Source organism: Carettochelys insculpta, chromosome 6, assembly GCF_033958435.1.
Source record: "Carettochelys insculpta isolate YL-2023 chromosome 6, ASM3395843v1, whole genome shotgun sequence".
Classification (NCBI taxonomy): domain Eukaryota; kingdom Metazoa; phylum Chordata; order Testudines; family Carettochelyidae; genus Carettochelys; species Carettochelys insculpta.
The window spans coordinates 79,012,386-79,140,820 of NC_134142.1; the positions used below are offsets into that span (position 1 = coordinate 79,012,386).

The 128,435-nt window shown below is 45.3% G+C and overlaps 2 protein-coding genes across 4 annotated transcripts; one reads left to right on the forward strand and one right to left on the reverse strand.

Annotated features, from left to right (window-relative positions):
* Positions 1-31,230: 31,230 nt before the first annotated feature.
* On the reverse strand, positions 31,231-56,023 carry DHCR7 (7-dehydrocholesterol reductase). The gene is made up of 8 exons (XM_074998927.1): positions 55,940-56,023; positions 47,224-47,331; positions 44,594-44,816; positions 43,023-43,113; positions 38,523-38,736; positions 37,942-38,146; positions 33,776-33,907; positions 31,231-31,982 (listed from the first exon to the last, which is right to left on the reverse strand). Exons 2-8 carry the CDS (start codon positions 47,319-47,321, stop codon positions 31,518-31,520), a joined length of 1,428 nt encoding a protein of 475 aa, XP_074855028.1. The 5' UTR covers positions 47,322-47,331; positions 55,940-56,023; the 3' UTR covers positions 31,231-31,517.
* A 4,051-nt stretch (positions 56,024-60,074) lies between these two features.
* Positions 60,075-102,552, forward strand: NADSYN1 (NAD synthetase 1). Of its 3 annotated transcripts, none has more exons than XR_012645990.1 (21): positions 60,075-60,172; positions 62,683-62,743; positions 63,257-63,373; positions 65,970-66,023; positions 66,468-66,557; positions 67,122-67,173; positions 67,929-68,017; positions 73,304-73,421; positions 76,194-76,325; positions 77,101-77,175; positions 77,378-77,502; positions 83,245-83,293; positions 84,604-84,706; positions 86,879-87,047; positions 87,480-87,615; positions 87,825-87,931; positions 93,154-93,285; positions 95,168-95,237; positions 96,015-96,137; positions 98,597-98,775; positions 100,741-102,552. XR_012645990.1 is itself a non-coding variant. In XM_074997439.1 (21 exons), exons 1-21 carry the CDS (start codon positions 60,088-60,090, stop codon positions 100,792-100,794), a joined length of 2,124 nt encoding a protein of 707 aa, XP_074853540.1. In that variant the 5' UTR covers positions 60,075-60,087; the 3' UTR covers positions 100,795-102,552. The 3 variants fall into 3 exon arrangements, 2 of the variants coding, with proteins under 2 accessions (XP_074853540.1, XP_074853541.1); XM_074997439.1 differs by having other exon boundaries at positions 96,015-96,143; positions 98,599-98,775; XM_074997440.1 differs by lacking the exons at positions 67,122-67,173; positions 67,929-68,017 and having other exon boundaries at positions 96,015-96,143; positions 98,599-98,775.
* The last annotated feature ends 25,883 nt before the right edge of the window (positions 102,553-128,435 follow it).

Consider the following 128,435-nt stretch of genomic DNA (forward strand, 5'->3'; position numbering starts at 1 on the left):
CCTGCAACTTAAGGGGAGCTGGTAACCAAGTGGCAGCCTGGTTTCTGGCTGCCCTGAGCTGGCAGAACCAGGATACTGACCAGTCATGAGCTGGTCAGTTTTCTGGGTCCTGCAAGCAGCAGGGAGATGGAAAACTCCCCTGCCACTCTGGGAGCCAGGCAACTGATCAGTCCTGGTGGGCTGGTCTGTTTCCCAGCTCCTGCAAGCCCAGGGGAGCTGGGAATCTGGCTTCAGCCTGGTTTTCCCCTTACCTCCCCGTCTTGTGCAAAAAATTCGAGTTACATGGGTGTTGCAAGAACGCAACTCGAGGGTTTACTGTAATCTCAAATGGGAGGTCTCTGTTTTTTTGGGTGAAGAGAGACAGGAAGGAAGGGGCAGTGGAGCGGTGCCTGGAAACAGGTTACAATGAAAAAGTCTCAAAATATGGCCTGAGCGCTTCCCCAAACGGATTGCAAACTATTTTGAAAAAGTTATTTAATTAGGCCTACGCGGCTGCTGGCCCAGAAGGGAGAACTGGCAGGAATGCACCTGTATGCATGGTTCCCAGCAGCATGCAGGCCCCGCAGGACCCAAAAAGTTCCAGACACAAAGGGCACAGCTTGGTCCAGGAAGTTAAGCTTGCTGCCTTCACCGCAATGCAAACCTTGCTGAACAGAGAGTTGCCTGAGCTGATGTGGTTCTGCAGCCTGTGGGCAGGGCCTGTGGGCTTTGCTTTCAGTTACCAAGGGTGGTAGGGGGGAGATCCCAGTGCAAGGACACAGATATTAGGAAGTGGGGAGGAGGTGGGTTCCTAGTGTGAGGGCATGAACGTTAGCAGAGTGGCATTCCAGCATGAGAACATAGGGGAGACAGGGCAAGGACTCAGTTTCATGTCTTTCTTCATGTCTTTGTGTAGGATCCTGATCTCTGTCTGGGCTCCTGGACACTGAGGCCATGGCTACATCTGTTGACTGACATTTTTATCAGAAGAGATTTTTCTGACAAGACGTCTGTCGACAGAGTGCGGCCACACACTACCACGGATCGAAAGGGCGATCCACTATGCCGACGGAGCAGCCGGCCTATCTAGCCATTCTCTCGATAAAATAGCCAACCAGAAGCACAGCAGACAGGGCTGCCACATGTCCTGGAAGCCCTGTCTGTCCACAGAAGGCCCCTCAGAGTGTCCACACAGCTTTTTAGTTGACAGACTCTGTAGACAAAGGTGCTCTTCCTCATCTGGGAGAGGCAGATGGTTGTCAGCGGAAGTGCCAAGTTTTGCTGCAGTTTGTGCGTGGAAGTGCAGTGAGTTTTGTCAATAAAACTCTGGTTTTGTCTTTCCAAAAAGGAACGGAAGAGACAATCTCTGCTAACCAGAAATGAGCATTCTCATCATTAACCAGTGTTAGCAGCAATTTCAAGACTCATCATATGTTATGACCTTTTGTGATAGCTCTCTTAGCATCTTTTTACACAATGTCTCACTCAGTGTGTTGCCAAGAAATTCAGTCCCTCAGGCAGGGAGGATTTCACAAAAGAAAGAAATCTGAAGGAGTTTAACGCCTCTTAATTCCAGAGAAAACTGGCTATTAAATCGAGTCAAACATTCCGTTTCTGGGAAATCAGTTTCAAAAGGTGATATCAAGCTGTTTAAGATTATTGCCAGCAAATATCAGACTTCAGACAAGTATGTGAAGACTAAACCAATGTTTTAAACAGTCTAAAAAAGGGAGAGCTTGTTGCCTTCTCAAAGCTGTCATCAGTTTAAAGCATTTTTATACAAGGTCTCCCAATACAAATGGCCTGAAAGCTGCAGCAGTTGTTGGCCATCAGTGAGATACACTGTTACTCCCTTGATTATATTATGCCAATAATGGAATATTATTACGTGTTTTCTATAGGTGGTTGAGGTACCTAGTAAGAGGGAACGATTTTTCAGTTTATCTCCAGCTCCCAGAACATGCAAAATATAAACATCTTGTTTTGCATATTATAGATTTACATTGCGCCTTATGCAATAGCATAGTATCTTAGCAGAAGCCAGCGCACGTGAATATTCTCACCTATAATTTCAAATGCACACATCAACTAGATCATGCTGTTAATTTTTAAGCAGAAAAACACATTGACTTCAATGCAAATTTCAGACGAGAAGCTGATGGCATGATATGGCCAGGCTGTTTACAGACCTGAACCTGCAAGGATTTACATGCATGCTTAGCTATAACTATCTAATGGTCCCAATGAATACTTTAAGCTAAGCACATGCAAAGTCTTTGCAGGTTCAGACACTGGGGCTTAACATGAAGCCCACTGAAGTAATAGGACTTTTTCCACTGATTTCAGTGAGCTTTAGACCATGTCCTTACATCATTTATTGCATGATCACAACAGGCATCAAATGACAAATTACACTGACATGTACTGACCTGCATATTCAGATCCCTGTATTCATCTGAAGTTATCAATAGGAACATCTACTTAAAAGTAGCAATTTTTTATGGTAGGCCAAATTCTGTCCTCTTGTCCACAAGTGCCACTGCACAGACTCATTGGGCTGCCCACTGTAACCCAATGTCAGACTTTTGTCTAGTGTATTTTTTGACATGCTCAGTAATTGTGCTGTTATTCTAGCAGCTTGCAACACTGTTTGCAAGAGGATATTCCAAGCAGCCAAATAGTTTTAAGAACACAAGAACGGCCATGCTGGGTCAGACCAAAGGTCCATCCAGCCCAGTAGCCTGTCTGCTGACAGTGGCCAGTGCCAGGTGCCCCAGAGTGGGTAGACCAAAGACAATGATCAAGCGATTTGTCTCCTGCCATCCATCTCCAGCCTCTGACAATCAGAGACCAGTGACACCATTCCTATCCTTGACTAATAGCCTTTTGTGTACCTAACCTCCATGAATTTATCTAGCTCTTTCTTAAATTCTGTTATAGTCCTAGCCTTCACAGTCTCCTCTGGCAAGGAGTTCCACAGGTTAACTATGCACTGAGTGAAGAAGAACTTTCTTTTATTAGTTTTAAACCTGCTACCCATTAATTTCATTTGGTGTCCTCTAGTTCTTGTATTATGGGCACAAGTAAATAACTTCTTCTTATTCACCCTCTCCACACCTGTCATAATGTCACACCTCCATAACCTGTCACCATCTGAGCCCCACCCTGGATTATTCTATTTACTTTCCGAAATCCACAAACCTGGGAACCCCGGATGACCTATCATTTTGGGTACTGGCACCCTTACCACTGGACTATCCAGTTATGTGGACGCCCTCCTCAAACCCTATGCCACCAGCACTCCCAGCTATCTCCAAGATACCACTGACTTCTTGAGGAAATTACAAAACATCGGAAAAGTTCCTGACAACACCATCCTTGCCACCATGGATGTAGAGGCTCTGTACACTAATATTCCACATGAAGATGGATTACAAGCAATCAGGCATACCACCCCTGATGTCACCACAGCCAATCTGGTGTCTGACCTCTGTAACTTTATTCTCACCCACAATTATTTGAGATTTGGGGACAATTTATACCTCCAGATTAGTGGAACTGCTATGGGCACCCGCATGGCCCCACTATATGCTAATATATTTATGGCTGACCTGGAACAACAATTCCTCAGCTCTTGCCCCCTATTACCCCTCCTCGACTTAAGATACATTGATGACACCTTTATGATCTGGACCCATGGTATAGAGACTCTAGAAGAATTCCACAGAGACTTTAACAATCTGCACCCTACCATCAACTTATGCCTTGATTACTCCACGTGAGAGATACAGTTCCTGGACACTACAGTACAAATCAAGGATGGCCTGATTGGTACCACACTCTACCAGAAATCCACTGATCACTATACGTACCTACACAATTCTAGCTTCCATCCTGCACACATAACTAGATCCATTGTTTACAGTCAAGCCCTTAGGTACAAATGCATTTGCTCTGGTCTTACTGACAGAGACCAAAAACTACAAGATCTTTACTAAATATTCATAAACCTGAATTACTCACCAGGCGAAATAAAAAAAACAAATCAACAGGGCCAGATGAATACCCAGAGATCAGCTACTCCAAGATAGGCCCAAAAAAGCCAAGAAGAGAACACCACTGGTCACTACCTACAGCCCCCAAGTCAAACCACTGCAACGCATTATTAAAGACCTACAACCTATCCTTAATCAGGATGCCATACTCCAGAAGGCCCTAGGTGACAGACCTGTTCTCTCCTACAGACAACCTCCCAACTTTATGAGGATTCTCACCAACAGCCACAGTCTCTATCACAGGAACACCAGTCCTGGGACTTTTCCTTGCAACAAAGCCCGCTGCCAGCTGTGTCCACATATCTATTCTGGATACCATCACTGGACTGAACCAGGTTATTCACAGAATCACGGGCATGTTCTTATGTTCCTCAACTAACATCATATATGCCATCATGTGCCAACAATGCCCAGATGCTATGTATATTGGACAGACTTCAAACTCTCTTAGACAAAGAGTTAATGGGCACAAAACAGACATAAAACCACTCCTGATCCACAAACCAGTCAGCCCACATTTTAATGGAGTGGGCCATTCTGTTAACGACTTAAGAGGTTGCGTCTGACTGAAGAAGAAGTTTCACACTACTTTGGAAAGAGAGGCTGCTGAACTCTCTTCTATATTCAAATTTGACACGTTAACACATGGTTTGAACCGGGATGCAGATTTTCTGGGACATTATAGGGGCTCTTTTGCCTACTTGGCTTAATCTAATTCTTGACTCCCCCCACCCCTCTACTCTCTGATTTGCTCACCTTGAAAATTTTTTTTCTGATTTGTCAACCTCGATTACTATTTTTGGTTCTCTATGCCTTAAATATTGAGTCTGTTCTGGTATGGCTATGGTCTGAAGAAGTGGGTCTATTCCACGAAATCTCAACTAATAAATTATTTTGTTAGTCTTTAAAGTGCTACTTTACTGCTTTTTTGTTTTGTCATAAGTTTATATACCTCTATCATGTCCCCCCAGTCTCCTCTTTTCTAAACTGAAAAGTCCCAATCTTTTTAGCCTCTCCTCAGACAGGACCTGTTTCAAGCCCCCAGTCATTTTAGTTGCCCTTTTTTGAGTCTTTTCCAGTGCCAGGATATCTTTTTTTAGGTGAGGAGACCACATCTGTACACAGTATGCAAGATGTGGGCATACCATAGATTTATACAGGGGCAGTGATACTCCTTGTCTTATTTTCTATCCCTTTTTTAATAATACCCAACATCCTATTTGCCTTTTTGACTGCCTCTGCACACTGCATGGATATTTTCAAGGAACTATCCACAATAACTCCAAAATCTCTTTCCTGATTAGTTATAGCTAAATTAGCCCCCATGATATTGTAAGTATAGCTGAGGTTATTTTTTCCAATGTGTATTACCTTACACTTGCCCACATTAAATTTCATTTGCCATTTTGTTGCCCAATCACTCAGTTTGATTAGATCTTTTTGAAGTTCTTCACAGTCTGCCTTTTCTTGATTATCTTGAACACTTTAGTGTCACCTGCAAACTTTGCCACCTCACTGCTCACCCCCTTCTCCAGATCATTTATGAATAAATTGAACAGGATTGGTCCTCGGACTGACCCTTGCAGGACTCCACTAGTTACCCCCTCCATTCAGATAATTTGCCATTTATGCCTACCCTTTGTTTCCTGTCTTTTAATCAGTTCTCAGTCCATGAAAGGACCTTTCCTCTTATCCCATGACAACTTAATTTACATAAGAGCCTTTGCTGAGGTGCCTTGTCAAAGGCTTTCTGGAAATCCAACTATGCTATATCCACTGGAGCGCCCATGTCTGCATGTTTGTTAGCCCCTTCAAAGAATTCTAACAGATTAGTAAGACATGATTTCCCTCTGCAGAAACCGTATTGACTTTTGCCCATCAAAGTATGTTCTTCGATGTGCCTGATGATTTTATTCTTTCCTATTGTTTCAATTAATTTGTGCGGAATTGACGTTACAGTTACCGGTCTGTAATTGCCAGGGTCACCTCTAGAGACCTTTTTAAATATGGGTGTCACATTAGCTATCTTCCAGTCATTCGGCACGGAAGCTGATCCAAAGGACAGATTACAAACTAGTGTTAATAGTTCTGTAATTTCCCATTTGAGTTCCTTCAGAACCATTGGATGAATGCCATCCAGCCCTGGTGATTTGTTAACATTAAGTTTATCTATTTGTTCCAAAACCCCCTTTAATGACACTTCAATCCAGGATAGTTCCTCAGTTTCATTTCCCACAAAAAATGGTGCAGGTTTGGGAACCTCCCCAACATCCTCAGCCATGAAGACTGAAGCAAAGAAATCATTTAGTCTCTCTGCAATGGCTTTATCCTCCTTGATTGCTCCTTTTGTATTTGTATCTTCTAGGGGACCCACTGGTTTTTTTAGCATGCTTCCTGCTTCTAATGTATTTAAAAAACATTTTGTTTTTACTTTTTGAGCTTTTGAGGGCTCTTTGTTAATCTATATGTTCCCTGAGGAAGCAGGTTCATGCTTAGAGCCTAGATAAATGAAATGCAGCTATTTCAGGGACCCAGTGATAACCTGATCATGGTTAAAAGCTGGTTCTGTTTTATAGTGTACCCAGGATAAAAAGCTCTATTTTAAACATGTGCCCACAACATACTGTTCCTTTGGATGGCCAGGGACATGCTTAATGTCTGATCTCTACTACTAAATGCTACCATGGTACAGGATAATAGGATTGTAACAGCACTCCTTAATAGGGTTATATGCGGTAGACATAGGTTCCTGTTGTTAAACACAGTGGCATTCTAACACAGGTACCTGACAAGTTGAAGCTAGAATCTTTTCTGGGAACTGTGCTAATGAATAATACCATCAACTAATCTCCTGGCCTAGGGACAATTGAACTGACCATACCGCTTTCCTCCTAGAAGCACTTTGTATATTGGGGGCTGGGTAATGTGTACAGCCGCAGTGGTTCAGTAGTGCCCAAGGATCCTCTGCACTGGGGAAGACTTAGATTTCCTGGTGTCTACTTTGACCTCTAGGCTACGGACACTATTGCTGCTTATCTTTTGCCAGCTGAGCTCGTAAACTCCCATCACACTCTCCTTTATTTGTTTGATTGTTCCACGTTTTCCAAACTTTTCCACTAAACTGAAGTGTAAGCACCAGCATCTTCATCTGCAGCTGACTCTCCTGGAAGCATAGACTCCTATAGCTCTCAGCAGGCTCCTTCTAGCTCTTAAAATGTTATCCTGTGCCATATGAAGTCACACTGAGAGGCAATAGCTAAATGACACCAGCAATCTACAATTCCTTATTTAACTTAATTGGAAGAACACTGGAAAATGGCTCATGACCTTAATATCGCAGCAGCCAGGCAGAGACTGTTTTGAACGGCTTCCTCTGCAACAAAATGTGATCTCAGTATGAGCAAATTCACGTACAAAGTTAGTCAGTTGCTTTAAGTGTCAAATTAATTAGTCCTCAGGTAGAATTTGGTTTTAAAAATAGCTTATCTCCATCCAGAAGGACAAGGTGGCTTTTCCCACGCCTTTTCATATTTAAAAACAAACAAACAAAACCCCCCCTAAACTATTGCATTTAGTCTTGACCTGATAAGGACATGTTTGGCTTCAAGGAAGAAGTTGTTAGTTAGTAGAGGGCTCTTAGAATCCACAGGTTTTCACTGCAAGTCTGCTGAGTCAGAGGGACAACTGACCTTCCATAAAGCATTACGCTCATCCCTTGCTATACGAGCACAAGTGGTTCCCAACTTTCTGCTCATAGGTGAAAACTCATAAGAGGGACATGAAATTACCATTAAAATACATGTAGAAGTCTCTGATTGGTTCCTAGTGCTCCTAACTCAGGGAAGGAGTGGCAGCATGTGGTGCTGCTTTGGAAAGGTAAGGGAACCTTGGGTTGTGGGAGGTGGAGGTTGCAGCGGGTTAAAGGCTGGGGGCAATTTGGGGCCATGTGCAGGAGGGAGGGTTAACACCTGCAGGTGGCTCTGGTGGAGGAGGTGACAGCTTGTTCCTCTGGGCTGCAGCAGCGTTACCTGGGGGGGTGCAGTGGGCAGGGGTGTTCGGGGACGGGGCTGGGCTGGGGGCTGTGTGGGGAGCTGCAGGCTGGGTGAATGTTGGGACTGGGCTGGCGAGGGGGTGCGTGGGGAGTTGCCGCAGGGGGAGTGTTGGGAGAGGGATGGTTGGGGCTGTGGATCTCCCTGCTCCCCTGGCCAGGGACCCCACGGCTGGCTCATGTAAGCGGGAGAAGTTCTCTCGCATAGCGAACAAAGGTAACAGAGAGGAAGCCGTGCTAGTCTATACACTATCAAAACAAAAAGCAGTCAAGTAGCACTTTAAAGACTAGCAAAATAGTTTATTAGGTGAGCTTTCGTGGGACAGACCCACTTCTTCAGACCATAGCCAGACCAGAACAGACTCAATATTTAAGACACAGAGAACCAAAAACAGTAAGCAAGGAGGACAAATCAGAAAAAGATAATCAAGGTGAGCAAATCAGAGAGTGGAGGGGTCGGGGGGAAGATCAAGAATTAGATTGAGTTAAGTATGCAGACGAGCCCCTATAGTGACTCAGAAAGTTCCCATCACGATTTAAACCATGTGTTAATGCTCCGAATTTGAATATAAATGTCAATTCGTCCGCTTCCCTTTCTACAAAGGAGCGATAATTTCTTTTCAGTAACACACATACCTTGAGGTCATTGACAGAATGGCCCATTCCATTAAAATGTTGACTAACTGGTTTGTGGATCTGGAGTGTTTTGATGTCTGTTTTGTGCCCGTTGACCCTTTGTCTAAGGGAGTTTGAAGTCTGTCCAATATACAAAGCATCTGGGCATTGTTGGCACATGATGGCATATATGATGTTAGTAGAGGAGCATGAGAAAGTGCCTGTGATTCTGTGAGTAACCTGGTTAGGTCCAGTGATGGTATTTCCAGAGAAGATATGTGGACACAGCTGGCAGCGGGCTTTGTTGCAGGGAAAGGTTCCAGGACTGGTGTTCCTGGGGTGTAGACTGTGGCTGTTAGTAAGGATCCTCATGAGGTTAGGAGGTTGTCTGTAGGAGAGAACAGGCATGTCACCTTTGGACTCCCTGTGAGAACCAGTGTCTCGAGACGAGTTAATTCAATTGGCTCTTTTGAGATAAGGAAGAGCATATGTGACCCAATGGTTATAAAGAAGAGCCTGGCAGACCCCCTAATTGAGCTCCAATTACTTCTACCTGCCGGTCAGGAGGGTCTTTCCCTCCTGAGGTCCTCGTTATTTATTGCTCTTCCCGAGGGATTGAGTGAAAACTCTGGCCATGCCACGTTGGTAATGCAGGGGTGAGGAAAAGACCTGTTAAGTGTATTGCTTTCCTTTTGTTTTCTTTGTGCACATTCAATAATAGATCTATGAATTGTTACATGCTAGCTATTGGCAACTAAAGAACAAAGTGTAAACCTTGTAATCTTTGTAACAAAGTATAAATATTGTAAGCTTGCAACAAAGTATATATATACCTTGTAATCTTGTAACCATAAGAGTTAAGTCTCCTAAGTCAATAAATAAGTAACTAGTTAAGGTGTAACCTGACTCTCCCTGTTACTGTGCAAGCCGAACACAAAACAAAGAACCCAGCTGCTTTTCAGCTGCAATTAGCCTGGTCATTGATAAGAGAGTGCTAAGAGCTGAGCGCTGAGTCACGCTGCCTCCACAGAGCAGGTTCTCTGGGGCACCCGTCAGCCACGCTGGCTGCCTGCTGTGAAGGGACTTTCTCGTCCTAGCAGTTAAAGACTCGGGTGTGGGAAGCTCTCAGTGCAACCGTTGGGGCATCTGCCAGCCTGTCCTGGCTGCCCACTGTGAAGGGACTTTTCCTGTCCTAGCAGTTAAAGACTTGGATGAAAATAAGGGCATAGGTGGTATCTTACCCAACCATCGGCTAACAGGTCTAAATTAGCTGCTACCACTTGAGAGAGATCATTGTAGATTGAGAGGTCATTGTAGATAGTGCTCTGAAACCATTCACTTAATGCTTTGGAAGCATTAAGCAGGAAGGCTTTGGTTTCTTTGACCATGGGATCCTCTTCCGGGAAGGACTGCTAGGCAGAGATGGCGTTCACCTTTTGAGGAGGGGGAAGACCATATTCGGACACAGGCTGGCTAACCTAGTGAGGAGGGCTTTAAACTAGGTTTGACGGGGGCAGGGGAGCAAAGCCTGCAGGTAAGTGGAGAGCATGGATACCTGGGAGATGAACTTGAAATGGGAGGGAGTATGGGCTACACTGGGAGAGTAAAAAGAGGGCCAGGGCAAAACTGGGAGGCAAGACCAAATCAATGTCTGAGATGCCTATATACAAATGCAAGAAGTATGGGAAATAAACAAGAAGAATTGGAAGTACTAATAAATGAATACAACTATGATATCACTGGCATCACAGAAACTTGGTGGGATAATACTCATGATTGGAATGTTGGTATCGAAGGGTACAGCCTGCTTAGGAAGGACAGACAGGGAAAGAAGGGACGAGGTGTTGCCTTGTATATTAAAAACGTACACACTTGGACAGAGGTGGAGATGGACGTAGGAGACGGACAGGTTGAAAGTCTCTGGGTTAGACTCAGAGGAGTAAAAAACAAGGATGAGGTCCTACTAGGAGTCTACTACAGGCCCCCTAGCCAGTGGAAGAGGTGGATGAGGCTTTCTTTAAACAGCTAACAAAATCATCCAGGGCCCAGAATTTGGTGGTGATGGGGGACTTCAACCATCCAGGTATATGTTGGGAAACTAATACAGCAGGGGACAGACTATCCACTAAATTCTTGGATTGCATTGCAGACAACTTTTTATTCCAAAAGGCTGAAAAAGCTACCAGGGGGAAGCTGTTCTAGATTTAATTTTAACAAATAGGGAGGAAATTATTGAGAATTTGAAAGTGGAAGGATGCTTGGGTGAAAGTGATCATGAAATCATAGAGTTCACAATTCTAAGGAAGGGTAGAAGGGAAAACAATACAATAGAGATAATGGATTTCAGGAAGGCAGATTTTGGTAAACTCAGACAGCTGGTAGGTAAGGTCCCATGGGAAGCTAAACTGAGGGGAAAAACGGCTGAGGAGAGTTGGCAGTTTTTCAAAGGGACATTATTAAGGGCCCAAAAGCAAGCTATCCCGCTGCGTAGGAAAGATAGAAATCATGGCAAAAGACTGCCTTGGCTTAATCAGGAGATCTTGCATGATCTCAAACTAAAAAAGGAATCGTATAAGAAATGGAAACTAGGACAAATTACAAAGGACAAATATAGGCAAACAACACGAGCATGCACGAGCAAGATTAGAAAGGTTAAGGCACAAAATGAGCTCAAACTAGCTACAAGCATAAAGGGAAACAAGAAGGCTTTTTACAAATAGCTTGGTAACAAGAGGAAGACCAAGGAGAGGGTAGGGCCATTGGTCAGTGGCGAGGGAGAAATACTAACAGGGAATTTGGAAATGGCAGAGATGTTTAATGATTTCTTTGTTTCGGTCTTCACTGAGAAATCTGAAGGAATGCCTGACATAGAGAATGCTAGTGAAAAAGAGGTAGGTTTAGAAGTTGAAATAAGAAAAGAACAAATTAAAATTTACTTAGAAAAATTAGATGTCTGCAAATCATCAGGGCCTGTTGAAATGCATCCTAGAATCCTCAAGGACCTGATAGAAGAGGTATCTGAGCCTTTAGCAATCATTTTTGGAAAATTGTGGGAGACGGGAGAGATTCCAGAAGACTGAAAAAGGGCAAATATAGTACCCCTTTATAAAAAGGGGAACAAGAATAACCTGGGAAACTACAGGCCAGTCAGCTTAACTTCTGTGCCAGGAAAGATAATGGAGCAGGTAATTAAAGAAATCATCTGCAAGCAATTGGAAGGTGGTAAGGTGATAGGGAACAGCCAGCATGGTTTCGTTAAAAACAGATCATGTCAAACCAATCAAATAGCCTTCTTTGATAGAATAATGAGCCTTGTGGATAAGGGAGAAGCGGTGGATGTGGTATACCTAGACTTCAGTAAAGCATTTGACACGGCCTCACATAATATACTTATCAATAAACTACGCAAATACAACTTAGATGGGGCTACTATAAGGTGGGTGAACAACTGGCTGGATAACCGTACCCAGAGAGTAGTTATTAATGGTTTTCAATCCTGCTGGAAAAGTATAACTAGTGGGGCTCCACAGGGGTCTGTTTTGGGACCGGTTCTGTTCAATATCTTCATTAACGATTTAGATATTGACATAGAAAGTACACTCATTAAGTTTGCAGATGATACCAAGCTGGGAGGGGTTGCAACTTCTTTGGAGGATAGGGTCATAATTCAAAAGGATCTGGATAAACTGGAGAAATGGGCTGAGGTAAACAGGATGAAGTTTAATAAGGACAAATGCAAAGTGCTCCACTTAGGAAGGAACAATCAGTGTCACACATACAGAATGGGAAAGGACTGCCTAGGAATGAGTACAGCAGAAAGGGATCTAGGGGTTATAGTGGACCACAAGCTAAATATGAGTCAACAGTGTGATGCTGTTGCAAAAAAAGCAAACATGATTCTAGGATGCATTAACAGGTGTGTTGTGAACAAGACATGAGAAGTCATTCTCCCGCTCTACTCTGCGCTGGTTAGGCCTCAGCTGGAGTATTGTGTCCAGTTCTGGGCACCGCAGTTCAGGAAGGATGTGGAGAAATTGGAGAGGGTCCAGAGGAGAGCAATGAGAATGATCAAAGGTCTAGAGAACATGACCTATGAAGAAAGGCTGAAAGAATTGGGCTTGTTTAGTTTGGAAAAGAGAAGATTGAGGGGGGACATGATAGCAGTTTTCAGGTATCTAAAAGGGTGTCATAAGGCAGAGGGAGGGAACTTGTTCTTCCTTGCCTCCGAGGATAGAACAAGAGGCAATGGACTTAAATTGCAGCAGGGGAGGTTCAGGTTGGACATTAGGAAAAAGTTCCTAACTGTCAGGGTGATCAAACACTGGAACGAATTGCCAAGGGAGGTGATAGAATCTCCATCACTGGAGATATTTAAGAAGAGGTTAGATAGATGGCTTTCAGGGATGGTCTAGAAAGTGCTTGGTCCTGCCATGAGGGCAGGGGGCTGGACTCGATGGCCTCTCGAGGTCCCTTCCAGTCCTACTCTTCCATGGTTCTATGATTCTGTGCTTAGTGACAGTCAAAAAAGTGATCTGAATGTTAGTAGATAATTCAGAAAAGGACAGATAATAAGAGAGAAAATATCATATTGCATCTATATAAATCCATGGTATGACCACATCTTGAATACTGCATGCATATGTGGTTGCTCCATCTCCAAAAAGACATTGGAACTGGAAAAAGTTCAGAAAAAGGCACCAAGTTTAGGGTTAGGGAAGGGCTTCTGTGTGAGGTGAACTTAGTACAACTGGGACTTCTCAGCTTGGAAGAGCCAGGACTAAGAGGGGATATCATAAGATCTATAAAATCATGACAGATGTAGATAATGAAGTGCTATTTACTCCTTCTCATAAGCGTATCCCTAGCATCTGTTTGCCAGAAGCCAGAATGAGCAACAGGAAATGGATCACTTGGTGATCACCTGTTCTGTTCACTCTCTCTGGGCACTTGGCACTGGAGTCTGTCAGAAGACAGGCTACTGGGCTAGATAGATCTTTGGTCTGACTCAATATAGCCATTCTTATGTTCCATATAGAGAGCCTTGAGAGACCTTCACCTCAGAGCCAGGCTGATGGGCCCATGAGAGTCATGTAGGGGCAAGCCTAAGGTGGGGAGAAGCTGGTTTAGGTTTGTGGTTTTGCTTTGGGACTGTAATAGGGAATTTCAGTGTAAGGCCTGGTGGCCCTGAAAGAAGAATGAACTTAGAAAGGATGTGGGGAGAAGACTTGAAAAAAGGCTAGGGTAAAGAGTCTGGGAAGGCAATGACAAGGTCTGATGGAACCGATCTTGGCTAGTCATCCTAGAGTTTTCCTGGACTGGAAACCAGTGTGGAGAAAGGTAGAGTGAAGTCCACTGATGTAAGGAATAAGGACACTTCAAGCCGTAAGGAAAGGATATGAGGAGCATAGGGCTGAGAGTTTAAGGTGAGGACCTGAGGTATGGGCATGAGATTTTTATATTGGACTTCCTGTCACCTTGCACGAGGTACACCTAAAAGGTGAGATGAGAAACCCTAACAGGACTGGAGTGACTGTCAGCAGGGGAGATTAGAGAGCAAAAAGTTGCCATAGCAGCCATACGGAGTGCACCATTACAGAAATATCAGTTATGTGGGCTTTTTTTCTTTTTAAACTGAGAAACAGTGCTAAGATTTTGCCCATTGTGTGTAGTTTTTTGCTCTTTGAACATGCTGTAGATGGAGGTTAGGATTAGCAGGATAAAAGAAACATGGTTACATGAGGGAACTAGGATGTCAAACCACAGAGTCCTAGCTCTGTACTTTACCCAGGTTATTGACAGCATGGAGCCCCCTCTCCACCCACCAGTAGACTGAAAGGGCCCTACCTTCTTCTATAAGCACAAGGCTCAGCAAGTCTCAAACACAGGCCTCAGGAGTCACCAGGCAGCAAACCCTATCACACTGCCACTCAGTAGCAGCTGTGAAGTGTTCATGCTGCCTTACCCATGGCCTTCTGCAGAAACTGACCACAGGAAGTCCTGCCTCAAGGAGTTTCACAGACAACAGCCTCATGGTATCTGAGTGGCTCCCCATCTTGTATAGCACTTGGGGTGTTCCAGGCACTGCCTTTCTAATTGTGTGGATTGCTAGCTAGCTACCATAACCATGATGAGTATTTTGTTCCTGAACTCCTCAGAATGGACCTTAGTTCAAATCCTGGAACACCTATCCAAATTGGATTGACCTCTCAAACTGTTCCTCAGTCTAGCTCCAGTTCTGCACCATGGTCTATTGGCCCGGTAGAAGGGTGGGATGGCCATCCCGCTACCTGGAAAGGGAGAACCCCTTTGGGAAGCCATTTTGTGTGAAGCCTGTCCCCTCCCAATCACCTGACCGGAAGTCAGGAGGTGGGGTCAGGCCTATAAAAGCCCAGGCTGAGTACTCAGTTGGAACTGACCCTTTAGAGGAGCCAGATGATGGTTCTGTGCTCCCTGCCCGGCAGCCTGAGGACTCTGCTGGGGCCAGCCCCCACGGGAGTGAGAGGATGGATCTGGGTTCCCAGCATGGGAGGTGGAGGACTGGCTGAAGGGAGGCTGAGGCCTGGGTCTTTGCTGAGCTCAATACCCTGTGGATCCCAGCAGAACCTGCCTACTAGAGCAGACCAGCTGGACCCTGAGGACTGACTGGAGTATTACCTCAGCCTGAGGCAGCAGAACTGAGAGGCTTTGTAGACCTGGATTGGGCCATCAGGACTTCAGCTGGACCTGGAACCCTGTGAGCCCCGAGACATCGGGTGGACCCTGGGTAGGTGCTGGTGGGGGAGACCAGGAGTGGCCTGGGGATATAGTGGACTGTTAAAGGTCCTTGGGCAGCATGTTGTGGTCTGGATTCCCTGCTGACCCATGCAGCAGGTGCTACTGCTGCAACCAGCACTTCTGGGCCAGGACATGGTGGAATGGGTGGGCCTATTTCCCCCTGCTATCCACTTGCTGGGTTGTAGGCTCCCCCATCACTGGCCAGCACAGGCGAAAGGTCTGCGCCTTGGGGGCGGGGGGAGACAACCATCAACTGGGTGTGCTGCTCTGCCCTGACATAGGGCCTGGGCCAGCCCAGCCTTGCTCCAGGGCTTGGGCTTCATTTGTGTACCACCCCACCCTGAGCTAGGCCTGAAGGCCACCTAAAGGGTGTGGCATTGTTGCCTTGCCTTGCTCCAGGGCTTGGCCTTTCTTGGGCCTGCCACCCTGTCCTGAGCTAGGGCTAGGCCCTGACATGAGAGCTAATTTCCCCCAGCACCTGCCTGAGGTAAGGGTGGGGGCTTTTGAACTGTTGCCTCTCACCCACCTGGAGTGAGGTGGGAACCCCCTGAACAAGTGACTTGGGGGGTTGTTTGGGACTCATGGCAGTGAGGTGGGATGGCCACCCACTGACCTGGAAGGGGAGGACCCCTTCTGGGAGCCTGAACTGGCTACAGGTCCTGATAGTGACACCAAATCCCAGTGGTTGTTTCTACCTAATGACTCACTAGTCCCTCTGACCTTTGCCCAGGGCTCTGACAATGAGCTCTGACTGATTAGCAGGTATGCAGAGTGAGGAAGCATGGAAGCAAAGGGCAATGGCTTGTAAGTCCCTTCTCGTGAATGTGTATAGATGTTCTAATTAAAAAATACATTTTGGGTTGTTTTTATGTAAATCCTTAATGTCAAAAGGCCTGATGGGGCCATTTCTCCAAGGAACACAGCACCCACAACTAGGTCAGAGTCTCACAAGAGCCCAGTTCCCATTTAGGCACACAGGTGCTGGAATTGTGGGTGCTGGGGATTGCCATTGTTTACTGTTTGGTTCAACAGCTGTCAGCACTCCCACTAAGTTTGTTCCAGCACCATTGTTTAGGTACCTAAATACAGACTTACCCTCTCTAGTTTGACACACAATCATCTGGCAACATCCATAATCTGGCATGATTTTAGTTAGCTGGGCAACCACTTACCATGGGTGTGACCAAGTCTCCCGTGGTCCCATAACGTTTGTTGACAGCCAACAGTCCTGGTGCTCAGTGTTGTTTAGCACTAACTTACCTTAAATGTCTTCTGAGTGCCCTGTGAGCTGTGGAAGTGTTGGCAATATTGGGCTACTGTGACACAGCGAATTCTCTCATTTGCTACTGGTCAGATCCTGAAAGTGTTGGATGAAAGAGGTTCAATCTCTAATAGATTCTTCTCCCTTACTCCCATGAAACTTAGAACATTTGTTGCTGAGATCTGAAGATAACTGTCAGAAGAGCCATAAATTGATGGGCGCTAAGAAATTCAGCCACTATTTAGGGTGCCAGATAAGTTCTTCTGAAATTTCACTGCACACTGACCCTGCTCCATTTGGTGAAAAAGTCATATGTTATGTTACTATATCTTATTTGCATTCTCTTTATTACCACTGCCATGAACTGACTGAGTAGTGTATTTGACACACAAGTCCATTGTATATAGTCTTTTCTGACATTGCTTTACATTTATTAAGTCTAGAAATAATCATAATACTTTGTAAATGCTTTCTAATTACACCCAACAGGTTCCTTATGAGCAGATCCTGCACCTCTTCGGAACACAATTAAACTTAATGTTGGCAGCATTTCAGAGCTGTCAGATGAGTGGTTGCTATCAGTCTTGTGCAAGCAATTCAAGGTCTCTGAGGAGCAATTTACCCCTTTTGTGGGGTCTGGGAGGAAATGCATGTTCTTGATGTCTCCCCAGAGCCAAAATGCACTGAAATTACATGTTCTGATTCCAACTACAATGATGATAAATAAGAGTAACTCCCTTTAAATCTATGGGGTTGGAGTAGTGTAAACTTGGTGTGTGATTTGAAAATTTGGGTCTCAGGCTTTCTGCTTACTGAGCAAAGGAAAAGAATGAAGAGTACCTAACCTGTGAACAGGGCTTGTCCTGAAGGATTTCTCTCCTCAGGTTCTGAGCACATCTTGTTTGGCTCTGAAGAGCCAATCAGCTCCCATTCTGAGCAGAAAGGTGTATATCCAGAGATCTAGTACTGAAACAAGGAGACCTCTATCTTTTGGTTTCTTTGATAGTTTTCAGTCTCTACAACCTTGCCTTGAACATGCATCTCTTGAGCCTCTTCTGTTTTTGTAACCTGTTTGCTGCAGAAACCTGAGATTACACTAAACATCATCCTAAATGGTGTCAGATTCTGAAAGTGACATAAAATGAGCCAGGTCCTTAGCTAGTATGAATCAGCATATTTCTATGGAGTATGTCAATAGGGCTACAGTGAGTCACACAACATGAGGACCTGGCCCAGTATAATTAAATAAAATGGAACCTAATAGTAACTGAGCTTATGTTTATACTACTGCAGAAAGCCAGCCTCAGGTATGCAACTACAACTACATGAGTCTTGTAGCTGGAGTCGGTGTACCTCAGGTTGTATTACTGCAGGGTGGGGATGACTGGTGAATGGGGCCACCAGCCACAGAAATCCCCTCCCCTCTAAATCCCCTCCCCCCTGGCCCACAGAAGGGTGGGACAACCCCTCCCCACCCTTGCTCTGCCCTCTTCCTGCCTCTTCCCCAACTGATGTGGTCTGTGAGACTAGCAGGGCCAGGCTCTCTCCCCCCCCCACAAGCCCCACAACTCAATAACAGTGGCAGGAGAAGCAGAGCAACTGGGCCCCAGCTGTATTGCTCTGCTTTCTGCTGGTAAATATGGGGGGTGATCCCATCCTTTCCCCAAGCTGCATTGCTCTGCTTCCCCTGATGCTGCCAGTGAGTGTGGGAGGTAAGTGGGGGGTCCCTGCTGTGGGCATCAGGCATTCCCACTAGGCCTCCCCGGACATTCAGACTCTTACTGTTGGCTGGTCCTTGCCCCTTCCAGGCATTGCTTTTTGGGGGGCATCTGTTCCCTTGTGGTCTCCATGTGTCATCCCTCCTGCAGAGGGTCAACAGGTGAAACTCTCCCATTGACTTGACTTACTGTTCCCTCTACTCTAGTCTCAATGAGGTCAATTGCACAGTGATTTGCAATCAGTTTGGTATCTTCACTAGACTGCTAAACTGACTGCTGGTGGATCAATCTCAGTGCATCGATCCCTGCTGTAGTAGATGTAGCCCAAGAAGTATCATGTTGGCATAGAAAATGAAAGCCAATAATCAGCAATTCTGCTCCTGTCTGAGTCACAATCTTACTGTGTGAAGGCAAGTCACAAAGGCCCATGTTTTCAAAAGTCACCTGCAACTTTTTGCATGCTGAAGTTGGGCACCCAAAAATGATGCACCCAACATCTGAAACTACGTATGAAGATTTTGGCCCTTATGTTCTTACCTGCAAAATTTAAACTGCATAAAGCATTGATGTAAGGAATCTGATTAGCCTCGCCTTCCTGGAGATAAACAGGTTGTTCTCCTTTCAGAAACATAACAGAATGTGGTGATTTCAACCAAAAGTGAATCTTTATCAGTTGGTCTCATTTGACTATTACAATGTAGGGATAAAAAGGAAAGGTCTAAAAAAGAAAAGAAAAAAATCACAAGAGATACTACTCAGTGACCCGCATCCTAGTTTAAAGAAGCAAAACAAGTGTGAACATTGGGCTTATTACAGCTGACCCATCTGCCCCTCCATTGGATGAAACTGTAGGGGCAGAGGACCTCCAAAATAGGCCCAAAATTGGTGCCACAAATGAAAAACTGCCAGCCTTCAAATAAAGTTCCTTTCTCCACAGGTAATAATCTAACTGTGTCCTTTCTACCCATGAGTTTAAATAAGTGGCTGCTCTTATTAGTTGTAGGATCGCCAGAAATCTATTGCTGCCGGTACAGAATGTGGTATGGGTGTGTGTGGGGCTTCTTGTAATGCCTCTAATAATGTTTAACATATTTAGTTACCATTTTATTCCAATAATAACTTGTGGCTCTTTCCAGTCGGTCTCTTTCCACGTCTAGTTCATTTAGAATTTTCTTCTCTTGTTCATTTAAAGTGGGCTTCCTATGGGTAGTGACCAAATTGTTCAATAGTATCTGCTTGAAGCTATCAAAATAAGGTATGGAAATCATGTAATTTTGCCTGAGTTAATTCTAGATGCTCCTCTCAAATAAAATGGAGAAGCAAATGATCTGTGATTGAATGAAGTGTGAGGCAGCATACTGGTAAGCATTAAGACTTCAGCATCATTTGGGATGGGAGATGTATTTTGATATCATGTATTGGTCTACATGTATTGCAGACAGGGATCACCAGAGCAGTAATTTACCCTGAATGCATCAAATTCACTTTGTGTGTGACTACATTGGTGAGAGACTGTTCTCAGTAGTGACTGACAGCAGAACAAAGAGCGATGGTCTGAAGTTACAATGGGAAAGGTGTAGGTTGGATATTAGGAAAAAACCCATTCACCAGGAGGGGAATGAAGCACTGGAATGTGTTGCTGAGAAAGGTGGTAGAATCTCCATCCCTAGAGGCTGTTAAGTCCCGGCTTGACAAAGTCCTGGCTGGGATGATTTAATTGGGCTGATCCTGCTTCAGGCACAGGGATGGACTTGATGACCTCCTAAGGTCCCTTCCAGCCCTAGGAATCTAAGATTCTATAATGGACTCTTACCTGTTATATCAGAGGCAGTTACTTTTTTTTTAAATATGCTTGAGTAATAACACGTGTAAAGCAGCCCACAGCTTTAACAAGTACACTGTGCTCAGCAACAATAAAAACAAATGTACTGCTGGGGCAAAAAAGGTCAGACCTAATGACATATATTACCAGTCAACTACATGTGACGTCCACGGAAAACAAACTCTCTGTCATAAACATATTTGGATTGAAGTGTTTGATACCAATGTTTGGTAAACTAAGATCATGATTATTTCTGTTATTTTTCATAAAACATTTTTGTTAATCAGAAGAAGAGGGATCTGCAGGGGCTGTCTCATTCAGAGCACAGGTGTCAGATGTAATGAAGCAGTCGGAAAGAAATTCAAAGGGTGCTGTGTTGCAGACTGTTGTCTTGGAAACACAGAGCAACTAGGGCATCCATGGTATTATCACCCACTTCTGCACGAACTCTGGCAGTGTGATGACATAAAATCAATACTGTAGCAATATTTGGACAGCCAGCTATTAGGGCTCTTTTATCAGAGATCTAGTTTGGAATAAAACCCAAGAGCCAGAACCTCAGCAGGAGCTAAATTGGCTCAGTTCCATTGATTTCAGTACTTCTAAACTGATTTTACACCAGCTGAGGACTTGGCTCCACATTTTATAGCCAATGGCTTGAGTACAAAATAACTTAGTAAAACAAGAACTTGATTTAAACTTTCTTAAATTGTGAATACAACTATTTAGTTTGCTTGTTTAAGACCGGCAATAGCATATTATAACTTAAGTCATCCTCTGTCTCTTTACTTGTTTTTAAGTCTCAGAGGGGTTGCTACATTAGTCTGTAATTCCAAAAGCAACAAGAAGTCCTGTGGCACCTTAGAGCAGTGGTTCTCAACCTTTTCAGGAACACCGCACACCTCAATGGGACAAATAATTCCACAGCACAGCCACTTTTTTCAGCTGATTTGATTGCTCATACATTTACTATGGTTACAGTCTTACTAGAGAGGTTTGCAACATAGTAGTGCATACAGCAAGCTAAAGAAGGATCAAATGCATTGATGTTTCAAATCTACTGCAGAATACCCCCTTTTGGAGACTGAGCACAGATAAACTTTCAAAATTTGCTCATGCTATGCTAGGGATGTTGTGTAAACCAATGACCACTGAAAACAGACTCTTCTTCCTGCCAGGACACCACATTTAAATCACGTCCCAGCTCCAACAGGCTTCCTCCTTGCCCCAGCAGGCAGTGGGGTGGGCTCCCTGCCAGCTTGTTTGGCCCAAGAAGCAGCATTTCAGCTGCCTTCTGGTGTGAACAGGGTGAAGAGCCACAGTGAGGGGAAACTCATGAAATTTCATGGCATGCTTGGACAGATCTCCTGGCACACCAGTGAGCTGCAGCATATTGATTGAGAACCATTGCCTTAGAGGCTAACATGTATTAGGTCACAGTTGATATTTGCACTTCTACCTTACATGCCATGAATAAGGATATGTCTACATGAGGAGATTAGGCTGAATGTGTTAAAGTCAATTTATAGCCCCCGATTTCATAAAGTCAATGGTGCATGCCCACACTGGCATGACATCGATGGAGTGTGTCCCCATTAAGGTAGGCAGCTCCAACGCTGACAACAATGCACTGGTAAGTATCCCACAGTTCCTCAAAGGTGGTCTGTGGATGTAAAGCAGATAACTGCAGATTTGCAGGATTCTGTTGATAACTCTGTACTGGGGGAGTATGCTGACCATAAAGCTCTCTCAGCATGTTGTATCATCTGATTTGAGTAATAATCCATATCCAGTTGGTCTGGTTCCATGCCCTTTCCACATAAATATGTTAATTGGGGTGAAAGGTATGTGAGAGAGAGTTGCATAAAAATGGTGCTATTAATGAGAAGCACATACTTCTGCTGCAGATCCTAGCATAATTACTAAATTGCATAAGGAAACCAGCAGCCACAAATTACTGCAATTTACTATGTCCCTGAAGAGAGTTGTTTGAATGACTTAACAGAAATTCTGTTGTAGACATAACTGACCCCCCTTCTTCCTACTTCATTGGCTATATAGCCAAAAATGGTGAGGTGGATTCATTAGATGAAACTAACAGTTCAACCTGTCCTAACTAAGTGATGTCTATGCTAGTGACCACATTTTAAGGGGTGAAACTCCATAACTAATCTCTAATACAGTATTAATAATAGAATGTATTTAAATGAATGTTAACCAATTCACTAAATGCATTTATTGTAATCCTGGAACAATTAGAATTGTAGAATCCTAGGGCTGGAAGGGACCTCAGAAGGTCATCAAATTCAGCCCCCTGCCTAAAGCAGGCTCAATCCTATCTCAATAATCCCAGCCAGGACTTTGTCAAGCTGGGACTTAAATATCTTTTGGGACAGATTCCACCACCTCTCTAGGCAACGCATTCCAGTGCTTAACAATCTTCCTGGTGAAATTTTTTCCTGATATCCATCTGAGACCATCTCCAGTGTAACTTGATACCATTGTTCCTTTTTCTGCCATAAGTCACTACTGAGAACAGCCTCTCTCCATCCTCTTTGTAATCCCACCTCAGGAAGCTGAAGGTTGGTATCAAATCACCTGTCTCTCTTCTGCACACTAACTAGGCCCAAATCCCTCAGCTGCTCCTTGGAGGTTATGTCCTCCAGCCCCCTAATCATTCTTTTGCCCTCTGCTGGACCCACTTTGCAGCCCACCACATAATCAAGCCATTTTAACATAGCTTATGGCTAATGGGAGTCAAACTTGTACATCAAGAGGTATTTAAAACACAGCTATTTCAAAATGTATTATGCTCACTCACAAACATATTGCACTCATCACAATACATCTACCTGCAGCAGGCCTACTGTGGGGGTGGGGAAAGAACCCTTCCCTAATGAGAAGGCTGATTTGTTGTTTCATGGATGTCAAAAGCTTGATATCAGGTTTCAGTGATGACAGGCTCAGCTGGAGATCTGCTTCAATTTGGAGTTTATTCTGCTATTTGGTCTTTGAGACAAGAGCTGCAAATCCAATTTCGCAAAGGTAGGTTGTAGGAAAAAGGCACCAGAAATGTTACTGCCTTGTCACACAGTGCTGTATATTCCAAAGCAACTTTAAGCCAAAAATCAGTCAGGCATTGTGTAGAAAAATCCTGCTTTAAAGCACTGTCACAGGACAGTGCCACAAGGCTGTCTTGCTCTGTTGAGACCAGGCTTGCGAGGATGACCTCCATCAAGGCTTGCAAAGGGATTTTGAATCCAGTCGAATTTTGTGTCAGGCACAGGGAAATACTGAAGTAGTGGCACAAGCTCTGGGCCCATTTGAAACGTCGGGCCAGCATGGCCGCCCCCCATACTGCCCACTTTCCATTCTGCTCAGTGGCTGCCTGCCCAAAGGCCTCCACCACAGATCCCTATTCAGTGCCCTCTCATTCAGGCACCGCCCTCCACCACTGCCCGTGGTACTCTCACAGCCCCCGCCACATCTGCCCCACACTCCATATTCCTGAGGGAATTTGCCACCAAAGTTCTGTGCACAATATTTACAACTCTGTAAAATTCTGCCAATTTTATTTGTCAATAAATAAATGTGGAGACTCCCTCACAGCAGTGGCAAGTGCAGGCCATTGGTTGCGTAGGTGTGAGATCACACTGCAGCCTTCTGCCATCTCTTCCCTGCCAGGATAGGGAGCTGGCAGTGGAAAAACCTGCGTGTGTATACCAAGGGCCACAGAGAAGCGTTTTGTATGATGTCTGGGATGACTGCAATAACCCAAAATCCATCTAAATGACAAAAAGAAATAGCTGATAGTAACGATTGAGTCCTGTCCCCATCCAGGCCCTTACCTGCCACAGCTAAGGCCATCGCTTCCCAAATGATCTTTCACTCTCCCTAAAAGAGAGCATCTCCCTCTAATTCTGAAAAGTAAAGAGGTCCTTCGGCTGGGCCAGAGCATATAAACCCTGCTGGCAGGTGACCAGGGAGCCTGCGACCTGGTGCTTGCGAACAGGGTGATTGCTAACAGGAGGGAGTTTTGAGAGGGGAGCTTAGAAGGAGCTAGTTATTCTATTGCCCTTAAACATAAATCTTTATAATAATCCCCATCTGAAGCATTTACTTAAAATCCCCATATATAATTAAATTAAATTAAATCAGAGCAGGCAATGGAGGCAGAAGCCCAGCAGCACAGCGGGGGCTATCCTGTTTATTGTGTCGAGTGTAATATGTATGACTACCTACCCTGTGGGCGGGTGGCGTATGTGTGCACTCGATGCAAGGAGCTCCTGACCCTCAGAGAGCGAGTGCAGGCTTCGGAGGCCAGGGTGGCTGAACTGGAGGAGCTAAGGGAGGCAGAGAGCTATGTTGATGAGGCTTTCCAGGACATAGTAGGGCTGCTCCACCTCCAGTCTGACAGCCCTGATGCTGTTAAGGAGGATGCAAGGCTTGGGGAAGGAGAGCAGTCAATGGGAGCACAGGGAAACCATCCCATAGTTGGGACCCTCCTTCCAGAGGGTGCTATGGTATCCTCTCACGCCGAGGATACTTCTCCGGGGGAGGGAGTGTCAGCTGTTAGGAAGAAGCAGGTTTTAGTAGTGGGGGATTTGATCATTAGAAATATAGATAGTTGGGTTTGTGATGACCAGGAGAACCATATGGTGACTTGCCTGCCTGGTGCGAAGGTTGAGGATCTTTCGAGGCATCTAGATGGACTTATATGCAGTGCTGGGGAGGAGCCAGTGGTTGTGGTACGTGTAGGTACCAGTGACATAGGGAAGGGTAGGAGAGATGTCCTGGAAGCCAAATTTAGGTTGCTAGGAAGGAGACTGAAATCCAGGACCTCTATGGTGGCATTCTCAGAAATGCTTCCAGTTCCACGTGCAGGGCCAGGTAGACAGGCAGAGCTTCAGAGTTTCAATGTGTGGATGAGACGATGGTGTAGGGAGGAAGGGTTTAGATTTATTAGGAACTGGGGACACTTTTGGGGCAGGGGGAGCCTCTATAGGAACGATGGGCTCCACCTAAAACAAGGTGGATCCAGGCTGCTGGCATTAAACATTAAAAAGGTCGTAGAGCAGTTTTTAAACTAAGAGATGGGGGAAAGCTGACTGGTGCAGGGGAGCATTTGGATCGGACGGAGACTTCTCTTAGACGAGACTACATTGATAGAGATTCCCTAGAACTCAGCCAGAAATTGAAGATGGGAGATGGTAAAGTATGGGCCAGATCAGATGAGAAACAGTCACATATAAAAAAAAAAATCCAATGCATCAGTGAAGGGTAGACATATAGATAGTGGTAGTTTTTTAAAGTGCTTTTACACAAATGCTAGAAGTCTGTCTAATCAGATGGGTGAACTGGAGTACCTCATATCAAAGGAGGAAGTTGACATAATAGGCATCACAGAAACCTGGTGGAATGAGGACAATCAGTGGGACACAATCATACCGGGATATAAAATATATCGGAAAGACAGAAGGGTCATGCGGGTGGTGGAGTGGTACTATATGTGAAAGATAATATAGACTCAAATGAAGTAAAAATCCTAAATGAATCAAATTGTTCCATAGAATCATTATGGATAACAATCCCTTCCTCTAATAGGACTATAACATTAGGAATATATTATCGACCACCTAACCAGGACAGTGATAGTGATGCTGAGATGTTAAGGGAGATTAGAGAGGCTATCAAAATAAAAAAATCAGTAATAATAGGGGATTTCAGTTATCCCCATATTGACTGGGTACATGTCACCTCACGACGGGATTCAGAGATAAAATTTCTCGATGCCTTAAATGACTGCTTCTTGGAGCAGCTGGTACAGGAACACACAAGGGGAGAGTCAATTCTTCATCTAGTACTGACTGGAACGCAGGATCTGGTCCAAGAAGTAACTATTACAGGACCGCTTGGGAATAGTGACCATAATATAATAACATTTAATATTCCTGTGTTGGGAAGAACACCGCAGCAGTCCAACACTCAGGCATTTAATTTCAAAAAGGGGAATTATACAAAAATGAGGAGGTTAGTTAAACAGAAATTAAAAGGTAGAATAACTAAAGTAAAATACCTGCAGGCTGCATGGAAACTTTTCAAGGACACCATATTAGAGGCCCAACTTAAATGTATACCCCAAATTAAAAAACACAGTAAGAGACCTAAAAAAGAGCCACCGTGGCTTAGCAACCATGTAAAAGAGGCAGTGAGAGATAAAAAGGCATCCTTTAAAAAGTGGAAGTCAAATCCTAGTGAGGAAAATAGAAAGGAACATAAACACTGCCAAATCAAGTGTAAAAAAGTAAAAAGAAAAGCCAAAAAAGATTTCGAGGAACAGTTAGCCTTAAATTCAAAAAACAATAGTAAAATGTTTAAGTACATTAGAAGCAGGAAGCCCGCTAAAAAAGCAGTGGGACCCCTGGATGATAGAGAGATAAAAGGAGCAATCAAGGAAGATCATGCCATTGCAGAGAAACTAAATGATTTCTTTGCTTCAGTCTTCACGGCTGAGGATGTTACAGAGGTTCCCAAATCTGAGCTGTCCTTTGTAGGTGACAAATCTGAGGAACTGTCCCAGATTGAAGTGTCAGTAGAAGAGGTTTTGGAACTAATTGATAAGCTAAACAGTAACAAGTCTCCAGGACCAGATGGCATTCACCCAAGGGTTCTGAAAGAACGCAAATGTGAAATTGCAGAGCTATTAATGGTGGTTTGTAACCTATCCTTTAAATCAGCTTTGGTACCCAATGACTGGAAGACTGCTAATATAATGCCAATATTTAAAACGGGCTCTAGAGGAGACCCTGGCAATTACAGACCGGTAAGTCTAATGTCAGTACTGGGCAAATTAGTAGAAACAATAGTAAAGAATAAAATTGTCAGACACGTAGAAGAACATGATTTGTTGGGCAAAAGTCAGCATGGTTTCTGCAAAGGGAAGTCGTGTCTTACTAATCTATTAGAGTTCTTTGAAGGGGTTAACAAACATGCAGACGGGGGGGATCCAGTGGACATAATATACTTAGATTTCCAGAAAGCCTTTGACAAGGTCCCTCACCAAAGGCTCTTATGTAAATTAGGTGGTCATGGGACAGGAGGAAAGATCCTTTCATGGATTGGAAACTGGCTAAAAGACAGGAAACAAAGGGTTGGAATAAATGGTAAATTTTCACTATGGACGGGGGGTAACTAGTGGTGTTCCCCAAGGGTCAGCCCTGGGACCAGTCCTGTTCAACTTGTTCATCAATGATCTAGAGGAAGGGGTAAGCAGTGAGGTGGCAAAGTTTGCAGATGATATCAAGCTGTTCAGGATAGTCAAAACCAAAGTAGATTGTGAAGAACTTCAAAAAGATCTCAGCAAACTGAGTGATTGGGCAGAAAAATGGCAAATGAAATTTAATGTGGCAAAGTGTAAGGTAATGCACATTGGGAAAAATAACCCCAATTATACATACAATGTGATGGAGGCAAATTTAGATACAACGGATCAGGAACGGGATCTTGGAATTATAGTGAATAGTTCTCTGAAAACATCCACGCAGTGTGCAGCAGCAGTCAGTAAAGCAAATAAGGTGTTAGGAATTATTAAAAAAGGGATAGAGAATAAGACAAAGAATATCATACTTCCCCTACATAAAACTATGGTACGCTCACATCTTGAGTACTGCGTGCAGATGTGGTCTCCTCACCTCAAAAAAGATATACTGGGATTAGAAAAAGTTCAGAGAAGGGCAATTAAAATGATTAAGGGTTTGGAAAGGGTCCCATATGAGGAGAGGCTAGCGATGCTGGGACTTTTCAGTCTCGAAAAGAGGAGATTGAGGGGCGATATGATAGAGGTATATAAAAGCATGAATGGTGCGGAGAAAGTGAATATTGGAAAGTTATTTACTTGTTCCCATAATATAAGAACTAGAGGACACCAAATAAAATTAATGGGTAGTAGGTTCAAAACTAATATAAGAAAATTTTTCTTCACACAGCGCACAGTCAATCTGTGGAACTCCTTGCCAGAGGAGGCTGTGAAGGCCAGCATGCTAACAGAGTTTAAAAAAGAGCTTGATAAATTTTTGGAGGTTAGGTCCATAAATGGCTATTAGCCAAGGGTAAAGTATGGTGCCCCTAGCCTTTAGTCAAAGGCTGGAGACAGCTGGCAGGAGACAAATTGCTTGATCATTGTCTTCGGTTCACCTCCTCTGGGGAACCTGGCACTGGCCACTGTCGGCAGACAGGATACTGGGCTGGATGGACCTTTGGTCTGACACAGTATGGCCGTTCTTATATTCTTATTATGTTCTTATGTGCCGTTTAATAAGAAAAGGAATCAATTCTTGACTTGCATGTGTGCTCTTTAAAATGGTCAGTCCCTTCCTAGATGGATCCACCCTCTGTTTTTGCCCCCTATCTTTGCTGCCAGTTTCTTCTTTCCCCCCCCACAATCACAGGCTTAGAGACTTCTCCAATTTTACTCCCTGGCCTGTCTCTCTCTTTCTTTTGTTTTTGTTTTTTGTTTCCTTTCCTGCTTACACCCCAGTGCTCACCCAACTTGCAATTATATTTTAAATCTACAGCTTATTTGTCCACCCTAGGGAATTCACTAATCCCAATATGTTAGTTACCACGTCAGCTAAAAAGTGGCGGGGAGAAAAAAACCGATCTAGTTATCTAGGAAAAACCAGGGTAGGCATTTGCTCTGAAGCAGCTACCTGTATGGCCAGTCACTATTCTACTGTGTTTTGTTCTTGATAGGGTCTTATAATTATGCTCATTACTCTTATGTGGGAAAAAGTTTGTCAGTTTTCAGGGCTGCCAGGTGGGCAGAAGCATGCAACAGAACAAAGAATGTTGTATAAATAATTCTAAAAGCTTTCTTCTTTGAATAGGGAAACCATCTGACACTAGAATATTGTAAATAATAATGTGTGTTACAGGCAGATGGAATTTGACAAGGATTTAAAGAAATACATACAAAAATATGATAAGAACCTCAGCAATGTGTATATGATTAATTTATATACACAATGCCATGATTTCATATTGCTGTATCCTTTCTTTTCATCATCCCCTTCATTGCTCCTATTTATTCTTAGTTTGGATGGGTCATGGCAGTGAAATAAAATAATTAAACTTCACTGTGTCCAGCCTTACCTTCTGCACCTATCTTCCCCTCCCTTCACACTTCAGCGCCTACTCCAGCTGCCACAAACTCCCAGCCTGGTTCTTCCTCCTGCCTCCCCCACCCGCCACTCCCTGAAGTTGAGTGCCCAGCTCAAGTCTCCCCATTCGCAGCCTCTGGATATACTCCTCCTTTGGGTATTTGTTCCCAGTTCCTCCTGTTCTCTGCTCTCTCCCATGGAGAGAAAGTTTTGCTCCTGGTCCTGGCCTGGCTGGGCCCCACCACTACTGGGGACTGAGTGAGTAGGTGGGGAAGTATTCTGATCCGTTCGAGGTGGTAGTGAGTGGGCTGGACAATGTGCCTTTCCTGTGAGGCAGTGACAGGATTTTCAGTACCAAAATGCAGCTTTCTTTTCCTAGGACAAGGGGCTGAGATTGTCCCCCTCAGAGTGACCCCCCCCCCGGGCCTAATGTGATGGGGCCTCTCAGATTGTCTTTACTCCCTGCTAGAGGCATCAGTACTCAAAGAAGAGCCAGCAGAGCAATTAAGACTTGCCTGCTTCTTCTCAGTGGCAGAGTTGGGTGACAGAGCAGGAGTGTCTCAGTGCTATCTTAGCACCAGGCAAGTGCCTTGCCTGCAACTGTGGCAAACGCACACCTGACTTTTGATTATTTTCTTCATTTAAAGGTGTTGGCCGCCAGTTCCATGTTGTGACATTTAATGATGCAGAGACTGATGCCAAGCCCATGGCCTAAACTTATGGACTAAGGCGGGGGATGTCTGTAACAGCATGCTTGGCCCCAGAGGGGGTGCTATGGAGCTGCTCTACCACCTCCCACAGGAAGCAGAGGCAAATTTAATGACTTAATAAAAATTATTATTGTGAAATATTATCTTGTTTGCATGGCTATGCAGTTTCTCCTGTCCACAAGACTGCAAAGCCAGGCTCCTCTTTAAATCCTGCACCAAGATCAGGTTCTTTTTTTGATGCCTGCTAGAACCCAGTTGCCGGTCATATGTTTGTTTATTTCTTGTACAAGTTAACGGTTAATGTAGGTGAGGAACTTAGTATTTAATGTGCATGCAGCCACCACAGTTTTATCTGATGAGACATATGCTTATGAACATATGCTTATGAACTTGATACATATGCTTGAACATGCTTGAACATGTTGAACATGCTTGAACATGTTGAACATGAATGGTGTTGAACATGTATGCTTGATACATATGCTTGAAACATATGCTTATGAACTTGATTACTTTTGCCTGCATAGTGTTTCTGTCTTTGCCTTTTTAGGGGCCATATTCTTCAGGGCCAAGACTGCAGCCACTCTCTTTGGACAGTTCTATCTAAGAGTAGGCTATAATGCATGAAGAAGTCAGAGGCAGTCCAGTGGAGTTGGGGATGCTTTGAGCAGCAAGGGAAGAACACACACTTTGCCTTCAAATGTATGTAATAGCATTGCTTTTTTTAACTTTTTATCCTGAAACTGGGGTTTTAGCCTCTACAGTTGCAGCCACTTTCAGGTATGATTTTGGTCACAAGCGATAAAAATTCAAGTCCCTCGCCTGCAATGGAAAATTCTGTTTCTCATTATCAAATATTTGTTTAGAACCTAATTCACATGGCAAACAAACTCTGCCCAACTAAAATGGGAACATCAGATGACTCTGGGCAGCATCCTCCACTGCTGCATATTGGTGTAAGTATTGGCATATTACCAATGAGGTTTGTCTCTAAACCAACTGAGGATCTCCCCCGTATTCCTCCCTTTCCCTTCCACTTTCATCCATTTCATCTAAAACAATACAAAATGGGAAAGAATATTTCAGGAGCTAGATTATAACAAATTCTTCAGTCTTTAATTTCTGCCTTATCTGGGGGGAAAAAGATCACACAAAGCACTTTTAGCAAAGAATTAACTGTTGGAGCTGGCCAGTTCAGTACTACTGTGTTCTAAATAGCTATAGGGAGCATGTTACATTGGAAGGTGAAGAAGAGGTATCCTTCAAACCAAGCTCTCTCCCTCACAAGATGTTCTACAGAAAACTGGATAATAGTTTTGCTGGTGCCAAAGAGGGGGTGTGAATTCTCACTCTCCTCAGAAAGTGATAGGTTTTGTCTTAAAATACTCCTGGTATTAGTCGGTAAGGAACTGCAGTAGTGTAGCGCTTCCAGTCCTTGCCATACTTGCTGTAGCAACGGTGCTCATCCCTGATGCAGCGGTGGGTCAGCAGAATGGTCATGTAAATGATGTAGAAATAAGGTAGGATGTGCCCAAAGCCACAAGTCAGGCAGTATGCCAAGGAGCCCATCAGGTCACCAGTGTAGTTAAAGTGGCGTGCGTACCCCCAGAACCCGGAAATCATCAGCTTGCTGTAGTATTTGGTCCCATCTATGGATGTATAGGTGCATTCAATATATTCCGGCTTCTTACCCCAGATCTTGCAGTTCCCATCTGTGCGACGGAAGAGATCTTTCTGGTGGTTGCTCGTCCTGAAGATATAATAGCCCACCAGCCCCAACAGCAGGATCCCAACTGCATTAGCTGTTGACAGCTGCACAGGATGGTAAACCAAATATAAACCCTGCCAATGAGGAAGAGTTAGAGGTTTCAATGAATTTCTGAAAATCTACTTTTTCCTCTGAGTGACACCACCTTTGACAGAAGGATGCTAGACTACTACTGCAGGTGGGGGGAAGTGCTAAGCTTGCAGGAGAGCTGGGGAGGGAGGGGATGCTGAGTCTGCCCGTGCTGGAGCCATGCAGCCCTGCTAAGAAGGAGGTGGCCTTGGAGGAGCAGTGGTGTGTGTGTGGAGGGGGTGAGCTTGAAGGGGGGCAGGTTTGAGGCTCTGAGGGGGGTGGGGTTAAGCCTAGGCTGATGGGGGTCAAGTTTGGGGTTAGGAGGGCAGATCTGGGGGCTGAGGCCTGGAGCAGGTAAACCATGGAGAAGCCGGGGGGGGGGGCAGGTTTGAAGGCCAGAAGGGGGTAGAGCCTCAGAAAGCAGAGGGGAGTGGAGGGTTGATGCAAAGAGTGCTCTTTCCTGCTGAAGAGCCTATCCCCAGGTGCAGGTTTCCTCATTTGCTCTCCAACCCAGGTGTGAAAGTGACTTGAACTTTCTAACTGGTACAAATCATTGTGTGCACGCTGGTCTTCAAACAGGGGTTACCAAAAGTATGCTTTGACGTTACTTATTAAGGACTGTTTTGCATTCACAAGTGTTGCAGCGCCTGAAGTGTTAATTTTGTACCTAAATTTGAGGGGAGGCGAGAAATGCTCTTCTTGTTATTTTGGTTGCAGACCTCTGATTTATATCCAACCTGTTCTTAAATATCTTCAGTGATGGAGATTCTACAACCACCTAGACAATTTATTTCAGTGTTTAACAATCCTGACAGTTAGGAAGTTTTTCCTAATGTCCAACCTAAGCCTCCCTTGCTGCAATTTAAGCCCATTGCTTCTAGTTCTAGCATCAGAGGCTAAGGAGAATAATTTTTCTCCCTCCTCCTTGTAACCCTTTTAGGTACTTGAAAGATGCAACCATGTCCCCTCTAAGCCTTCTCTTTTCCAAACTAAAACCCAATTCTTTTAATCTTCTCTCAGAGGTCGTATTTTCTAGACCTTTAATTATTTTAGTTGCTCTTCTCTGTACCCTCTCCAATTTCTCCACGTTTCCTAAGTGTGGTGCCTAGAACTGGACACAGTACTGCAACTAAGGCTTAAGAGTGAAAGAACGTCTCATGTCTTGCTCACAACACTCTCTCAATGCATCCCAAAATCATGTTTGCTTTCTTTGCAACAGTGTCACACTGGTGACTCACACTCAGCTTGTGGTCCACTATGACCCTTAGCTCCTGTTCTGCAGTACTCCTTCCTAGGAAGTCACTTCCCACTTTGTATGTGTGAAATGGATTGTTCCTCCCTAAGTGGAGTACTTTGCATTTGTCCTTATTGAACTGCATCCTATTTGGGAATGAATCTGGGACTGGGAGTGTGTTGGGGTCACCCTGTGGTAATTTTCAAGACTAGTGAGACCCAAGGTCTGGCTGGCCAACTGCAGCACACACACAGACACAGTTGGAAGTAAATTACATGCTGGAAGCTGTTCGTGAGCAGCAACGTATTTTAAAGAGCACCCCAGGTTACAGAGCAGAGGTGACCCAGTTACTCATCAGTCTGGATTGTACCATGGTGCGTCACAGGAGGCCTAACTAAGGGATGGGTGAAACCACTATTCTAAGCTTTGTACTACATTACTCAACTAAGCTTCCTGAGGATGCTCGCCATGCTATTGGGGAACACACTGTTATGATTTCTACACATACTTTTAACTCATTCTGCTTCCACGAAAATGCTATGAATAATACAATTGTATTTTTACCTGCAAAGTGTAAAGGTAAGGCAGCCAAACACAGTCTCCCCAGCCGAGGTACCATCCAAAATGATCATGGCAGATATCAATAGTCTTCAAATACCAAGTTTCATTCCAGAAGAAGTCCAACACATAGATACCCTGGAAGTAAATGCCTTACACTTAGAACAATGTTTTGTGGCTATGAAATCCATCTGTCATAGTTAGTGTCATTATATCAGAATTGTGCTGCCGGCTGTATCTTGTGGCAGCAGCCTAACAGCCCTCCTGCATTTTACCAACAGCAAAACAGAGTATTTTAAAAATATCACCACAGTTGTACTAATGTACCTATGTGTAAGAAGGGTTCAATAATTTCAAGGTAACTAGTAAACCAATGCTAATGTTTCTAACTCATTAAGACCAAACCACTCTAGACAGAATATACAGGCTGGACCTCCTTGGTCCAGCATCTTCTGGACAGACCAGTCCTGAATGAACAAATTCACTGGAATCTGCTGCTGGACTCTCGGTCTACTCCCGGCTCCACTTCCAGCCTCTCCAGCCAGGTTGACTGCCAACCTGCTGCTGCCATTGCTCTGTCGCAGCTGCTCACTTCCAGGTTTGTCTGGGGGCTAGGCAGCTACTCCCTGGCTGCGGCTGGTCTGCATCTCCCCAGCCAATACAGTGCCACTGCTACCAGGCTTCAGTGGCAGCTCCCTAGCCCTGGCTGCTGCTGGGCCGCTGCTCCCAACGAGTTCCTGCTTCCGGTTGGTTGCCTCCGCCAAACCACTGATGTTGTGGGACCAGAGAGTACAGGGTTTCAGAGCCGCAAAAGGAATGTGATGTCTGTGGACCAACAAAACTAACTTAAACCTAGAGATACCATTTTGGAATGTCTGTGTAGCAAGGGAATGAATCACACCTGATCCTAGATCCAGTGTACTGTAATGTACACAAAAGCACAGTGGTGCACATTTGGGTATTTGATCTTTAACTTTGTGTTGATTTAAATAGACCCTTAATGCACTTTAACATCATGTTTGTCAGCTTTTACTTTGATGGGGATTACAACATGTCTTGGTCAAAGCAGGACTAACAGCTTTAAAGCTGGAGTGTGCAAAGTGTGTGTGGGGCAGACATACCCCCTTGGGGGCAGGAGATTTATTGGGCGGGGGGGGCGCAGCAAAGTCATGCTCCCGGCAGCCAGGATGCTGTTAATGGGACAAAGCTGGCTCTGGGGACAGAGTGAGGGGAGGCTGCTCACTCGCAGTGGGACACTCCCCCTGCATGCCAGGGAGTGCATGCACCACCACTGCTTCCTCCCAGCCCGGCGCCCGGCACCCGACCCCCTCCTGCTCCACGCTTGGACAAACGCTGGTGCACAGCCTGGTCCTGCAAGTCCTCTAGTTGCCTTTCCACTGCCATTTGCTGGGCAGTGGAGCCCCTTCCTCTGCTCCTCCCTCCATGCCACCTGGCCAGGTAACCAGTGGTACGCCAGCAGAGCTGCTCCTGCCCCTGCCCGTACTGCTTGCACTACTCCAACGAGCGCCCCCAGCACGGCACTGGGCTGCGGGGGCGGGGGCTGCTGCATGCACACTGGGGAGGAAAGAAGCCCCTTAACTTTGCTCCCCAGAACTGGGATTGCGTGTTTGTTTCATGGGGACTTTTAAAGTCTCACTCAGACCAATGTTCCTGTTAATCTTTTCTATCCCCACCCCCTAAAAGGCATGGAGTGTGTCACTTCCAGGAGGCCGCTGCTCGCTTGCAGGGCCATCGGGGGTGGGGGGGAGAGGGGCATCTGCTAATTGCAGGGATGAAAAGTGGGGCCTAGTGTAAAAAGTTTGCTCACCCCTGGCTTAAAGGACTGGTCTCTACCAGGGTTTCCTGTGTGCTGGTGTGGCTGCTCAGGAGAGATTCGAAGGCCTCTCAGCTGATCAGCAGAGCATCCACAACAGGCAACAGCCCAGGGGTATGCAGAGTGTGGGGGGGCACCCCCTTAGGTGTGTGAAATTTCATGGGGGGTGGGGCACAAGGTGATCAGCCTACCCCTTACTCTGCAGCTTCTGCTGCCTCTCCAGCCACCACGGAGGCACAGGCAGTACCATAGAAAGTCATAGTGTGTGGGTGTACAGGGAGGCAGGGGGCAGATAGCTCAGTGGTTTGACTGTTGGCCTGCTAAACCCAGGGTTGTGAGCTCAACTGAGAGGAGGCCACTTACCAATCTGGGGCAAATAGTTTTTTTAATTATTTATTAATAATAATAATAATAATAATAAATTATTATTATTATTAAAGGGAGGGTACTTGGTCCCACAATTTCAGAGCTAAAGCCCCTAGAAATACCACAGTGCCACCAGGTGGATTCAAGTGGTATAAACAAGAAAAGTACACAATACTGATGCATCTGACAAAGCAGGTCTTTGCCCACAAAACCTTATGCTCCAAAATATCTGTTAGTCTGTAAAGTGCCACAGGACCTGTTTTTCTGAAGATACAGACTAACTTGGCTACCCTTCTGATACTTGAATACTAGTCTGTATGGCTTCTCTTCCTACAGAGACAGAAGACAGCCCTTAGCGTGACCAGTTTTACAATTCTCTAAAAATTCTAATGCCATCTCATCCTGTGTTCTGTCCCCACTGCCCTGGCACAGTGTGGAATGTGTCTCTCTTACTGACAAATTTTACAGCCTTTACCTCATGCATTGTGGCAGCTTGACATCAACAAACAACAGGTAAACTCAGCTGCTCTAAACTAACTAGCCAGCCAGCTATTCAGATTCAACAAAATGAATAAAAGAAATTTTATTCTAAAGGATGACTGTCTGGGGAAAGGAGGAAGAATAATTTGAAAATGCAATATTGTGTACACAATTTTAAAGCAGTATTACTGTTGATTTAGAAGCTGTGGCTAAGATTAATTCATTCTGTGTTACTGGGCAAAACAGCTAAAAACAAAACAATCTCTGCTAATTGTTCCCACTGAGCGAATTCCAGTATTTTATCTCATTTTCTTCATGACTTTATTAGTTTCTCAGTGTGTGCCACCAACCTAATAAATGTTTGTTTTTCAGGCTACTTACTTAGGCTCAGGATTTTGGGGTTGTATGGATTGTCTTCTCCCTGAGCTAGTAAGCTGCAGTGTTTTCCCCCCGCCCCTCATCTGTGCACTAAGAATCTCAACAGACAGGATCTCTGAATGTGGTGTAGTAGTAGTAGTAGTAGTAGTAGTAATAATAATAATAAAGTATGTGTAATCTCCATCTTTATCCGTTGAAATCAAGTGGATTGTTAAAATCCAAAGGAAACAGGTCTGTTTCTAGATGAAACACAAATGTGTTTCTAAGTCTAAGTCTATACTAGGGAAATAAGTCAATTTCAGAAACACAATTCTAGCTTCAGCATTTGTGTAGCTAAAACAAACATATCAGAATCGACTTATTTCCTTAGTGAAGTTCGAGCCTCTTTAGTCTCACATCAACATCCCTTACTCAACATAACAAAACAGCAGAAAGGTAGCACTTTAAAGATGAACAAAATGATTTATTCGGCGATGAGCTTTCATGGGACAGACCCACTTCATCACATCAATCTCATTTCCAATACAGACTGACATTTGTAACAAAGAACCAAAAGAATTTGCAACAAAAACTGACAAATGTCAGTCTGTATTGGAAATGAGATTGATGTGATGAAGTGGGTCTGTCCCATGAAAGCTCATCACTGAATAAATCATTTTGTTAGTCTGTACTCCAACAAAACAAAACAGCAGAAATGTAGCACTTTAACATGGCTACCTCTCCCTTACTCAACATGATAGCATGGAATATAGGTGTCAACTGCTGAGTCCAGAGAGGTCGATTTTGCGTTTCTTCACCAGATGTGCAAAATCAAACTCTGGAAGATCGACCGCAGTCTGTTAGTCTTCTGGTAAGTATAGGCAAGCCCTCAGATTAAACAGGTCCGTGATCCAGCATCAGGCTCTGGAGATTTGGACATTGCTGTGATACACAAATCCAGAATCCCATAGAAATTAGTAAAACCCCATACTAGTAGGTCCTGATGCATGATCATGACTGAGGTTATTATATGTCAACAAGAAATAAATGCAAAATCAATTTTATCATTAGGATTTAATCTGTTTTAAAATCCTTAGTTTCCAACCAGCTTTAAGCCCACATGGTCCAGACTTACCTGTAGGATATTGACGAGGATCATCGAGTTGGTCACCTGACCATATAGTTCCTGTTGTTTAGCAGCATAAGAATGGTTAATTAGAGTCCAGGCTACAATACCTGGCCGACCATTGAAGAACATCTTGAAATCAAACCACTTCCCTATTCGAGGGTTAAATTCAATCCCCATCATATAGTCGTAAAGTAAGTTGCCAGTGAATTTGCTAAAAGGCATAAAACATTGTAAAGGTAAAACATTCACATGCAAATGTAGCACATTAAGTTTGAATACAGGTTTCAGTTGATTTTTCCAATGCATGAATTGTCATTTTGTGAATTAAAATTGTGTTAATATATAAACCAAGTAATTATTTAGATGATACAATGGATCACATAAAGGTAACAGATTTTAAGGATAAGTTTTGACTCTAAGATCTTCCTAGTTTAGTTTAGATATTTCTTTTGACCAGTCATACCATTTTCTAGCCAGATAAGATATTAGTCAAAATGAATTTATATTGTTATACTGAAGAAGCTTCAATGTTCACATGTCAAAATTGCCTACAACACTGCAGTTGATAAGTACTAACAGTGACGTACCAATCTTTGGCGTTAGTTGGGAAAAAGTAGCTTTTAATCATTGCAAATGTGGAAACCGAGTATCCCAGAATGTTAGCACACCACAGGAGAGGAATCCAGTTGTCAAAAATGATGGTGGGTGAGAACCAATGGAAGTAGTAAGCATTTGCAAACCAGAGAGCATGGGTAATGATCCAGGCTTGAAGTCCATTGATTTCATATTTGTTTATTGTGCCTAAAGAGGAAGGGTTAAATTGTTCAATGTTCTGTGATGCTGCATGAATTAACTATAAAAGGAAAATGCCTTTTATTAGCTTTAATCACATATACTTCCCAGGAGTACAGCTGCACTGCCCATTATGAAAATGAGTCTTTCCATTGGCTTCTTTGCACCTCCTGAAGCACTTAATGATCCCCTCCCAAACACACTAGTCTTATTGTGGTCTCTATCCTTCACACCAATGCAGATCTGATGACAAGCTGGTGCGGCCATTAATATAGTTGCCTGGGCCTGCTCTTGACTTCAGAATGGGGATGGAGAGCAGAAAGGGAAATATGTTTAACTGACATTAAGTAGCTCAAGCTAAAGTCCCAGCCAACACAAGGAAGGTGTATCTTTCAAACAAACTAGTTTTCTAAAGCATATTGTGAGAGAGTTTGTTTACATTTCCCACTTCCAAATACAGATCTGGATTATTATAAAAGATGCAATTAACTATAGCAGATAAGAATGTTAATGAAGCATCTGTCATTTAAAAGGAAATATGTACTGTGGCCTATGTCTACACTAGAGAGTTCTGTCAATAAAACTGGCATTTTGGTGACAAAACTCATGGAACGTCCACATTATAAAGGCCTTCTGTCGACAGTAAATTGACAGAATGTGGCACTTCTGTTGAGCATTCTGCCATTCCCCCATGAGGCAGAATGCCTGTCTTGACCAATCTCTGTCGAAAGAAAGCCAGTTTGGATGTTTTGGGGGGCCTTGCTATTGACAGAAAAGTTCTCCATGGCACCAGCCAGCTGCCCTGAGGGACACTCTGTCCACAGCAAGCAGAAGTCTATGGTCCTTGCCTCCAGCCATTCTTCAAGATGCAGGGAGCCCCAGGAACCCCATGGCAGCAAGCTGAGCATGTGGAAGCAGCCCAGAAGCATGCTGTCTGCAGAGGTGTAAAGTAAGTAGAAATACTTTGTTACACTACCCAAGTACGTTTTTTCAGGATCTGTACTTTATTCCAATTTATTTTCATGGAACTTGTACTTTCACTTGAGTATATTTTTTAGAAAATACTGTACTTTTTACTCACCTACCGTTTCTGAAGGTATTTAGTTACTCACTACTTTCATCACCCCACAAGCCAGTATTCCAATTAGCTAAAGCACAGCTGCACATGCATATTATCCAATCATCATGCAGTGACAATTAAAAAAAAATCAATAAGCACAATGATCCTGCCAAAGAACAACTTTTTAACTAGACTTTGAATAGCTGCATCAACACCTTTACATTCAAAAACAGTATCTATGCAGTATCTACCATCCCTAGTGATCAAGGCTGTTGCCCAAGGCAGTGTGCTGAGGAGGGTGCATATGAAGAGTCTCATGTGACTCTACCTGCAGGTGAGCCACCTAGGTAGGAGGGGAAATCCAGGAGGAAGGACAACAGCTGCAGCACTTACTCTGTCTCAGGTAATTCCTCTGCTCTGGTGGGTGGCCAGGGCAGGGGCTCCCCATCTCCCTGGGACAGAGGGTCTCCTGTGTGAGCCCTATGGGAAGAGGGTGGGGCAGGCTGTGCTGGAAGAGGCTCAGGATGGGTGGCTGAGGTTGCTGGGGATAAAGAAGTGTGTGTGGTTCCCTCTGTGCGGTAGCTATCTGGGATTTGCTATCTGGGTGTGTGTTAGTGTGGAGTAGGTCTGGGACCACCCTCACTCCCTTTTCCTCCTAAGCTCCACTGGGGGACTGAGGAGGAGGACTGGGCTACAAACTGGGGAATGGGATATGACACTTACGTTGCTGAGGTGGGAACCTTTTAATTGTGCCCCTCCCCTACCAGCAGCTGGTTCTGTCTTCCTGTTTGCCTGGCTGGCTTAGAAGTTTTGCACACGTTTTTGGGGTGGGTGGGGGCTGCTGCTGCTGCTGCTGCTGCTCCTTCCCCAGTGTGTGAAGCAGGTGAGTGGGTGCAGAAGTGACAACTGTTACTGAAATCAGCTCTGCCAGGAGTCGCTTAGGGAAATGAGTCACAGTGGGTGATGTCTGGCTGGATGGCTGAAACACATTTACCTTTCAGTCAATTCTTGATGACCTAGCCACACCCTCAGGTTTCTTTATGTTCTCTGTACAAGTTGTACTAATCAGTATGCTGAAACTTCTCAGCCTCCTGACCCGAGAAATTTTTGAGCACAATGTTATTCTTGCATCAAAATTAGGAATAAGGATTTTTCTTTGCTCCCATCTTAACCTGCAAACGCTCTTCTTTCTCTGGAAGGATGAGGTGTGAGAGTTGTGACTTGCAGTTTCAATCAGCCACTTAAACTGAGAGTGAATAGTAACAGAGAGATAGTCGTGCTAGTCTATTTATTATCAGGAAAAAAAAGCAGTGCAGTAGCACTTTAAAGACTAACAAAATAATTTATTAGGTGAGCTTTCGTGGGACAGACCCACTTCTTCAGACCATAGCCAGACCAGAACAGACTCAATATTTAAGGCCCAGAGAACCAAAAATAGTAATCAAGGTTGACAAATCATGAAAATACTATCAAGGTGAGCAAATCAGAGAGGCAGAAATGGGTATGTGGGGAGTCAAGAATTAGGTAAAGCTAAGTGTGCAAAAGTTGCCAACATTGTCCACATATCTATTCTGGAGATACCATCACTGAACCTAACCAGGTTATTACCAGAATCACAGACACATTTTCATGTTCCTCAACTAACATCATATCTGCCATCATGTGCCAACAAAGCCCAGATGCTTTGTATATTGGACAGACTTCAAACTCTCTTAGACAAAGAATTAATGGGCATAAAACAGACATAAAAACACTCCTGATTCACAAACCTGTCAGCCAGCACTTTAATGGAGTGGGCCATTCTGTTAATGACCTGAAAGTCTGCGTTTCACCGAAGAGGAATTTTCACAACAGTTTGGAAAGAGAGGCTGCTGAACTCTCTTTTATACTCAAATTCAACACATTAACACGATTTGAACTGGGATGGGAATTTTCTAACTCATTATAGGGCTCTTTTGCCTACTTGGCTTTATCTAATTCTTTACTCCCCTCTCCACCCTCCTTCTGCCCCTCTGCTGTCTGATTTGCTCACCCAAGGCTGCTGCCCTCATTCCCCTCCAATGTCGCTGCTCACCCTGCCTCTCCCCACCCTGCCCCTGCTCCCCTGCCCCTACTGGCCAGCCCAGGACCTGCTGCAGTGGCTGATGGCTGCCCTCTCTTCCATGCCTGCCCCCGGCTGCTTGCCAGGCCTCCCTGCTCTTCTTGCTGACCCAGACTCCTCCACAGTCTCCCCACCTCCATATCTCCTCACGCTTCCATTTCCAATCCAGCCCCAACAAGGACCCCAAACCTGTGGCAGGAGTCGATCCTGAGGCCGAGGACCTCAAGGGGATCTCACGACCTCCATGGACAAGGATCCTCCACCCCCTGTCTCAACTGCCCCCTCACTGTATACAACTAATTTTTATTGGACCTTGTAAATAGTTGTTCATTACAACATGTATTCCAAACACATTTGTCTACGTTAAAGTTAAAATGTTATTTATTTGGACTTTATTGGGGAGGGGGTGGGGATGGGAGCAAAGGGAGAGGTCATGATGGAGACATGATAGGGCTATGGGCTCAGAACCCCCTGCTGGGGATGCCCAAGGGAGATCATTGGGGGGCCACAAGAGGAGGTCCCCCTCAGGGCCTCCTGGATCTGCAACCTGTCCCATGGGCTTGGTGGACCAGAGTTGTACATGGCTATTCGTAGCCATGGCTGGTGTCCATCTCCCTTCCCCTCCCACACGTCCAGCCAGGTGAGGAGGCACCTGAAGTGTGCCTTCAGGTGGCTGAAGGCACATTTGGCCTGCATCCATGCCTGGTTGAATCAGGAATTAGAGTTCCTGGTTTGGGTCCAGCTGCCTGCTGTAGGGTTTCATGAGCCAGGGCATGCGGGGATAGACAGCATCTCCCACGACGCAGAGTGGCACGTTCACGTCCCCAACCACCAGTTCCTGATGGGGGATGAAGGTGCCCTCCTCCATGGTCTGGCACAGGCCGGAGTTACGGAACACCCATGGGGGGGCTGTTCTGTTGGGAGAGCAGCTGAGCAGTCTTGCTGCACTCTGCTGACAGAGAGGATTTAAAGAGTGATCCGCTTTTGTATCTGGCCATGATCTGTCAACAGAAGTTTTGTCAGAAGATATCTTCCAACAGTAACTTCTGTCAACAGATCACTCTTGTGTAGATGTAGCCTGTATGTCTGTTGTAAGGAAAAAAACAAAAACAAAAAAAACAACAAAACCCTTACCTGCAGGGGTCAGAGCGCCTTTTTGTACGCCTCCTACATATCCAGGTAGAAACTTGTGGCAGAAATCAGGAACTAACATATATAATATCACCTAAAAAGCAAAGAATGTACAAACCATCAATAATTAGCAGGGCATAAAACACTGAATAGTGTGGGTGTGGGTAAGATCCTGATATTAAAAATGCAGATATGCAGACCCACCAAAATACCAATTCACTTTAATTGTAACAAACAAGCGTTCCTTGCAGAATTGAATTTTGATATACTTTTAATTGTATACAAAAGTATATTAAAATTTATTGTAAATACTAATATATAAAATGCAGTATAAAATTGTTTCCATGAAATTAGAAGACAAAAATGTAATGTTTTTCTTCAGTATTGGCAATCATGTTGGTGAATAAGAACTTTAAGTTCTGTGATCTTGTTCTTTCTTAACAGAGGGGTTGAGTCTGAATCTGAATGAGATATTGAAGTGTAGTTTCTCTTTAAGGAAAAATTGCATGCCTTGAAAGAAGTGCTGTTGGTGATTCACTGGGTGATATTCTTCCTGCTGTTGCAGTTGGTATTGATCCCAGTGTTCCAGCAAGGTGTGGAAATAGACTGGGAATAAGGCTGACCTGTCATACTTGGCTCTCATCATATAAGGCTTGAGTGATACCTAAAACTACTGTGAAACTACAGATATGGTGAAGCAATCCACTGTTTCAACAACAAACACAAGGAGTCTGAAGGCGCCTTAAAGACTGACAATTTTATTACAGCATATGCTTTTGTGAGCTACAGCTCACTTCATCAGATACAGGAAACAGAACAAAAAGAAACAGATGGTAGAGATATTGAGATGAGAGTGTTACATCAGAGCTAATTCAGTCAGGTCAGATGTAGATGTATTGTAATGAGAGAGCTATTCCCAGTCTTATTCAGACTCATTCTGATGGCATCAAATGTAAATTCCAGCTCAGCAGTTTAACGTTGCAGCCCATTTTTGATTTTTTTTCCCCCTAAAGAATGGCAATTTTCAAGTCTTAACTGTGTATTCAGGGAGATTAAAATGTTCTCCCACTGGCTTTTGTATGTTCCTGAGTGTGATTTGTATCCATTTATTCTTTTGCATAGGAACAGTCTAGTTTGTCCAATGTTCCACCAATCCAGGGGCAGAGGGGCATTGCTGACACATGACAGCATGTATCACATTGGTTGATATGCAGGTGAAAGAGCCTTTGATGATATGGCTGATGTAGTTAGGTCCTCTGGTGTCACTAGGGTAGATATGTGGACAGGATTAGCAATGGGATTTGTTGCAGGTACTGGTTCTTGGGTTAGCATTTCTGTTTCTGTTGTGGGGTGTGGGGTTGGTGATAAGCAAATGACTGTCAACCAAATCCTTACGATCTATTTGGATGTGGGAAACTATATTTAAGATTTTAAATCGCTTCTCTCATCCTTTTCACACAAAAGTGTTAATTTGAGAAATAATCATAACAGTAGATAAGCAATATATACCTATATATCATTATGTGGAGTAATTATCTGACTTTATTCTGTAATACAGAAATTCAAAGATTTACCTGGAAAGTGACCCAAAAAATATAGATGTTAGCAGCTTTCCAGGTGACGGAGGGAGTTTTGTTCCAGATGTCAGAGATATGGGAATTCCATGTGAGTACATCAGTGATGGGGTCCATCAGAGAGCAATGGTACTGATCACACGACATTATGAAGTAATATACGATGAGTGGAGAAAATGTAAGCAGGAAGAGGACACCGGCCAATGAAAACCAGTCTACTTCCCTGTAATAGAGAAAGAGGTTAGTTTCTGAAAAGAATTTTACATTGAAACAATGGTTCTGTCCCCATCTAGTTTCAATTTGAGAGAGTTTGTTTGCTCTACTTAAGTGTGCTACTTTGTAAAGCATGTAGTATAAATTCGTCTGCACATTATTAAAGTATACAGCACCGAAACCACTATCTCTGAAGAGAGAGAGAAAAAAGAGCAGTTGTATAGTTTGTGACGTGCTCTCTCGTGACGTAGCTGTTTGTTGCCAAACTCAGAAGGTGAAGGATAAACTTGTGTTTAAGACACTGGGCTGAAACATAGAGGTAGCTTCAAATTCCTGATTCTACCACAATGTCTCTGCAGGACTGTGGGCAAGTCATTTATATGTCTCAGTTCCCAGTTCACAACGTTGCATCCTAAAAAGGTGGTTTAATTATTCAATCCACACTGACAGCTTTAATGAGAGAAACTTACATGAGCATGTTCCATAGCTCAGTGGCCAGAATGCTTAGAGAGAACTTGAACGGGGTCGTTCATTTCTCCAGGGTGGCGTGTACCAGGGTCAGAAAAGACAATGCCTTCCCAAACTTCCTGGCTGGCTATGCCCGCACTCCACTCCCACCCCGCAATTCAGTGCAGCTCTCCCAGTACCCTGGGGCTGCCTAAGCTTCAGCCCCACCAAGGCTGGGGCCATGCACTGCCAGCCCTTTCCCTCCCGCTGTGAGCTCTGGGGATGGGCAGGCTCAGGATGGCAGGGCTACCCACCATCCATATGCTCTGGGTTGTCTGTGCTCTGGGGGTACCCTGGCTGGGCTGTGGGTTGCAAACTGCAAGACCCTGGGAGAGGGATTGGGCCACCCATGCTCCAGCCGTGATGAGCTGTGGGCCACCCATGCTTGGAGTGGGGGGAGGCAAAATGGAAGAAGGCTGCCTATTGCAGACTGCATCCATGCTGGATGGGGTGCTGCCCCATAAGTGGGTGGCTTGGCTACCATGGGGGCAGTGGGCAACAGGGGTGGGGTCTCTGATAGAAGACGTGGGGCTGGGGGGCTTGGCTCCCCCAGGCCCAGGTTCACCCCCGCCCATGGCGGGTGAAAGAGAAATTGAACTTGGGGCCCCAAATCCCAGGTGTGTGTGGAACCCTGGGACTAAAAAAGCTGTAAGGTGGGCATTGAGGCTGACTGATAATATCCTGAATCACTTTTCTCAAATTAAATAAACTTCACTCAATTAGATTTAATAATTCTGGGGTACAGTGTAAGAGAAATGCAAATGTTATGTACTACTGTGAGATTTTGTGCAGAAGCACAAAATTAATGCAATCTCCAGGAGTGAAGAAGTTCAGAAGTCTTTTTCTTATAACAATATATGTGAAGTGGGTTTCCTATGAAGTACTTCAAAGTAAGGGGAATGTAAATTCTCCCCTGCAAAAAAACAAACAAAAAATCACCAACTTTTTGAAGATACGCCCTCTGGAGAGAGACCCACTGCATACTAAAGTACCTGATCTGAAATTTCCAGAAGCAAAGACCCCTGATCTGGACTAAACTTGTTCTGAGTTTGTTTTGAGCTGAAGCTATAATGAACTGATAACCACAGGCTGAAGGACATAAACCATCTAATAACCCCTGGCAGCAAGTCTGTACTACAGCTGTACTTCAGATATATTGTGTTTAGTTCATTCATACTGTAATTCTGAATTGAAGGCTGATGCAGCCTTTGACTGTTGAGGGTCCCTATCTTTTGAATATTGGAGCTAAGTTTGTGAGGTAAGTGGTACAGGTTGCACCTCCAAAACCCGGCACTCTCTTGTCTGGCAACATGTGTCATCTGGCAGGATGAGAGCTGTTCCTGGACCAGAGAACTGGGGCAGGAGAGCAACCAGCTGGCAGTTTCACTGCAGGACAGTGAGGACAGGTTGTTAGTGGTGTCCCCCGACAACGCTCCACGGGAGACTGGGGCTGGAGTGCGGGCTTGCCCCAGCAGCGATACCAGGGCCAGAGCGCTGGCTTGCCCCAGCACTTCTGGGCAGGGCACTGGGGCCAGAGTGACAGCTTCTTCCAGCAGCCCTGGGTAGGATACCAGGGCTAGAGAGCTGGCTTGCTGTGGCAGCCCACTGTGGGAGCCCAGATCTGGAGTGCTGGCTTCACTGGCAGTCTAGCAGGGCTGGAATGCTGGTGCTGAAGGGCCAGCTGCAGTGATAAGCCATGGCCATAGAGCTAGGGATCAGTGGCTGGAGTGAGTGAGGGGTGGTAGTGGCCAGGGACAGGAGAAATAACCTTCCCTGGTCCAACAAAAATCTCCCATTTGGGACCACTGAGGTCCCGAGGGTGCTGGACCAGGGAGGTATAACCTGTAGGAACCAGAGTGAGCAGTATTACATGTGGGTTCTGTTCACTCTGAGTGATGACCCTCTCTCACCAGGCTCTTCCCCATTGGCCTTGAGATGCTCCAGAACCATTTGGGATGCTCTTATGTTTCCTTTCTTCAGAAGATTTTACTTCAGGAGAAGCCGCCATTGGATCCTACCTGAAAGAGGATTACATTGTGTTATAACATCTGGTCTCCTGAACAGCCAGTTTTACATTATCTTTTATAAATGAGATTTCTGATAATCTCCTATTATATCAAAGGCACCTGATATCCCCACCCTGTTTGACACAAGCGGTTTTTTTTTAAAAAAAAAGCACTGTGCAGAGATTGCCTGACAGGGTTCTGTCTCCTTCCACCTGCCCCAACTAAAGGGCTTAATTCTGCTTGATTTTTTTCCTTGCCCGATATCTAGTCTTTCTTCAACTCAGTCTCCCCTCTAGGCTTGAAATCAACACAACAGCCTTTGTTAAATGCAGAGCAGTATCTTCACTGCTATTTTACTCTGAGTTAACGAGCAGACTTTCTTTGCTAAATAGGTGAGCCTGAGACTGATTGCTTGATTGCTTGATTGCTCATTTAAAACTTCACTTCTAGTCATAGATGTACCACCGGGTGTTTCTTCAGAGGTGAACTCACTGAGGTGAGCTTAGCCAGTTTTCATGGTCTCGCCGGCTGTTTCCTTTTCAGCATGGAATGAAATATGTGACAAATAAATGGCTAGTTGGAGGAGATTTCCACACAGCTTCTCTTCTCTTCCTAGCTTGCCCTCTGAACTCTTCATGACTCTCTCCCCCTCAGGCTACATCTCTACTAGAGAGTTTTGTTGACAAAACCCATGGAGTGCCCACATTCCCAAGGAGTTCTGTCAACAGTAAACAGAATGTGACACTTTTGTTCAGCAACGAAGGGTCCTGTGGCACCTTATAGACTAACAGAAAAGTTTTGAGCATGAGCTTTCGTGAGCACAGACTCACTTCATCAGATGCTGGTCTTGGAAATCTGCAGGGCCAGGTATAAATAAGCTTAAACAAAGACTGCGAATGGCTGGCTAAATACAGAAGCAGCTTCCCCTCCCTTGGTGTTCACACCTCTAGATCAACTGCTGGTAGTAAGCCTCATCCTTGCTGACTGAGCTAACCTAGTTATCCCCACCCTTGCTCTGGCTTATTTATACCTGGCCCTGCAGATTTCCAAGACCAGCATCTGATGAAGTGAGTCTGTGCTCACGAAAGCTCATGCTCAAAACTTTTCTGTTAGTCTATAAGGTGCCACAGGACCCTTCGTTGCTGTTACAGATCCAGACTAACATGGCTACCCCTCTGATACTTTTGTTGAGGGCGTTCTGCCCTTCCCCCTTGAGGCAGAATGCCTCACTCGACAGATCTCCATCAATGGAAGGCTAGTTTGGATGGTCCAGGGAGCCTTCTCTCAACAGAAAAAGCCTCTAGAACACTGGGCAGCTGCCTCAGGGAATGTCCTGTCCACAGAAATTGCACGTCTATGGTCCCTGCCTCCGGACAATCTTAAAGGCGCAGGGAGCCCCAGAAACCATGTGGCAGGAAGCTGAGAGCATGGAAGCAGCAGAGCCACAGGTTGCTTGTCCTCACGCCCTCATGGCCATGCCTTGCAGCTGATTTCCACAAGATGGCAGCCAGCCAGGCACAGTGAGACCCTCCGGGGCCCTCGATGGACAGCCGGAGGGGTCTCAGGAGCCATCCCAGGGCATGACATGTTAGGCCCTCTCCTGGACAGGAGCTGGAGGAGATGTGAGCAAAAGTCAAAGAACTGCATGGGGTACACCCAGGCCTGGGATGCAAGGCACAGATCAGGAGCAGGACTGGCCACCTGCCCATAGTACAAGAAACTGCATGAGTTCCTGGGGGGTGACAGCACCTCCTCCCACCTGCTCTGTGGACACTGCAGAGGAGGCTCCCCTCCCCACCTGCAGCCAGAAATCAAAGAGGAGGACCAGGAGCACCATGGGACCCAACCCTCACCGGTCAGAGGCAGATGGGGTCCTAGGCCAGTGGCAGCACCCTGGTCATCACCCTGGACTCTGGCCCCTCCAGCCAGGACACCTCCAGGGCACCTCTGGAGCTCTTTGAGGGTCTCTCTGGTAAGTAACCCGCAGGTCACACACACCAGGGCATTGGGGGGGTGGATGCCGATGGGGCACTCTGTGAGCCTCCCCAGGCTGGCTCAGGTGGGACCTCACGCTGTCGTCCTGGCAGGTGGAACCATGTGCAAGACAGCATGTCCCACCCAGACCCAGCAGGCAACCCCCATGCATGGGTGCCAGCCTCACGGGAGCCTGGACAAACCCCAGGCTGCAGAGTGAGGGGCGCCAGGCCCTGCCCAGGCGCAGGCCCTGCCCAGGCGCAGGCCTGACCCCAGATACACCAAGGAGTGTGGCTCCCAGCACCCAGGCATACCCACAGGTGAGAGTCAGCATCCACTCCTGCAGACAGTGCTGCAAGCCCCACACATGTATGGGGGCCTCACCAGCCACCCCATGCAGAGACCCCTTTGAAGCTGGACACCCTGCCCCCCTTTGGCTGCTAGCCTGCCATGCGCGGGGGGGGGCAAGGGCACAATGATCAGTCTGGTCCCTGAAGCTCTGCAGAGTTCCCGTGTGGTAGGATTCACTGTACAGCCTGCACATGCCTGTGCTTCTGGGACATGCCCATCCCATGGCCTGTGGGGTGTTGGTCAGTGTTCATGGTGGGGGGCAGTGCCTCAGGGGTTGCACTGGATACTTGACTCACCATCTTCCCTACTTGTCGTTCTTACAGCTGGACCTGCACTGAGCAAGGTCACTCCCTGTCAGGATGAGCCAGCTCCGAGACAGCACCAGGGTGAGCCAGCACACCCGCTTCTCCCACCACAGACAGGGAAGGCCCGTGACCAGAGGGTACACTGCAGTAAGACAATGACCTCCAGAGAACCCATAAGTGCCAAACCTTGAGGAATGTTGTGCTCCCTTAATGTCCAGCCAGGTGAGGAGGCACCTGAAGTGTGCCTTCAGGTGGCCCAAGGTGCACCATGCCCAGTTGAGTTGGACGTTAAACAGTTCTTGGCTTGGGTCCAGATGCCCGGTGGAGGGCTCAGGAGCCAAGGAACGAGGGGGTAGGCAGTGTCCCCCATGATGAACAGTGGCATGTGCACATCCCCGACCGCCAGCTTCCAGTGGGGGATGAAGGTGCCCACTTTCCTGCTCTGGCACAGGTCAGAGTTGTGGAAAACCTGGGAGTTGTGTGTCTGGCCCGACCACCTAACATACACGTCGAGGAACTGTTGACGTGGTCGACAAGGGCCTGCAGCATGATGGAGAAAGATCCCTTTCGGTTGATGAACTTGGCTGCACTGTGGTCTGGAGCACAGATGGGGATGTGGGTCCTGTCAATAGCCCTGAAGCAGTTGGGGAAACTCCAGGATGGCAAATCCAGCCATGACCACATCTGCCATTCGAAGGACCCTCTGCAGGAGTGTGTTGATGGCTGTCATGACCTGCAAGGAGAGGGGACCAAACCTGCACATCTGTGACAGAGGGAGCAAGCCCATGGGCCCTTGCAGGCTCCCCTGCCACCTCCTGTCCCCTCCTCCTGAGCTCTCTGGAAGCCCCCTCCCCCCTGCACGAGGCTGCGCCCTGAGCAGAAAGGCTGTGAGAGGGTGGGATGGCTTGGTTCCCCCCCATCTTCCCCCCCTCCTCCCGCCACCTCTAACCCCGATCCTGCTCCCCAGGGGTTCCCCTTGGGCAGGACACTCCCTTCCTTCCTCCACCCCCCGTGCAGGGCCTGCAGTCCGCGAGTGCCTTACCTTCATGAGGACCACCCTGATGGTGGACTTCCCCATGCCAAACTGGTTCCCCATGGAGTGGTAACTGTTGGGGGTGGCCAGCTTCCACACAGCGATAGTGACCTGCTTCTCCCCAGGGATCATGGGCCGCAGCTGGGTATCCTGTCTCCCACTGCTCCATAGCAAGCCAGTCCCACCACTTGGAACTGGTGCTGTGCCTCCAGACCTGCCTGAGCACCCGGGGTGGGGGGGCAGGGAAAGCAAGTGGGCCTGTGTGGCAGCAAGGGCATGCTCCACAACAGTGGTGTCTGGCAGGGAGGAGGAGAATGGCCGTGAGGAGGTTCAGCAGAAGCTGAAACACCTCTAGGCGGGTCCAGTGCAAGCCTGGGGACTGCTCTGGCATCATGGCTGTCTGGAAAGCTCTGTGTCTCTCTGAGAGCGTGTGAGCCCTGCTGTAGCAGCTATGCTGTCCCTTACGGAGGTAGGCAAGCCTCAGCATGGGCAGGGAACAAGCATTGGGAGTTGCGGTGAGCCCTTTAAGGGCGTGTCTCGCCAGGGCTCCCAGAAGGGATTGTTGGCCATGCGACCCTGTCGGACAGAGTTCCGGGGGCCATTCAGTCAAGAAAGTGGCTGGGCAGCCTGGCTCTTCTCTGTCAACTGTGTGGATCAAAAGAGTGATCTGCTTTGCAGTCTGGCCATCTTCCAAAAGTAACTTTCGTCAACAGACTGCTCTCATGGGCTACGTCTACACGTGCCCCAAACTTCAAAATGGCCACGCAAATGGCCATTTCGAAGTTTACTAATGAAGCGCTGAAATGCATATTCAGCGCTTCATTAGCATGCGGGCGGCAGCGGCACTTCGAAATTGACGCGGCTTGCCGCCGCGCGGCTCGTCCAGACGGGGCTCCTTTTCAAAAGGACCCCACCTACTTCGAAGTCCCCTTATTCGCATGAGCTGATGGGAATAAGGGGACTTCGAAGTAGGTGGGGTCCTTTCGAAAAGGAGCCCCGTCTGGACGAGCCGCGCGGCGGCAAGAAGCGTCAATTTCGAAGTGCCGCTGCCGCCCGCATGCTAATGAAGCACTGAATATGCATTTCAGCACTTCATTAGTAAACTTCAAAATGGCCATTTGCGTGGCCATTTCGAAATTTGGGGCACGTGTAGACACGGCCATGTAGTCATAGCCTCAGTTATGGACCCACCTTGTAACTGAGTGAACAGTTTTATTTGCCTATTAATTACCACCCCTTATTCCCCTCCTCCCCATAACTGGTTAATTGCTTCCAGTTAAGCCCACAGACCTCTGTGCTGCAGAAACGTCAGTGACTAGGCTGAGAATCTCAGCCGCATTCTGAACATCAAAAAGACCAAGATGCTCCACCCACCTTCACTGATGGGACAATCTCATGAACCTTCTATTGAAGTCAAAGGAGAATTTATGGAAAATGTGGAACACTTCCCATACCTTGGAAGTCATCTTTCCACTAAAGTTGACATTGATGTGGAAATCCAGCATCGTCAGAGCAGTGCAAGGTCTGCTTTCGCCTGCCTGAGACAAATGGTCTTCGAGACCTGGGACTTCTATCTCAAGACAAGCTCCTTGTATACTATGCAGTGGTTGTTCCAGCGCTACTATAAGCATGTGAAACCTGGACAACATAGAAGTATCATCTGAAGGCACCTGAACAATATCATCAATGCTGCCTCAGGAGAATCCTAAGTATCTCTTGGGAGGATAGGTGCATGAACATTAGCGTCCTGGAAGAGTTGAACATGACCAGCATCAAAGGTATTATCATTCATCAACAACTTTGTTAGACTTGTCGCATGGTTTGGCTGTCTGATCAGCACCTCCCAAAACAGATTCTGTTTTCCGTGTTGGAGGACGAACAGAGGAATGTTGTGGGTCAGCAGAAGCAATATAAGGACATGCCAAAGGCACACATGAAAAAATGCAGCATTGGTGTCGACACTTGGGAGAACCTTGCCCAAGACCATCCCCAGTGGAGAACAGTAATCTGTAATGGGGTGGCACAATTTAAGAGGGCCCACTGCAGTGCAGATGAGGAGAGGTAGAGAAGAAAAGAGCATCAAAAACTGCCCCACACCACTCCAACAGCTACCAACACCTGCCTCTTCTGTAATAAGATCTGCAGCTCCAGAATTGGGCTGATTAGCCATCAACAGACTCACAAATAGCAGGGTGACATGAAGACATCCTACTTGTTACGGAGTGACCAGCAAGAAGAAGACTACCACTGGGATTGTCACAAAATCTCATTTCATAATACCTTTGTCACAAGGAGTTAGCTCCCTGGGTGATGCTTACCAAAACTGTCTGCTATATAGTCTCAGAAGAGTATCTGTTTCCATTTAAAGCTTTACAAACAACAAGCAGTCCTGTAGCACCTTTGCTAAATATTTAGTCCGGGGAAAATTCTGCAATTGTTACATTTAGACCCATAGTAAAATTGAAAAATTCCCCAGGAGTGAATTTATGATGATTACCACTTGCCCTATCTCCCTCCTACCGGGCTTACCTCAGGTTCCAGGCCAGGCCCAGTGCCATCACTCAGTGGCAGATGTATCTCATAATGACTAAAATTATTCCCTTACTCCTTGATGAGGCCTGCCCCAGACAATGGCAAGAGAGAAGCATATTTGTACGCAGTAAAGCATGTCTCATTAAGAAAAAAAATATATAGCAAAGTTGTGAGAGTCTAAATCCAACCATGGTGAAAGGCATCTCCAGAGATCATAGAATCATAGAACAATAGAGCTGGAAGAGACCTAAAAAAGCCATTGAGTCCAGCCCCCTGCTCTAAGCAGGACCAAACCCATCAGATCAGCCCTGCCAGGGCTTTGTCGAGGCGAGACTTAAATATCTCCAGGGATGGAGACTCCACTACTTCCCTGTTGTGTCAAAGTCTAGAATGACATGCCCAAAAAGGGTCACGTTCACTGTTTTGAGCAATGCTGTACCTCAGAGACAGATGGTCAATCCACTTGGAATGTCTTCTGCAGGCAACCATTAGCCTGTGGAGCCCCTACCTGCCTTCCCCATTCCCTTCTAGGAATATTATTCAGCCTGCAAAGAAAAATGCAATTCCCTCTTTTAAGGATCTTGCAGTATCTCTGATCCCAAAGATTCAAAACTCATAAGTCAGGCCCCTCAGTAACCATGAGATTTTAAAGATAATTTTTGGGTTCCTTTGATCCATCCCTAGAGCTTTTTAAGTCCTGGCTTGACATAGTCATGGCTGGGATGATTTAGTTGGGTTCATCCTGCTTTGGGCAGAAGGCTGGACTAGATGACCTCCTGAGGTCCATTCTAGCTGTAGCATTCTATGATTCCATGAATAGGGCCTGAGAACGGTGTGCTTTTTATCATGTCCTTTTCCACGTTAGATATTCTTATACACATCTACCCTGATTCAATTAGCAACATTCCCATCGCTGTAGCCCTACTGCTTCATGCATCTGATGAAGTGAGTTGCAATTCCCAAAATCTTATGCCATAATAAAATTATTAGTCTTTAAGTACCACCAGACTCTTTGAGGTTTTTGCTGAAACAGACTAATGGAGTCTGTGATCTTGTAATATGGAGATGACACAAATATGGTAGTGTAAAACACGTAAGTCATTTTAAATAAAGATCATTAATGTGGTTGTCACTGGGTTTGCTTCAGGCCTATCTCATCAGAGTGCTTTTTGAAAGACATGACAGCACCACCCAACTGCAGCCATAAACTGTACTGTCAGGAAGTGTTCAACAACTGGTAAACAACATGATGCAAACTGAGGCAGGTGGAGACACTTTGACACAGGACATTCACAAAAGTAAGACAAGACCTTGCTTATTTATTGATTTTGTTTCTAAACAAGCCCTAACTGAAATCCGCTTTTCTTTAGGACACAGTAAGCTATCTTGCATGTTGCAAGAAAACAGCAGCTGTTCGCAAAAGGCCCATTCAGTAAAGATTAATGGATTATGGACGATTAATTAAAACCTATGATAAATAACAATGCTACCCTAGCTGCTAGTCCTATATATATTAAGCAGATGTGTATTGCACATCATACAATAACCCCCCACCTATATACTTCACATGAAGCTTGCTATTATTAATCAACAGTTTCATCTTCCAGTTATTTTTCACTCTATCTTGCTAAATGCTATTTTCTTGTCCTTCTTAAGAACCAATATGCCTTCAAAACACAATATTTATCAACAAAAACCATTCATTGTATGCATAGATAATTCTTGAGCTCTGAGAGGCTTAACTAATTCCTGGAAATATGAAGCTTGTTTTACACAGTAGTTTATATATGTAAATATATTTAAAACAGAAGCTGTATAAACATACCCTTTTCCTGTTTCCTGTTGGAGTCTCAGATCAAACAGAATATCTTTTCCAATACCAGTTCGGTAAGAAAGTCTCTTATTCCCTTGCTATGGTGCTCAGATTGCTGTCTATAACTTTGTGAATATTGATTTTTTTAAAAAAATTTTTTTTAAATCCCTAATTCTCTATCAGAATTAGAAGATGCTGTTAAAAGGCAAAGCAGAGAAAAGAGGCTGCAAAAACATCCTCACAATATGGAGCAGACCACCACCAAATCAGAAATAAATTGCAGTGCAAAATGGTCACCTTATATAAGCCCATTTCTAGCACAGGCCAGAAAACAGGCTGAAACAGAAGTTGAAAAAAAAAATCACACCACCATCAAAAAAAGAAAACCCTCCTTCTTGGCAGTCAAATTTTCATTGTTGCGTACATTTTCTAACCATTTTCTAGCAATCACTCTAGGAACCTGTTGTAATACATTTGCAAAACTGAATGTACATGTAGTAGCTAATTAAGACAGGATTTATACAACTGATTTTATAGATTTACTCTGAGCTCTTTCAAATACATGTTTGCATTCTAGGTAGAACAATGAATATAATATAAATTACTCCTTACCCCTTCTTTGCTTGTGGTTCTACTCACCAGGACTCTTACAAGTACCAAAAAAACCAGGCTGTTTCAGGCTGGTTAAAGCTCCTTTCAGTCTTTGCCACTCCTTCAGGAATTACATAGTAAACCTCCTGTCCAATCACCTGCATGTTCTCTTAAACATCACATGGTGCTACACGGCTGGATTGGTGAAACGGTTTCAAGCCACCAACCAGCTCATGAAATAACCATGACAACCCCCATCCTACGAATATTTCATAGAAAGAAGGAAAAAAAAAAAAAAAAAAACAACCCAAAGCACACAGAGGTACTGAAACAGTGTAGAGAGTGAGCTAAGAGCCATTGAACCAAAGCATAAACCTGTTTCCCAAACAGCACTGTCCCAAAACTCAGTTCCAGAACTTCTGAGGACAGATAAAATGAACTGTTTATCATTTAATCTGAGCACTCTATGTACCGGCAGTCTTAAGGTTAGTTCAAAGTAGTGCACTTGTTTCTGTGCCATTTACGATTGCAGGAGAGATCTTTCCTGGTGTTGCAAAAGTTTAAGTTAATGATTACAGGAACAATCTATTTAATTTTTGAAATCATACTTTGCACATTGATAGCACCTTCAATCTGAGAATCTTATTGAGATTTACAAACATTTATAAGGCCTCAAAAGACACTTAATTAAGGGTCAAAAAAGTCACATAAAAACACTTGGGTATTACTAAGCAGTTGAGTCACATAGGGTTTAACGCCTACAGTTTATCAAGTGCAGGGCGTTTTTTCAGGCGGAATGCACGGGAACACAGCTCCAGCATCTTATTTCTGTTAGAACATCAGAAAAATTTTCATTGTCAGTTCTGCAGCAGTGTGGGAACTGGGGCAGGATCCCTTGCTGGTTCCACAGCAGTATGGGGACCGGGGCAGGAGCCCCCTTGCACCCTGGACAGGAGACCCTGCTTGTCCTGCAGCAGTGCAGGGACTGGGGCAGAAGCCCCCACTGTCCTGAAGCAGCACAGGGACCAGGACATTAAAATTGAATACTCTAATCCCTTAAATTCTGGCACCCTTTTTTCTAGAAAAAAAGCGTTGATCAAGTGTGCACTAAATTTAGGGTGACCACATTGGTCTATGGCAAATACAGGACACCGACCTCCAGTGATGGGGGGCTGCTGTTCCATATCAGGGAGCCTTGATGTTGGAGGTTGCTGCAGCCTCCCGAATGGGGGGGGAGTGGAAGATGCTGCCCCAAGACGTAGGGCATCGAGGAACGGGGCAGCTGCCCCATGGAGGAGCTCTCTGGCAGTGAGGGGTGCAGCCCCAAGACTCCAGGTGCCATGGAACAGGAGTCTGGCAAAATATGGGACAATTTGCCCATTTTCTTAAAAAAGTCAGTACACCTGAAAGACAGCTTAAATGAGGGAATGTCCCAGTGAAAAGGGGATGGACGGCCACCCTAATTAAATTTGGCACCCAACCGTTCTGGATATGAATGGGCATTTTGAGATTGTGTAAATTATTTCAAGCTAATTTATTTCGAACTTGGTGCCACCCAAAAGGCTCCAAAGTTCAAAATAAATGACTATTTTGAAGTTTCCCCTACAGCTTTTATGATGGGGTAGCAGAAGCAGAATCCTGTTTTAGCTGTGGGATTGCTATTTCGAGATATTTGTATCCCAAAATAGCATCCAGTCTAGACACAGCCTAAGTGACTAAACCACGCTGCTTCACTGCTATAGCTGGGTCTGCACTACAAAGTTCTTGTCTACAGGAGTCACTGTCGACAGAGTTTTGCCAACACAACCTCTGTCTACAAAATACATCCACATCTCATAGGGGCTCCCCCGTCAATGTCCTCCATTAATAGAGAGCAGCCAGACTGCCCAGACCTCTGTCAACAGAACAGCCAACCAAAAAATACAGGTGCTGCTTCCAGAACTGATGGCTGAGCTGATAGCCACAACCATCCTACCACCATCCACATAAAGGGCACATTACATACAGTGGTCATGTTATGTAATCCATGGTCACAGAGCAAAATGCATGAAACATGAAAGGAAGTATGTGGTAGAGGGGGACAGCACACAGTAGGGCTAATCTATGTGTTGGGGGGAATGCACTCTACAGGGGTGTGATTTCTAACATGCACTAATGAGCTACACAGGGATTGATCTGCAGACTATGTTGATGCATACAATGCTTTCAGTACACACTGGGGCTGTGTCTACACGTGCCCCAAACTTCGAAATGGCCATGCAAATGGCCATTTCGAAGTTTACTAATGAAGCGCTGAAATACATATTCAGCGCTTCATTAGCATGCGGGCGGCAGCCGCGCTTCGAAATTGACGAGCCTTGCCGCCGCGCGGCGCGTCCAGACGGGGCTCCTTTTCGAAAGGACGCCACCTTCTTCGAAGTCCCCTTATTCCCATGAGCTCATGGGAATACGGGGACTTCGAAGTAGGCGGGGCCCTTTCGAAAAGGAGCCCCGTCTGGACGCGCCGCGCGGCTGCAAGGCTCGTCAATTTCGAAGCGCCGCTGCCGCCCGCATGCTAATGAAGAGCTGAATATGCATTTCAGTGCTTCATTAGTAAACTTCGAAATGGCCATTTGCATGGCCATTTCGAAGTTTGGGGCACGTGTAGACACAGCCTGGTAGGGTTGGCAGAGATCAGTGCAAATCACTCCCCCCATACAGTGCCTTAGCCCACAGCATAGACAAGCCCACAGAGTGGGCCACACCTATGGAAACGTGAAGAACTTGAAAATCTAGAAAGCAGCTGGACTGAGAGACTGTTTTGAAACAAAACTGGGCCCATACCCTAAAATTCTGGAATCTTGAACTGCCCCCCATCTGGAGTGGTGGGATCTTAGGTTTTGCTTTCGATCCATCTCTATTAAACTAAAGCACAAGACATTGGGGTAACATTGACAGTGTTCCAGGCTGAATGGACTCAGGGAGCCCATATGAAAGGACATTACAACAGTTGAGAAACAGTTAATACTTAAAAGATTAAAGGCTGAGAAATAATTAATACAAAAAGATTAAAGCAGGAGAGGAAGCAATCAGGCTTTGGGCTGTATTCTTCAGCAACACGCAATTACTACCTAATAATTAGCAAAATAAACTGCGTGGGAAACTCCACAGATCAGGGTGTGGAATGAGGTAATAAATCCAACAGAGTACAATGATGTTTAGGAAAACAAAACTGTATTGTATGATCTTCTGAATACCTGTATCAACTGCCGATTAACTTAATGAAAATTGGGGCTAATTTAGCACTTGTCAGAGGGCACTCAGCCATTTGGTTCCGAAAGAAGAAATATCCAGCTTTGGTCCCACTGAAGTCACATTGGCCTTGTCTTTGATTACACTAAGAGCAGTAGTAGTCCTTGCCTTTTCAATCTTTCACCTTTAACGTGTTAGAAATGAGCATAAGTGTTTTTAAATGGAAGAGTTCTGTAACAGACCCCCCGCCACATTTACTGACTGAATGGCATAGTGACTCAAACAGTACCTGGATGGAAACAAAAAGCAGTCAAGTAGCACTTTAAAGACTAGCAAAATAGTTTATTAGGTGAGCTTTTGTGGGACAGACCCACTTCTTCAGACCATAGCTAGCCCAGAACAGACTCAACATTTAAGGCACTGAGAACCAAAAACAGTAAGCAAGGAGGACCTGGATGGGGTAGTAAAAGAAACACTTATTTAATTTAAAGGGGCACCGTAAGATAGTTTAGACCCAAAGCTGTAGGAAGGGGACGCTTTTTTTAAAAAAAAAAAGTTTACTAAAAGCACAATCGGTTTCACGAACAGCCCCTTCCCCTGCCCTACGTGCTTGGATTCCCTTGCGGTGTTTAGCCCCAACAACCACTGCACCCTGCTGCTAGACACGAGAGCTGGGAACTGCCATGAGCCGCCCGCTGACTCAGCAGCGCACTAGGCGCGCCTGGAACAGGAGTGAGCCTCAGCATTCCGCCTGGGCTCGGCGCGTGGGGTTGTGCCCCGCTGCGGTTCCTTTCCCTGGCAAGGCCCCGCGGCGGCTGCGCGCAATGGTTCCCGGGGCCCAGCAGTCCCCGGGTGGGAGCGGAGGGGGCAGGAAGTAAAAGCGAATCACGCCAGCTGCCCGGAAGAGCTCTCCGCCGAGCTCCCGAGCAGCCGCGGACATGGGCAGGGCTGTCACGGTGGCGACTTGTGCCCTCAACCAGTGGGCGCTAGATTTTGAGGGCAATTTGGCACGGATTTTAAAAAGTAAGTGTGTGTGTGTGTGGGGGGTCAGCTGTGACTCCCTTCCCTGGGGCGTGTGCGAGAGAGGGAGGGCTGTTGTCGGGCCCTTGGGACCAGCCTTAGCAGCCTGGCCCTAGGCAGGCGGTCTGGGAACTCTTGAGCCCCACTAGGTGGCCTGAGCGCAGGGAGAGTTACTGTCAGGACAGAATTAACATGGGCTTTTCATGCAGAGTGGGTCAGCGGGCAGGACAGACTTAGTCTTGTCAGATCCGTCGTGTAGTCCCCGGTGCCGCTGTCCCGGGGCAGGCAACAGCCACGGGGAACAACTAGAAGTCCTGTGGCACCTTCTAGACTAGCAGGTATTTTGGAGCATAAGCTTTCGCGGGCAAAGACCCGCTTCGTCAGTTGCATGGGGGACGGGGGTAGTTCAGAGGAGGGTTTAAAGCTGGAGTCTCAGTCAAGGGGAAGGCTAGAGCTGACAGGGTCTGTTCAGTCAGGGCAGATGCGGTCTATTATCCGCAGTTGCTAATGTGGAGGTGTGAACAGCAAGAGCGGAGAAACTGCAATGCCCCACTGCAATTCACATTGGCCAAACTGGACAGTCTCTATGTAAAAGAATAAATGGGCATAAATCAGACATCAGGAACGGTAACATACAAAAACCTATAGAAGAACACTTCACCCTCCCTGGACACTCAGTAACAGATTTAAAAGTAGCAGTCCAATAAAAAAAACTTCAAAAATAAAATGGAAAGAGGAATTTCAGAGCTGCAATTCATTTGCAAATCTGACACCATCAACCCAGGATTGAACAGAAACTGGGAGTGGTTGGCACATTACAGAAGCAGTTTCTCTGCTCTTAGGCTGTGTCTACGATACACAAGTTACACAAGTTACTGCTGACACGGAAGTCTTGACAGAACCTCTGCAACAGATTGCATCTACACATGCCTTGCTCTGTCGACAGAGAACTGCCAGACTGCACTGCCCTCTGGTGCCAGAAAACAGAATGGCAGCTCTGCAAAGAGGGCTGCCTGGCAACCGAAAGCCCTCTCTGTTGACAGAAGTGGCCACACCACACTTTTGTTGACAGTACTCTGTTGACGGGTTGTTATATCTCAGATTTTTGAGGGATCAGACTGTCGAGACAAATGCAGAGTTCTTTTGAGAATGTGTCGACAGAATGCTTTGTGTGTAGACGCTCCCTGAGTTATGTTGACAGAAGACCCCTTCTGTGGACAAAACTCTCTAATGTAGACCCAGCGTTAATGTTCACGCCTCCGTATTAGAAACTGACAATGGGCAACATCCCCCACGACTGAATTGACTTGATTACTTCCTTCTTGATGTTCACAACTCCACATTAATTGCCAATAATGGGCCACATCCACTCTGACTGAATACACCTTGTCAGCTCTGGCCCTTCTCTTGGCTGAGACTCCCTCTTTAAATACACTTTTGAAACATCCCCACTAGTGCATATGATGAAGTGGGTCTTTGCCCATGAAAGCTTATGCTCCAAAATATCTGTTACTCTATAAGGTGCCGCAGGACTTCTTCTTGTTTTTGAAGATACAGACTAACTCGGCTACCTCTCTGATACTTGTCAGTTATGGGAAAGAGATCCTGGGAGTTGCACTGGAGACCTGGGAAAACTAAGAATGTACCTGCTAGCTGACCTGCTTTGGGTCAAAGAAGGGAAGAAAAGAGGGAGGTGCTGCTTGGAAGGAGAAGAACGAAGTGGAAGGCCTGACCAGATCTCTCTCTCACCCTCTCTTCACCTTATGTTGCCCTCCTTTCTGGTAGTGTGCAGAAAGGCACTGACTTGTTCAGTAGTTAAGACCTTGTGTGGTGGATTTGCAGCTTTGCTTTTCCAGTGTTCTCCAAGGCCTGTTTCCTGGTTCTTGCACCTGTGGAGGTCTCTCTTGCAGTTGTGTGATAGTTGCATGGAGGAGCTGCTGCAGCCCCAGGGGTGTGGTAGTCATTGCACAGAACCATTGCTTTAATTTATACAGCCCTGCCAGACCGTTTCCTTAGACATTGGTTTCCCTCTGTTATTATAAAGCTCTAAGCTGGAGTGTGTTGACTAGAGGTGTGGTTTAATCTCCACACCGATAGGTCCTGACTTGACAAAGTCCTGGGTGGGGTGACTTAGTTGGGGATTGATCATGCTTGAAGCAGGTGGCTGGACTCAGGGACCTCTTGAGGTCCATTCCAGCCATCTGATTCTCAGCCCTTTTGAAAATCTGGCCCTTTTGTTAAAGTGCTAAATGGGAATTCAGCTCTCCTGAAAAATCTGCCTCCAAATAAATTTGAGCCAAAAAGGATAGTGACACTTCCAAGGAGGTATAGGATGACACTTGTGATATTAATGGAAACTACTAAAAGAAACCTGGCACTGTATGTCCAATGCTGGGATCCTTTTTCCACCCTGAAAAGTTAGACGATCATTTAATATTTTCTTTCTAGAACAGAAATCATTTAATGCTTTTTGTACTATCTTTTATCCACTTTCTCTCCCCTGTATTTTATAGGTATTGAAATTGCAAAGTGCAAAGGTGCAAGATACAGGCTTGGACCAGAACTGGAAATTTGGTGAGCCCATCTTAATTACTGTCTATCTGGTAACGTCTCAAGGAGTAGAAGTAGGTATTGCTTATCAAAAGATAAACTAAAAAACGAGTGGGCTAGAACAAATCATAATGCAGAATACTTTGTGTAATTCAAATTGCAGTTTAAACCCTAGTGTTGGTGCCTGAGCAAAAGTATGCTAGTGGTAGTGAAAAGTGCAGCACTGGGTCCTTTGTTTATGACTCCCAGTGACACCAATTACTAAGTTTATTCTAATGAAAATTCCAGATGGTAGATGTAACATTCAATTCTGTCCTTTAAACCATGTTGTTTTTTTATTAAAAAACAAAAAACGTCACCAACAATACAGTAGAATGTTAAATGCTTTCCGTGTAAATGGTATGTGCTATATAGTTCCTTGTGCTATGTGTAATTTCCGTAAGTTTGGGGGTTTGTTTTTATCTGAAGTATCATTGGCTTCTTGTGTCTGATTTTGAGCTTGTCTAAATTTTTTGCTTCTTATATTTTTGTACATAGTGGCTACGGCTGTTATGATCACTATTATGAGCCCGATACGCTCTTACATTCATTTGAAGTTCTGGCAAAGCTTTTGGAATCTCCTGTCACTCAAGATATCATCTGTGATGTGGGAATGTAAGTGTTATGTAATTATTCCAAAAGAGTACTTAACTAACTTACTTAAACCCTTGTACTCCAGGTGGTGCATTGGTCATCTACAAGTCTCTTCCACTTCACTCTGTCTTAGGACAAAACCTCTAGCTGACCCTAGGAGCATCCCAGTTGTTTTCCTTCAGTCTCAGTAGATCTTCTGCACATTGTCCGAGGTCATTCTTTTTTTGTGTTTTCCTTGCAGGTTGCATGTGAGAATTTGACAGACTGTGCTGAATGATGGCTTTCTGAGAGTGTCTCCTAGCCACCCCCACTTTCTTCTCTTGATCAGAACGTAAAGTAGTTTTTGTCTTGCTCTATTCAGAGGTCCACATTTGTGACAAACTCTTGCCATTTGATGTGAAGGATGTACCTCAGACATCTGCTTATGAATGTCTATAGTTTGTGGTTTGCAGACTTTTTAGTATGCCAGGTCTCTCATGTATACAAGAGCACACTCTTCACATTTTGTGTTGAAGAGCTGCAGTTTTGTCTTTGCAGTTATTATTTGTGATCTCCTATTCTGACGTTGATATCCTTGTCTGTTCCTCCGTCTCTGCCCATACTTTTAACTCCCCAAGTCGGAGAACTGCAGCACATCTTCCAGGTCATCCCCTCCCACTGTGATGGTGTTGTGGGACTGGTTGATCCTCATTGTCTTGGTCTTTCTTTTGTTTAATGCTCAGTCCAGTCATTGAGGTAGTTTTGTCTAGCATTGCGACCTTTTCTTCCATGCTTTCATGTCGGTGTGAAAAGAGGGTGATGCCATCAGCAAAATCAATATCCTCTAGCTGTTTGAAAAGTCTCCACTGAATGCCCCATCTGTTGTCCTGTTCATAATCCAGTCCACTGTGATCATGAATAGGAAAGGTTGGCAATAAGCATCTTTGTCACAGTCCTGAGAGTATGTTGAAGGATTCTGTGAAGACACCATTGTGAACAACTTGGCATGTTGAGTATTTGTATGTTAAAAGGATCAGGTTAATAATTTTGGATGGGATGGCACAGCATTGCAGCAGTTTCTCCGAAGTGTCTCTACCGATGCTGTCAAAGGCTTTTTCAAAGTCTATGAAGGTTAAGTGTGGCGGGGGTGGGGGGGAGGTTCGCTCAAGTGACTGTTCTGTGATCACTCTGAGAGTTGCTCTTTGGTCAGTACAGGATTTCTTGCTTCAGAAGCCGGCCTGTTCTTCCCTTCCCTGAGCTGTTTGTCAATTTCTGACTTCATTCTGGCCAAGAGAATCCTATTGAACACTTGTCCTGGAATAGGTAGTAACGCAACGCACTTCCAGTTTTAACATTCCTCCAGGTTGTCCTTCTTTGGAACCTTGATAAAGTAGACATGTTTCCAGTATTGTGGGATCTCCTCAGTGTCCCAGATTTTCCCAAATAGTTATACATCATACTGACTGATGCCTCACTACCTGCTATTGCTTCTGTGGGGATGTTGTCTGGGCCATGTGCTTTTCCACTTTTCAGATGGGCAATGGCTTTTCTGATTTCTCTTTTTGGAGGTCTGTTGTTAATTTGCAAAGGTGTGTTTGCGGGTTGTAACTCCAGAGGTGTGTGGGCAGGACTGTTCAAAGTGTTCCTTCCATCTAATGAGCTGCTTGCTGGGGTTTGTTAGCACACATCCCTCTTTGTCCTGTACTGGTTAATCACTGTACATTATGCTCCAGCTGGCTTCCTTGTGTTGTTTTACAGCTCTTTCAAGTTTTGCATTCTACAACTTGTTCTGCTTCTTATGCAGGGTTTTCCACAAAGTTCTTGTTGTTTTATTTTGCAGCCTATTGGAATTCTTTGACTTCTGAATACAGTCTCTGAGCTGCCCTGGCTGCTCTCTTCTGTCCTTTGTTACTTAACTTTTCTCAGAGTTTCTGCTGTGATCCGTTCTTTGTGATGCCTTGTCCTCCTTCCCACTGTTTTATCGCAGGTCTCTTTCCAGGCTGTTTTTGTGTTCCCAAATTAGTTCTATGGTAGCATCTTTTAATTGCTTTTGTGGTATACCTCTTGAGCTTAAACTTGAGTTTTATTGTGACTAAATGGTGGTCTGAACCTACATCTGCTCCACTCTTAGCAAGGATGTCTTCTATCGATTGTCTGAATGAACTGCTGATACAGATGTGATCAATCTGGTCTTCTGACTTTTGGTGTGGTGAAACCCAGGTGACCTGATGGATCCTTTTGTGTGTAAAAACACTACCACCTATTACCAGTCCATGGAAGCAACATAAATCACTAAAGTGCTCTCCATGTTCATTCATGTTTCCTAGGCCTTCTTTTCCTGTGGTCTGGTCTCTGCCTATATTTATGGGAAAAGAAGACCCAGGCAACATGAATGAACATGGAGAGCATTTACAAAGAGGTAGTTACCTTGGCAGGGGAAGATGCCTGAGCAGATGCTACTGGACAGCAAGGACTCTAGAGTTGCATGGCCCAGGTGTAGTGTTGCAGATGCACTGCTGGATGTCAAGTGGGGCAAAGGGTGCTAAAATATTTGTCACGTTTACAGCAGATCTTCTATAATGTGGTTCATGTAATGAACTTTTAGCTTCATGTAATTCTGCATTTTTTTTTGGTACAGGCCTGTTATGTGCAGAAGTGTTCGCTACAACTGTAGAGTGATCTTTTTAAACGGGTATGTATCTCTTACTAAGATATTATCTTTTATGGTCATAAGTTAGGTTAACTTCTTGGTACTTAGGTATAAATAGAAAACAAATCATATGGCAACAAATTTACATTTAAATGGGCACGACCAGCTTTGTACAGTATTTCGTTAATTTCAAAGAGTTGGGCAATTTTTGTGAACTTTCTGTCCACAATCGCATCTTTTTTTAATGTAAACTTTTAAATGTACTTTTGAAATGAAATCAAACATTCCCAGTACTGTGAGGCAGACCTATAAACAAAAAGAGGAAGTTGACTATGTAAGGTCAAACAGTGAAAGTGACTTGATTTGAATTGTTGTCAAATATGAAAGTAAACATACTGGAAAAAAAAATAAACTTGGCATTTCTTACTACTCATTTTGTCTTTGCTGCAGTCTAACTACTTACACTCCTTTTTTTTTTTTTTAAAGGAAAATTCTTCTGATCAGGCCAAAGATGATACTGGCAAATGCAGGAAATTACAGGGAACTTCGATGGTTTACCCCATGGAACAGAGCACGGTGGGCTGCATACAGTGTAGTAGTATGGCTAAAAGCGTGGATTTGCCTTTGTAATAACAGCAAATGAATTGAAATCCCCATTCCAATTTATTATTTCTACTGCAGGTTCAACTCAAGGGAAATTCGTTTAAGCTACTTAGTGATATTTCATTTAGAAACCCCTTCAAATAGGACTAAATTTGTATCACATGCATCTATGCAAAGAGAGGAGGCTCTTTCAGGAAATGAGAGTCTGCTTCCAATGAGGCAGCGTCCTTCATCCCTTTTGCTGAGACCGTTTTCAGACGAAACAGAAGCCTTCCCATGGAATCCAGGGTTGGAAGGGTCCCAGCTTGTTTTCAGAGCTAAACCTGTCTCCAGCTAGGTCTCTTCTCCAGCTGTTTAAAGAAGATTGCATCTCAAGAAGGATTTCTGTCCACCTTGTGGCACAGTCCACATGTATTGATACAAGGGTCCCCTCTGACCTTGAAGTCTGTGAAACATCATGTTAATATTAAGTAGAGCATTGCAGTAAAGCAGAGAATTTTTTTCTCTGTGTATTGCTGATCTGTATAATTGTTTTAGGTATGTGGAGGAATATTTTCTCCCCAGGATGATACAGGAGGTGACAGGACAGGTGAGTTTAAGGAATGTGTGTTTTCTGATCCTGTTTTTATATGAGCTAGACATGTCACAAATAACTTAATGACAGTATAAAACTGTTAAGCCAAGTTCTGGCGTCAGTTACAAATGTGCAAATTCAGTGTTTTCAGTGGAGTTTTTCATTTACTTGTGTACATGAGCCAATAATTTAGCTTTGTTTACATAAACATTAATGTTTTGCAACAAGGTAAGAGGATCCAAAATTTGCCCAGCTGAAGATTACACTGGCTGCTTACCAGGAGCTTCAAGATCATATCTGAACTGTCCAAAGTAGAACAGATTTTTTTCCTTGCTTCATGCACAAGTACAACCTGCAGTGGTTGCATGTTACAACACGAATGTGTTCCACCTTGAACTCAGTGGACAGCTCTGACTAATTGCTGCACCTTTTGGTTAAATCTGAGGGTGGCTTGAAGAATTTAATGGGCTGTCCCTGTTCTACAGCTTGTTTATTTAAGAAGGAGATGGGTCTGAACTAATACCTTATTTAAAAAAGAGATGGGTCTGATCACCACTGGAACTCTGGGAGAGGTAAAAACCTGATCTGGATTTACAGGTTAGGCCTATGTCTGAAGTAAAATCAGTTTCAGATGAAAGAATATGTATCTTTCTTGCTGCCTTGACACTAAGTTTATCTAGTTCAGTATGTTCCTTGTTTGGGATTGCTTTTTTGACTCACATAAGACAATGCCTCCTTATAAACACGGGTGTGCTGTCTGCTTACCTCAGGAAACTGTTCCTTTTGGTGATGCTGTGCTAGCAACCAAAGATGCGTGCCTAGGGAGTGAAATCTGTGAAGAGCTATGGGCACCAAATAGGTAAGACAAAGAAATGAATGAAAAGTAGGATAAGCATGTCCTGAACCTGCTAAAAGGAGAGGTGCCACTGCTAAACTCAGTTTTTGTTCCTCTATGGAGAAAATCTTTTAAAAAGAGCCAGTATAACAAGGAGCAATAAATGCAAGCAGAGGAAAGAGGGTCTAAGTAAATGGGGCAAAGAATTTTGTTGTCTTTATGTACAGTAGACCCCTGACTTACACGTAGGTTGTATTCCTGGGCAACCGCACATAAGTCAAATTTTGCGTAAGTCTAGACTGGGTTGGAGAGGGGTACTGCCGCCTTCGGGTTACCCAGTCCTGGCTGCGCCTGACTCCCTGCTGCTGGGAGCGGTGGGGAATCCAGAGCCAGGTGCAGCAGTGCTGGTCAGTTTCCTGGCTCCCGGAGTGGTCCTGGTTGGGAGTCTGGTTGCCAGCTCCCCACCAGGCTGGAGCCAGGAAACTGACCAGCGCAGCAGCAGCAGCAGTGCTGGTCAGTGCAAGCAGAGAGGAGTCAGGAGCCAGGCGGTTCCCAGCTCCCCACCACTTGCGAGAGCCAGGAAACTGACCAGTGCAGCAGCAAGAAATGTGTAAGTCAAAACTGTGTAAGGCAGGGATCTATTGTATTATGGTTTCAGTGCTGAGAACTCTGTGTGCCCATATCACTCTTTGGGGGACAGATGAAGCCGAGAGTCTTAAATACAGTAGACCCCAGAGTTACGCGAGGGTTCTGTTCCACACACCCTCGCGTAACCCGGATTTTGCATAAGTGAGGGTCTGTCTTTTTCCCTGGTGGAACACGTGTTCTGCAGCCGGGGAAGCAGCAGAAAGGTATTTCATGCAGTGGGGGGTAGTTGGGGAGAGTTAAGCCTGGTGGTGGGTTGGGGCCATGGGAGGTGGGTGGGTGGGGCTAAAGCTGGGGTGTGTTAGGGCTGCAGGGGGGCGAGGGGTGGAGTTGAGCTGGAGCTGTGCGTGGGGGTGGTGAGCCAGGGCTGCATGGTCAGGGGGGTTTGAACTGGAGCGCTTGTGTGTATGTGTTGAACTGGAGCCACGCACAGGGGTTTGAACTGGAGTGCAGGAGGTGTGGGGGGAGGTTGAGTTGGAGCCATGCGTGCGGGGTGGTGAGCTGGAGCCAGAGGCAGGTGGGGGCGTGAACCGGAGCTGCATGTGTGTGGTGAGCTGGCTGGGGGGTTGAACCGGCACCGGTGGGGAGCAAGTTAAGTGCAACTGGAAATTGCACATTTTCTGGGTTTACTGTAGCAATTGGGGTCAGCTGCCTAGGAGCGGGGTCGCATACTCTGGGTTCGTGTGCTCTGAGACCTTACTGTAACTAGTTTGTGTTTTAGGTGTTCCACTGTACTACAGTGTCCATCAGAATGATATATATGGAACCAAACCTTTCAACTGTGGTTTTGTGAGGCTTTGTGAAAAATTAGGAAAGACACTTGTGTCATGAATCTGATAGCATTGTCAGTTACACTATACAAATCAAAAGAAACTCTTTTTGGCATCAAAGTGATGTAAGTGAGAACAATATCAGACCACTTATCTGCAAAGGAGACTTCCAGTCATTGTTCCATATTCAGAGAACCTTATTAATTTCCACACTGTGGAATTGTACCTTCCTCATGATATCCCTTGCACACCCATCTAGAGGATTTAGTTAAGATTTTATTCATTCTGAATTGCCATCTTTATTTTTTTAACCTTAATAATGCAGGCAGTGCATAGGGACACAGCTGAAGCTCGCTGCGAACATACCAAATGCAAGCTGTGCTATTTAACAGTACACAGCTGAGACTGAAAAATTTCTCTCCTGCTTATAGGGAATGTTAATTCCAGTGTCCCAATTAAGTGCCATTTAAATAATGTGTCCTGTATTTTGTTGTTTTCACTTTTGAATTCCTTAGACTTTTTTTTTTTATAAGAGTTTTTCAGTTCTTCTGGAGAGGTTTAAAATTTTCTACAAGGCATGAACTACCTCAGGAGCTGGTCTTTTCAGATCAGTGGGTAGGATTGAGAGCCTAACTTTCTATAGTAAAAAGTTCTGTTAGATGCATAAATTAAACAAGAAAAAAGTATAAACATTTCTTTTTAAAGACAGAAGAAACAAAATATGCACATTTTTCAAACAAAATTGTGGTTGATTGTCCTTTTAATGTTAGCATATTTTCAGTCGGCTTCCCATAGATGATGGGTTTTCTTTAAATACGGTAGGTTCATTTTCTTTTCTCTATGTCAGTCTGTGCGTGCTGCAGGGTTTGCTGAGAAGGAAAGAGATGAGGAGCTGGGGAGCCGCAGGTGTTGGCCCAGAGTCCAGTGCTGAAGGCAGAACCAGTGCTGGCAGCAAAGCAGACTAACAGAGGGCATGGTATGATAGTGTGATGTCACCCTTACTTCTGCACTGCTGCTGAGAGGGTGCCACCTTCAGAGCTGGGTGCCCAGCTAACAGCCCAGCTCTCTGGAAGCGCAGCTCTGCAGTCAGGGCAGAAGTAAAGGTGGAAATAATGCGACACACATGCTGCAACATGAGGATATGCAGTTTTATATTCTTGCCTCAGGCACAAAATTAGCTAGTTAAGGTACTGATTTTATCTTTTTCTTTCTCTGGGGGACTAAGACAGTCAGATCTATGAACAGATGAGGCCTTTGAGGAGATCTCCAAAAAGGAGAAATGCTCTATCCCAAGAAACATTAACACGCTGTTCTGAGGGGCGCAGAACCACAGCTACCAAACCTGTACCTATGCAAAACCCGATAGCTATACCCACCTCCAACCCGCTTCTGGCATGCAGAATAAATACTGACCAAAGCTGCTTGGTCCAGGGGGCTTGGGGCCTGCCGTGGAGGCTACTGGTTCCAGGTCTATGGTGAAGAGTTCTGGGCTGTCTGGCAGAACTTCCTTGGTCCCCTGCTTGTTGCCTGCTTCTTCCTGTCTTGCTCTCTTCCTCCAGGCCACCCAGCTTCACCAGTCTTACCCTGCACTCCATACCAGGGCCTCCAGAAGTGTCATAATTCAGACCAGGCTCCATGGTGGGGTTGCTCCCCATAAGCATGTTCAGCTGTTCATAATAGTGGCATGTCCATAGAGCTGCTTCTGACTGCTGTTCGTCTTCCCAGATTTTTTGATAGGCCTGCTGGAGTTCTTTCACCTTCACCCAGTATTGCATTGAGTCCCAAGAGTGTTAACCAACGGCCGGGTAAATGAGTGGTCTGTGAGCCTAGTTACATCCGAGTCTTTGACTGCTAGGACCGACAGTCCCTTTGCAGCGGATAGCCAGAATGGCTGATGGATGCCCCAGAGATTCACCTGAGTCTTTAACTGCTAGGCAAGACTGTCCCTTTGCAGAGGGCAGCCAAGGAGGCTGACGGGTACCCCAGGAGTCTGTCCTGTGGAGGCGACACGACTCAGCGCTCAGCTTTTACTGCACCTTACCACTGACCAGACTGATATAGCCAAACGGCTGAGGTTCTTTGTTTTGTGTTCGGCCAAGTTACAGTAACTGGAAGGAGTCAGGCTGAAAGCTTAAATGTGTACTATTTATTAAAGGCAGAAATAAGAATCTTAGTGGTTACAAGGTTATTGTTCTATCTTCTTAACTACTAGTAGGATGATACATATGGTATACCAATTAGATTACAAATGAAAGTTACACATTTGAGGACAAAGCGCCTCAGTTTACAGAGCTCTTACTATTAAATGTGCACAAACGTACATTGCAGGTATAATTCTCACCCCTGCGTCCTTCGACTCTGGTGTAGCCAGTGTCTATCACTCAATCCCTCGGGAAGGAGATGTGCGAGGAGGGCATCCCCCGGGACCTCGGGAGGCAAAGACCTTACTTGACCGGCAGATATAGGTAATTGGAGCTCAGTTAGACTGGTCTGCCGGGCCCTTCTTTATACCCCTTGGGTCACGTACACTCTTCCTTATCTGTTAAATGACAATTATGCTGGTTCGCCTTTGTGACACCAGTTCTTACAAGGGAGTTGCAACTTAATTTACACTTGTAAGATAAAGGTAACTAAATCATTAAGGCAGGACATTCTTTTCGTAGGGGTGCGAGGTTCCTTTCCTGGGACGATTGTGTAGGCGTATCAATTAGCAGTACCAGCCAAGGGCAATTTAAGGCCCTGTGGTCATTGGCTGGCTTGTTAGCCCTCTTATCTGTGTTCTTCTGTTATCCAGGGTCATGACTGGGGCAGCACATCCTGTGTTCCTGAAGCATCAAAGACTGTGCTTGAGATAAGCTCATCTGTGCTTTCAAGCAGTCTAAGACTGTGCTGTTTTCTTCTTTGTCCTTTGTGCTCTGAGGCACCTAAGAGGGGCAAGATGGAGTAAAGCAGGGGGATTCTGTCTGGCTACAAAGAGTAACCTCAGGTGGTCATCTAGCGCGACATCTGATCATACATTGCCGTGTTTCTCTTGGCCAAACGAAGTCTCTTCGTCATGGATTGGCTTCCTCAAATCGTAAGAAGATCCAGAGTCTCCTGGTTGGTCCACACTGGAGCTCTCTTGTGACCCTGAGAAGTACTAAGCAGATCGCTGCCCTGAATGATCATGATTGCAGTTGACGATGCAGTTGCTACCGATGCAGTGCGATGGCTACTGATTTGGTGCGATGCCACGTGATGGGCAAAGGAATTTTTTCACTGTGGGTGCCCTTTATATTTGCAGGGCTGGGCACTGCTGAATTCCAATTCCTATTCAAATTCAATCAAACACTTCGTGGGCTTACTGTGACCTTCTTCCTGCGCACCTGGATGGAGAGCAGTGTACAAAGCAGCCAGACGTGGATGGTCACTGCGCAGCGAGACACTTCTGGATGCTAATAAATTCAAATTAAGGACATGGCACTTCCATGCTAGCCTTGATTTGAGATTTGAAATTCAAAATTGGTTCTCTACCCCTCCCGTAATGTCGCTACTTTGTTATCGGTATTATGGCTCAGTAAATCAAGCTAATAATATTAACTGTGAAGACTGACGTTTTAATATCGAGCTAACTCTGTGAAATTCAATTTTTATCTCATAGTGTAGACACAGTCTAAGGGAGGAGGATGAAAATTCCTCCTTTCCTCTGGGAAACAGTCCATCCATGGCAAAGGGAAAATGCAGTACAGGGAAATAGATACAATGTTTAGCAAATATTTCCATTATTTGAACTAGGCAAGAAGTGTACTAAACTGGCAGGGGGGTGCTCTAGGCATGGGAAAGGTGTTAGTTGTCACTTGTTAAGTGGCACACAGGAAATGCCTGCTGAGCATTGTCCTGTCTCTTATTTTCACAGCCCTCATATTGAAATGGGACTCAGTGGGGTGGAGATCTTCACTAATTCTTCAGGGAGTCACCATGTGCTGCGGAAAGCTCATACCCGTGTGGATTTGGTAAATTCTGCAACAGCAAAGGTAGGTCTTCTTAAAGACTCATATCTTCATTACTTACACGCTTTTTAGGGTGGTCTTCTCTGCTCTGACATAGTGTAGTGGTTTCTGCCTGTGCCAGTAATTAGGCTTGATGGCATCAGAAAGCTTCCTTTCATGCACACCTATTAGAAAATTTTCTTGGCAGTGCTCAGGTCCTTAACACAATTATTTTTTTTACTCCATTAAATTGTTGTTCTGGGGTGGGATTGGCGATGAGGGGCTCAGTATGCAGTCCGCACCGAGAGCGAGGACAGCCCATGCTTTTTCTCACTGCAGCAGCTTCGGGCCATGTGAGAAGTGCCTCTCCATGGTGGCTGCAGCTCCTGCATGTGCAACTGGGGAGGGGTGCATGTCCCCCTGGCTGAGGCAAGTCCAGGTTTGTATGCCCCTGTGCTCCCCAGCCGGGGTGAGGAATGCAGCAAACTGTCCACTTTCCCCATACCCTCTGCTGAAGAGGAACAGCCACCAATGTTCCCCAAACTAGGGGGAGGGGAGCTTCAGTCTCCCCTGCCTTTCCTGATGGGCATCTGTGGGGAGGGATGCTCAGGGCTTGGGCAATCTAGATGGATTGGGGTGGGGGTACCGTAATGACCCGAGCCCGTGGCAGCACCCCCTCGGGGTAGCGCGGGCCAACACAGCTTGCCATCCGGGTCTGGCTGGCCTGGGGCTTTGTCCCCTTTAAGGGCCAGCTGGAGAGCCCCGCCCGCAGTCCGGGGTGGGGCAGCAGTCACACAGGCTGTTTGGAAGCCCCAGCCCTTGGCTCAGAGCAGGGCAGCAGTCCAACAGACAGTTGGGCCCCAGCCCTCCGCTCGGGGAGGGTAGCAGTTACACCAACAGTCTGGGTGCCCAGCCCTTGCTTCAGGGCGGGGCTGCAGGTAAGTGCACAGTTCAAGGCAAGGCTGCAATCAGATGCCCAATTTGAAGGCCCAGCCCTCAGTTCTTGTCAGGGCAATGGACAAACCCACAGTTTGGGGAGCCCAGCCCTCGCTTCAGGGCGGGGCAACAGGCAAATACACAGTTTGAAAGCCCAGCCCTTAGTTCAGGGCAGGTCAGCAATCATGAGGGTTTCCCCTAACCTGGGAAGGCTTTTGAGAGGTGAGGGGTGACCCTGCCAGGGAGCGGGGTAGGAGGTTGCAGGCCCTCGCACTCCACTGCAACCTGGCCCGGGGCCCTACGGATCACTCACACCTGAGCGTGGCAGTGGGGATCCAGGCTGCAACACACCGCTATTGGCTCAGGGGGAGCGTTCCCTGGGCCGCTTCCTACCTCTGCCTCCATAGGCGCAGGGTCCCGGTCGGCCTGCTCTGCCGGTCTTGGCTCGTCGGTCTCATCCAGGTAGTCTGCCCTCGGTGGCTCCGGCCAGTTGGACATCTCGATGTCGTTGGGGTAGTCCCGCGGTGGCAGGATCATGGGCTCCAGGCGGTTGGAGGCCTCTGTGCTGTGGGCGTCCGGCAGGACTCTGGGATCTTGTTCTTCAGGAGCTCCCGGGTAACTAGCCCCAGGCAGTCTCCCTGGTCCTGGCTGGGTCTCGGGAGGGGGCCCTCCACCGGCGTGAGGTGGATCCGGGAAGTCCGGGTAGTAGCTCAATGGCATCCTTATCTGTGGCGGCCCAGGCTGGTCGGGGCAGCTGGGGGGTAACTCCTGCCGACGGGCTGGGCGGCAGCGGGTCCCCCGCCCCTGGCGCCCAGGAGCCTGGTCAGCTGCCTCCTCCCTGCTCAGTGGCCCAGCCTTTAATGGGCCTCGAGCCCCATCCCGAACCATCTGGCTCTAAGTGCTGCCCTCTGAGGGGCGGGGCACCGGTGTTCAGGCTCAGGGCCCGTCCACCAGGGCCTCTGAGCAGCCTCCTCCGCCCCTGAGGCTGGGGAAGGCCACAGCATCTCGCTACAGGTACGCTCCAGCCAGCCCCTTTCACATGCCTAGTCATTCTGTCTCTTTTTTCTGTATGGTTTTCTGAGAAGTAATCCCATTGTCCTGGCACAACTGAACCCATACCTTGCTTTAAGTTTTGTAAGAGGAAGCTGTATATCATAGCTCTTACCATTTAGAAGTTCTTGAACAAATAGATGGATAGACAGACAGCCGAACTCAAATATGTAGTAGATAACTAGGGTATGTTTAATTATGCTGAACACATGGGATATGAGATCTAAAGAATTGATGCCTTTGTTTTTTCTCTTAGTTCCTTTAAAAATCACTTTTACAAGAAAAATATATATTTAGTGATTAGACAATATCTGTTCCTGTTTTTGATGGAGATGGGCCAGAGGAACAAGATAGTGAATGGCAAGCTGAGCCATAAAAAGTGATTAGTGTGTTTATGATTGTCTCTTCATAGTATCATAACACACTTTGCTTGCAATTAGTAATATCTGCTGTGCCCCAAGACATCCAAATGCAATTTTTCCCTCACTGTTATAAAGAATTATTATTTTTGCAAAAATTCCTATCTTGAACTTTTCATGTCAATTCTAAAGTACAGGCCTTCACCACTTGAGCTAAAGGGTTGACTCCATCTGCTGGTAATAGCCACCTGCGGGAGATGGAACACACTTAGCCAGTGTGTTACATAATTTGTTTTCACACGGTCCATAAAGGGCTGAGCCCTTTCCAAATGAAAGTAAAGGAATGGTCCCTAAATGAATGTAAAGGTGGAGAGTGGAGTTGGGCGGGCGCATAAGAAACAAGCACTTTGCCTTTCAACATCCCATGGTTTTCAAACATGACTTTTCAAAATGTAACTTTTTTTCTTCTTAGAATGGTGGGATTTACATCTTGGCCAATCAGAAAGGCTGCGATGGAGATCGTTTGTACTATGATGGTTGTGCCATGATTTCTATGAATGGAGACACCATTGCTCAAGGATCCCAGTTTTCACTGAATGATGTGGTAATAAACTCAGACTGAAAGATATTGTGGGATTCATTTCACTCCTTGGTCTCTCTCTGTCTGGCATTGCTGTTTGTCTCAGATATTGTTACGAGGTGGAGTCAGTGGGGCTGCATCGGCACCAAGGCTTTTCAGAAATTCTCCGGCCATTGGTTTAGCACAGGTTCTATTCCATGGGTGCAAGGGAGGCTGGATGCTCTAAAGTAGATCAGGCAATTGCCTTTTCACCAAATTATTCAGCCCTGCTCCAAGGCCTGGATGTCACATTGATAATATAATTGCTTGCCTCCAGTCTACATTAGCATTCATTTTGGCTACACTGGTGGAGCAGCAGCAGCAAAAGGATTTCCAAAAATCTGCAAGTAGACCAGGCCTGGGAGAGAGATTGGATATCACTATGGTGAGGAGCGTCCCTGTTGGCGTATAGGTACTTTATTAAAGCAGTTGTACCCAAAGGTGTGAATTATTGTGTAATAATTATAGGCCCAAGTGTGCCAACCCTTACGCAAACATGAAATGTGTTAAATCAGTGTGACCTTTCTCTTGTAGGAATTGCAGGATAGTCTATCGTCCATTGCATTCAGTATAAATTGTTCTTATTTAGTTCATGTGAGGAATCCTATTGAAATCACTGGCATTTCATGATTGAGCAGGAAATATTTAAACTGGGAATAACTATCCAGTTTTAAACAGTTCTTTGTGCTGTACATTTTGGGTTTGGAAAACCTACTCTACATCTGTGTTTGAGGTCTGATTTTTAAATAATTTTCCCCAGGAAGTCTTGGTTGCTACACTAGACTTGGAAGATGTTCGAAGTTATAGGGCAGAAATTTCATCTCGTAGCCTAGAGGTAAGAATTCTTCAAATGTGTTGAACTTATGCACTTTGACCTTCAGTAAGTCATTGAGTCAATGCATCTTCAGTTATCGAAACAAAATATCGAAGTACTTTTGTTTCTACAGTATTTGTGTTACCTGTGAACTTGTAATTCTTTATAGATAAATGCTACATTAAAACTGATGACTTCCCCAATTTTCTATTCTATTAATTAGGCGAGCAAAGTGAATTCCTATCCCAGAATAAAAGTAAATTTTGCTCTGTCATCTTCTGATGCTATATGTGTACCTACCTGTCAGCCAATTCAGTGGAGATACCATAGTCCTGAGGAAGAAATCTCGTAAGCATAAATGAGGGGGGGGAAGTTAATTTACTTAAAGTAAAAATATTGTCTGTTGCAAAGTTTATTGGCAAGCTTAGTAAAATTTGGGGGTTAAAATTATTCCTTGTAAAACCTTGGTGGGGAAGTGCCTAAGTTAGGGGTCTGCAACCAAAATAGCGAGAAGACTACTTGAAGAGCTGCAACATGTGAATATGAGACATCAAACTGTACTTTTTGTAAACTGTTTTAAAACCAGTGTGCACACAATTATTTGTAATAAATGGAAAGTTTAAGTTACTTTCACCCCTGGATTGGAGAGCAAATGAAGACAAGTAAAAGGCTGTGCCTGGGAATACGCTGTTAAGCAGGGAGGAGCGATGTTCATATCAATCCTCCATGCCCCTCTCTCCACCCCATTCCCAGGATCTATCTCCTTTCGTTCCCAAATGCACCCCCATCTCCAGGGTTTATCCACCTCAGCCTCCAAATCCACTCCCTTGTTCCCAAACTTTACCCCTTATCTCACAAATGTGCCCCCCTGCCCATCCCCAGGATTAACTCCTCTCGGTCTCTAACCCACCTCAGCCCCAAACCGGTCCCCAGGACTAACCCATCTGTGGTGCTGGCTGAAGATCCTACGCCGGACAGCCACATGTGCCCCGTGGAGGAAGGCTGGCGTGGCATGGCGTGGGATGTTCTGCTGGTAGGGGTGAGCTGAGTCACCCAGTCACATCCACACCCACACTTAGGTAGCAAGGCAAGTGAGGGTTCTCTGCAGCTCCGTGCCCTGCCGCCACTGAAATAATGGAACTAAATTCAGTTGGTTTAACGACTGGATCCCACCCACTGCCCTGCCGGCCATTAAACCAATTAAATTTATATCTACTATTTCAGCAGAAGCAGGGCCAGGAGCTGCAGAGGAGTTAGTGGTGGCAGTGTCTGCAGCTAGAAATGACTCCTTAAAGAACATAAGAACATAAGAACATAAGAACATAAGAACATAAGAACATAAGAACATAAGAATGGCCATACTGGGTCAGACCAAAGGTCCATCAAGCCCAGCATCCCATCTGCCGACGGTGGCCAATGCCAGGTGCCCCAGAGAAGGAGAACAGAAGACAAGTGATTTATCTCCTGCCATCCATCTCCTGCCCTTGTTATGAAGGCTAGGGCACCATACTTTATCCCTGGCTAATAGCCATTTATGGACCTGACCTGCAAAAATTTATCAAGCTCTTTTTTAAACCCTAATAGAGTCCTGGCCTTCACAGCCTCCTCGGGCAAGGAGTTCCACAGGTTGACTGTGCGCTGTGTGAAGAAAAATTTCCTTTTATTAGTTTTGAACCTACTACCCATCAATTTCATTTGGTGTCCCCTAGTTCTTGTATTATGGGAAAAGGTAAATAATTTTTCTATATTCACTTTCTCCACACCATTCATGATTTTATATACCTCTATCATATCGCCCCTCAATCGCCTCTTTTCCAAACTGAAAAGTCCCAGTCTCTCTAGCCTCTCCCCATATGGGACCCTTTCCAAGCCCCTAATCATCTTAGTCGCCCTTTTCTGAACCTTTTCTAATGCCAATATATCTTTTTTGAGGTGAGGAGACCACATCTGCACGCAGTACTCGAGATGTGGGCGTACCATAGTTTTATATAGGGGAAGTATGATATCTTTTGTCTTATTATCGATCCCTTTTTTAATAATTCCTAACATCCTATTTGCCTTACTAACTGCCGCTGCACACTGCGTGGATGTCTTCAGAGAACTATCCACTATAACTCCAAGATCCCTTTCCTGATCTGTCGTAGCTAAATTTGACCCCATCATGTAGTACGTGTAATTTGGGTTATTTTTTCCAACATGCATTACCTTACACTTACCCACATTAAATTTCATTTGCCATTTTGCTGCCCAATCACTCAGTTTGCTGAGATCTCCTTGTAGTTCTTCACAATCCCTTTTGCTTTTGACTGTCCTGAACAACTTGGTGTCATCTGCAAACTTTGCCACCTCACTGCTTACCTCATTTTCTAGATCATTGATGAACAAGTTGAACAGGATCGGTCCCAGGACTGAGCCCTGGGGAACACCACTAGTTACCCCTCTCCATTGTGAAAATTTACCATTTATTCCAACCCTTTGTTTTCTGTCTTTTAACCAATTTCCGATCCATGAAAGGACCTTTCCTCCTATCCCATGACCACCTAATTTACATAAAAGCCTTTGGTGTGGGACCGTGTCAAAGGCTTTCTGGAAATCTAGGTATATTATGTCCACTGGGTGCCCCTTGTCCGCATGTTTATTAACCCCTTCAAAGAATTCTAATAGATTAGACAGACACGACTTCCCTCTGCAGAAACCATGCTGACTTTTGCCCAACAATTCGTGCTCTTCTATGTGCCTTGCAATTTTACTCTTTACTAGTGTTTCTACTAATTTACCTGGTACTGATGTTAAACTTATCGGTCTATAATTGCCAGGATCTCCTCTAGAGCCTTTTTTAAATATTGGTGTTATATTGGCCGTCTTCCAGTCATTTGGTACCAAAGTGGATTTAAAGGATAGGTTACAAACCACTGTTAATAACTCCGCAATTTCACATTTGAGTTCTTTCAGAACCCTTGGGTGAATGCCATCTGGTCCTGGAGACTTGTTACTATTCAGCTTATCAATTAATTCCAAAACCTCCTCTAATGTCACTTCAATCTGAGTGAGTTCCTCAGATTTGTCGCCTAAAAAGGCTGGCTCAGATTTAGGAACCTCTGTAACATCTTCAGCCGTGAAGACTGAAGCAAAGAAATCATTTAATCGCTCCGCAATGGCACTGTCTTCCTTGATCGCTCCTTTTATATCTTTATCATCCAAGGGCCCCACTGCTTTTTTAGCAGGCTTCCTGCTTCTAATGTATTTAAAAAACATTTTACTATTGTTTTTTGAATTTTTGGCTAGCTGTTCCTCAAACTCTTTTTTGGCTTTTCTTACTACATTATGACAGTTAATTTGGGAGTGTTTATGTTCCTTTCTATTTTCCTCACTAGGATTTGACTTCCACTTTTTAAAAGCTGCCCTTTTCTCTCTCACTGCCTTTTTAACATGGCTGTTTAGCCATGGTGGTTCTTTGTTAGGTCTCTTACTGTGTTTTTTTATTTGGGGTATACATTTAAGTTGGGCCTCTAGTATGGTGTCTTTAAACAGTTTCCATGCAGCTTCCAGGGATTTTAGTTTAATTACTCTACCTTTTAGTTTCTGTTTAACTAGCTTCCTCATTTTAGTGTAATTCCCCTTTTTGAAATTAAATGCCAGAGTGTTTGACCGCTGCGGTGTTCTTCCCAACACAGGAATATTAAAAGTTATTATATTGTGGTCACTATTTCCAAGCGGTCCAGTAACAGTTACCTCTTGGACCAGATCCTGCGTTCCAGTTAAGACTAGATCGAGAACCGACTCTCCCCTTGTGGGTTCCTGTACTAGCTGCTCCAAGAAGCAGTCATTTAAGGCATCAAGAAATTTAATCTCTGAATCCCGTCCTGAGGTGACATGCACCCAATCAATATGGGGATAATTGAAATCTCCTATTATTACTGTGTTTTTTATTTTGATAGCCTCTCTAATCTCCCTTAACATTTCAGCATCACTATCACTGTCCTGGTTAGGTGGTCGGTAATATATTCCTAATGCCATATTCATATTAGAGAAATGAATTGTTATCCATAATGATTCTATGGAACATTTTGATTCCTTTAGGATTTTTACTTCATTTGATTCTATATTATCCTTCACATATAGTACCACTCCGCCACCCGCACGACCTGTTCTGTCTTTCCGATATAATTTATATCCCGGTATGATAGTGTCCCACTGATTGTCCTCATTCCACCATGTTTCTGAGATGCCTATTATGTCAACTTCCTCCTTTGATATGAGGTACTCCAGTTCACCCATCTTATTAGACAGACTCCTAGCATTAGTGTAAAAGCATGTTAGAAAACTACCACTATTTATATGTCCGCCTTTCACAGACACGGTGGATTTTTTTATGCACGATTGTTTTACATCTGATCTTGCCCATATATTATTTCCCACGTTCCCTATCTGACTAACTTCTAGGGAATCCCTGTCTATGGAGCCTCGTGTAAGAGAAGTCTCCGTCCGATCCAGGTGCTCCCCCGCACCAATCGGCTTTCCCCCACCTCTTAGTTTAAAAACTGCTCTATGTCCTTTTTAATGTTTAATGCCAGCAGTCTGGATCCACCTTGATTTAGGTGGAGCCCATCCTTCCTGTATAGGCTCCCCCTACCCCAAAAGTGTCCCCAGTTCCTAATAAATCTAAACCCCTCCTCCCTACACCATCGTCTCATCCACGCATTGAGACTCTGAAGTTCTGCCTGTCTATCTGGCCCTGCGCGTGGAACTGGAAGCATTTCAGAGAATGCCACCAAAGATGTTCTGGATTTCAGTCTCTTTCCTAGTAACCTAAATTTGGCCTCCAGAACATCTCTTCTACCCTTCCCTATGTCATTGGTACCAACATGTACCACGACGACCGGCTCCTCCCCAGCACTGCCCATAAGTCTGTCTAGATGCCTCGAGAGATCCGCAACCTTCGCACCAGGCAGGCAAGTCACCATACGGTTCTCCCGGTCATCACAAACCCAACTATCTATATTTCTAATGATCGAATCCCCCACTACTAAAACCTGCTTCTTCCTAACAGCTGGCGCTCCCTCCCCCGGAGAAGTATCCTCGGCACGAGAGGATACAACATCACCCTCTGGAAGGAGGGTCCCAACTACGGGATGGTTTCCCTCTGCTCCCCTTGACTGCTCTCCTTCCCTGAGCCTTTCATCCTCCGTAACAGCCTCAGGACTGTCAGATTGGAGGTGGGACAGCCCTACTATGTCCCGGAAAGTCTCATCCACAAACACCTCTGCCTTCCTTAGCTCCTCCAGTTCAGCCACCCTGGCCTCCAAAGCACGCACTCGGTCTCTGAGGGCCAGGAGCTCCTTGCATCGAGCGCACACATACGCCACCCGCCCACAGGGTAGGTAGTCATACATACTGCACTCGACACAATAAACAGGATAGCCCCCACTCTGCTGCTGGGCTTCTGCCTCCATTTCCTACTCTAGTTATATATGAGGGTTAATTAAATGTTTCAGATAGAGGTTGTTATAAAGGATTTAGTTTAAGGGCAACAGAAGTCACTGGCTCCCTCCAAGCTCCCCCTCTCAACTCCCCTCTCCAAACTCCCTCCTGTTAGCACACACCCTGTTTGCCAGCACCCGGTCGCAAAGCTCCCTGGTCGCTTACTAGCAGGGTTTAAGTGCTCGGCCTCCCTGATAGCTCCTCCCTCTGCCTACAGCTCAGCCAATCAGCACACGGTGTTTCAATTCAAACCTAATCAGCTTCCAACTGCCTGCCTGCCTGCCTGAGCACACGGCCTTTCAAACAAACAAACACACACACTCAGCTCAGCACTCCAAACAAACAAACTCCAAACTCCAAACAAACACACAAGCCCAAAACCTCCAAATATAAGCAGCCACTTACCCCAAGGTGCTTTAGTTTGCTCCTTCCTTCTCCTCCTCCAGGAGAGCCTCTCCAAACTCCCTCCTGTTAGCACACACCCTGTTTGCCAGCACCCGGTCGCAAAGAGCCACAGGTTGCTGACCCTAGGCCTAAACAAAGGAGATGGATTTTAAAATATGAAATAGATCTTATCCCACAACTATTCCTGAATTTTGTAACTTTCAGCCTTGGCCCTGCATGCTGGCTTTGGGACTATTTAAGACGCAGTAATCAGGTAAGAACGCTCTTTTCAATCCTGTCTTTCTATGTTTTAACCATAAGAACAGTGTCCCTATTCCTACATCACATTTAGTATAAGATGATTCTGGAAGATTTTTCACTATTACCTTTGGTTCAAGCTTAAAACATTTATTCAAGGTGTTTCTGTTTGTTCTCTTCACATTTGTTAGTGTTCAGTCCTGCTCTCTTTACATTCAGTAACAAACCTTCCACAGATAAAGGGGGTGCTTTTCTTTCTTTCTTTCTTTCACTGAGGTTGGTGCTTCAGATTCTTGCAAGTGCCTTACTTCTAAAGGCTTGATAAAAAACATCCTTTCTACCCCGTTCCCAGAAACAGTACAACAAAATGTGTTGGTGGGAATCTGATTAAAGTCGGTGAAGTTGTGTAGGGTCCCAATCAGCACTGAATTTGGTCAGATTGTTTAGGATCCCTCTAGAGCAGAAGTGGGCAATAAGCCAGGGACAGTTTGCCATTGATGCCAGTTATGGGCCTTCTCCCAGGCCCTTTGAAATTCATTAGAATACTGTCTATTGACTTCTGTGGGAGTAAGATTAGGCCCTTTATGGCTACTCCAGGGAGAGGCATGTTACTTATCTTTTCCCTGTAATATGAAAATGGAGTATAATTATCATGTAAACTACTGATGACTAGGATGGCGAATTTAAGATTTTCATGCATACCATCCATTTATTGCGTCTGCAACACAGTCAAGCATTTTTAACATGCGCACAAATGAAATCTCAGTAGTGGTTGGAGATCCTACAGAGACACCTGGAAAAGTACAAATCATTTATTGCTCTCTAGGAATAGTTGAGCCCTTACCATATAGCAAATGTACATCATCCATTACGAGGTAACTGCTTTTACCATTGCTTGCCAGAATAATTCTGATGACCACCTTCCGTCTTTTCAAAAGCCATTTGAAGTAGGTGGACAAAAAAATGACGCACGTACTAGACATTCGAATTGAACAGAGCGGCCTACAAGCGAAGAACCCACTTCTTAATTATCTCTCTTTAACCACACTAGTGGGCGAGGACCTGCTCAGTGGTGTTTCTAGGCAACAAAACAAAAAATGTAACCCAAGGCTTGGTTTGGTTAGCCTGTTCAAAGTGTTAAGGGTTTGAGACGCTTCACTAGGTCTTTTTCTACCGAAGTACTTCCAGACTTGACTGTCCTTGCTGGCTGGAGCATGCATAACTTCCCAGAGGGAGGGGTACAGGTCTGGGCTCAAAATATGGAAGGGTGAAATATGTTTTTGCAATAGCACTTTTCACAGCTTTTTCTGTTGCTTGCTGTTTAAGGCAGGATTTCTCCTACCACTTAGTGGTGGAATTGACAGCTCTGCTACAGCTTGCATTGTGTACTCCATGTGTCGCCAGGTTTGCCTTGCAGTCAAGAATGGAAGTAAGTTGGGATGTGTGTGTTCACAGGGCCATCCGTAGAAGGGTGTGGGGCCTGGGGCAAGTCGCGTGGATGGGGGACTCCCCTTAACTTTTTTATATACAGGTGAAATCTGGTTACAGTGAACGTCAAAGACAGCTGTTGGCTGCAGGTTAAATAATAATAATGCACAGCTGTGTAATGATGTTGCCTCTAAATTTTTCTATCCGTGTGCTGAATAATATCTGTGGCATGCAACACCACTATGGAACACATGCTGCTGCCTGTGGGCAGCGGTGGGGGCTCTGCTGATAAGTGGGTCAGCACCTGAATCTCTCATGCATGGCCACTCAAGCACACAGTTTACAAGGAACACTCCTGTATAATTGTAATGTTGTGATATTGTAGCTCTTTTCTTATATAATTATAATGAAGGCCATGTAATTAAAGAAACCTCGCTGATCCTGATCTGTGTCCACACTGTTTACATTCTGAATTTGACCTTCCTGGACTTCCTTGCAGCAAACTCTTATCAGATCATGTTAAGCCAGGGTTGATGCCACTTACTCTTTGGACAGAATAGCAAGTCCACCCAGCCTCTCTTGAGACTTATCTGTAGGCTGTTCTTAATTTTTGATTTGGGAAAAATGTCGCTCTCCTGAAGGCACTGTGACTGGGATTGTCAGCAAAATCCTGTATGCTGTTTCTGTGTTTGGGAAGGCACCATCAAGTGATACAAGAAACTGATGAGCTCGAAGCGCAGTACTTTGTTGAATGAATGAATGAATTCTTATAGCATCCACAGCTGTATTTTTTAGTGTTTCTGTCTGTGCTTTCTAGTGCTAGCCATTATATGCTAGCTGGAGGCAGAGGTGTGTTGGAGTGTAAAGCTGGGGTGCACTGGAACTTGGAGGAGTTCAGAGGGTTGGGGTGCACTGGAAGAATTGGGTGGTGCTATATCTTCCTCACCTGAACCCCTAATCTTCCTCCCCTCTAATTTCTCCACTCCTGAAGCTCATCATAGTAGTCCCTGCCCATGCTTAATTCCCTCCCACCTGCCAAGGCAGATTATGTTCTTATCAAAATCAAATTGACACTACCTATGATTCACGAATTGTAGCACTGTACAGGCATCTGTTGTAAAACTTCTTTTGTCTAATGGGGTTGTGACTCACTTCTCCTGAGTTTTGTTAACTAATGATGGGGTGAGTTCATGCCATGTGTCATAATGAAGTCTGTCTGTGATTCATCCAGACATACTTTTGGTATGCCCACACTCCGCTCAGGGTTGATGCTTCGGTGATCGATTTATTGCATCTGCTTAGATGCAATAAATCAATCTCTGAGCGCTCTCCTGTCGATGCTAGTACTCCACCCAAATGAGAAGAGTAGCTAGCATTGAAGGGAGAGCAGCCCTCATTGACCTTATCACAGCAAGATGCCGCAGTGAATTTGGTGAGTATTTGCGTAGGTGAAGTTGATCAGTGGCACTGTGTAGTGTAGAGAAGGCTTTAGTACGCCTCTCTGTTTAACAGAACAGAAGGAAAGGTTGGGGGAGCAGTCTGTAACTCAGGGGTCCCTTGGTCAAATTATCCCATATCTGGATTACTAGTCCTACCCTGAATCCTCAGAAGGCAGACTTCCAAGCAATCAAATAAACCATTCAGATTTTACAGCTCTTAGAATGGTGGAGTTTTAAAGCTCCTAAAATGTTGGGAATCAGTGGAACCTCTCTGCTGTTTTCCTGTAATTTGCCAGTCCTGGTGGGTGCTGTGGGGTTGTGGTACAGTTTGTACATGGTGCTTATGTGTCACATGTGTGCATAAGGAACATTAAGCCCTGAAATTGGGTTGAAGTAGTCCATAAACCTTGAGCTAGTCCTTTGCATTGGATTCGCATTTCATCCTTATGAAGCTTCTTTGTAATACATGTGACAAAACTTTTCCATGTTTATAGATGCAAACCAGCAGCAAACTCCGTAATTATCTTGGATGGAATTGAGAACACGTTTGAAATGTCAGCAAATGAAGTGTGTCCTTATCTTGTGAAGGGCTGTTGTGAGGTTTAGTTCCTGTATGAGTGTAAAGCGTTTTGAGATTCTCTAATGATTGATGCTGTGGAAGAGCAAAGCACTAGTACATGGTATCTGTGAAGGTCATCTCCTCTCTCATTTTACTTCCATTGGATTGTCTGCAGATGAAGATGTGCTGGCTGATGTACGTAGGATAGTGAATGATGAGGCCTATACTCCTGAGGATTCCCAGGAATTCTGTGGCCGTATCTTCACCACTTGTTACATGGCTAGTGAGAACTCCTCCCAAGATACGTACAACAGGGCCAAACTGTTGGCTGAACAGATAGGCAGGTATAGAACAAGACATACTTGGATTGAATAACGTTTTGATCATATACAGTTTCAGATTTTCTAAGAGACCAGTACATGAAAGTAATAGCAAGGGTGGTAAGTACGAATATTAGTCTTAGTATCTGAGTGTATGTGTGGGATAGGGAATAGAAAGTGGGGGAAGAACAGGGAAACCAGTCAACTGAAATTGAAAAGTCTGTGCTCCAGGTGCCCCAAGGCTAGGAGCCAGATGTCAGGAGGTGGCAGGCTTTAGTGCCCTTGATTTACGCTAAGGAACTGTGTAGATCATTGTGTGCTCAATTTACGCTAGGGAACGGAGGGGTTGATTATTTTCTTAACATAAGGAAGACCAAGTTAAAATAATTAGTTTTATACTATTTTACCTAATCGTATGCATGCAAACTTAATGCTGTGTGCTTTTAATTTTCTCAGCTATCATATAAACCTAAACATAGACGTAGCAGTGAAAGCTATTGTGGGGATCTTCAGTATGGTGATGGGAAGATCTCCCCAGTTTCGTGTCTATGGAGGGAGCAGCAGGGAAAATCTGGCACTACAGAATGTGCAGGTATGTTTTATGTGGTCTGGATCCTTTGGGAGCAAAAAAAGCTTTTTGTACTAACGTGGCCAGTAAGCGACACTAAGTTACAGAGTCTGAAGTATGCTGGGCTCATCAGAGTTTCTACTGAACATTCAAACCTAACTTTCCATTTTGTTCTGTGAGGAAGAAAGTACTTTGCTTTGTAAATCTGCCTTATTTCATAATTTGATTTGTAGGCTAGAGTAAGAATGGTCCTTGCCTACCTGTTTGCACAGCTGAGTCACTGGGTTCGTGGGATACCTGGGGGTCTTCTAGTGCTCGGATCAGCCAACGTGGATGAAAGGTGAGTATTACACGTTATTAACAAGTTACTGGGAATCAAATTTGCTACAGTCTTTTGAAACTCTGCTGCCTGCCAGTGTATACCAGGGCCCCAGGTTATGTAATGAATTTAAGGAAAAATCAAGAGAACGAAATCAATGAAACTATGAACAGAACTGGTCTGATTAGTAGTCATTTTTCATTCAGCTGTTAGGGAATTCATGCTGTGATCTGACACAAGAACAGCTGTTTCTTTCTCAGCAACCTTCACTAGGGAAGGTGACCCACACAGTAAATGGAAAATGAGAGAGAAGCTAATGTTTTGTGTCTTTTCAATGTCTTTATTATTGGAGAATTTAAAATATTCAGAAGCCATGCAATGTATTTAAAAATTGGGAACAAGCTGAGTAGCTTGGTCACACCGTGGTGGAGCGTCACAAAGGACAAAGATAACCTGTGACTGTGAGGGCCTGAAAAAGTGGGATTTGGGTTGGTATTGAAGTATGTAAGACAGTATTTTAGTTGTTTTGTTCTAAATGCCCTGCTTCATTGCTTAGTGGATGCACTAGAGTTAAGTTTTAGAGATCCTCCAGCTGTAAATGGGGGAAACAGGCATGAATGCCTGTCAATTTATATTACCCTGCAGTGTATAAATATCCTAAGTAAGCCCAGGACTAGGTGGATTTGAGTCAGCCACCCACCAGCTGCAAGGGCCAGCCCTCCCGCTCACTGACCGCCCGAGCCCTGCGCTTCTGGGATCAGCTGCCCACCCACCAGGTGCCCGCTCCAGCCATGGGCCTGCTCCCTGTGCCGCCCGCCCAAGCACCACACTGCCAGGGCCAGCCACCCGCCTGTCATACCAAGCCACCTGAGCCCCATGCAGCTGGGGACAGCGGCTCAAGCCGCACATTGCTGGGACCAGCTGCCCGCCTGCCAGCCCAAGCCATCCAAGCCCCACACTGCCAAGGCTAGCACCTCCCCGCCAGCCTGAGCCCCACGCTGACAGGGCTAGCTACCTGCCCACCAGCCCAAACTTCATGCTGCCAGGGCCTGCTGCCCGTCTGCCAGCCTGGGCCCCTCCGGCCTGCTGGGGCCAGCTGCCCACCCACCAGCCTGAGTCACTTGAGACCTGTGCTTCTTGGGGCTAGCCGCCTGCCCTCCAATCCAAGCCACCCTAGCTCCATGCTGCCAGGGCCAGCCGCCCCCCTGCCAACCAGCCTGAGCTGCCTGAGGCCCACGCTGCTGGGGCCAGGCACCTGAGCCCACACTTTGGAGGACAGCCAGCTGAGCTCTGTGCTTCAGGAGTCAGCTGCTAGCCCCAGCTACCTGGGCCCTGCCCTGCGGGGGCCAGCCACCTGAGCCCCACGAGTCTTGCAAGCCAGCCAGCCAGCCGTCTGAGCCCCGCAAGCCCTGTGAGCTGCCTGCCTGAGCCCCTCCCATCTCTCAAAGCCAGGCACCACCAGCCTCCCCACTCTTACCCCATCCCCCTCATCTGAGCCTAGCACCCCTAGCCCCCACATCTAACCCCATCATCCTCCTCCCCCCGCCCCCTGCAACCCACACTCACTTACCTTTGCAGGAGGCAGCTATCTCCATGTGGATCTTTGCCAGCTGCCTGCTTTTTACAGCAGCTGAGCAATGTCACCCATATAAAATGGTCATTAAACACCTCACCTATTTCCAGTTTTCTTGATATTGTTTCTTCCTCCTCACTGAGTAGTGGACCTCTTCAGTCCTTGGTCTTCCTCTTGCTTCTAATATAGTTATAGAATGTCTGTAGCTGGTCTTAACTCATTTTGTGCCTTTGCCTCTCTGATCTTGCCCCTGCATACATGTATTGTTTGCTTATATTCATCCTTTGTAATTTCTCCTAATTACTACTTTTATATGACTCCTTTTTGATTTTGAGATCATGCATGATCTCCTGGCTAAGACAGGGGGGTCTTCTACCATACTTTCCATCCTTCCTATACATGGGTATAGCGTGCTTTTGGGCTCTTAATAATGCCCCTTTGAAAAACTGCCAACTCTCTTCAGTTGTTTCTCCTCTTAGTTTTGCTTCCCATGGGACCTTAGCTACCAGTTCTCTGAGGATAGCAAAATCTGCCTTCTTGAAATCCAATGTCTCCATTTTGCTGTTCTCCCTTTCACCATTTCTGAGAATCATGAACTCTGTGATTTCATGGTCACTTTGTCCCAGGCTGCCTGCCACTTTCAAATTCTCAAACAGTTCCTCCCTTTTTGTTAAAATCAAATCTAGAACTGCTTCACCCCAGTAGCTTTGTCCACCCTCTAAAATAAAAATTTGTCATCAGTGTAGTCCAAGAACTTTCTGAATAGTCTGTGCCTTGTTGTGTCAGTTTCACCAACATATGTCTGGATAGTCGAAGTCCCCCATCACCACCAAATTCTGGTCTCTGGATGATTTTTTTAGTTGCTTAGAAGAAGCCTCAACCACCTGGGTAGGTGGTTTGTAGTAGACCCACAGCTTGACATCACCCTTGTTTTTTTAACCCTTTTAACCTAAGCCAGAGACTATCAATATCTGTCTCCTGCATCCATTTCCACCTCAGTCCAGGTGTTGGAACAAAGTCTGGACACTGAGTATGAGCAAGCATGAGGGTTTATTACACACAGCACTGGTGGAGTTTCACCTCGCCCATCAGGACTCTGTGGAGCACTGCCAGACAATAGGTTAGAATTGATTATATAGGATGCTGATGGGTGGGGGCGGGACTATGGCATGGGTGTTACCCAAGCCTGGATGGGTTCTACCAGCAAGATGAAATGAGCACAATAAGCCAAAAATCTAAAAAGGTTACACAGTGTCCCCCCCCATAGCTTACAGAACACCTTATCTCTTGTACAAATGATTTTGCTTGGCAAGTTGCTTAAACAAAGCAGACATTCAGTAACATCTGTGTGTCTAATTGGATTAATTAATGTGTCTGTAGGAGTAATGATGATGACTTTACATGGGCTTATCTAGGGGTGCGTTATTTAGAAGATTAAAGCAAAAGACAGTAACAGCTTAGAGCAATAACACATTTGCTTTGAGTATCAGCCTGGAATAGCAAATGGAATGGTGCTATATCCTGGCTGTAGCATGCATGACCTCTTCTTGGAATAAGGTTGCCAGGGCAACTATCCCTCCCTCCAATCTCCAAGGTCCTGTCTGAGTTCGGACAACCTTCCCTGGGTCTTGTGAGTGAGATGAGGGGGATGCCAAGCAGAGAGAACCTTCCACTCATGCTAACTGGGTTTCTGAACTATAGGATTATAGGCCTACTCCTGACTTTAGGATTCAAATAGGGGGTCTTTAGCAGAATACCATAACCTTGCTCAGAAATTTCCATCCTATACCAGGTGTGTATATTTTTAATATATAAGGCAGCACTGCCTCCCTCTTGATCCTGCCTATCCTTCCTGAGTAAGCTGTACCCTTCTATACCAATATTCCAGTCATGTATATTATCCCACCAAGGGTCTACGATACCAATTATGTCATAGTTATATTTATTTATTAGAACTTCAAGTTCTTCCTGCTTATTACCTATACATCTTGCATTTCTGAACATGCATCAAAGATATTGATTTGCTTTTGCCTCCCACTTCTGCCTAGTCCACCCTTTTTCTCTGCTATTATAGCCCATGATCCCTCCCATTTCCAAGGCAAATCTCACATCTCCAGGTTTTTTACTTACCTGTGGTCTTTGGTCACCTGTCCCCATCCAACGTAGTTTAAAGCCCTCCTCACTAGGTGAGCCAGTCTGGATCCAAATATGGCCTTTCCATTCCTTGAAAAGTGAACCCCATCCCCACTTAGCAATCTTCATGGAATAGCATCCCATGAAGCCAAAGCGCTCCTGATGACATCGTCCTGGCAGACAGCCATTCACCTCCAGGATGCATCTGTCTCTGCCTGTGCCCCTGCCTTTGACAGGAAGGATTGAGGAGAACACCGCCTGGGCTCCCAACTCTTTCACCTGTACTCCCAGAGCCTTATAATCATGCTTGATCTGCTCAAGGTTATACCTTGCAGTATCCTTCATGCCCACATGGATGAGTATCATGGGGTAGTAGTCAGCAGGCTGGATAATCCTTGACAATACCTATATATGTATCAAGATATGGGCTCCTGACAGGCAGCACGCCTCCTGAGAGGGAATGTCAGGGCAACAGATGGGTGCCCCCACCTCTCTCAGAAGAGAGTCTCTGACCACTGCTACCCTACATGACCTCCTAGCCTTGGGGGTTCAAGACTTCTCTGCTTCTGCTGTAGGGCATGATTCCTTATCTCCTGTATCCAGAGCGGTATAATGCATGGGTGTCCAACCTTTTGGCTTGCCTGGGCCGCATTGAGTGAAGATAGTCTTGGGCCGTGTACAGAATATATAATATAGTTAATGTATATAAATCACATAATAATGTTAAAAGTTTACGATCTTGTGGGGCCGCATTACTAGCTGTCCAGGGCCGTAGGTTGGACACGACTGGTATAATGATTTCCCAGGACCATGGTGGCAGGGTTGGGAGCAGAAGTGGAGCGCTGCTTGCTGCCAGAAGTGACCAGCTGCCAGAGTCCTCCCTGAGCCACTCCTCTTCCACTGATGGTGTGTCAGTAGTCTGTTGTGGGAGGATGGCTGTCTCAACCTCAGCTGTCTCAACATGAATAGTGTCCAGGTATACCCCAGCCTGGACTTCAGCAAGTGAGAATTGAAAGTCACAGTCCTTGCAAAAACACACCAGGGTCTGAGTAGAGGCATCCGTGGTCAGGAAGTCTGTCTGAACAGAGGTGCTGGCACAGGTGTTGTGTGTCTCTCTAACCATAGTGGAAAACCCTCTGTCAAACTCCCTCTAAAAACTCCCCTGTCTGCAGCCCCATCTGTTTCGCTCCCCCTGTTGCTCTGACTCTGGCATTTTAAAGCCTGCCAACCTAGGTGAGACCTTCCCCTTTGTTAGACACGCAGGGGAAGGCTGATCCTGGGGCTGATCAAGGGCAATCAAGGGAAAAAAGGATGTATCCCTCCCACACACACAGTCCCAACTGCCACAGTAACTGAAACTTAAATCACCTGTAATCAGAATTCAGAATTTAAACAGTCAAGCAAACACACTGTCACCAAATGCTAGCATGTCCCAGTGACTTTAAAAAGCTACTAACTTTATAAATGTACACAAAAACATAGAAGTTCCTATTTCTGTGATCTTGGTTGTTATATAAAGTTCCTTACTATCTTTCAGTCTTTATGGATACTTAACTAAGTATGATTGCTCCAGTGCTGATATCAATCCTGTTGGTGGAATCAGCAAGACTGACTTGAGAAGTTTCATACAGTATTGTATAGAAAACTTCCAACTTACAGCTCTCCAAAGGTGAGTGATGAAGCCCTGATTCTTAGGGCCTGTTTTCACTAACAGTGAAACTGGGGTGGCATCTACTTTCCTTTTGCTCTCATATTGCACATCTGTAAGGTACTGGAACTTCAATTTTAAATGGGACCGCTCATGCCACAATAATAATAATAAACAACAACAACAACAATGACCTCTGTATTCAAATGTTGTTGTAGGTAGTACAGGTTGAACCTCTCTCATCCGGCACCCTCAGGGCTTGACCAGTGCCGAATGAGAGAATTTGCCAGACCATGGTAGATCCATATTGCCTAGCACGTTACCAATACCTTCACTGCTTACTGAGCTCTGAGAAGACACTACAGGTCTGGTTGCAGCTCCGCCTGCAAGCAGAAATCGGGCTGCAAAAAGTTCTAGAGACAGAAACTTGTTGTAATACACATCCAAAGTGTATGGGCTGGACCCTGTGCTGGCTGGGGGAAGAGTGCTGTTGGGGGCGGGGCCAAGCCCTATGCTGGCTGGGGGTGGGTGGGGCTGGCACAGTGTGGGGGGCAGTAGGGGTTCTGTTGGGGAGCTTGGCTGGACTCCATGGTGGGAGTGGGAGGGGCTGGGACTACCCTGGCGTGTGTGCGGAGGGCTCTGTTAGGGGGTTGGGCTGGACCAGGCCATGTGCTGGGGAGGGAAGGGGCTGGGATGGTGTGTATGTAGGGGTGGTGGTGGGGGGCACTCCCTCAGGGGCTAGGCCAGGCCCTGTGCTGGCCAAGGCAGGGGCTGGAGCTGGCACAGTATGGGACGGGAAGAACCTGGGAGATCCTTTCCTGGACAGACAGACAGATGGACGCAGCAAAAATACTACATATAATTTAGGGGTAAATTAGAGGAAAATAACAGCACAGAACACTGAGAGCCAGCACTGCTGGCTGTAAACAAACTTTATGGGACCATGGGAAACTTAGCCACATCCATGATAAGTGGTTGTCCGGATAACTAAAATCACGCTGGATTACAGATATTGCCTGCCTAGAGAGGTTCAACCTACAGTATTTTCCTTACATGGATTTTTCTCTGAGCCCTGGAAAGCCTAATAGTACTGTTAATATTGACCATCTAGAACTACCAAAGCTCTTTAGTCTTTAATCCAGCTTTCAAACAAGCATATATCATGGTTCTTGGAAAATAAATCCCAGTGAATATTTGTTAAGAAAGTTGTGCCCTAATTGTGCTAGTAACTATATTTAAACTTGCTTTCAAGTAGGGTTGTATCTACACTAGGGTTTATTTTTGGCAACTTTTTCTAACATTGCTAACACCAGCTGGTTGTAAAAGCACCGAAGTTGCTAGTGCATATAATGCTGCAGTGATTGCCTAGGTTTTACACTATGTTATTTAAACAGGATGGTGTTAAGGCTGTCAGCTTCAGGACAGTTCTATAGTAGTCTTCCCAATGTTGGTACTCTCACGGGGGCTTTGGCAAAAACTCCCTGTAGGCAAGGCTATGCTCTGTTTCAGCCTTAGCCTGGACAAACATACAGGTGGATGCAGGCCTGTTAGTTTATGCTCCAGTCACAGAAACAGCAAATAATCAAAAACTTCATTTGCAGAACTGGTGGTTGCTGTGGTGCTGTACCTGAATCCTCAGGGCCTTATTCCATTTATATTCACTCATGACCCAGGCAAATATATTATGACTGGGCTTTTACTATAGGTATCAGCCTGTGTTCCTGGGGGAGCTTGTGACACAAATAGCACTATTCATCTCATAGATATTCCCATTTTCTTTTCACAGTCATTTTGCAGGTTGTGTCCTGAAATGGACTTGAATGAAGCACTTGATTTTTAGCCAGCCATACAGTTAATGTGATTGGTTAGAATGAATGTTTGTTTGTTTTTTTCCCCTACACAGCATTATGTGTGCTCCACCAACTGCAGAATTAGAGCCCCTTGTGGATGGACAGGTGTCTCAAACTGATGAGGTAATGCACAGTCACGTTAAAATGCTTTTACAAGTTCTATCCACAACTTGAGTTTTGTTCAGTAGCATGGCCGTTGCCCCTGCCCCACCCCTTTCCCAACTGTGACGGGGGTACGTTTCTCTCCTTCTGTAGCGGCTCAATAGTCATTCCACAAAACAGCTGTTTTGAAACAGCTAAGAGTTTCAAAAGTAACTGTTGCTTTTGGGTGCCATTGTGAGTTTGAATGTTCCACTCAAGACATCTTTAAGGGATCTGTATTTCAGAGGGTGGGGGTGTAGCTCTTTTGAAAAATAAGTCCCTTTTAAGGCCTCTCAGGTTAGCCGCAAAATGGAGTCACTCAAAGTCACTAGTTGCTTTTGGAAATACTGGCTCCAGAACTTTGTTTTCTTATTCTTTTTGTTTGGTTGGGTGTGAGATGGTTCAAACTTAGCGAACATCCCTGAAATGAAGGATGGTGGATGATAAGCCAGAGCCAAATGTAGATCTTTATCGTCAAGCAGAATGCTTAAAGCTGGGTTTATTTTTCTGGCAGGAAATGTGTGGTCAGGCAACACAAAGGAAAAATCTTTTATTCAAGAAGTGTTCTTCCTAGCTAGCTGCAATATATTCCCATAAACATTTCTGACCTTTGGAGCAGAGTCCTTCTTTTAAATGGAGATTGATTTTCAATTTGGCATTTCCCTGATTAACTCAACTCATTATAGTGTCCTATGAAATAATTCATTTTGTCTCATATGTTATACATTTTCAGTGCATTTTCTGTGTGTTTGATTTCAGGAAGATATGGGGGTGACGTATACAGAGCTTTCAATCTATGGCAAACTAAGGAAGATAGCCAAGGCTGGACCTTACAGCATGTTTTGTAAACTGATCAATATGTGGAAGGGGATCTGTACCCCAAGGGAGGTAAAAATAAAAAAAAAAAATCTTGTATTAAAAATCCTCCATTAATGGAATTTGTGCTTAGAAAAAGATCATGTGTAGTTTTCATAATATAAGAGGAAGAGCTTAATCAATTTCCTTGTATTTAAAAATATTTAAAAAGAGAGAATACTACATTTCAAGAGAAATCTCTCTGTGGAAATGAGCCCACCAACACTGATCACATGCTTCTGTTTTCGCTAAGATTTAACTTCCACTTTTTAAAGGAGCCTTTTTGCCTCTTACTGCTTCTTTCAGTTTGTAGTTAAGCCATCGTGGCACTTTTTTGTTCTCTTATAATGTTTTTTAATGTGGGGTATACGCCTTAAGTTGACCCTCTGTTATGATGCCTTTAAAAAGTGTCCATGCAGCCGTGCCACAGTTAGTGCCCTAACACAGTCTAGCACTTGTAGCTGCCTGGAGTGAGCACTCTGCAGGACAAGTGGGAGCTGCAAGGCAGAAGCTGAGGGGCACAGGAGCACTTCAGGGCAGGGAGACTCAGCTTCAGCTTCAGGAGCAGGCAGGAGGTATGGACGGCTGCAGGTGGTGGGAGCCTGTGGTGTGGAGAGCTCAGGAGGAGCAGTGTGCAGCTGCACCACTGGCCAGAGACAAGTGGCACTTCCGCTGGCAGTGCAGCTGCCTGCTGCTCCTCTGAGTCCTGCAGCTCACAGGATAACAACACTGCTCATTGCTGCCTGGTGAATGGCAGCTTGGTGCAGCCCATTGGGGTTCTGGCCACCACAGATGATATGCACCACACAATGGCTAGTGCACCATAAAATGTGGGGCAGTTTGGTGTCCCAGATTTCACGGTGCTCCACGCAGCTGAGTAGTTTGCATTTCAGTAGGGATGGCCCTGCATGCAGCTCGCAGAGCTGTGACTTCTGGCACTGTACGTTTTAATTTTTGTTTAACTAAATTATTCATTTTTGTGTAGTTCCTCTTTTTGAAGTTAAATGCTGTAGCGTAGGACTGCTGTGGTGTTTTCCCTGCCAGAGAGATGTTACATTTAATTATAATATGGTCCTTATTACCAAGTGGTCCAGCTATGTTCACATTTTGTACCAGAGCCTGCTCTCCACTTGGGACTAAATCAAGAATTGCTTCCTCTCTTGCTGGTTCCAGGACAAGCTGCACCAAGAGGCAGTCATTTAAGGTGTCAAGAAACTTAATCTCTGCATCCTGTCCTGAGGTGACATGTACCCAGTCAATCTGGGACAGCTGAAATCCCTCCTTATTGCTGAGTTTATTTTAATAGTATCTCTGATCTCCCTGAGCATTTCACAGTCAGTATCACCATCCTGGTCAGGTAGTCTTAAATATAGCTATCCCTAGAAATTCTGTGGTACAGTTTGGTTTATTTAAGATTTTTATTTCATTTATTCTATACTTTTTCACATATAGTGTCCCTCTGCCACCAGCACAACCTATTTGTCCTTCTGATCTATTTTGTACCCTGTTATTTCTGTGTCCCATTGATTACCCTCATTCCATCAAGTTTCTGTGATGCCTATTGAGTCAATATCCTGACTTGATGACCTAGAATGCCTCTCATTCATTTTGTTATTTAGTATTGTTATATCAGCATTTTAAAATTGTCACTTTTTAGCTATGTGCCATTACATGATGCAATTGTATAGGACTCTTTTTCATGTGACTGTTTCTGTTCAGAACCTACCTGTATTTCACCATACTCTACCCTCTCCTGCTTACTAGGATGTAGAGAATTTCCATTAATAGAACATCCCCCTGAGAGATAATTCTGTCCAAACCCCATACTCTGCTTTCCTGCAGCCCTCAGTTTAAAAGCTACCGTATGATCTTTCTAATTTTGAGTGCCAGCAGTCTGGTTCCATTTTCATTAAGATGGAGCCCATCCTTCCTGTATAAGTTCCCCTTTTCCCCAAAGTTTACCCAGTTCTTAATAAATCTAAACCCCTCCTCCCTACACCATTATCTTATCCACACATTGAGACCCAACAATTCTGCTTGTCTGACTTGCCCTGTGTTTGGAACTGGAAGCATTCCAGAGAATTCTAACATGGAAGTTGGACTTCAGTTTCTTACCTAGTAGCCCAAGCTGGGACTCCAGGACTCCTCGCCTATCATTCCCTTTGCTGTTGGTACTTACATGTACCAGGAGCACTCGCTTCTCCCCAGCACACACATAAATCTATCTAAACGTCTCAGGAGATCTGCAACTTTTGCACGAGCCAGGCAAGTCATCATGAGGTTATCCCAATCAGTGCAAACCCAGCTATCTATGTTTAGCTAGCTAATATGACTAGTTTCCTTTGTGGTAAGATACGTTAATAGTGGTCACTGATATATATAAATTGGGATTTGTGAATTAGCTCTTTCCAGAATAACTTGCCATCTAGAATTGTGTTTTAAGTTCTGAGACATTTCAGTTGACCTGAGTCTGTGTTTTGTATACCAGGTGGCATCCAAGGTTAAGCATTTTTTCAGGATGTACTCCATTAACAGACATAAAATGACCACCCTCACCCCTGCCTATCATGCTGAAAACTACAGTCCTGATGACAACCGATTTGACCTGAGACCTTTCCTTTACAACTCCTCCTGGGCCTGGCAGTTCAGGTCTATAGACAAACAGGTAAGCATGGTTCAGTTCTTCTCTAGGTGTATTTTAAATGACTTGTGAGAGGATAAGTCCAGTTACAGTACGTCTACAGAAGCAAGATTCCTATGATCTAATTCTTTGGAGAATATAATAACTTTAAATGCTCCTGTCACAGAGATGCGGAGGTATGTTTGGGGGAGGGTGGTGGGACCGGAGGCAGCCCAACAGTAGGGAGGGGAATGCTACCCAGCCCTACTCTGCTCCAGTCCAACCCCAGCCCCCAGTTACAACCTGGCCAGGGTTCCAAACCTGGCTCTGGCCTCAGCCCCTAGTCCTAGCTATGAGTCTGGCCACAGGCTCAGCTTTTTTACCCATGTGCATGTGTCCCCAGACCACCTGACTTCAGCCATGGCTCTGGAGCAGGAGGGAACAAGGTTTTTAGGGCACAACCCTAAAATGTTTGGGGACTGCTGATGTTCATGGACTTTGTGCCCATTCAGAGCCCCAATGAAGTCAACAGGCCAGCACACAGTAAACAGGAGTTTATCTACATGGACCTGATTGCAGGGTAGAGACCTAAAATAGTCTGACAAATTCAGTAAGAGGTAGGAAATTCAGAGTAAAGGTGTCTGTGTATCTTTACAGTATCCCCCCTTGTTGAACCTTGAAGTCAATGGAATTACACCAAGGATTAATTTATCCTTGGATACCTGGGAAAAGCAACTATTCTTAGACTAGCCACTGTGTGGGGTGTAGGGGATTAAGTGGTAGATGTAACAATGACTTGCTTGACTTTCTGTGGATGTCAGTCACAACCTTAATATTATTTCATTACATTTTCTTTTACCAAAGTGCTTGGCTGAAAAATTTTAACATGTCTGAGTGTTCACTGCCAAAGATTTTATATTTCAGTTGCTTTTAAGAATATGTTTACATACACAATAAATTATTAATTGCCACCTGTACGAAATGTCAGGCATGCAGGAATAGAATCTAATTCCCTGGAAACCTGGAATAAAACGAACCATATGCTGCATTCCTTTTTTAGCATCACCATACAACTCATAATTTTGGGCCTTCTCCCATTCAAGCCCAACTCTTTTTGGCTTCAGGGGGAACTGGAGTTGATATGTTTGTAGGGTCAGACTCTAAAAATCTGGCCTCATTTTGTGCTTGGGACTATTTATGGGCACAGCGAGTATCACTTAGACTTGTAATGACTCAGTGTATTGGCATATGGTTCTCTGTAATAGGACTTGTGCCTGCAGGTGTTTGTTTAAAAAAGAAATCCATTCCTTAGTTTTTGCTTATCGAATTAGTTACAGCAGCAGCCTGTGCTGGTAACTTTCAGAAAGTTTTTCATGAGACTGGGAATAAGGGCCTCTTGTTATAGTGAAAGTCAAAGCTAGTCTATTTTGAGAAGTGAGTGCACTAAAAGTTTCCGTTGGCCTGGAAACTCTGTGTTCACAGACCACGTAGTGATAATTCCCAAGAGAATCATTGTCTGGGACAGTGTGTTGACTATTGTGTTCCTGTGTTTATAGCACAAAACCCAGTGACAAAGTTTTAATTGGAGAGAGCTTGGTACAGTAGTTTCATTCAGATTCACCAGACCTGCTGTTATAGCTCATTTCATCGTCTAGTACAAAGGGTCTGTCACCTTGATACAGCTATCAATGAGAGGAAATTCCCACATGGTGTAGCTCTGATACCACCTTCCCTGGATCTGGCTTGGAAAGAAGGATGTGTGGCTGGAGCTCTGTACTCTACTGCTACCTGACTGCCAAAATGGGCCTTGAGCAGCTGTGAGGTGACTGGGGCCTGGGCTGAGGCAGAGCCAGCTCCAAGGAGTAGGGATTGGGCACAGCTGAGAACCCAGCCTATGGCTTATTGTTCCTCTGTTCATTGTTTATTACACCAGCTGTTTGCGCAAATCTTAATTTAATAGAAGAAATTAGATGCCATTTGTTTTTACTTCTGGACCATGTTTACTTACAGGTTTACAATCTAGAAAGTAAGGAAGGAAAGCCTGTACTTGAAGATATGGACTGACGACTTTCCGCTTTTATACTACAGACTTAGCATATGTCTTCACTACAGGAAAGATCAACCCTGTTGTGGTTGATCTGCCAGAGTTTGATTCAGTGTGCCTAGTAGGGATGCACTAAATTGAACTTACAGGGCTCCTGCATCAGTGCCAGTAGTCATGCCCCTGGTTTAGAAGTAAGAGAAATCAACGGGAGCTCATACTCCCATCTACCTCCCTTAGCGGAGACAGCGTGGAAGCCTGAATTAAGGTACATCAGCTCTGGAATCATAGAATTCTAAGGCTGGAAGGGACTTCAGGAGATCATATAGTCCAGCCTCCCGCCTAAAGCAGGATCAATACCAACTAAATCATCCCAGCCAGGACCATGTCTAGCGGGGACTTAAAAACCTCTCGGGATGGAGTTTCCACCACCTCTCTCTATAATGCATTCCAGTGCTTCACCACCCTCCTGGTGAAATAGTTTTTCCTAATATCCAACCTACACCTCTCCCTCTGTAACTTCAGACCATTGCTCCTTGTTCTGCCATCTGTCATCACTGAGAACAGTCTCTCTCCATCCCCTTTAGAACCTTCATTCAGGAAGTTGAAGGCTGCTATCAAATTGCCCCTCAGTCTTTCAGCAGACTCTAGCTATGTAGTAAATGCAGCTGAAATTGCGTACCTTAATTTGATCTTTCACTGTAGTGTAGACCTGCCCTTAGAAGCGGGTACTTATTACTAATGTGGGGACAAGAGTATTGGCGCTGATGCACCCTGTAAGTTTGATTTAGCGTGTCCCTATTAGGTGCCCTAAATTAAACTCCAGAAGGTTAACCATGGCAGGGTTGCTCTTCCCCATAGGGAAGAATGTAACCTCGTCTACAAACAGAACAAGGATAGAGTATGTTCTGAAGATCAGCACATTCCAGTGTTTGAACAGACTACAGAACTGGTCTATCTGTTTGTTACCAGTTATATTTGTAATTAATCAAACTCAAATTAGTTTGGACAAATAAAGCCATATTGTTCCTGATTCTGAATGGTTTGTTTGAGCTCTTTGTACGTGGAGTATGATTGGTCACATACTTTACGTGGTCTTGGCTGAAGCTTTTACAGTATAAAAATAAATATTGGATTTTTGGGTTTTAATTTTTGGATGACTTATCATTCTCAATTCATTAATATTTTCACAAAACCTATAGGTTGTCTGCGTGCATGGAAATAACAAGTGATATGATCCCTGCAATCATAGAAACCAAGCTCAGGGCTTGTGTGTGAAAGTGTGTGTACACATATAAAATTTGACTGGCCCTTATGAATAGTCTGCATGTGTTTTTTGTCTAACATGTTGAACTGAAATTAAAAATCTTTATTGTCTCTGGCACATGCTGCTGTGAAAATATTTTTCATTATGTAATAAATTCACATTTTATAATACTAATTGGCTCTATTGGTAACATTTTTGTTTATATAAAATTAACTAACTCATCTGGTTTAGTGTTTGAAACCTAAGATCTTAATTCGAAAAGGTATTTGAGTCTGGACAAATTTTACATACATGAGTAGTTTTTAATGTGGCCCAGGTCAGCAATCCTAAGGTCTATTTCTGGCTCTGCCAGTTCTTTGTTGTGTAACATTTGAAATTCACTTTAACCTCTGTAAGTTTGTTTTGTCATTCCTAAAATAGGTGTAATGCGTAGTTGATATAATGCTGAATGCACTCTCAGATAAAAAGCTACGCCATTCTTATCTGCAAAGCTTTATTAAAAGAGGAACTGCAAATAAAATTTGGCCGACGTCCATTTTTCCATCTTGATGTTTTATAACAAGAACCAGTATACATGACATGAAAAATGTTCCCTCAGTGCCCAGCATCTTTGAGAAAAAAGATGAGCAAAAGCCTGGTGTTGGGGACAACATTTCTTTTCCCACTTCACCTGTTGCTGCTGTCCAATGCTGAGGGTTCACTGCTGTCAGAAAGTAAGTGAAAGTGGTTGCTTTCCTTGCCTGTTTTGTCACTATGGTCAGGCCTACGCTACTGGAGAAAGTCAACCTAAGATACCCAACTCCGCACTGAGGTAATCAGTGGGAGAAGTTCTCCTATCGATTTCCCTTACTCTTCACAACCCAGTGGAATACCAGAGTTGACTGGGGGTGTAGAAAGGGGAAAGAGCCACTATCAGTGGTCAATTTAGTGAGTCCTTGCTCTTTTTCTTATTGGCAGTCACTCAATAACAAGTAGGGACATCTTCATATCACCCTTCTATTTGTGAGTCCATTGATGGATGATCAGCTGAACTCTGGAGCCACAGGTCTTATCACAGAAGGGGGAGGAGTTAGTACTCTTTAGAGGGGAGCAGGGCAGTTTTTGCCACTCTTTTTTCTTCTTCTCTGTCTCTCCTCGTCTGCACTGCGGTGGGACCTCTCAAAACATGCCACCCTCTGACGAGTTACTGCTGCCCGCTGGAGATGATCCTGGGCAAGGTTCTCCAAAGTGTTGATACTGATGCTGCACTTGTTCATATGTGACTTCAGCATGGCTATATATCACTTCCTCTGGCCCCCAACACTCCTCTGTTCTTCCTCCAACTTGGAAAACAGAATATGTTTTGGGAGGAACTGTTTGGACAGCTGAATCACGCAACCAATCCAATGAAGATGTTGATGAATGATAATGGCTTCAATTCTGGTCATGTTTGACTCCTCCAGGATGCCTATTGTTTGTGCACCTGTCCTCCCAAGAGACATTTAGGCTCCTCCTGAGGCAGAGTAAAACATACCTTCAAATTATGCTTGTATGTTGTCCAGGTTACACACATGTACAGTAGCATTGGAATAACCACTGTGTGGTATACAAGGAGTTTTGTCTTGGCATAGATATCCTGGTTTTCGAAGGCTCTCTGTCTCAGGCAGGCCAAAGCAGAGCTTGCACAGCTCAGACAATCCTGGATTTCTGCATCAGTGTGGACTTCAGTGGAAAGACGACTTCCAAGGTATGGGAAATGCACCCTGTTTTCCAGCAGTTCTCCATTGACTTCAGTAGATGGTCTATGAGATGGTCCCTTAGGTGATGGTTGGTGGAGCACCTTGGTCTTTTTGATTTTCAGTGTGAGGCTGAGATTCTTGTATGCTTTGAGGAAGGCACGAAGGGCTCATGGAGAGAGAAGAGAAACCATGTTATCTGCATATTGGAGCTCCATGATTGAGGTCATGGAGGTCTTGCTTTTAGCCTTCAGTCTCCTGAGATTGACAAGCTTTCTGTTCATTCTACAGACTCGCGGTGTCCAATATGTTGCCCGCTCGCCACATGTGGCAAACTGGACAGAGTAATGTGGTGAATACAGCTCGTTAGAGCTGCACACATGGAGTGCCCTCCTCCCTTCTGCGCATGCATCCCACCACTTGGTGGGACGAGGGTGGTGGCAGAGGTGGCTCCTATGGCTGGCTCGGACTGCAGACAGCTTGCATCACGTGGGCGGTTAGTTTGGCTTGGGGCGGTGCAGCTTGCTCCGTCAGCAGCTCCAGTGAGTCACCGGGGGGTGGGAGAGGGGGTAGGGGTAGGGTGCCACCAGGGGCAGCTGAAGAGACAGAGTTGAGACCCACCCCAGATTCAGCTGCAACTCAGTGCCAGGGGAGGGGTCTGCCTATAACCACCCCACCCCAGAGGTAGCTGCATCTCAGTGCCAGGGGAGGGGTCTGCCTATAACCACCCCACCCCAGAGCTACCCGCATCTCAGTGCCAGGGGAGGGATACCCCATGTAATTGGCCCCTGTCCCCCACCCCAGAGCCAGCCACATTTGCAGCCAGCAGCATCTCCAAGCCAGGTGAGCAAGGGCTCCCCATATAACCAGCCCTCCTCATACCCCATTCCAGAGTCAGCTGCATCTTGGTGCCAGGTGTGGAGTCTCTGTATAACCGTCCCCATGCTCCACTCCAGAGCCAGCTTCATCTCAGTGCCAGGTGAAGGGTCTCTGTGTAACCAGCTCCCTGTGCCCCCTCCCCCTGTGCCAGCTGCACATTAGTGCCAAGGAAGGTGTTCCAAGGTAACCAGCCCCTGCCCCATCTCAGAGCCAGATGTATCTCCATGCCAGGCGAGGGGTCCCTGTACAACAATCCTCCACACCTCACCCCAGAGCCAGCTGCATCTCAGTGCTGGGTCCCTGTATAGCCATTCCCTGTGTTCCACACCAGAGCCAACTGCATCTCAGCGCTGCATGAGGGGTCCTTGCAGGAGAGAAACTCCCTAGAAATATGGGGGGAAGTGATCCCAAACTCATGTAACTTTTATGTTAACAACATAAGGAGACTTCATAAGTAGAAATTGTAGAAAACAGTGGCAAAAATCATTTAAATATATGCACACACAGTATACTGGGGAGGAGGAGATGCAGTGTGTGTCAAAATGGAAGTTTGCTTCAATCTCCCGTTCTTAATTCAATACAAACGTGCAGTTTTCTTGACCCTATGGTTCTTTTAGTCAGCACTCTCTTTTCACGTGAGCCAAAGGCTATGTCTGCCCTAGCCCAAATCTTCAAAATGGCCATGCAAATGGCCATTTTGAAGATTACTAATGAGGTGCTAAAATACATATTCAGCACCTCATTAGCATGCTGGTGGCCGCGGCTCTTCGAAATTGCCATGGTTTGCCGCCACGCGGCTTGTCCAGACAGGGCTCCTTTTTGAAAGGACCCCGCCAACTTCAAAATCCCCTTATTCCCATCTGCTGATAGGAATAAGGGGATTTCGAAGTTCCCAGGGTCTTTTTGAAAAGGAGTCCCGTCTGGACAAGCTGCGCAGCAGCGACTAGTGGCAATTTTGACGAGCTGCGGCTGCTGGCATGCTGATGAGGTGCTGAATATGTATTTCAGCGCCTCATTAGTAATCTTTGAAATGGCCATTTGCATGGCCATTTCGAAGACTTGGGCTAGTGTAGGCATGGCCAAAGTGAGTTAAGGTAGTACAACCTACCCCTTGGCTAGTGAGTTTGGGGTTCACTTGATCGCTTTCAGAGACAACTGCTATAGGGAGGCTGAGCAGTGAAATACAGAGGAGTATCTTCAGAATGCTTTTCTTCCCAGTTCCCCATTTGTGAAGACTCACTCTAGATCACAGCCCTGCTCCTTGTAAGTTATGTCTGTATGATGTATATAAGCCTTATCGTTGAACTAGACGAAGAACATGCGGGCATGTTGAGTTTTTAAACTTTAAATCTGTGATAATTTACATCAGACTATTAACCCTACTTTCTGGGATGCAGTGTTATCTTCATGTAACCAAAAATATTGTGCTGGCTGGGTCTCTGTATTTGTGGCTCATCCACAAACAGCCCCTAAAAGGTGCGCCTTCTCCTAGGAGGGAGGGTTACTGGACCAAGGAAGTAACTCTGAAAAGGTGAGGAGAGTTAATGCTTCTTGTCTGGATGAGAGGAGAAACATTTCAGGAATCAGCAGCACCAAGAGGGAGTGCTCTTTCTTCTTAAAGAAGTAGTAACAGCAGAACATGCATGTAATCTTGTGCCTGTAACATTCCAGGTACTGTGCCTGCTGGTGCTAATCCAGAAGGAAACCATGAGGTCTCACATTAGTATTATAACTATAGTGACTCCCTATGAACTTATTTACACTCTCTTTCATGTCACTCAAATTATCTAATGTTCAAATTATCTGAGTTCTTCTCCTCTTGTGATGATAGTAGAACATGCCTTTGGTTGGCACTGGATTGATTTATTGCTGTTTTAAACCAGAATTTGCTCTGATCAGAATTGTACTGTGCAGTTACTAAATGCTGATGACTCTGGATGGCTGTCTCCTCTAACACCTCTACTGTTACTAGGTTACTACCCAATTCATGGTTCATTTTGATCAGTTTTGTGGTCACTGGATTTTAAAAACTGTAAATTCCGTGATTGCAGCTGTCTTAAATCTCAAATTTCAGTGTTGAAAATGTTGGGGTTGTAACCAAAAAGCAGTTTGGGGGAGAGATGTCACATGGTTATTGTGGGGTATGGTTGCAGTCAGTGCTCCCCCCTCAACTTTTCCCACCCCAAGCAGAATGAATTCTCTTTATGTACACCTCCATTGTGGAGCTGATGGATGACACATCACCTTCATATTGGTGCACATAAAGTTCATGTGGCAGGAGTAAGGCCAAGGGGTTCTAAGGGTGGGAGGTAGCTCAGGGTTGTGACAGAGGGTTGGGGTGCAAGGGCTCTGGCTGGGAAAGTGCAGGCTCTGGGGTGGGTCTGGAGATGAGGAGTTTGGGGTGCAAGAGAGGGGGTTGGGGAGGTGCTCTGGGCTAGGGGTGTGGGCTTTAGTATAGGGCTGAGGATTAGTGCTTTGGAGTACAGGAAGGTGCTCGAGGCTAGGTGGGGTAAGAGCTGAGGCTCAGGTTTACCTGGACAGATTTCTGCAGGGGCTGGCAGGGACGGGTTTCCCTCTTGCCAGCTGTGGCCAGTGAGGAAGGGTGCCCCCCTTCGCCAGCCTTGGCAGCTTCAGGGCTTAGGTAGAGAGATCTCTCTCCACTGCTGCCCTAAATCCCAGAGAAAGGCTTATTGGAAAGCTGCACAGCTTACAAGAAAGTACATCCACCCTTCTACACTGCTGCTGTTGCCTTCTGAGCTGAGCAGCTGGAGAGGGGCAGGTTACTGCCCAGAGTCCAGCACTGAAGGCAGAACCAACACTAGCAGCAATGCAGACTAATGGAGGGCTTGGTATGATACTGTATTGTTACCCTTACTTCTGCACTGCTGCTGAAAGGGCACCACCTTCAGAGCTGGGTGCCCAGCTAATGGCCACTACTCTCTGGAAGCCCAACTCTGAAGTCAGGGCAGAGGTAAAGGTGGCAATAATAATAGAATCATAGAATACTAGAACTGGAAGGGACCTTAAGAGGTAATCGAGTCCAGTTCCCTGTGCTCCTGGCAGGACCAAGCACTGTCTAGACCATCCCCAATAGATGTCTAACTAACCTGCTCTTAAAAATCTCCAGTGATGGAGATTCCACAACCTCCCTAGGCAATTTATTCCAGTGTTTAACCACCCTGACAGTTAGGAAGTTTTTCCTAATGTCTAATCTAAACCTCCCTTGCTGCAGTTTAAGCCCATTGTTCCTTGTCCTATTCTTGGAGGTCAAGAAGAACAATTTTTCTGTCTCCTCGTTGTAACCCTCTATAAGGTAGTTAAAAACCAATGTCCCCTTGAAGTCTTCTCTTTTCCAAACTAAACAAGTGCAGTTCTTTCAGTTGTTCTTCAGCTCATGTTCTCTAGAACTTTAATCATTCTCATTACTCTTCTCTGGAGCTTGTCCAATTTCTTCACATCTTTCTTAAAATGCGGTGCCCACAACTGGACGCAATCCTCCAACTGAGGTCTAATGAGTGCAGAGTAGAGTGGAAGAATTACCTCGCGTGTCTTGCTCATGATACTCCTACTAATGCATCCCAGAATCTTACTTGCTTTTTTTGCAACAGCATCACAGTGTTGACTCATATTTAGCTTGTTGTCCACTCTAACTCTTAAATACCTCTCCGCAGTACTCCTTCCTAGACAGTTGCTTCCCATTTTGTGTGTATGAAGCTGATTGGTCCTTCCTAAGTGGAGTACTTTGCATTTGTCCTTATTAAACTTCATCCTGTTTACCTTAGACCATTTCTTCAGTTTGTCCAGATCATGTATGGTTTGCTTATGTTCATCCTTTGTAATTTCTCCTAATTTCCACTTTTTATATGACTCCTTTTTGATTTTGAGATCCTGCAAGATCTCCTGGCTAAGTCAGGGTGGTCTTTTACCATACTTTCTGTCTTTCCTGTGTAGTGGTATAGCTTGTTGTTGGGCCCTTAATAATCTCCCTTTGAAAAACTTCCAACTTTCTTCAGTTGTTTTTTCCTGTCTTGCTTCCCATGGGACCTTACCTATCAACTATCTGAGTTTACTAAAATTTGCTTTCCTGAAATCCTTTGTCTCTATTTTGCTCTTCTTTTCACTATTTCTTAGAATTATGAACTCGATGATTTCATGGTCACTTTCTCCCAAGCTACTTTCCTTCCACTTTCCAATTCTCAACAAATTCCTCCCTATTTGTTAAAATCAAATCTAGAACTGCTTCCCCACTAGTAGCTTTTTCCACCTCCTGAAATAAAAAACTGTGATCCATTCAGTCCAAAAACTTTCTGGATAGTCTGTGCCTTGCTGTGTTAGTTTCCCAACATATGTCTGGATAGTCGAAGTCCCCCATTGCCACCAAATCCCTGTGTTTTGGATGATTTTGTTAAGCTGTTTAGAAAAAGCCTCATCCACCTCTTGTACCCGGCTAGGTGGTCTGTAGTAGATCCTTAATATGACATCATCCTTGTTTTTACCCTTTTTAACATGTAACCCTTCTAGTAATGCCAGGTGCCTGCCAGAAGGGCCGGGTTCAACTCCGGGGCTGTGTCTACACGTGCCCCAAACTTCGAAATGGCCATGCAAATGGCCATTTCGAAGTTTACTAATGAAGTGCTGAAATGCATATTCAGCGCTTCATTAGCATGCGGGCGGCAGCTGCGCTTCGAAATTGACGCTCCTTGCCGCTGCGCGGCGCGTCCAGACGGGGCTCCTTTTCGAAAGGATGCTGCCTACTTCGAAGTCCCCTTATTCCCATGAGCTGATGGGAATAAGGGGACTTCGAAGTAGGCGGGGTCCTTTCGAAAAGGAGCCCCGTCTGGACGCGCCGCGCGGCGGCAAGGAGTGTCAATTTCGAAGCGCGGCTGCCGCCCGCATGCTAATGAAGCGCTGAATATGCATTTCAGCGCTTCATTAGTAAACTTCGAAATGGCCATTTGCATGGCCATTTCGAAGTTTGGGGCACGTGTAGACACAGCCCTGGGGGGTTTCCTGTCAAGGATACAACCAGCCGGCTCGAGCCCCCACCCAGTGGCCTGGGACAATTTCTCCCCACATGCTGGGTGCCTGTAAGGCGGTTCTCCCCCCCTCTTAAGCACAGAGTCTAAGATAGAAACAGCTTGTTTAATGACCATAGCCTACCCCAAGGTTGCAGTGACAGATGCAGTATAGCAAAGAAGAGACAAACCCCTTTACCAAGATACCATCCCCATATGCAGTAGAACCAAGTCTGTTGCTGGGGCTCTTGGCCCTTTACCCCACACACAGTTACAGGGTGTACCTCCCATGGTGCAGTCCCGAACCCAGAGCCCACAGATACATCACCAGGGAAGTACTAGCTGTCCACTTGTCTGCAGCATTCCCTTGCTGCCACCTTGTGGCCGCTCCTCCTGCTGGCTGCCCGCCGGTCACCATCGTCTGCTGGTCCTCCTACCGGCCACTCGCTGGTCCACCGCTGCTCCTACCAGCCACCCGCCGGTCGCTGTCGTCCGCCGCTCTTCCTACCGGCTGCCCGCCGGTCGCTGTCATCTGCTGCTGCTCCTACCGGCCGCCCGCTGGTCCGTTGCTGCTCCTACCAGCCACCCACCGGTCACTGTCGTCCGCCACTCCTCCTACCACCCACCCGCCAGTCTGCCGCTGCTCTTAGCAGGTGGCCGGTACCGCCGCCACTCCTACCAGCCACCCGCCAGTCACAGTCATCCGCCGCTCCTCCTACCGGCTGCCCACCGGTCGCCGTCGTCCGCCGCTCCTCCTACCGGCCGCCTGCCGGTCACCATCATCGCTCCCTTATCAATCACACTGCTAGGGATTGCCCTGAGGCAGAACCCTGTGATTTCAGCTCTGTGGGGGCCTCAGCTGCCACTTTGTGATTTTAGCTCTGCCTGGTCCCAGCTGCCACTCTGTGATTTCAGCTTTTAATACCTTCAGTGGGGTTTCATGAACACCCTAGTATTCAGCTCTATCTTTCAACAGGTGGGGAGGGCTAGTTAAGCCAAGCTTATAGCTTTAGGGCCAAGGCACTCAGCAAGCTAGCTTAACTAGTACCCCTCCTGCTTTACAATGCTTTAAAGCAGGAAGCCCTGTGTAATCAATGTCTTATGCAGCTATGGAGACTGCCCTGTCCCCCACAACAACCCAGAGCATTGGTGAGATCTTACACTCCCACACTGAGTGTTAGCTTAAATTGTGATTTTACAACAACATGTTTACAATAAACCAAATCTCATGGCTTACTTGCTACTCATTAGGCTTTGCCTGAAAGGTACCACACATGCACACCTTTGCATTCTTACGCAAATGACTCTGGGAGACACATTCCTCCCAGCCTCAGTATCACACATGCAGCCCTTTGCATTCTTATACAGATGACCTCTGGGAGACACATACCCCCCAGCCTTTAGCAGCGTTTCATTTCTGCTGACACATTCCCTACAAACATAACCCAGAGACTGTCAGTGCTTCTGTGTGCTGCATCCATTTCCACCTCAGTCCAGGTGTGCACATTTTTAAATATATAAAGCAACACCTTCTCCCTGTTTACCCTGTCTATTCTTCCTGAGTAAGTTGTACCCTTCTATACCAATATTTCAACTGCGTATTATCTAAGACACTGATTTCCTTTTCACTTCCAGTTCTGCCTAGTCCCTCATTTTTCTTTGCAATTATAACCCATTTCCAAGGCCACTCCCAGGTTTTTACTTACTTGCTTTGGTCACCTGTCCCCCTCGAACCTAGTTTAAAGCCCTCCTCTCTAGGTTAGCCAGTCTCAATCCAAATACATTCAAAAGGTGAATTCCTTCCCCACTTAGCAGTCCTTCGTGGAACCGTATCCCACGAGCGAGGAAGCCAAAGTACTCCTGGCGCCACCATCCTTGCAGCCATTCACCTCCAGGATGCACCTGTCTCTGTCTGGACCCCTGCCTTTGACAGGAAGGATTGAGGAGACCACCACCTGTGTCCCCAGTTCCTTCACCCATACTCCCAGAGCCTGTGGTCATGCCTGATCTGCTCAAGGTTACACCTTACAGTATCATTTGTGCTGATATCAGTGAGTAGCATGTGATAGTAGTGAATAGGCCGGATAATCCCCGATGATGCCTCTGTAATGTCTCGGATCTGGGCTCCTGGTAGTCAGCACACATCATGGGATGATGTGTCAGGATGATAGATGGGTTCCTTCGTCCCCCTCAGAAGAGAATCTCCGACCACCACTACCCTATGTTTCATCCTTGTGGTGGTAGCAGACCTCCTAGCCTTGGGGGTACAAGGCTCCTGGTGGGAGGGTTGGGAGCAGGAGTGGGGCACTGTTTACTGCCAGAAGTGACCAGCTGCCAAAAGTGTCCCCCCTGAGCCATCGCCTCCTGCACCAATGGTGCAGCAGTAGTCTTTTGTGATGGAACAGCTGTCTTAACTTCAGCTGTCTCCACATGAATACTGTCCAGGAATTGCTCATGGATATGGATATTCCTTAGCCTAGCCACCTCTTCCTATATAGTTCTCCCACAAAGCTGGTGAGAGATTCCATCAGAAGACATCTTCCACAGGGGATGGTCCCGCCAGCCTGGACTTCAGTAAGTGGGAACTGCAAGTCACAGTCCCTGCAAAACCACACCAGGGTCTGGGGGGAGGCATCCCTGGTCAGGAGGTCTGTCTGAATACAGGTGCAGGTGGAGGACACAGGAGCAGTGCTGGCACAGTTCTTGTGGGTCTTTCTAACCATAGTGGATCCCGTCTGTCACACTCCAACTGTCAGACTCTCTCTTAAAACTCCCCCGTCTGTATCACTCTCTTGGTCGCTTTGATTCTGGCTTTTTAAAGCCTGCAGACCCTCAGTTAGGCCTTCCCCTTGATAGTTGCGCAGGGGAAGGCCAATCCTGAGGCTGATCAAAGGCAATCAAGGAAACAACAGCTCAAACAAGGTTCCAGATCTCCCAGGCACACAATCCCAACTGCCACAGTAACTGTAACTGAAACTGAAATCACCTGCAATCAGAATTCAAAATTTAAACAGTCAAGCAAACTCACTCTCAACAAATGCTAGTTCAGTCACCGAGCAGCCTGTGCACTGACAGGATCTCTTTCACTCCCTCTTAAATCTCCCCTATCTGCAACCCCCTGTCCGCTTCACCCCCTTGGTCACTCTGTGACACACAGACACCCTGCAACATGAGGGGGGTGCAATTTTATACTCTTGCCTCAGGCACAAAATTAGCTAGTTATGGCACGGCTTCTGAGAGTGGCAGGAGTCTGTTTGCAAGGCATCAAGCTAAGATTTTCCCTGCCCAGAGCAGGTCCTTACTAGACCTGTTAAACTGAACCCTGGGAGATTGATCTCTGGGAAAATGAAGACAAGCCTCAAGTGAGGCTGACATGCACCTTTCATATGCTCCAAGCACTTAGCTAATTATAAGCTTTACAACTTCACTATCATGTAAATATGTTCCAAACTATAGACAGATACAAAGGGAATGTAGGTGGGAGTATTACTTTTGTGTTTCCCCTTTTCATCTGGTGCCTTGAGGTTTAGCCACTTCTTAATTATATTACATTTTATTATGGTGTTTGTCCACTTCTAAGCATAACAATGTTAGGATGTTCCAGAATGGAGTTCTAGGCCTAATTCATGCCAGTTTCTGCTGTTGAAATAGCCTGCAGGCAAGTTGGTTAATGGACATAAGCAGTTTCCCTGCTTCCTGCAGTCCTGAAAGGGTGGAGTCAGCCCTGGTTGGAGGCTAAAGCTGACTTCCCCATTCAGAATCAGGAGGCACTGCTGCTATCTGCTCTTTTTCTAGGACAGGGGCCTGCAACCAAAACAATGAGAAGAGTCAGTTTTTCAAATTCAGTTACAAAATCAATATTTAAAGAGTTGCAATACATGTGAATACGAGATAGTCCCTAACAAATAACGTCAAACCGCACTTTTTGTCATCCCTATCTTAAGAACCGTGTGCACACAATGATTTGTACCCGTTAGAAAGTTTGTTAGTTTCACTCCTGGATTGGTGAGCAAATGAGGACAAGGAAAACATTGTGCCTGGGGACAGGCTCTTACGCAGGAAGGAGCAACATTTGCATCAATGCTGCATGCCCCCGCCCACATTCTCTGGCTGTACCCCCCTTGGCCCACAAACCCCCCTCCATCTCCATGCTTTACCTGCTTCAGCCCCCAAATCCTTCCCCTATCCCCAAGCTTTACCCCCATCCTGTAACCCTGACACTCTCCCTGCAAGTCCCAGGCTTAACCCCTCTCAGCCCCAAACCTGCTCCCCCATCCCTAGGATTAACCTGCCTCAACCAACAAGCTGCTCCAGCTACACACGCTGCCACTGCCCCTCCACAGCCACCACCTCCTTCTCAGTAGGGCTGCACAGCTCCAGGAGAGGCAGACTCGGCCACCCCTCCCCCCAGCTCTCCTAAGGGTTTAGCACTCCCCCCACCTGCAGTGCGTGCAGCTTCCTGTCCTGCCACCACTGAAATAATGGAGCTAAATTTAATTTTTTAATGGCCATATTCCTCCTGCCAGCTGTAACACCAATTACATTTAGTTCCATTATTTTGGTGGCAGCAGGGCAGGAAGCTGCAAGAGGAGTCAGTGATGGCAGCTCCTTTAAAGAGCTGCATGTGGCTGCAGAGCTGCAGGTTGCTGACTCCTCTGCTAGGAGAGAAGCTTGACTTGGATGCAGTTGCCTGTGCAGGCACCACTGATGCTCCTTTAATGCTCAATGAGCCAGACACAGCAGAATTGAAAAACAAAGGTTCTGATCTAGCTGCGGCGCTTCACTTTCATTTGGCCCTGTAACCTCAGAGCTCTTCTCCTTTCACTCGTTTGCCAAAGCTGTTGCCTCCTGCCTCTCTTGTCAGCCACAGGCGAAAAGAAGGAGTGTCCGGCTGTTGGCTGCAAGTGTTTTCAGCGTGTTTCTAATTTACAAAGGAGAGAGAGAGTGCAAGAATCACAGGCAGACTTCCTGCTGCTACTCCTACACCAGGGGTCAGCATCCTGTGGCTCTTTAATGAGCCATTTGCATCTCAGAGCATTGCTGCTGCTTAAACAATAAAACTAAATTCAGTTCCCCACTGTTACATTAATTGAATTATTTTTTTTTAACTGGCAGTAGCCTCTAGAGCTGCTGAGCAATCAGCTGCAGCAGGGAGCCCTGGAAGAGAAAGCTGCGGCAGGGCAGGGAGCCTCCAGAAGAGAAAGCCGGCAGGGCAGGGAGCTGCCTGCTCTGCACATGGGAGAGTCTAAGCCTGCAGGAGAACTGTGGGAAGGGGTGGCCAAGCCTGCCCCTGCTGGAGCTGCACAGCCATGCTAAGAAGGGCGGGTGAGGTGGCGGCTGTGGAGGAGCAGCATCAGCCTGCAGAGCTCCTCCCTCTGAGGTAGGTTAACCCTGGAGATGAGAGGGATTAAGCCTGGGGATGGGGGCGTGGATATGGTGCTGAGAGAGGTCAAGCCTGGGGATGGGGAAGTGGGCTTGAGGCTGACACAAGTTAATCCTGGGGGTTGGAGGGGCAGTTTGGGGCTGAGGTGGTTTAATCCTGGGGACGGGGTGATTTGGAGCTAAAATGGGTTAATCCTGGGCATAGAGGATTTGTTTAGGGCTGAGAGGGGTTAAATCTGAGGATGGAAGGTGGGTAGGGCCTGAAAGGGGTTAAGCCTGGGGTGGGGGGTAAAGTTTGGGGATAGGGGCAGATTTGAGGGGTGAGGCAGGTAAAGCCCTGAGATGGATGTAACTTAACTTTCTAACTGGTACAAATCATTGTGTGTGCATTGTTCTTAAAATAGGGATTACAAGAAGTATAATTTGACCTTATTTATTGAGGACTGTCTTGTGTTCCCATGCGTTGCGGCTCTTGAAGATTTGATCTTGAAGGTTGATTTGCAACTAAATTTGAAAAAATGCCCCTGCTACTATTTCAGTTGCAGACCCCTGTCCTATATGGTCAGGAATTTTAAATACTTAAGACAAATCTCAGACTTTTCTTGTTTTTTATTGTGACACTAATACACTGCAAATGAGCGCACCCAGCCCCACCACACCATCATATGCTATCAGTTTTGCTTTAAGTTCTCACTTTCAGTGTTGCCCTTCCACAGCAGACACCTACAACTCAGCATTTACCTCCCACAGGGCCATACCACCAGTTTCCCCTTTCCTGTAAAGGGAAGTAACTGTGGTCAGCTGCTGCAGGTGCTACGTTAATCATGCTCACTCTGTCAATAACTCACCAAGAGGAATGTCATGTCATTTCTCCAGTGTTTAAGAAACCAGTGGAGAAAACTGTTAGGCCTGCTGCTGCTCCCTGTGAAGTTAATGGAAGACTTAAGGCGAGCCGTTTCTGGTCCAGTATTAAGTGGAATTCATGTGGTGTATCCATGTACCAACCATTTCCCCACTGGAATGTCAAATTAAACAGAAAAAGATCATACCTGTCAAAATTCTACTAGGTGTTTTTTAATGTTAAAATATTTCAGTTTTTTTAAATAAATGCATGTTAGCACCATGTCATCATTTCTAAAAGTGGAATTCAGGTTCTGGCTTGCTTGGTCTTATTCTGAACTGATTGTTGGGGACAGAAAAGAGAAAGAAAAGAGGTGGAGAGGGTAACTCAGATCAGATGCCACAGTCCCGTTATCTGTCTGTCAATCAGCTGTTCAGAAGGCTGTAGCTAAGGGAGGGGTGGGCGATAAGTAGTCAGCAGCGTGAAGGCTGTTTGCTAAGTTTTGCCCTGGGGCAGCCACCGGATGCCAATTCCTGTTGGCTGTGGTTCACCATTCCCAGCTAATGGGAATTGCAGGAAGCAGTCGCCTGGCCTGTGCTGCTTTCTGCAGCTTCCATTGGTTGAGAATGGTGCACCACCAATGGGAGCTGCAAATGCTCAGGTAAATAAAGTCTGTTGGCCCACTAGGTGTGGCCCACGGGCCACTGATTGCCCTTCCCTGAGCTAAGGAAATGGGTGATCATGTTGATCCTGGATTACCAGGTGGTGTTTGTGACTGCATGTTCAGATATAAGCTGTCTGCAGTTTTATCCTTCCTGCATATTTACACTTCCAGCCCTGTTGCTTTGATAAGTCCTCTCTCTAGAGTCCTATGAAAACACTTTCATCTCTTCTGGGACTCATAAGTGATCATTCCTGAGGCCAGGTACACAAAACAGACCTGATAGAATGCCTGGAACAGAAGTATAGGTGTCAAAGTCAGTGAGGCTACAAACCTGATCAGTGACTGCAACATCTCGCCAATGGTTGTTAGAAAACAGCACCCTGGGTGGAAAATTGAAGCATATAGGTCTATTTTAATTTTTGAGTTTGGGACTGTGTCCAGGTCAGAGATTTTGGCTGTTCCATTATGAAAAGAAGTGATATGAAAATTTGACATATGAGTTCAGATCTGAGGTTTGGGTCAGGACCAACTTCCACTGAGATGGATAATATCCTTCAGAAAAGTTAGTGTTGGAACATGGGCTGGTTCAATAGAAAAGATCTTTGTTGCCCAACATGCTCGGTTGGTGAACTATTATTCAGTAATACACCACGTAATTTATTGCTCAATCTTAAAAAGAAAATTGCCTAAATGGTTATTGCACAAACTTCAGTTTGTCTCTGAATGTTTTTTTTCCTCCGTCTTCTTTTTTATTTCTTTTTTTCACAAGGCAGTAACTTGAGTTTTAAAAAATAAAATCAGGGACACAATAAAATCAGGGAACAGTGACTGGACGGTATTCATGTGGAGACAGCTGAGGTTACGATAGCTGCTCCCGCATAAAAGAGTACTGACACATCATCAGTGGAGGAATAGATGGCTTGGGGGGACACTTCTGGCAGGTGGTCACTTCTGGCAGCAACCAGTGCTCCACTCCTGTTCCCAAGCCTCCCACCATGATACTGGGAAACCATTATGCAATTTTGGATATGGGAAATACAGGAGATAAGGAATGATGACCAACAGGAGAACCAGAGAACCCTTGTACCTCCCAAGGCTGCAAGGTCTGCTGCTACCACTACAAGGTGGAAACTTGGTAGTGGTGGTCAGAGACTGTCTTCCGAGGGGGACGGAGGCACCCATCTGTCATCCTGACATGTCCTCTTGGGAGATGTGCTGCCTGTCAGGAGCCCGTATTCAAGATATTACAGAGGTGTTGTCGAGGATTATCCAGCCTACTGACTACTACCTCATGCTACTCATCCATATGGGCATGAAGGATACTGAAAGGTATAACCTTGAACAGATCAGGCATGACTACAGGGCTCTGGAGTATGGGTGAAAGAGTTGGGAGCAGGGGTGATGTTCTCCTCATTCCTTCCTGTCAAAGGTAGGGGCCCAGTCAGAGACAGGTGCATCCTGGAGGTGAATGCCTGGTTGCGAGGACTGTGTCACCAGGAGCGCTTTGGCTTCCTTGATCATGGGATGCTATTCCAAGAAGGACTGCTAGGTGGGGATGGGGGTCACCTTTCGAGGAATGGGAAGGCTGCATTTGCATCAAGACTGGCTAACCTAGAGAGGAGGACTTTAAACTGGCTTAACTAGGAGATCTTGAAAGATCTCAAAATTAAAAAGGAGACCTTACAAAAAGTGGAAACTGGATCAAATTAAAAAGGATGAGTATAAATAATACAAGTATGTAGGAGCAAAATGAGAAAGGTGAGGGCACAAAATGAGCTCAAACTAGCTAGTGCCCTAAAGTGTAACAAAAACCATTCTAAGCACTGGAATAAATTGCTTAGGAAGGTTGTGGAATCTCCATCATTGGAGATTTGTAAGGGCAGATTAGACAAACACCTGTCGGGATGGTTTGGACTCTAGCTGGTGCTTGGTCCTGCCATGACTGTAGGACAGTGGTTTTCAACCAGTGTGCCAAGACACACCAGTGTGTTGTGAGACCTGTCCAAGTGTGCTGTGAAATTTCATAAATTTCCCCTCATTGCAGCTCTTTGCAGAGCCACTATGGGGGAGGGGAAATTGATGACCCCATGCCAGCGGGGGCTCAGAAAAAAAGGCTGCCAGAGTCCCAGTTGGTGTGGAGTTTGTCAATCCCCACCCCCCATGGTGGCTCTTTGTAGAGCAGCCATGAGGGGAAATGCTGTGGCAAGGGTGAGGGAGGGAGGAAGCCTGTTGGAACCGGGACACAGTTTAAATGTTGTGTCCTCGCTCCAATGGGCTGGCGAGGAGGGGAGCCTGCTCTCTGGAGCCACAGCCTCTACCCGTGAGTAATGAAGTAGTCCACTGAAATTTTCAATGGGTACTTGTTCACTCAGCATCCCTAGCATGGCGCTGAGCGGATCCTGAAAATGTGTCTGTGCTCGCTGTCTACAATGGTGTATTCTGGGGGTGGATTTGAAACATTAATGCATTTGATCTCTTAGCTTGTTGTATGCACTACTATGTTGCAACCCCCTCTAGTAAGACTGTAACCACAGTAAATGTGACATTCCTGAGCAATCAATTCAGCTGAACAAAATGGGTGTGCCAAGTAATTGTCTCACTGAAGTGCGGTGTGTTACTGGAAGAGTTGGGAACCACTTGTGTAGGGGACTGAATGACTGCTCAAGAGTCTTCCCAGTTCTAGTATTCTATGATTCTATGACTGCAACACTGCAATAATTACTGTCAGACCATGCAGTCTGGAGATCCTGAACCATGAACAAACATGCAAGAATTTTCTTCTGAACCTGTCAGAAAAGTATTGCTCTTGATCAGGGGTTCTGAACTCCATTCAGATGGTTTGCGGATAGTTACCTCCATGGTGTGTCCCTGGGAAGCTGTGCACAAGAGAATGGAGGGCCACCCATCTATTAGTGGTGCTACGCAAGTGTGGCTTCGCAAATTAGGTGCCTGGACTCTGAAGAAGATGGTGGCCTTGGAGGGGACTAAGGGCTAGATGGGGGAGGTAGGTGGGATGAGAAGAGGAGGTGGGGGAATTTGGGACATATAGGGCTCCAGTGGCCAGAGAACGTGGCAACTTTCCCCAGGTCCAGGGCTGTGGCTGCTGGGGAGAGAGACCCGTCGTCCTTCCCAGTCCCAGCTCAGTGAGTGCCAGCGCAGGGGAGGGAGGGAGAGAACAGCCTCCGCATTCCCAGCCCAGTTCAGTGGCTGTGGCTGTGGCTGTGAGGGACAGAGAGAGAGAGAAAGAGAGAGAGACAGATTCCCCCCTCCTTCTTAGCCCCAGGTTGGTAGCTGCTGTGGAGGGGGAGAGACACCAGTCCCCAAACTACTACTAAAACTTAATGGAAATCACTTGTCTGGACAAAACAAAAAGGCAGAAAAGTGGCACTTTAAAGACTAACAAAATAATTTATTAGGTGATGAGCTTTCGTGAGACAGACCCACTTCTTCAGACCATAGCCATATGGAGTCTGTTCTGGTCTGGCTATGGTCTGAAGAAGTGGGTCTGTCCCACGAAAGCTCATCACCTAATAAATTATTTTGTTAGTCTTTAAAGTGCTACTTTACTGCTTTTTTGTTTTGATAGTATATACACTAGCATGGCTTTTTCTCTGTTACTTGTCTGGATGAGTTTTTTATGTATAGTTGTTTTATCCAAAATGCTTTACAATAGTTAGCTAATGGTACAGGCCTTGTGAAAAACACTCTTCTTCCCCCATTACTAAGGAAGGAAGGGCATATCAATTTTAGTGAAATGGGCAGGTTTTAAAATAAACTGACCATCAGCTGGGACTACACAGATCCATGGTAACACTACATCCTAAAAAATAACCTAGCCAGAACGGATGTATGTAGTAATTTCCCCCAACATTCTCATATAGCTCTAAGATTTCTTTTCAATACTATATTTTATTAATGTAAAATCTGTTCCTTGCTGACCTCTTAATTTGTTTATATTATAAAATTACCTAAATGTCTACAAATTAAAGCATCTAGATACACAGACTCTTGTTCAGATGAGACACTTAATGCATTACACTGGACATATCGCCCATTGATCATTTTATTATGATTCACACTATATGTTTTTCTTTTCCAAACTGAACCTGTAGGTAAAACTGCATAGAAAAGAATTACACCAGCAAAAACTGTGAAACCCTGCAACGTAATCTAGAATTTTAAAGGTATGCAATAGAGGGGAAATCTAATGCAATGAGTGAATGAGGTGGTGAGGACAGAAGGTTTAAGTGTCCTGAATCACATAACCAGGTGGGAAATACTTGCATGCATGAAAAGAAATAAAGGGTTTGATGGAAAGTGCAATTTCCCATGGACTCCTTACGTCCATGTTGTATAAACTCTTCAGGGGAGTGATTGTATCATCCTAATGTGTTGGTATAGTAATTTGTGGTCTGGATCAGGATTTTTGGGTGATATTTTAATATAATTTATAAAGTCCTTTACATATTCAAAGCACCACACACAATGAATTGCCACTAATTCTCAGAACCCTCCTGGGAAGTTGGTGCATAAACAGTAAGGTTTTCATTTTAGACAGAAAAATTGTGACAAGAAAGTGAGACGATTTGGCCAAGGACATACACTAAGTAGGTGGCAGAGACAGGACCTTCCAACTTCCAATTCAGTCTTTGATCCTCTGGAAAAAATGTTATGAATGATACAACAGTTAATAAATGGGGTTCTTAATTCCATCTGTGGTCAATCCCAGTACAGTAAGTCCATTCTTGCCTCATTTCACTGCACTCTAAGGAAATTGACTGAATGCCATGTATTGAATATCAGCCAAAGGCTTTCACACAGGCCCCAATGCTCAAACATATTTAGGCACCTAACTCCCTAGTGGTGCCAAAATGCTTTTGAGGATCTGGCCCATAATTTCTGCAAATGAAATACTGTGCTGGCTAGGCATAGAGTGGTTTGGAGTATCCAGAACTATTCCAGGGTCACATTTGTACTGTTCAATCGTCAAGATTTTTTAAACAAAACAAACCAGCAGTCATGTAGCACTTTAAAGACTAACAAAATAATTAGGTGATGAGCTTTCATGGGGTACACTCACTTCTTCAGATCTGGAGATCTGCCATTTCCAGTACAGCACTGATGGTTTCATAAGACTGAGGGGACGGGGGAAAATGGGTGGAGAGGAGGATAGCAAAATACTATGTGTCTTACCTGAGATCACTGCAAATATCAACGAGTGGAAAACTGTCTTTGTAATGTGTGAGGTAATTGCTATTTCTGTTATGACCAAGCCTCAACATACTGAATTTGAGACTAAACTGCATTTCACATTTCCCTTTGGAATCTACTGTTAAAGTCTGTTTGTTGCGAGACGTATATTCTCAGGTCTTTAACAGTATGGCCCCCTCCACTGAAATGCTCACTGACAGGTTTATGTGTATTCAGATTCCTAGTGGTTGCTTTGTGTCCATTCATTCTTTGGCAAAGCGATTGTCCAGTTTGTCTGATATACATAGAAGAGGGGTATTGCTGGCACATAATAGCATATATAACATTGATTGAGCTACAGGAGAATGAGCCCCTAATCCTGTAATTGATGTGGTTAGGTCTAGTGATGCTATCTCCAGAATGTGGACAAAGTTGGCAACAGGCTTTTTTTTGCAAGGAAAATTTCCAGGATTAGTATTATTGTGGTATGGCCCATGGTTGTTCGTGAGAACTTTCCTGAGGTTAGGCGGTTGTCTGTGGGAGGGAACAGGTCTCTCACCCAGAGCCTCTCGGAGTGTAGCATCATGTTCCAGTATAGGTTGTAGGTTGTTGAAGATGGGCTGCAGTGGTTTGATCTGGAGGACTATAGCTGGTCTGTTATTGACTTTCTTGTGCCTATCTTGAAGTAATTGGTTTCTGGGTATTCATCTGGCCCTATGACTCTATATTTTTTTACTTCTCCCAGTGAGTAATTAAATTTTATGAATATCTTGGTAGAGATCTTGAAGTTTTTGGTCTCTGTCAGTAGGGTTGGAGCATATGTGATTGTATCTAAAGGCTTGACTACAAACACTGGATTATGTGGTGTGTGCTGGATGGAAGCTGGAGGCATGTAAGTAAGTGGGTTTCTGCTAGCGAGTGGTATTGATCTGTCCATCAGTGATTTGTACTGTGGTGTCCAAGAAGTGGAGCTCTCTTGTGGAACGGTCCAGGCTGAGATGGATGGTGGGGTGCAGGTCATTAAAATCTCTGTGGAATTCTGCCAGAGTCTCTTTACTGCAAGATGAAAATTTCTGAGGCCAGGGCATGGCTTTCTGCTAAAGACCCCCTATTTGAATCCTGAAGTCTGGAGTAGGCCTATAATCCTGTAGTTCAGAAACCCAGTTAGCGTGAGTGGAAAGTTACCCCACTGCCCACCCCCCACCTCAGTTGTAAGACCCAGGGAAGGTTGTCCCAGCTCAGACAGGGCCTTGGAGTTTGGAGGGAGGGATAGTTACCCCAGCAACCTCATTCCAAGAAGAGGCCCTGCATGTGACAACAGAGCTATGACATTTTCTCCTCCGCTATCCAAGGCTGGTACTCAAATGTGTTATTGCTCTAAGCTGTTACTGTCTTTTGCTTTAATCTTTTAGATAACGCATCCCTGGATATGGCCTTGTGTAGGCATCATCATTACTCTTGTGGACGCATCATTAATCCAATTAGACACATAGATGTTACTGAATGACTGCTTTGTTTAAGTAACTTGTTGAGGAAAACCACTTGTACTAGAGATAAGGTGTTTGTAAGATATGAGGAGGGACACTATGTAACCTTTTTAGATTATTGGCCTATTGTGTTCATTTCATCTTGCTGCTCGAACCCAGCCAGGCTTGGGTAACACTCATGCCCTATTTTCCCCCTGCCCATCAGCAACCTATATAATCAATTGTAACCTATTGTCTGATGGTGTTCACTGAGCCTAGTGAAGTGACACTCCACCAGCACTATGTGGAACAAACCCTCCTGCTTGCTTCATATAGGGTGTCCAGACTTTATTCCTACATTACCATGGGTCCAAATGATAAATATGTTCTCGATGTAGCGTAAGTGGAGGAGGAGTGATAGGGGACAAGAGCTGAGGAAACGTTGTTCTAGGTCAGCTATAAAAATGTTAGCATACTGTGGGCCCATTCAAGTGCCCATAGCAGTGCTGCTACTCTGGAAGTATAAGTTGTCTCTGAATAGGAAACAACTGTGGGTGAGAACAAAGTTATATAGGTCAGCCACCATATTTTTTAGACTGGGTTCCGATTTTCTGCCTTGTGCAGCTGTGACCATACTGTTGGTCCCGCCTTACAGACAATAATCATAGTAACCATGTGTTAGCACTATAGGCTCCAGCCCTTTAAGAGATTCATAATTCTGCTCAATAGTAACAGAGAGTAAGCCGTGCTAGTCTATACACTATCAAAACAAAAAGCAGTCACGTAGCACTTTAAAGACTAGCAAAATAGTTTATTAGGTGAGCTTTCGTGGGACAGACCCACTTCTTCAGACCATAGCCAGACCAGAACAGACTCAATATTTAAGACACAGAGAACCAAAAACAGTAAGCAAGGAGGACAAATCAGAAAAAGATAATCAAGGTGAGCAAATCAGAGAGTGGAGGGGTGGGGGGGAAGATCAAGAATTAGATTGAGTCAAGTATGCAGACGAGCCCCTATAGTGACTCAGAAAGTTCCCATCACGATTTAAACCATGTGTTAATGTTCCGAATTTGAATATAAAAGTCAGAGAGAGAAGTGGAAGAGTTGGGAACCACTTGTGTAGGGGACTGAATGACTGCTCAAGAGTCTTCCCAGTTCTAGTATTCTATGATTCTATGACTGCAACACTGCAATAATTACTGTCAGACCATGCAGTCTGGAGATCCTGAACCATGAACAAACATGCAAGAATTTTCTTCTGAACCTGTCAGAAAAGTATTGCTCTTGATCAGGGGTTCTGAACTCCATTCAGATGGTTTGCGGATAGTTACCTCCATGGTGTGTCCCTGGGAAGCTGTGCACAAGAGAATGGAGGGCCACCCATCTATTAGTGGTGCTACGCAAGTGTGGCTTCGCAAATTAGGTGCCTGGACTCTGAAGAAGATGGTGGCCTTGGAGGGGACTAAGGGCTAGATGGGGGAGGTAGGTGGGATGAGAAGAGGAGGTGGGGGAATTTGGGACATATAGGGCTCCGGTGGCCAGAGAACGTGGCAACTTTCCCCAGGTCCAGGGCTGTGGCTGCTGGGGAGAGAGACCCGTCGTCCTTCCCAGTCCCAGCTCAGTGAGTGCCAGCGCAGGGGAGGGAGGGAGAGAACAGCCTCCGCATTCCCAGCCCAGTTCAGTGGCTGTGGCTGTGGCTGTGAGGGACAGAGAGAGAGAGAGAGAGAGAGAGAGAGAGAGACAGATTCCCCCCTCCTTCTTAGCCCCAGGTTGGTAGCTGCTGTGGAGGGGGAGAGACAGCAGTCCCCAAACTACTACTAAAACTTAATGGAAATCACTTGTCTGGACAAAACAAAAAGGCAGAGAAGTGGCACTTTAAAAACTAACAAAATAATTTATTAGGTGAGCTTCCGTGGGACAGACCCACTTCTTCAGACCATAGCCATATGGAGTCTGTTCTGGTCTGGCTATGGTCTGAAGAAGTGGGTCTGTCCCACGAAAGCTCATCACCTAATAAATTATTTTGTTAGTCTTTAAAGTGCTACTTTACTGCTTTTTTGTTTTGATAGTATATAGACTAGCATGGCTTTTTCTCTGTTACTTGTCTGGATAAGTTTTTTATGTATAGTTGTTTTATCCAAAATGCTTTACAATAGTTAGCTAATGGTACAGGCCTTGTGAAAAACACTCTTCTTCCCCCATTACTAAGGAAGGAAGGGCATATCAATTTTAGTGAAATGGGCAGGTTTTAAAATAAACTGACCATCAGCTGGGACTACACAGATCCATGGTAACACTACATCCTAAAAAATAACCTAGCCAGAATGGATGTATGTAGTAATTTCCCCCAACATTCTCATATAGCTCTAAGATTTCTTTTCAATACTATATTTTATTAATGTAAAATCTGTTCCTTGCTGACCTCTTAATTTGTTTATATTATAAAATTACCTAAATGTCTACAAATTAAAGCATCTAGATACATAGACTCTTGTTCAGATGAGACACTTAATGCATTACACTGGACATATCGCCCATTGATCATTTTATTATGATTCACACTATATGTTTTTCTTTTCCAAACTGAACCTGTAGGTAAAACTGCATAGAAAAGAATTACACCAGCAAAAACTGTGAAACCCTGCAACGTAATCTAGAATTTTAAAGGTATGCAATAGAGGGGAAATCTAATGCAATGAGTGAATGAGGTGGTGAGGACAGAAGGTTTAAGTGTCCTGAATCACATAACCAGGTGGGAAATACTTGCATGCATGAAAAGAAATAAAGGGTTTGATGGAAAGTGCAATTTCCCATGGACTCCTTACGTCCATGTTGTATAAACTCTTCAGGGGAGTGATTGTATCATCCTAATGTGTTGGTATAGTAATTTGTGGTCTGGATCAGGATTTTTGGGTGATATTTTAATATAATTTATAAAGTCCTTTACATATTCAAAGCACCACACACAATGAATTGCCACTAATTCTCAGAACCCTCCTGGGAAGTTGGTGCATAAACAGTAAGGTTTTCATTTTAGACAGAAAAATTGTGACAAGAAAGTGAGACGATTTGGCCAAGGACATACACTAAGTAGGTGGCAGAGACAGGACCTTCCAACTTCCAATTCAGTCTTTGATCCTCTGGAAAAAATGTTATGAATGATACAACAGTTAATAAATGGGGTTCTTAATTCCATCTGTGGTCAATCCCAGTACAGTAAGTCCATTCTTGCCTCATTTCACTGCACTCTAAGGAAATTGACTGAATGCCATGTATTGAATATCAGCCAAAGGCTTTCACACAGGCCCCAATGCTCAAACATATTTAGGCACCTAACTCCCTAGTGGTGCCAAAATGCTTTTGAGGATCTGGCCCATAATTTCTGCAAATGAAATACTGTGCTGGCTAGGCATAGAGTGGTTTGGAGTATCCAGAACTATTCCAGGGTCACATTTGTACTGTTCAATCGTCAAGATTTTTTAAACAAAACAAACCAGCAGTCATGTAGCACTTTAAAGACTAACAAAATAATTAGGTGATGAGCTTTCATGGGGTACACTCACTTCTTCAGATCTGGAGATCTGCCATTTCCAGTACAGCACTGATGGTTTCATAAGACTGAGGGGACAGGGGAAAATGGGTGGAGAGGAGGATAGCAAAATACTATGTGTCTTACCTGAGATCACTGCAAATATCAACGAGTGGAAAACTGTCTTTGTAATGTGTGAGGTAATTGCTATTTCTGTTATGACCAAGCCTCAACATACTGAATTTGAGACTAAACTGCATTTCACATTTCCCTTTGGAATCTACTGTTAAAGTCTGTTTGTTGCGAGACGTATATTCTCAGGTCTTTAACAGTATGGCCCCCTCCACTGAAATGCTCACTGACAGGTTTATGTGTATTCAGATTCCTAGTGGTTGCTTTGTGTCCATTCATTCTTTGGCAAAGCGATTGTCCAGTTTGTCTGATATACATAGAAGAGGGGTATTGCTGGCACATAATAGCATATATAACATTGATTGAGCTACAGGAGAATGAGCCCCTAATCCTGTAATTGATGTGGTTAGGTCTAGTGATGCTATCTCCAGAATGTGGACAAAGTTGGCAACAGGCTTTTTTTTGCAAGGAAAATTTCCAGGATTAGTATTATTGTGGTATGGCCCATGGTTGTTCGTGAGAACTTTCCTGAGGTTAGGCGGTTGTCTGTGGGAGGGAACAGGTCTCTCACCCAGAGCCTCTCGGAGTGTAGCATCATGTTCCAGTATAGGTTGTAGGTTGTTGAAGATGGGCTGCAGTGGTTTGATCTGGAGGACTATAGCTGGTCTGTTATTGACTTTCTTGTGCCTATCTTGAAGTAATTGGTTTCTGGGTATTCATCTGGCCCTATGAATCTATATTTTTTTACTTCTCCCAGTGAGTAATTAAATTTTATGAATATCTTGGTAGAGATCTTGAAGTTTTTGGTCTCTGTCAGTAGGGTTGGAGCATATGTGATTGTATCTAAAGGCTTGACTACAAACACTGGATTATGTGGTGTGTGCTGGATGGAAGCTGGAGGCATGTAAGTAAGTGGGTTTCCGCTAGCGAGTGGTATTGATCTGTCCATCAGTGATTTGTACTGTGGTGTCCAAGAAGTGGAGCTCTCTTGTGGAACGGTCCAGGCTGAGATGGATGGTGGGGTGCAGGTCATTAAAATCTCTGTGGAATTCTGCCAGAGTCTCTTTACTGCAAGATGAAAATTTCTGAGGCCAGGGCATGGCTTTCTGCTAAAGACCCCCTATTTGAATCCTGAAGTCTGGAGTAGGCCTATAATCCTGTAGTTCAGAAACCCAGTTAGCGTGAGTGGAAAGTTACCCCACTGCCCACCCCCCACCTCAGTTGTAAGACCCAGGGAAGGTTGTCCCAGCTCAGACAGGGCCTTGGAGTTTGGAGGGAGGGATAGTTACCCCAGCAACCTCATTCCAAGGAGAGGCCCTGCATGTGACAACAGAGCTATGACATTTTCTCCTCCGCTATCCAAGGCTGGTACTCAAATGTGTTATTGCTCTAAGCTGTTACTGTCTTTTGCTTTAATCTTTTAGATAACGCATCCCTGGATATGGCCTTGTGTAGGCATCATCATTACTCTTGTGGACGCTTCATTAATCCAATTAGACACATAGATGTTACTGAATGACTGCTTTGTTTCAGTAACTTGTTGAGGAAAACCACTTGTACTAGAGATAAGGTGTTTGTAAG

Coding starts and splice junctions, on each gene's coding strand:
- DHCR7 (XM_074998927.1), bottom strand. CDS start 47,321: ATGGCGGCTTCTCCTGAAGTAAAATCTTCTGAAGAAAGGAAACATAAG. Junction 38,737..43,022: donor AGGCGCTCTGACCCCTGCAG/GTAAGGGTTTTG, acceptor CTTCCTCTTTAG/GCACAATAAACAAATATGAA. Junction 33,908..37,941: donor TCCTCGTCAATATCCTACAG/GTAAGTCTGGAC, acceptor ATTTACTTCCAG/GGTATCTATGTGTTGGACTT.
- NADSYN1 (XM_074997439.1), top strand. CDS start 60,088: ATGGGCAGGGCTGTCACGGTGGCGACTTGTGCCCTCAACCAGTGGGCG. Junction 60,173..62,682: donor TTTGGCACGGATTTTAAAAA/GTAAGTGTGTGT, acceptor TGTATTTTATAG/GTATTGAAATTGCAAAGTGC. Junction 87,932..93,153: donor TCAGCCAACGTGGATGAAAG/GTGAGTATTACA, acceptor ACTATCTTTCAG/TCTTTATGGATACTTAACTA.